The following is a 117,764-nucleotide window of genomic DNA, read 5'->3' as shown; positions in this document are numbered from 1 at the left end:
TGAAACAGCCACCCTGATTTGTCTTTACAGAGCATTTCAGATACATCTGCGACTAAGGGCCACATCATCACTATATTTAAGTTTGAAGATTGCCTCAATTAGAAAATGAAAGCAGTTTAAGTCCTTCTTGGGCAGTGCTGCTTGTGTGTTGACAGTCTTACAGGGAAAAAGTAAATCTTGGTCAAGTTTCTTTATGTATAAAGCAGAAACCAAAGTCCTGTACCGCGTTAAAGGCAAAGCTAAGAAACAACACAGATAACAGCCTGAACATAACAGGTAGTGATGCAAGTTCAACGGCCAAAAATATAAAGGTGGTCTTCCAGGGATGGAAAGGTTTCAGTTTCTGTGTTGTGATGGATCTCAAAAATAAAGAATAGCTCTGGGTGAAACAAATTCAAATGCATGTTGTTTGGAGGTGATGTTAAGCATCTTTGGAAACTAGTAAGCCAATTTGAAAAAAAGCTAACAATAATTTTCATTATCATTATAATATTTATGTTGGACGTCAATGTTGTATGGATTCAGCATTTGCTTTGAGGTGTCATGGTATCAGATTAACTAAAACAATTAATTAATAAGAAAATCAATCAAACACAAGGACCAACCCCCTGTGAACCGAGCTGACTAGATTTGCTGGATGTGACATCATTTTTTGCTGCAGTGTCTTTATAATTCTCACAGATGCAATGAGGAAATATTTGCTCATCACAGCTTCTGTTGCGGCATTACTTTAGCATGCTCGGCATGATTCGACATTAACACCACGTCAAGAATGAGGAGGGTGAACATATATATGCTTAAATATTTGCGAAAATATGATGTTTTTACTGAGTATTTACTCATTGAGGTGGTCTCAGTATAAACATCTGTTGTACTGCTGTCCAAACATCATAGCCCCTGAGGAGTTCATGTACTGAGAGACATCTCTGTGTTAACGTACCGGAGGGGTGGTGAAGAACATAAATACACTGAGTCATGTTAAAAACTATCAGACTGATGTACTGCAGGTTTGATAATAGAGATGACTGTCAAAAAATCTGACAATGGCTGACCTGCTTTAGGTTTTCTTGCACAAACTAAATCTAAATAAACTAAATATAAACGAGAAGTACATGAATTTAATCAGATCAAATCTGTTATGCAGGTGTTGACACACTGTGTAATCTTTGTGTTCACAGCTATTACCTACTTCATCATGGCTGGTTTTCCTCCAGCCTTCAGCCTTTCATTTCTCCTTTGAGCACTCATGCAAAAAACGCATTTGTTACTAGGATACTCCTTACTTGAAAAGACCCCTCTTGAAAAAGGTCTGAGTAAATATTTGTATATGCACTGTTGATTGTTTGATTTTGCAGGCACCTAAAAATGGGGAGAAACAGTGGAGTTGTATTCATCTGGTCATCCCTCCAGGTTTGATCTACAAAACATGCACTCCATTTAAACTATCTGCACTTTACTTTGACTGAACACAAGTTAGCAGCGTTGCAATGCAATATTAAAGCAACATTATGCAAGCGTTGGTATTTTTTGAGATTTGGCACCCTCTACAGGTTCAGATTGCAATTCTCTTCCACACCACTGTCATACAGCTGTACATGTTTATTTGTTCTGATCATATTACTTATGATCAAAAACCAGCGAGGCGACAATTTTGCCTTCTCAGTGTCTGTCTTGCAGCCTTTTATGTAAAGGAGCTCTTGGAAACAACTAAGATCCAGTCCAAAATTTCCTTTTTTTAGGCCTCTTGGTTGGTCATTCTCTCTTTCTCACCTAATTACCTCCATCAATGTCCTTTATGATCTCTTTACCTCTGCTCATGATGTCTGTAGAGGCTGCTAAGCACGGTTCTGTTGCCCATAGCAACGCCACTACCAGCCAACATTTGCTACTGTGGGCCTGAAAACCTTCCCCTCCCAGCTCACGAGGTTCACATTAACACCCTCCAGTGCTCCCAGCTTCCAGTCCTGTCCAGGTAGAGTCGGCTAGCTGCATGGCTAACTGAGCTAACTATAGCCAAAGGCAGTCAGTTAGTTGTCTGTCCAGCAGGAAACTCAGTGCAGAGAGTTGAGTCAGAGCAGCCAAAGAACATCATAGACACAAATATTTTTTCCATAAAATATGATCCAGTTTCACCGACATAGCTGATGGTGTGTGCTTACTGCTCAAGTTACATTGTTCAAGAACAGGTGTTCAAGGTGAAGAGTATAAATCAGAGGTGCCATTCTTCCCATTAGAAGTCAGTGCAGAATCAAAATGATTTTGAGGTAAAATAGTTACGTAATGTTGCGTCAATCATTAACAAGCCCTGTGAGTGAGTTCCAACAACGTCTAAACAGCTGTGGGTTACATTTTAACTCCTCATGCAAGGAGACCTTAAACCAGATGCTTTCACACATTTACTTTAACAAGCACATTTGAGTTTGATGTGAAGTGACGCGATGGACGCTTCCTATTGAACAGACGATAATTTGAGCAGTGACCTGTGGCCATACAATCATAGAACAGCAGGAAGCGGCAGACAGAATAAAGAAGTACAGTTCATTAAGGAACCCCCTTCCGTTGTTTTGTCTTCTTTTGTCCGTGCAAGCATGACAGTGGCTCTGGATGAGTTATTATCATTTAGAGGACAGAAAGAGTTCCACAGTTGGACTTTTTTGATGACATGACCAATCATCCAGAGTAGTTCTATTTCTATTTTTCAATCAGAGCATACATAAGTTATTGTGATTCTGTAGTTTCTAACATCATAGGACACATCCAATGTCTACTTATCTTAACAGAAGCTTAGCTTAGCATAGCTTAGCATAAATTCATCCATCAAGCTGTAAATTTGACTACTGAGGATGCAGATGCTGCCTTGTCTTTGCCATAATATTATATGTGATTCTTTTTGATTAGCAACCATGAGGTCATGCTATCAAATGGAGTTCGACCTGCTGATGTTCGACCTGTTGTTGTCTTGCATCATGTTCGTGGTCAGGAGCTGTACTAGCTGTACTGTGACTAAAATGAAAGGTTTCAGTGCTTATTTTGATTCAGAAAAGATTAGATAGGTTGGTTGGTTGTTGATACATTACAAGTCAAAACTGCCACAAAACTAAAGTCGGACGGCTTCATTTTCATAGAAAGCAAATGTGTCCGTGTCTTGAATTATAATTTGATTTGAGGTGGGGGATGGGAAGTTAAAAAGGAGACCAAACAGGAAAAGCAGAAGCACATCACTCCCCCCATCCCCACCTCCATAAAAACCCTCTGGATTGTGACCTTCTAACAAATGCCTTGAACCGGGTCTCTCTGGACCCCTGTGGTGGGAAAATGATCTGAATGGGCTACTGGGTCTGCGAGGAAGGAGTCTAGTTGAGGGAATAAAGACTCTTTTGGGGGGGCTGAATTAAGAATGTGTTTGGAGCAGGGGCTTCATGAAGCAGGAGTGATTTTTAAATTACAATCAGTCGGAAAAGATCACAGAAATATTGGAGGCTCTTACTGTGAATCTTGCTCCCAAATGATTTAAATTTCACAGGGTTTGTGGATGATGCATTTTTGCATTTCTAAATATTTTTTCCAACCAACCTCAGTAATATTTGGGATCATTGTACATATGTGTACACATGTGCACATGCCCAACCGTCCTCTCCCCCATAGTTTGAGGACAGAAAGGCCCTGGGAGAATGTGTGTGTCAAAAGGTTATGCAATCAGCCCACCACGCTGAGACAGCACAGACCTCTAGTGTGCTGTGGGGAGTGAGTGTTTGTGTGTGGGGGTGTCTGAATGGAATTGGATAAAGGGGAGGGGGTCTTCAGAGAGGGGCAACTCAGAGGGAAAATCTCACTGAAGGCTGCACCAAAGTCTTCAGTTCCTCAGATCTCCGCCCCTCCATGAATGTTATATAGTGAAACCTGAAACAGAGGAAGGCCTCTCTTCTTGAAGCTGTCATTGTACGACATTATGAAAGGTGAGTGCCTTCAATTATTGATTGATTATTGATTTTCTTCCACTCAGCAATGGACAGTAAGTGAAACTGTTGCTATTTAAATGTGAGCTCTAATCTTAAATTTGGTATTTGATTGTTTATTTATTGGCAGTCATGCTCGGTGAAAGCTGCTATTTCAATTTATCTCTCGCAATGCAAAGAAATCATGCATGGCTTTATCCAGCTAATGAAAGGGTTGCAGCATTGAAACGTTACTAACATGCTTATGTGCAAAGCTCATCCAGGAATCAAAACTTGGCTTTTATAAATTGGTCGCTATATTCAGCACATTTTCATGCAGAACGATTCATTCCATGCTGATAAGCATGCTGCTCCATGCTGTTATCAGAAAGCAAATCAAATGGGTCCAAATGTGCTGCTGATCTAAGACAAGAACTGCTTGTCTGGAATGGAATTCATCATTAGTTTATAAATAGCAAAATAAGCATTTGTAGCTCATTTTACATGATTGTGCTTACATGTATTTATCAATGATATCAGGTTTATAAATTATACCAATAAGTCATTTTTGATGCCATTTTTACTCACAGTTTATACTTTTCTTGCATCAACCAGATTTATCATTTCTACATCAAGCTGTGCATCAGGTTGCATTCAGTATCACATGCTACAACTCTTAATCTTTATGAGGCACAGGTAGATGCATGACGCTGAGGTCTGTACCTTATGTAACTAACCGAGTTATGTATTAGCCTGCAATTATCCAACTGTGGCAGGAGAATTATGAATAGTTAGCTCTGAGTTGCACATATTTAGAAGAGGAGCCAGATTACTGCCTTTGTCCATGAGAGGTCACAAATACCCACAGACTCAGGCATTATCATTGCTCCTGTCTGTATAATTATTATCAATTCGATTAAGCTACATACTGGTGGTGGTTTGATACTTTCACCTTGTTCTCAGGGGGCGGAATCTGCTTATCTCAGGGTCACTCACATTGGCTGAGTAAAGGTATACATGCACAGTTAGGATTTGTACCAATTCTAATAAGACAGTAGAAATAGCTGCAGCTCCCCAGACCTTTTGAGTGTGTTTTGGCTGATTTGGTTGTTACAGCCCTCAATTTTATTGTTTCAGTCTCAGGACTCTCATCAGCCTTGTTTCCAGCTATAGCAGGCAATAAGAAAGCTGTGATAAACTCACAGTACTCCACTGGTTCAGCACCAGCAGCAGCCGGATGAAGTTCATGACTAGATGCTGAACATAGTGAAGCATTTAGTGGCTGAAAAGGCAGATTTTCTCTCAGGACTTAGTGGAGAACAAAGGATTGAGAAGGGATGAGTGCATATTGGACTCACATTTGAGTGGAAGCCAGAGGAACTACTCCAAATGAATATTAATGCTCTTTCTGATGGATGTGTAATTAAGCAACAAGTATGCAAACAAGTTAGCCACATCTACTTAATGGGTGATGTCAGTTGTGTGTAGAGCTTGTGCTCAGTGTCCAGAACTGGTCAAATATCAGTTACTGCAGTGAGTAAAGTATTCATCCACCCACCCACCATTATTTGATTAGAGCCTGGGACTGCCTCAGGTGGCTATTCTGTAATTAATAGACTAGTAATTGAACCCTGAGTTGAGAATGTCGCAAATCTCATTTGTTTTAGAAAAGCAAGCATGTTTAGTAAATACGGAATTTTAAGAGCAATTTAGCAGCAGCTGAAAATCCTGTGGTTTAATTTCACACCTCGCTCTGGTGATGTAGAGGTGTGTCAGTACATTGTGACATCAGAGTTATCAGGTGTGGTTAACCTCTGTTAATGAAGACAGTCATGTAAAGTCTTCTGTGGCCTTAGAACACTAACCTGAACCTAATGACTGAAAATTCTTAACAAGCAGCTGCTGTTGCAAGATGGAAGGTGGGGTTTTTGAAAGAAACTGGCAGTTAGGTGGCAGGGGCATCTTAATTTCAATGTCATGTCTATTCTTAAAGAGGCACAGATTTCACATCAAAATTTGTTTGTATGTTTTGGGAGTATTGTTGCATATGTGAGAAAAGTTGTTAAAAAAAGCCTTGTGTGGCTTCACAGGGAGCTGTGTAGCATCCGATAAATCACCTCAAGTGATGTCACTTGAGGCAGTGTCAGTTGTCTGAAAATGGAAAAAAAAAGTTAGTTAGAGGAGCTAGAAAGAGGTTTCCAGACCTCTGGAGGCCACTCCTCATCTCTCCTTGGGGCTCACAGTTTGAGGCTGCTACCAGAATAACACATCTAAATCTCTGTCCACACTGTCAGTTGCACTCTGGGTAATGTAGGCAACACATTTTGACAAGGAAGAAGAATGCTTGGAATAAAAAAAGAAAGTATTGCTGATTCTCTTGTATCCATTTTAATACTGTTTTCAACTTTCCATCGTGTGTCTGACAGTGTTGTAGATGTGCAACGCTAAATCAGTGGAGTACCGTTTTAAGGACCATCAGTGTATGAGGATAAAACAAAGCACACGATACAAAGGAAGTAAGCCACACATTCATTCAGTCAGCCATTCAGTGGGTCAGTCACTCAGTCACTTGCTCAGTCAGTCTGCAGCTTTTCACAGAGAGGTGAAGTTGGCGCTGTTTCCTGGGATAAAGCTCCAGTGTTCCTCAGTGAGGTAATTCTTAATCTTGGCATCTTTTCTCACAGTTTACCTCTCCTCCACCGTTCTGTAAGCATATATGTACGAAAACTATTTCAGCTCGAGCGTGCTACTATAAATATGATATTACTTGGTCTCACCTATTAAAAGGACTGTTTGAAGTGAGGTATGCGGCTTCCGTGTTGAGCTTCTCAGCATCCACAAAGAAACTGTGAAAAAGTGAGGCAAACTGTGATTTGGCTGCAACGGCCAGTGTGGATTCTCATTTGCCAGCAGAGAGCAGAGGGGCTGCTCTGCCTTTGTTGTACCAAGACTTCATTCCCACCAAGTACCTTTTGAAAACAAGGGGCTCTATTTTTACCTCAGGCCACAATTTGGCTCCAGTGCTGGAGATTTTGGCACCGAAAACGGGTTCAACCCCCAACCCCATGTAGACAGCACACATAGAGTCACACTTGTGCTCCACCTCTGCCCTTTGCCAGTAGGAACACATTCCTAAAGGTGGCTTCACACAAGGCTAAATGGGATTTCCATCCCCTGTGTGGTTTTCAGAACTGAACTCAAAAAACAGGCAGCTTTATTGGTCCCGTGAGACCAGGTCACATAACATGTTTTTGCAGAAAGATGAAAGAAGGGAAGGAGTTTTGACATCGATTTTTGCAACTGAATTAGTTGGAGTTGAGTCTTCTGCAGAGTGATGACCAATTTGCTCAATTTGGACTGTAGCAGAAACCAGGATATGCTTCAGAGAGAGGAGAAGGGGTAACAGAATGGCTGGTGTGAGGCCTGTTAATGCAACCTGACAGGAGTGAGCACAGTCAGTGAGCTGTCTGTTTCCTGCACAGAGAGAAATTCTTTCAGCAGCACTGGCCCCTGAACAGGATCTGGCCGAGAGCTTGACTAACTTCTACCGTGGTCACGTAACATCAAGTCATTACTGACCTCATCTCACCCATAAAAAGTGACATACATTATAGCTCATGTAAACAGAAGCACGCATATTTGGCACATCACACGAACAGTGGCAATTCTCCATGTGAACTAGCCAAGGTCCTGAAATCCGTCTTCTCCCCCAGGTCTTAAAGACATTTATTCTTCAAATAGACCCCTTTTCATTGGCGGACCAAAACTTTTTTTTATTTTGATTTATTTTTACTTTTTATTACAAGTAAACTAAATGTGCTTTACATCTATTACAATATTGCATAAGGCAAAAAGTAGCATGTGCAGAAGAATATAGGAAATAATATACAAGAAAATGCAGTACTGTACACACAATACATACTGCAATACACACATACACACACACGCACGCACGCACGCACGCACACACACACACACACAGTAACTTATCATAAGCTTAGTAAAATACAAAAACCTTTAGTTTACTTATGAAATGATAAACACTGCTATGACAGGTTTTCAGGCACCAAAGTAACCTTCAGCACCTTCAGTGGATTAAATAGAAAATAGGCAGTTATTGACCTTAAGGGGTCTAGTTGGAGACAAACTGCTGCTTTAAGGACTTGGGAGAGACTTGGAGTTCTGTTTTGTGCTGGGAACCAATGGAGTGATTTAAGGACAGGAGTAATACACTCAGCTACATGATGAGTTAGCTGGAACCCTCTGATTGGATGCAATTGCAGGCTTTCTGGTACTAATTCAAATCATTTTGGGTGGTAAAGTCCATAAACAGCTGTCACAGAACTTTGTTTCATAACTCATTTCCTAATTTCTTCCAGATTTGTTTTGTTTGACTGAAGAAAAGGGCAGAGCGATAATTCAATATTATTATTTATTGTCTGTCATGTTTGGATGATATCATATAATACTTCATAAAATTGTCAAAATGTATGATTTGGAGCAATTTTTGTTATGACCTAAGAAAATTAGCCATTGAAGTTCTTGTTTGGTTCTTGCTTGCACGGTGGCGCAGCAGGTAGAGCGCGTGAAGATTGAAGATTGCCGGTTCGATCCCCGGGCGGGGTCTTTCTGTGTGAAGTTTGCATGTTCTTCCCATGCATGCGTGGGTTCTCTCCGGCTCCCTCCAACACTCAGTAGTTAATTGGTGACTCTAAATTGTCCTTAGTTGTGAGTGTGAGCGTGAACGGTTGTCTGTGTATATGTTGCCCTGCGATCGACTGGCGACTGGTCCAGGGTGTACCCCACCTCTTGTATGTATTACCAAGATAGGCTCCAGCCCCCCTGCAACCCCGAAAGGGATAGGCGGTATAGAAAATGGATGGATGGAAGTTCTTGTTTGACATATGTAAAGGGTTTTGACTCACATAATGCATTAACAGTGGAACAGTGGTTCATTTCGCTGACCTGTCATCAGTTTGATTCTTGTTGGTGTGAACAATATGAATGTGGTGATTTTAGATGGGAGCAGGGTTCGTCTCCATTTCTTTCTTTTCTACTCAGTCAAAGCAAAGAAAGAAGAAATTCACAAATCAAAACTGCACATGTGCCATGGGATTGTCGCTTTAACTCCAAGGGAAATGTAATTCATAAAACAAACCAATCACAAATGCTCCTGCAGACCTTTGGACCAATGCCATCGTTGTTTTATTTTTTTTTTCTCCTCCTCTCTTCCTGATGTCACCTTTAGGGCATACAGACGACATGGAGAATATGTCCAAGGTGGAACCTTCCAATGGGCACAGCAGGCCGCTGGACATCGTGCCCAGCACAGAGGAGAAGATGACAGAGAGGGGTCAATGGGGCAACAAGCTTGAGTTTGTTCTGTCAGTGGCCGGAGAAATTATTGGCCTGGGGAATGTCTGGCGCTTCCCGTACCTGTGTTATAAGAATGGAGGAGGTGAGTGCTGGAACTGCTTATCTCTTTGCTTCATGTTCAGTGCAAAAGCTCGAGTTTGTCCACTTAGTTATCTTTTTTCTCACATTGGGGTGTAGGGTTGTGTAGTGTGCAGCAGTGCTGGCTGAACATCACACTGCACACATATTGGTATTATACAAATCTTAAATTGTTCCACCACAAAACACAAGGCCTCTGGAAATACCATATTTGCACTTGTTTGCGAAGCAATTGAGCTGCAGCCAAGCTTCTGAGAAGAAAGGATTTTTATAATACACAGGTTAATATTACAGTGGTTAATATGTGATCTATTCTAAGGAGATCCATTAATCAGTGAAGGTAATGTGATAAAAGAGATCCCTTTTTATGTCCCAGAGGAAGTAGAATTCTTTTATTATTTTGACGACTAGACGGATGATTTCAGATTTCTTCTATCAACATAACATTTCACATGACTTTGTATCATGACCTTCATCATGTCTGCATTCTGGGATCATAATGAGGGTATCTCAGTGAACTGTGTGTTTGTGCAGGTGCCTTCTTCATCCCATACCTCATCTTCCTGTTTGCTTGTGGGATCCCGGTCTTCTTCCTGGAGACGTCTCTGGGTCAGTACACCAGTGAGGGCGGCATCACCTGCTGGAGGAAAATCTGCCCATTGTTTGAAGGTAATCTGCCTCCTAGTAGCTCCTTCTCAAGAAAGATAATTGAATGGATGGATGATGTTACAAACAAACCTAGAAACTTCAGTGTCATGCATTACCAAAATCTGTTTATTTTACATTTTAATGACATAAATACATTAAGATTTTTTCTGCACTTTGTAAAGGTTTTGTGAGGGGAAGCATCCAACTTCATGATATTTTGAATGTAAATATGTGATAATGAATTCTGAAACAACGAGGTGCTTGTGCTCCACATAAACCAGTGACACCATCTAAACATGTCTGTACAAGAATGTGGGATGAGGGAAGAATTTCCGCCAGGCATATACAATGTGTTTATGTGCATGTATTCATTTTCATTGCACACTATGTGCAATTGTGTCCTTATGGCATATGTGTGACTTCGTGTGTGTCTGTGTGAATGCAAGCAACCATCACTGGCTGGTGTTCCATTTTCTGCCTTCTAGTAAGTCTGTAATCAGCCTTAATCATAACCCACAGAGGGTGATGGCTGGTGAAGAGTGGAGGCAGGCATGCAATCATGTATTGGAACAAGAGTTTAACTTAAAAATTGTGTCTGTTATAATTTAATAATATAATTTACCCTGCATTTAATTTGCTCCACTGTGGTGCAGTGATTTGACAGGGCAGCAGTGGTGAGATGAGGATGGGTTTAAGCAAATGCTGTGAAGATGTACGTTTTCCAAGGTTAACTTATCCGTCTTTGTCTATCATGAATGGAACTGTCAGAGAGCTCAGAATCACTTCTCTGAGTCACTTGAGATAAACTGAAGATAAAGTAATAACTTACATGTGAAATTACAAATATATTGCAAATTAAATTGAATTTGTGGTGTTCCCAGACAACACCACAGCCAAACAAGCTTGTTTAATGCTGTCCATGAGATTACCTGCAAGACAAGTTCCTCCACATAAGATGTATCACTATGTTAAAGCATAATGTGGTGGGACTCTAAAGTAAAGCTACTTGTAACATATACAGTAATACTTGGTCACATTGTTGCTGAGATCCAGGTGACTTTAGGGGAAGTGAAAGAGATGTGAAAATGTCTATAAGTTAAAATGACAGCGCTGATCAAAGCATTAATGCAGTTTTCCAGTTTCTTGAAAAAAATGAAATGATATTGGCAGCACTCGCTCTAAAACTTGATGTTTTTTGTTCCAGGAGTGGGTTATGCCACGCAGGTGATTGTCGCTCTGCTGAACATCTACTACATCATCGTGTTAGCCTGGGCCATCTTCTTCCTCTCCAACTCCTTCACTTGGGATCTGCCCTGGGCTTCGTGCAACAACACATGGAACACAGGTGAGACGCAGGACACTGTGTCTAAAGCAAAGGATGTCCTTCTGGTAGACATATATACTCTGTGTGTAATCATTAATCAGACCTCCATGTTGGCATGCTTTTGGAGGTCAAAATAAACATGTGGTTTTATTTTCCACTTCATGTTCTACATTGTTAGTATTTCTATTTTCATTGTTATTCTATCTCACTTCATTTTCATTATCAAGTGGATTTTATTCTCCATTTTATTTTACATTAATTTTTGTATCACTGTTTTTGTGTCCATTCTATGTGAAGTACTCACTAGGTGCATGTAATTTCTTTGTTTTAAAGCACTTTGTGCTGCAATTCCTGTATGATAGGTGCTATATAAATAAAGTTTATTATTGTTATTATTATTACTATTTACCAATAGCACCATCATAAGCTTGAATTTTTTTTGTTTTTTATAAATTGTCCCAAGAACTATTAGAAGTATTACCATGATGTTTTGCACTTTACGGTAATAACTTTGTTTTGGTGACTTTTTTATCTTTTATCACTTGTTATCATCTCTTTCTATATATCATCAGATCAAAATGTTATTTGTCCAATATGTTGGTTTTTGACCAAACACTGCACACTAATGACATTGCTATCAGCTCCAGCTATACCTTGTGTTTATTGCTACTTAGCAAATGTTAGCATGCCAACACCCCAAACTACTAATGGTGAACAGGGTAAACATTTTACTTGCGAAACATCAGCATGTTTGCGCTGAACCGCTAGCATGACTAGTGCTAATATATTGCTGTTTCTGCTGTTTCCCTCACTATTTCACTCATTTATAGTTTCATTTTATCTAAAGGGTCTGAATGCTCCGGCGCCTTTTCACTCCTCCGTGTCAGCGGCGGCATTGTTTCACTTAGGAAAAAAAGGACAAACAGCATCGGTGCCCAGTAGCGTGTGTGCTGGATCAAAGTAACATATAGCAAAGCTGACATAAATAAATTCACAAACCAAGTAGCTCCCGTTGAAAGGATTTTAATGCAAGTGACGTTTCAAGCAAAATGCTTCTCCTCAGACTTCTGTTCTGCATTGTTCCACTTGCCTGCGTGTAACTTGGAAACCTCAGAGAAAGCTTGGATTTCTTCACAGCATTGAATGTCTTTTTGTCTCTCCTTCATTCAAGATTCCTGTATGGCATTTCAGAGGGGTAATAGCTCCATCAATCACCATGAGAACACCACCTCTCCTGTCATTGAGTTCTGGGAGTAAGTGTTTTTTTGTTAGGCCATGTCCTCAAATAACCGTAGGTGACAACAAGTTCCCCAAATATTCACCCTAACAACTAATTTAGAGTTGTATTCCATTTTAAATCTTCTGTTTTAAAAATGTGGGATTGTTACACGCGATACAACTTCTGGTTCGAAGGTTTTGCAGTTTTCTCACATAGCATTTGAATTGCTTTTGAGCCTGTGCTTCTTAGCTCCTGAGAGCATTGAGAAAATGCTGTACTGGAAAAGCTGTGAGCGTAAATATGACTGAAGGAGGTAAACATTTTGTCTCATTTGTGTGTGTGCCCCAGGCGAAGAGTGCTGAGAATCTCCTCAGGTATTGATCACATTGGCTCTCTGAATTGGGACCTGGTTATCTGTCTGGCCATTGCTTGGGTTATCTGCTACTTCTGTATCTGGAAGGGAGTCAAGTCTACTGGCAAGGTGAAACCTCTCCTCCATTCATGGTGTTCTGCAGCATTTCTTACGTAAAGCACCTTTTAAGCTTTTTTGCTCAGGTGTTGATCGTTACATGCTTGCTGTGTTGTTTGACTTTCCTCACATATGCAGGAAAATATGCAAATTTTACAGTAGCAGAAGGAATAAGTAGTACACAAACGGGGCAGCTAGCATGATCACTGTTAGCTACAGATTGCCACAGATTTAACACAATTAGTCAAATGTGAGCTCAAACATTCAATTTCTTAAAGTATTGCCATAAGTCCTGCAGACATGTATGTGATTAGGAGGTGTTGCTGTTTCCTTTCAGGTGGTTTACTTCACAGCCACCTTCCCATATGCTATGCTACTGATCTTGCTGGTCAGAGGGGTTACCCTGCCAGGAGCCTCCATAGGAATCCACTTCTACCTCTACCCCGACCTGGGACGGCTGTCTGACCCACAGGTAGGCCAGAAATGCACTGGCACAAACTGGTACAGTAATGCCTTGGGATATGCAGCCGTACAGATTAATTATACACATCCACAATGAAATGGTCATCCTCACCCATAGTTACAAGTATTTTCAGCATATTTCTAAGAACTCAGAGTTACTAAAGGTATTTCAGGTCATGTCAAACCAACCCATCCACCCAGGCTCTCTAAAGCATGTCTCTGCTGTTTGATTTCACAAAGACATAAACTAAAACATGCAAAACTCTTGCTGAATCTAAGTCTGGCAGAGGGTGATCTGGACATACAAAAGCCTATCAGAAAGAAAAAGGTTGGTGGTTACATCAGAACCACGTGGGGGAAGTTGTGTATAAAGCTGGCAGCTTAGACCTTTAAAGCTTTTTATTGCCTTCTGTTTCTATTTCACACCATTTGATCATCTGGTATCTGCTCGCGTGGAGGTTTTGTTACACCTCTTGTCTGACTGTGCTCATAAAAGTTACACCGTCAATAAAGTAGGTCCTTGTAAGTGCCCTCCAGAATTATCAGCATGAGTGCTTCTGATCAGCTTCCCCTTTGGCTGAGGTGTAGTTACATTTAGGCAAACAAATGTATGTGGATATGATCAGGTAGAGATCGTTGTTTTTGTTTTCCTGCCTGCATCTTTACTGTATTGTTCAGTCTCACCACTCTCATGGCGTAATTCTTGGCTGCTGCAGAAAAAGTTAGCAACTAGTTGTGCAGTATTTAGCAGCTAATGAGTGAGATATTTTTCTCAGGAGTTGGTGGAGACTGAAAACAGAACTAAAATGAGAGTGAATATTGGACTTTCAATCATCAGGTGACCAGAAACACAACAGCAAATAAATTCTTGGACCATATTTATGAGATGCATAGGTATATGACAATGCTAACAGGTTTGTCATATGCCCTTAAATGGTGATAATCATGTCAGTGTTGTTATCAGAATTTGTTTCCGCTGACCCAAAGTGGACAAAAACATCAGTCACTGTAAGCTTAAGGAGACAGGATGCGAACTGTGTCTGTGATGTCATTTCCTGCACCTTTAGCATTTTGTTTGAACATAAACAAAAGTTGCTTTCAGCAGTTTTAACAAACCAGCAATGCTGTCACCAATTTTTCCCGAGGGGATCGTGTCATTTGATGTGTCCAGCAGACTGTCAAGGACTTGTCCACTGTTGTAGGAAAAAGAGTGGATTGGGAATAGTGGTGGTAACAGGATTTAACAATCTCTTCTTTCTGTGAAAATCTAAAAGAGGGAGCCTCTTCAATCCCTCTCACAGCTCTGGGGATGAATACAAGCCTGGTGTGTGCAGGCCAAGACAAGCTAGGCCGTTGGAGTTGGTGCCTTGGGAATACCTACCTTTGTGTAATGTGCTTGTGTTGTTGGTTGGACCCCCAGTCAGTCACATCTTCAGTGCTGGCTTCCATCTATCTAAAACATGCCCCAGTGCCCCAGGAGCACTTCACTAGAATTGGAAGCATAAAGGGAAACCTAATTTGAATTTTGAAGTGTGAGTGTTGAAAAAGGAGGGTGGAGAAGTACTGCACTTTATGCCTCAGAGAGACCAGGGTGGATAATAGGCTTTGCTGGGTGGGTGATGTCAGGATGATGGGGTTGAGAGGGCTAGAGTTTCGGGATTTGATAGATGCATTTGGGTGTTATATTGTGCTTTTAAAAAGAGATTAGGTGGTGTGAGCCTGTAACTCTTTCAGTATGAAGGCAGGCTGTGTGAAAATCAAGCTTACAATGGACGTCACTGAGTTGAAAAGGCTTCATAACTAACTTTTCTGTGACTGTGGTGCTGGAGTGGTGACCAGTCTCCCACACATTATATAGTAAGAAACTGGTGTTTAAGCATATTATTTATTTAGTAATGAAATGTTCTCTGATAGGACAGATCTTCCAAGTAGTAATCCGTGTTGTTTTATCAAACAGCAGACACAGTCCTTTCTCTCATGTTCTTTGGTGGTTCTGTTTGAATACTGTAATTATTTTTTATATGAGAGCTGATGTAACTCAGACAGCCCTGACAGCTCAGGTATAAATCAGAAGCTGCATGAATAAATGTGCAGCGTTTCTTAAAAAGACACATTTTCAAGGTTGACTGTTGCACATACTTCTAGAAATGTCCATACTTTCAGCACATACAGTAAAAAACAGGAACAAAAAATGATATTTTATCTTATGCCTGTGTTAAAATCATTATTGTTTTGTCATTTTAAATGTATTTTCTCTGTTTGATGATCTTGTGTCTATTCTGTCCTAAGGTATGGATGGATGCTGGAACTCAGATCTTCTTCTCCTATGCCATCTGCCTGGGTTGCCTCACTGCTCTTGGAAGCTACAACAAATATAACAACAACTGCTACAGGTAAGGACTAAAATGAAAATGCATTTGACATTATGATCAACTGCATTACCAACATAACCTCCATATTCTGTCAGTAAAATTTGCTTACACAAGTCAACAGTTTTACTGTATTTTCATATGAAAGGAATCAAATCTCCAGTCCATACTGTCCTCAGCCCATTAATACATGCTGTTCCTCATCATTAAATGCCCCTCCCTGTGTTATTTCCAGGGATTGCCTGTCCCTCTGTTTTCTGAACAGTGGTACCAGCTTTATTGCAGGTTTTGCCATCTTCTCCATCCTCGGCTTTATGTCCTATGAGCAGAACCTGCCCATCTCAGAAGTGGCTGAATCTGGTTGGTTTTTCTCTTATTAAAAAAGGTCTCTGCACTCATGCTGTTGCGCCATCCTCAGGAAAATTACCTGAGACATGTTCGTTAGCAAAGAGCTTCTATTTCTATTTCTTTGGTTGAATTATTTTGAAAGACTTAAGGTGGATGCAAAGCTGGAATTAATGGATTTCCTTCAGCCTCTCAATGGTTTTAATGGTACTGATCATATGATACAAACAACAATGACCTATAATGGTATTTTTAATGAGAAAATAACGTCTAAAATCTGCCTAACTCAGGTCCAGGTTTGGCCTTCATTGCCTATCCTCGTGCTGTGTCCATGATGCCTTTCTCCCCTTTATGGGCCTGCTTCTTCTTCATTATGATTGTCTTTCTGGGACTGGACAGCCAAGTGAGATCATCACCACACAAACACACTCAGATTATTCTTACAAAGCAACATGAATTATTTCTGCATTCATAGATCAGCGGCACACGTGCACAAAAAAACACACAACATACCAACATGTCATACTTCTTGTTTCTTTCCCGATCAGTTCGTGTGTGTGGAGAGCCTGGTCACAGCCATGGTGGACATGTATCCCTCCACTTTCCGGCGTAAAAACCGCAGGGAGCTCTTCATCCTGGCAGTGGCTGTGGTGTCCTTCCTCATGGGGCTCATCATGCTGACAGAGGTGGGTCTCGGTGACCTAATTTCATAATGTTTTTACAGAATAAGATGACAGAATAAGCATGTACGTAATCTTGCCCAAAGGATTGTAACTGTACACCCACAGAGTTTAAGCAAAACCACCTTATTTCAAACCAGAGCTCAGAATCAGCACGCCGAAGCCTCTTTTCCAAGATAATGTTGAATAATAAGTTGTAAAGTAAAAGAATTAAAAGAGGGTAGTAAATGGTGGCTTGTTAACAGCCTGTTGTATTTGAAAGTGAAGACTTTCTTGTCTTTGAGATTCTAAGTAGGTTGATGAGAATCTAAGTTATGTTACAGTCAGGCTGCCTATTTCTACCCACCACAGCTTCATGTTGGCAGCCTTCAGTCCACAGAATCCCCCAAAGTCCCTTCATGTCCACCCAGTTGTTTCTTTAACTGTGTGCTGTCTGATCTCCCAATGAAATATGTACTGTGTAGCACTTTTCAGAATTATCCTCAAGTGTCTTCCGTGGCTTTCATAGTATGCAGCGTCTCTGTGTTTCTCATTATTAGACTGTTTTCTTTTGCTAGTTATACCTACCGTCTTATAAACCCATGTCTGTCTCCACAGGGAGGCATGTACGTCTTCCAGCTCTTTGACTACTATGCAGCCAGTGGGATGTGCCTGCTCTTTGTTGCTATTTTTGAGACTGTGTGCATCGCTTGGATTTATGGTGAGTGTGTTGGCCAGGCTATTCAGGAATGTGAATGGGGTATTTAAAAGACAAAGCCTTTATTCTCACTATATTCAATATTCACCCCTGTCCACACTGCCCTCTACATTCAGCCAATCAATAACAATGAGACGTTCTTTTTTCTTTGAGGCATAAGGCTGAGTGAGGGGAATGCTGTTTCAACCAGCTTGCATAAAGCCAATAATAATAAAATGCATTAAATGAGCTAAAAATCACATTAAAGCAGCCTCCTCTGTTAAAGCTTGTGGTTTCTAAGCAGTCATTTCTATCAGTCATGAAGATTATTAATGTGGCGTGTTCCTTCCTCCCTCTCTGCTGCTCAGATTGAATCTTGCCACAGATGATAGTTGGGTATTGATGTAAATCTCCACTGCGTTTCCCTCATTTCACAGGTGCCGACCGTTTCTATGACAACATAGAGGACATGATTGGCTACCGCCCCAGCCCTGTCATCAAATACTGCTGGCTTTTCTTCACCCCTGCCACATGCTTTGTGAGTTTCACATTCAGTTTCAATGTGCATGCTTTCCAGCACTCTCCTGAAGGAAGAGCAGCCTCTGCTGGCTAACATTGAAAATGCAGTCAATTTGATAATTGCTAAACAGAGCTTTCTTTATTCTATATCTTAAAAGTCAAATAGGGATTGAGGTTGAGGTTAAGGATTATTGTCAGGTTTTTACTAGTCTTTCAAATGTCTGGTATGTAGCAGAGTCAACATCCATCCGTACAGAAGCATGAAATATCTCTCTCTGTCTCGGTTATCAGGGAACCTTTGCTTTCGCCTTGATCAAATACTCACCACTGAAATACAACAATGAGTATGTATACCCATGGTGGGGCAATGGCATAGGCTGGATCCTGGCCCTGTCTTCCATGCTGTGCATCCCTCTGTGGGTAGTAGTGAAACTGTACAACACCCCTGGAACACTGAGAGAGGTAGGTTTCACCTAAAACTGGCCTTTCTGGATGCAGTCAAATAACTGGATCTGCGTTTGTCATTCCAGAAGAATGAACCGAGAAAAGATCACAGATACCTTTGTTGTGTTTAAGCTGCCCTGACCAATGTTTTTGTATTAACAATGGATCACATGAGTATTTGTACTTGTAAGGGGTCGTTCATAGTAACAAACCCACAGAAAATGATCCCCCGGCTCTGCAGTTCCCCTCAGCTCTACTACAGAGTGTTTAAACTTCTCTCAGCTCACTGTTTTGGTTTCATGGCCCACAACTTTACTGGCTCAGTCTCACCACTTTCCCTGGCCATGATTCCAGACAAATGTTTTCAAAGCTCTGGTAAGCCCACTGGACAATACCTGCCCAGCACCAACTGACAGACAAACAAGGTTAGCAACTAGCTGAAGGGTGGAGGGTAAATATTTGACTTGAATTCGTTGCATGGCCACAAATGTGCCTCCAAATTAATGCTGTTGTTGCTCTGTATCTGCTAGATGTGTAAATATGTGACTGCTTGCTAACACTTTTCCAATAAGAACTTTATAAGGTCATAATATGTCAATACTGTATTTCCAACAAGCTGCATTGCTCCAAGTGGTCAAACAAATTAATCAAAGAAGTAACAACATAGAAGCTGTTAGAGCTATGTGTCTTTGTAATAAAGCTTAAACATGGCAGAAATAATCAAACAGGCCTTCTTGTGGTCTACTGGTTAAGGGATTGTACCAAATAACTACCATGACATTTCTTTGAATGATTTTTTTCCATCCACAGCGTCTTGTTATCTTGACCACTCCATCCACCGAGTTACCGAAGACAAAGCAGGAGCAGGAGAAGCTGCTGGCTATCTTCGCAGCAGACGGCGACAGCCTCCATCAGAAATCACCTCCCACTAAGGACGGCTACTTCCCCGTTGACGAAAAGGAGTCTCATTGCTAGAGACTTTCGGCTTGGAACCAGAGCCTTGTAGGGGGCAGGAGGTCACTCCTCAGCTTTGACACTCTGTCTGGTCCCATCCCAACTCTCTGCAATACCTCACCAGACAAGGTGGCGAAACCGGCACAGTGCAGACTCTGAGTCACCTGACCTGTAACTACTGATCTGCTGCTGGAGCTTTGTGCTTCATACACTGCCTTCAGCATCCAGTACCTAAAGATTTACATCCTTTTTTGGAGAGCTGGTCACCATTTCATTTGCCAGTGGCAGAGGGTCTTGTACATTTAAAAATGTGGCCATTGTTGTTTGACAGTGGCTAAGAATTTACATTTGATTGTGTCTGCTTTCTAAGGAAGCTTTTTTTTTTTTTTCCTGTTATGGACATCTCTAATGTTCAGTTAGTCTGACCTGGCATTCCAGTTACCTTATTGATTCTAACATCTGCTCTGAATGGAGCACAAGGGGTGTCACACGAGCGCACAGATCATAAAAGCTCACATGAATTAAAGCTACATGTGTTTATCGGTACAGGTGTATTGTGTAGAAACAGCTCATACATTGCAGCAGTGCTGAAGAGTCCACTTGTTTATTGCAGCCAGGTGCTCTTCATCAGTTCATGAGTCTGATGAAGAGCCGTCGTGCTTGAAACATCATGTGAGTGCAATAAATAAGCGGACACTGGAGCCCTCCGTCATACGAGCTGTTTATTTGTGTATTTCATGACTTGCTTGCTTTTCGCTCAGCCATGGTTTGGATGTGCATGCATGCTCCTGTTTGTGTTGTGTATTCCATCCACCAATCTGATCATGCTAATGGTAACAATAACTGTTTTAACTGTATGGTAGAGAGTTATCAAAAATTTCTAATGAAAACAAATCCTACAAAAGCATACTAATAACCAATGCTTGATAATGGAAGATTTGGAATTTAAATGTACGTGTAGCTGAACTCACCACAACTCAACTCATTAAGCTTTGCTGTTGCTTTTTCAGATCGACATTATGTTAATTATTCAGCATGTTTTTATTTCTTTTGCTTTCCCAAAAACTGCAAAGCTGCATGAATATGTTCTTTTTCCAGTCTTCTGGCACGATTTTAATTTAGTGGGTTTTGCCTTATCACTAATGCATTGGATCATATGAGATTAAAAGTAAGTGTAAAGTGCCTGAAGGAGACAGCTGTACCACTTAGATAATGTGAGCAGGGCAGACTGATTGAAGGGTTTCATTCCAAAACAAATATCTCTCTTGTTATTTCTTTTTCTGCTGTACAATAATGAACTTCAGCCTGTGTTTCTTTAGATGTTGGGATGAATATGTGATGATTGATAGGGAACACCTTTACGTGTATAACTTTTATATGCTAAAATTATTTTTTATGACTGAATAAAAAATACCTTCAATTGAAACATACATTTCTGTTCAAATATATTTTGTGGGACATAGAATTAATTATTCAGTACATGAATAATTTTGAATTGAATTTGTGTCTATTTTGATTCCATCTCATTCTCAAATCTACATCTATCTATATTTTATACCTCATTTGCTATCAGGTATTTTCTGAAAATATTTAGGAATTTAGGGAAGTTATGGTGTATGTAAGTGCTGTCTTCAATAATGTTTTGTTTTTACAAAATTTTGCATTTAAAGCGACACATTGCGAAGTTTGAACATGTACAACAAAGTAAAATGCAATATATTTTGTGGACAGCTGTCGTGTATTTGATAAGCACTTCATAGTTTGCTGTTTCTTAGAGCCTTAATTCCCTTAAAAGATAAGTATCTGAGCATTGCCAAGTTAGTGTAATGTATGTTCAGTAATTGAATTTCAACACATTATCAGTGATCCTGGTAAAAACACTTTTAACATATTGTAATAAGGATAATACAGTGCACAATGTAATATATGTCTGGCTGCAACATTCCAACCATCCGACCCTCTATATTCATCTATATCTGTGTTGACACATACAGTAACACCCACAGAGCAATCTACTCTGCAGCTTTGATAGACTTGTCATGCAGCTTCACAAAGGTCAACATGACTGTGTGAATCCTATAGATATAAAACTTAAAATAGTAGGTTGAGTCCATCATACCAGTTCAAAGAAAAAAGGGATGAATCTGTCATATTTTCAATCTCAGGTTCAGTTTTATATATCATTTCCTATGGAATGCATAAAATATGTTTTATTTTGTATGTAAAAATCCATCGGCGGTAGTTCAGTGGATAATGTACTTCCTTATCCCTCCCACACTGAAATCAGCAGGCTGTTTTGGGTGGTTTCACATCAGCAGGATTCTGGAGTAAGACATGGGTTTACCAAGACACCATCCATCCATCCATCCATCCATCTTCTCCCGCTTCATCTGGGGGTGGGTTGCGGGGGCAGCAGTCTGAGTAGGGACGCCCAAACTTCTCTCTCCCCGGACACTTCTTCTAGCTCTTCCAGGGGGATCCCGAGGTGTTCCCAGGCCAGCCAAGCGACATAGTCCCTCCAGCGTGGGGCCTTCCCCGGGGTCTCCTCCCAGTGGGGCATGCCTGGAACACCTCCGTAGGGAGGCATCCAGGGGGCATCTGATAGAGATGCCCGAGCCACCTCAGCTGACTCAGCAACTCTACTCTGAGCTCCTCCCGGGTGACAGAGCTCCTCACCCTATCTCTAAGGGAGCGCCCTGCCACCCTGCACAGGAAACTCACTTCAGCCGCTTGTATCCGGGACCTTGTTCTTTCGGTCATGACCCAAAGTTCATGACCATAGCTGAAGGTAGGAAAGTAGATTGACTGGCAAATCGAGCGCTTTGCCTTTCGGCAAAGCTCCTTCTTCACCACGACAGACCAATACAGCAACTGCATTACTGTTGCCGCTTCACCAATCCGCCTGTCAATCTCATGCTCCATCCTTCCTCACTCGTGAACAAGATCCCAAGATACTTAAACTCCTCCACTTGAGGCAGGAACTCTCCTCCAACCTGGAGGGGGCAAGCCACCTTTTTCCGGTCGAGGAACCATGGCTTCGGACTTGGAGGTGCTGACTCTCATCCCAGCTGCTTCACACTCAGCTGCGAACTGCCCCAGTGCATGCTGAAGGTCCTGGCTCCAGGGAGCCGACAAGACAACATCTCCGCAAAAAGCAGAGATGAAATCTGCCGGCTCCCGAACCGAACCCCCTCCGGCCCCTGGCTGCACCTAGAAATTCTGTCCATAAAAATAATGACAGAACCGGTGACAAAGGGCAGCCCTGCCGGAGACCAACATGCACCGGGAACAGGTCCGACTCAATGCGGACCAAGCTCCTGCTCCAGTTGTACAGGGACTGTACAGCCCTCAGCAGAGGGCCTCCAACCCCATACTCCCAGAGCACCTCCCACAGAATGACATGAGGGACACGGTCAAATGCCTTCTCCAAGTCCACAAAACACATGTGGACTGGTTGGGCAAACTCCCATGAACCCTCAAGCACCCTGCAGAGGGTATAGAGCTGGTCCAGTGTTCCACGGCCAGGACGAAAACTGCATTGTTCCTCCTGAATTCTCCTGATTCTCCTCTCCAGTACCCTGGAATAGGTTTTCCCAGGGAGGCTGAGGAGTGTGATCCCCCGATAGTTGGAACACACCCTCCGGCCCCCTTTTTAAAGAGGGACCACCACCCCTGTCTGCCAGTCCAGAGGCACCGTCCCCGACTGCCACGCGATGTTGCAGAGGCGTGTCAACCAAGACAGCCCTACAACATCCAGAGACTTGAGGTACTCAGGGCGGATCTCATCCACCCCTGGTGCTTTGCGACTGAGGAGCTTGCAAACTACCTCAGTGACTTCAGCCCAGGTGATGGATGAATCGACCCCCGAGTCTCCAGTCTCTGCTTCCTGACAGTGAGATTGAGGAGATCCTCGAAGTATTGCTTCCACCGCCCGACAATATCCCCAGTCGAGGTCAACAGCTCCCCACCTCCACTGTAAACAATGACTACGTTTACATGCAGTCAAGTAACCCTTTCATAACCGGAATATCAGCAATAACCCGGTTGCACACGGCTATGTAAACACCAATAACCCTTTTGAAAACCGGAATATGCTCATAAATATTTGGTCATGTATACGCCTATCGGAATATCCCCATCGAACAGAACATTAATTTGTGTTCTGCGCATGTTCTATTCGCAAGGAATCTTGGTCTTTTGAGTGCAGGTAGCATGGATATTGATGGCACAGCTCCGGCTCCATTTCCTATTTCTTCACATTCTCACCTTCCATTAATGAAGAAAATGAGACAGAATAGTGTCAAGTACTGGTGGTGGGTCAGTACCAGCACCAAAGCACAAACAAAGGCGACTGCTACTGGCCCGGGGCTGTTGTTGTTGTTTTTGGATACAGGAAGAAGAAGTGGAAATGACGCGTATTGAGTCCTGACGTTCTCTGTGCATCGACACGTTGTTAGTGCGTCGCTGTTTTGATCGGGATATCCCAATTGATTACCCCTGTTTGCTCACGCATGTAAACAGGTTATTCTGAATGTTTCAGAAACCGGAATATTGACTGCATGTAAACACAGTCAGTGTTGACAGAAAGCTGCTTCCCCTTCCTGAGGCGCCAAACAGTTTGCGAGAATTTCTTCGAGGCTGACCGGTAGTCCTCCTCCATGGCCTCCCCGAACTCCTCCCAGACCCGAGTTTTTGCTTCAGCAATCGCCCGAGCTGCCGCATGCTTGGCCTGCCAGTACCCGTCAACTGCCTCAGGAGTCCCATGAGCCAACCAGGCTCCTTCTTCAGCTTGACGGCATCCCTTACTTCCGTTGTCCACCACCGGGTTTGGGGGTTGCTGCCATGACCAGCACCGGCGACTTTACGGCCACAGCTACGGACGGCTGCATCAACAATGGAAGTGGAGAACATGTCCATTTGGACTCGATGTCTCCAACCTCCCTCGGAATCTGGTCGAAGCTCTCCTGGAGGAGTTGAAGACCTCCCTGACAGCAGGTTCCGCCAGACGTTCCCAACAGACCCTCATAGTATGTTTGGGTCTGCCCAGTCTGTCCAGCTTCCTCCCCTGGCAGCAGATCCAACTCACTACCAGGTGGTGATCAGTTGACAGGTCAGCCCCTCTCTTTACCTGAGTGTCCAAGACATGCCACAGAAGGTCAGATAATACGACTACAAAGTCAATCAATGACCTCCGGCCTTGGTGTCCTGGTGCCACGTGCACTGATGGACATGAACATGGTGTTTGTTATGGACAAACTGTGACTAGGACAGAAATCCAATAACAGAACACCACTCGGGTTCAGACTGGGGAGGCCATTCCTCCTAATCACCCCCCTCCAGGTATCACTGTCGCTACCCACGTGAGCATTGAAGTCCCCCAGCAGAACAATGGAGTCGCCGGTTGGAGCACTTTCCAGTACCCCTCTCAGGGACTCCAAGAAGGCCAGGTACTCTACACTGCTGTTCGGCCCGTAGGCTGAAACAACAGTGAGAGACCTATCCCCGACCCGAAGGTGTAGGGGAGCAACCCTCTCGCTCAGTGGGGAGAACTCCAACACATGGCGGCTCAGCTGGGGGGCTATAAGCAAGCCCACACCAGCTCGCTGCCACTCACCGCGGGCAACTCCAGAGTAGAAGAGAGTCCAGCCTCTCTCAAGGAGTTGGGTTCCAGAGCCCAGACTGTGTGTGGAGGTGAGCCCAACTATCCCTAGCCAGTACTGCTCAACCTCCCGCACTAGCTCAGGCTCTTTCCCCCCCAGCGAGGTGACATTGCATGTCCCCATAGCCAGAGTCGTCGTCCAGGGTTTGGGTCATCAGGGCCTGCTGCCACGACTGCCGCCCATATCACATAACACCACCCCCTTCTGATCCTTCCTGCGGGCCTATGGGAAAGCGGGCCCACGTCACTCCTTTGGGCTGCGCCCAGCCGGGTCCCTTGGGCAAAGACCCGGCCACCAGGCGCTCGCCTGCGAGCCCCAACCCTAGGCCTGGCTCCAGGGTGGGGCCCTGGTGACGTCAACCTGGGCGACGTACGCTTCCTTGATTCCTGAAGAGGTTATTTTTAGTCAGTGACGCTGGGGAAATTGTGCTTTGTGCTGTCATGTCCTCATATCTCAAAACACTGTAAATCTCCAGAAATATTAGGAATTGCTTGGGGAGGTATTCCCTTTTAATGTTCTGACAACATCCAGAATGCAGTGCTAACATAAAATGTATGTCTCAAATAGACAAGTTCGGGAATATGTGCAGAATTTAATTTAAAGGTAATGCCAGGATTCAAAACACTCAACTGGAACAACTGCACATGTCCTCATCAGAAGTTTTTGCAGCAGTGGTTTAAGGCAGCAAACTAATCTAAGAGTAACTCCACTTCACGTAAGGTATAAAAAGCTTTGCTGCTCTCTTGTTGCTGCTCTCAGCGCTGTTTGTTGTTTTCCCTTTCATCCCAATTCAAAAGGATTTAAGGCAGTTTGAACACCAACTCCCGGAGGACAAGAGCTGTTTCTTCAGCAAGACAACACAGAACTCCAGCAGCCTGAAAAACATGTTTTTAAAAGCAATGGGTGGAGGGTTTCTTGTAAGATGAGCAGCTCATACAAGTTGAATGTTGTTAAAAAATAGAATTTTTTCTTGACTTCATTTAGATTAAAAAATGGAAAAAAAAAGATGTTTATTCTGAAAACTATGTAGTGAAAAAGCACTGAAATCTGAAGAAAGACTAGAAGAGAATCAGGAATCTGGTGCAGTCTGTTTACTGCTATGGCACAACAGCGATGTGCCTCTCTGCTCAGTCAGTACGTGGGCTCCTTCTGGTTGTCACTGTGCAGCCTCAGGGAATGGGTGCTCCTTTTTACCATGGCGGCACATATCATTTTTCAGTCTCACAGCAATATCCATGCTAACTAATGCTCCTACCTTACTATAATGCACCTCATCCCTTCAGTTTAGCATGCCATCCTACCTATTGATTAACCGTAAAATAAATCCTTTTGAGTGCATCTTATAAACTGGCAACCCAGTGCATGGTTAGAAGTGGAAATATTTCATAAATTCATCATAAATAATTTAAGAAGCCACAGTTTGAATTTTATATTATTAGTTATACAATTTCAGTGGTGTTGTTTGTATTCAGATCTGTTACCTAGGTAAAAGTAGCAGTGGCACAATGTAAAAATACTGAGTCCTGCATTAAAAAATGTATTTCATAACAGTACATACAAGTACTTTTGAAATATCCATCCATTATCTATACCGCCTATCCCTTTTGGGGTTGCGGGGGGCTGGAGCCTATCCCAGCTACAATGGGCAAGAGGCGGGGTACACCCTGAACCGGTCGCCAATTGCAAGCCGATTGCAGGACAAACAAACATTCACACTCACACTCACACCTACGGTCAATTTAGAGTCAATTTAGAGTCAACAATTAACATAATAAGCATGTTTTTGGTCTGTGGGAGGAAGCCGGAGTACCCGGAGAGAACCCACGCATGCACGGGGAGAACATGCAAACTTCACACAGAAGGGCCCCGCCTGACCCGGAGATCGAACCGGCAACCTTCTTGCTGTGAGGCGCTGCACCACCGTGCAGCCCACTTTTGAAATAGTAAAAATACTCTACACAGAGCAGCGTTATTACTGTGTGTGTTTTATCACCAATATTACATTTTTTTTATTGGATTAATGCAAAAACATGCAAACAGCATTTTGATGTTGTAGTTGGAACCGATTTCAACAGCTTTATAAGCTGAAGGGCTGTTAACAATAACAATTCACATATATCACATATTTTGCAAATTGGTCAAATGTTTTGGATTCAAAATATACATCTGCACTAAAAACTAGACAGAACAGCTGTCAGATAAATATTTCCCACCGACATGCTGTAGAGTAAAAGGGTAAAGAAGGAGGAATTTGAAATATTTACGTGCACATTAATGAAATCGTGCGTATGGTAAAATAGAAAGAGAATAATTTTAAACAGGCAGCCGTTTCTATAACAGCTGCTGCAACCTCTCTCAGCCTTTAGGTAGCGCACGTCGACATAACTGAGCAGAAGCGTCTAGACGTGGCTGGTCGTTATCTGTCTGTTTCAAACTTTTCCAGCAGGGGTCGCTGTGGCCATTATTCTGAATCGGTCACTGTTTACGGAAGTCCGAGTGACGTGTCACTGTCCACCGAAGCATTGTGGGAAGGAAAGTGGAGCTGTCGGCCACTGATGGCAGACTGCTCAATTTGGCGAATATCTTCGATTACTGAGCAACCTTAAGAAGCGAGAATAAAGGGAAACGATGCTATTTCTCGAGGCTGATGTGAACGGGCTGTGAGGAAGAGGAACATATGCCGGTGTCATCCCTCCACTCCTGCGCACGGGCGCTCAAAGCAGAGAAGTGGGATACTGTGTCAATGGACCGCTGCGTTTTTATTTTCCTCTCCAAGGGAGCCGAATAAAGTAGCAACGGATTATATTCCCGCTGTGGATGGGTGGGGGGCGACTGCGCTCCGTCATTCCTTACCGTGTGAAGTTTCTTGAGATTTCTGTCGAAGACGCCGTCAAAGATGTCGACCAGCAGTCCCGAAGCGGTGAAGAAATTGCTGGAGAACATGCAGACGGACCTGCGGTCTCTGTCCATGGAGTGCAAGAAGAAATTCCCCCCAGTCAAAGAGGTTAGCCGGCTAGTTAGCCTCGCTGAGCCATTACCTTGGTGTTCAGCAGGTTGTCTCGTGTGTGAATCTCATATTATATTCGTAGTAATGTATATTTGACGTCTTTGTTTGAACCCGCTTCCCGGTCAACCGCTGGGCCTCTGCTCTGCTGTGGGATGTTGACTCTGAGTTGTCCTCGTACTGTAAATTAAAAGTTGTGTCAGCTGCTGGGCCTTCCTGCCACCTAAGCGTTCAAATACAGGGACATACAGGTATTTAAAATGGCGTGTGTCCCACTTTTTTTGGTAAATGTAGCTAATGTAAAGCATTCAAGCAGTAGCACCCAAACGAACTCGTCTGACCCACGTCTTTATTTACATGACTGGCTACATGTTTTGGCTAGCCTTATGCACGAGACATATTCCTCGATATAACAGTTAAGCTAGCTGTGCCACATTGCTTTGAGTTGCGTGAAAGTATGGTCTTTTTAAGCCTCAGTTCACCCAAATCACACAAAAAACACATTTCCTCACTTACCCCTTGTAGTAGTTATGCACTCAGTAATAAATGGCCAAATTAAACCATTTTGAGTGGCTAAAATACTAGAGATAGAGTGGGAAATTAGCACTAGCTACCAGCCAAATGCTACTGAAATATGAAAGTAGTTGCTAGATTTTGGACTCAAATGATGAGTTAACAGTGAGTGACTGGTGGGTTGTAAATTATTACCTTCCGCAGGCCTAGATATTTTTACTTTTGGTAAACCAACCATCCATGCTCTTTTTTCAAATAACTTGTAGTGGGTTTGGTCTAGATAGAAGGTCTGCCTTGGGAAGACAGTTACCCATTACATCAATACTCAATTATTCCCCACTTTGCAGGCACTTATGACAAGAGAGTGATGCTTCACAGTTGAGTTGCATTATAAGTCGGTCATACAAACAGAGAAAATATAGCCCCTGTATGTTGTCTTTTGTTTAAGTGTCAAGTCATACAAACATATTTCCTCACTTGTGCAACTTGAGGTTTGAGAATTATCCTGAATAATTGTGTCTAGATGCCTTGAGGACCTCAAACAAATGACACATTTCCATTCAAACCTGTTGTGTCAGGGGTGGCTGCAGAAATCAGCTGGATATCTCACAACCTCCACAGCTAAAACCGAAACTGTCAGCAAGGGTAGATCGATAGATACCGCTAATGAGGAAGCATTTGCCTTTGTGATCCATGAGGATGAACCGTTGTTGTTTTGATGCCAGGACAGTTGTACATTAATGAGTGGGCAGTGAGCCTATTTCTGCTAAATACTGTGTGTTTTTACATTTGACATGGAAGAAGACCTCTGTTTGGCCTCCTGTTAGGAGTCTGTTTAGGATCTCACATTGCTAGTTGGTTTCACAGTAAGCTTTCTGGTATTGACACAGCCAAGAGCAATTTTATAGAGGTGTTTTTTTTATATACATCTTCCTTGGAATTACTCACTGGCTTCGTTGTATAGCAGCATTTGTGACATTGTGGTTTAGTTTGAGAACAGAATAGTACAGGGATTGTACTATTCAATGTGCTATGTCAGGGCCTCTTACAGTGTATGTGCATTGTTAGATTCCCACATGGAAGACAACAACCCAGCTTTATGACTTCACTTTGTTCTCAAACGACGCAACCCCCTTTATTGCGTGCTCTGCTTTCAGCAGTCCATGCGGTTTGGAGAGTTCATTTACACTGGGAATGTATTTTCTTTTGAACCTGAATATAATGGTGAAAAAATACAATTATGAGTATGAGGCTGGTGTCATACAATATTTGGTGTCATACACCACCTCCATTCACTCGCTTGTGGTTTGACTGCGCTGCATTACCTTACTGTGTGAGCATAAAGATGTTATTCATCGTTTACTCGTCACTGAAATGTACATAGAGTGCAGATAGTGTTTGCCAGAGTTATGTAATTCAGCTGACACCATCTCAGTCAGAGCCTCTTTACCTTAATTCCCTGTAATTCCCAGGTATAGCAAGCTCACTGTTTGTTTGCATATGTAAGAGCGGTCACACAGGTCATGAAATGTGCTGTATGTGGGGCCTTTGGGCCATGGGAATATTCGTCAGCCAGCTCAGCAGGGAAACACATCAGGCTACACTGGCTTTCTTTGCTCTCCCTCTGGTCTCACCTTGCTTAAAGACAACATTACAATGAGAAAGAGAAATAGTTCAGCAAGTGCTTCCAGCTCCTTTGCATTTCTGCCATTGTAGACTGATTCACTTGAGTGCCTGACAATTCAAAATGAGCCGTGTGGCAGTCACGCAGGACCATAAAAAGTGTACATGTGGTCTCACGTCTCAGGCTGCTTGCTGACCCTCGCCTCGGGCCTTCACGAAGTATCTCCTTCAATATTGATTTGTCATCACCCGTGTTTCCTGGTCCTCACCGGCATCTTCCCTCAGGGGTCACAGCAGTGCAGGGAGCCACTTTGATGTTCCCCACAGTCTGAGCTCACTCGTGCTTGTGTTGATAGTTTTATGATTGAAACAACCTTTTCCAATTTGAGCCAGCATGGTTATATTTGCTGGGATGTTATTGGGCTGCAAACAAGCTGAGTACTGGAGGCTGTTGTGAATTCATATTATTTGTGTGCCTGTGACAACACACCAATGTCGTCCTCACTCTATCCATTATTAGAATGTGTTTTCTTTTTATGATTTTCAGGTGATTTAACAGAGCTCCTGAATTTCTCACAGAAGATTACCTTTTTATTTGTCTTACCCAAATTTTCAGCACTCATAACTGGGATTTCGAAGAAGTTGGGATGCTGAGTAAAACATTAAAACTCAATGCAATCTTTTGCAAATTAACTGTGTTTACCGACAGCTGTTTTACAAAGTGTTCCTGAGCCCATGTAATAATATCCTTTAACCAATCATGTGCTCACAAAGTGGTGAACCTCGCTCCATGCTTGCTTGTGATCGACAGAGCCTTTCCAGGATGCCCCTTTCATACCCAGTGATGATACTATCACCTGTTACCAATGAGCCTGTTTACCTGTGGAATGTTCCAAACAGCTGTTTTTGGAGCGTTCCACATCTTTCCCAGTCTTTAGTTGCTCCTGTCCCAACTTGTTTGAAACGTGTTGCTGCATCAAATTCAGAATAAGCAGATATTTACAAAAATCAATGAAGCTGATGAGGTCAGACATTAAATATATCGTTGCCTAATTTTCAATCGACTATATGTCAAAAAGGATGAGCAAATGATCACCCTCTGTTTTATTGATGATGTACACAACATCCCAACTTCTTTTGGAATCAGGGTTATTCTGCTTTTGAAGGGATTTGCTGCTGAGACATTTGAAATGAACTCCTGCCATGTTTGTTCATGAAGGATCAAACCTTAACACCAAGTGATCGTATCCTTATTGCAAAAGAAGTCTGAGAAGCCCTGTCTTCATTTCCCAGCCTGTCTCCATTCCAGTTCCTCCCACATTTCCCAGCCCGTCTCCCACAGTGACATTGCACCACAGCCAGTGGTTTCTCTGGGTTAAGAGGAGCCAAGAAGAGTCCCATTGATTTTTCTGCATCATAGCTTCACACTCAGAAGCTTTCTTTCATTGAGTAGCAGTCGGTGAAACCACCAGGGCTTTGCTGTTTGTTGTGCTCTGATTGCTTTCGCCTAGGTGAAAAAGAAAACCATCAGGCAGCCAGCTCTCTGCTCTCTGTGAGGATGAGTCAGGTGCTGTCAGCTGCGTGTTGCTTGCAGTGAAATGTGACTGCTTGTCTTGGGAAAACCTGCAGAATTAATGAAAGCATTATGGGCAACCTTTGTATGGCTCGCTTAGCCCAACTCATTTGCAAGACAGGTCATGTAGGCTGTACAGAGACAAACTAGCAAGCAACATGGAGTAAGGATATGGTGAACTGACACCATTACAGTGAATTTCTGACTGAATAAGCCTTTTTCATAATATGCTAAGTCAGTTCCCAAAAGACTGCTGAGTTTTGAGACTCTCACAGCATGTTTCTAATGAAGTCAATCTGTGATGAGCTTCACTAATGTTGCTTTTCAAAGAAGTGAGCTGGCACATGGGTCAGTTCCGCTTTGAGGATCCCCACACAAAAAAAGGCTCTGGAGAAGAACTGAAAGTACCGAGCACTTCCTGACACAGCCTGCTTCTGACATCATTCATACAGCAGACGCCAGTATTTAATGTCCCTTTCAACTGGCTGTTTGCGATTTTAAAATCAGCTTTGTGCAGGATTGTGTGCGTATCTCCTCAAGCATTCTGGCGTAATCATTCACATTCACACAATTGTAAAATAGTAGCATGGAAAATACTTAAATGATTAATGTTATGTTCATCATTACATGGTGAGATCTGAAGACCTAAATGGCAAAAAAAATGTCATATTAGACTTACTTTTTACTAGATTTTGATGCCAATGCAGAGCCTGATTTTGGTACCATATACCAAACCCTAACCCTTTTCGGTACATTGGATTGCATTGGATTATGTGTTCTCCAGATCTCACAAGCAGCCCTACAAAAACTCTGCCCAAATAGAATAACAAATGTAAGAGGCTGAACAATGTGATGCTCACTCTCTATTCTTTAGATGCCTGGTGCTATAGACGCATTTGAAGCTTAAATAAAACATTAGCAAGTAAGCAATCACCAACTATAGCAACCATGATGACTTGACAACATGCCAAAGTTTTCACATTTTGTTCTCAGTGCAGTGCTACATTAGACACCTGACTACCACTACTCCATGAAGTGGCTTGAGGTTTTCAGAAAGACTGAAAGAAATCCTCCATGAGATAACCTGATGGGGGACATCATCAGGCCAGTGGTATTTCCCTCCACATGGTGGTGACTTCACAATGCTAACAGTATTCATAGAAAAGTAAGGTCTGCACTTACCTGTACTACAACAGACAGCTCAAACTGTACTTTCTGTGAAGAAGTAGTGGGAAATATCTGTTTATTTCCTCATGTTCATGCAAACTTGAACTCTCTCAAGAACAGACCAGTATCAAAAAGATTCGGTGCATAAATTGTCACCCTTTCTTTACATGCAGGGATTTATTGTCATTGGTTTCATGTTTCCACTGAAGGCTGAACAAAGCCAAACAATCTGCTTCTAATTAGAGGCATTTATTGGTTTACTGGTTCTATTTGTCCCACTCACAGATTCTGCAGTCGTGGAGGAGAACATGTTTTTGAGGAGTTGTGCAATAGACACATGAGGTTATTCAAAATTATTTTTCAAGATGGCACTTCTGCATCTCATCATCATCAGCCTTATCAAATCATAGAGGATATTACCCTGTTAAGTCACCTCCTAACATCCACTATTATCATTTAACACCATCCTGGGGGCCACATATCTTGATGATTACTTCACTACTCCCTGAGTTCTGCTTTTCCATATGTGTGGTCTGTTTCATGGCCACTTTGGCCAGACCCCAGAATCAGAATGAGAATCACCCTTTTGATAAATACAAAGAAGGCTGTCGTCAGAAGTATTTGAAGGGCAGTCTTGGTGATTGGAGAAAACATGCTCATCTTTCTTTGATGAGCCTCTGGGCTGCAGAATTTCTGAGTGACTCATTTCAGTTGGCTTGATTGACAGCTGCAGCACAGTGTGCAGTTAGTTTAGGTTGGTATATAGGTGCTGACAAAGCGTCACAGGTTCACAAGTGTGAAGATTTATGAAAACCATCAGTAACTGCAGCGCAGCTCATCTGGGACTGCAGCTAAAATTGGCATCAATGAATCTTTTGTATTTTTTATGATCAACTGATTCATTGTTTCATTAAGAAAAGTTCCCAGAACTGAAAGCAATGTCTTTAAGTTACTTGTTTTTATCAGATAAACAGTTCAAAACACAAACAGATTTAGATTTAGATCACAATTGTTCACTGTTAATTTTCAATCGACCAATTTATCAAACAACTAATCGGTGCAGCCATAAACTCATCATATGCCTAAATTGAATTAGCCAATGCAAAGCCAGAGAAAAGCAACGCAGCCACAGTGTGGTTGTAAGTATTTGGGACTTAAATAAAAACTCTCTGTGTTCTCATTGCCCCGCAAAGACCTCTGGCTTCGTTTGAGGAACAAAGGAGAAGAGGGAGACTAGCATTTTTTGAAGATTAACTTTATAAGGGGCTGTGTGGTAAACGGCCAGCTCACAGTTTGTCTTAACAGCCTAGCCCACTGACGGTCGCTGGGTAAGTGGCTCGACCTTGTGGCTGTTCAAATGACACATTCAAGTGATGCAGTTGTTAGCCAAAGTTTTCAGCCACTTCAACATAAGGAGCAATTTAATTATTTCTCCCAGTCACAGGAGTCAACCCAAAGTGGCATCATCTGCTTATCAGTAGATTGTGCTTGAATATTGTCCACACAGTGAATGTGTTGGTGGAATGTTTTGCTGCTTTTTTCACTTAGATAATAAGATATTTTTCACCATGTTACACTAGAAAAGGTCATATACGATATAGTGTAGTTCTGTGGCTGCAGAGATCACAGGATGATGGTGGTTTCGAGAGGGGAATTGAGCTTCTAGTCATTTGCAGCACATGCATGCCTGGGATGTAGTCAGATCATACAGTGGCTATATGAAAAATGCATCAAGGTAATGTACGCCCAGTGACTGTGTGCTCAGCTGAGGATGTCGCTCTGCTGCTGCCACTGATGTGTAAGAAATGATCCAGTGATGTGCTAGATGTGGAGATTAAAGGCTTCAATATGGACTGTTTTTAATGTATTGAATGCTTCATTTTCTCTTTTCACAAGGAAGTCATATCAACAACAGGAATAAAAAGAGTTAAATGAGGCAGACTGCCTTTGTTCACCATGTGCCTCTCCTGCCATGTGTGGGCTGTGCAGATGGTGGTTACCTCAGCATCAGGTCGCCAAAAGAAAAATGCTGAGATGACTGATAAAGAGATAAACAGTGTAGTTATTTTGTTTCAATCTGCAGATTTACAGTACAGTTGTCTCAAGGTACAAATGTGCACATTGCATGTTTCAGGTTTTTGCCATATGAAAAGGGGGGAAAAAAACATCAGAGGATGGAAGAAGACAGGCTTTCAGTGGCTTGTGATTGTTGTGGATAGATAAGAACAGACTGTTTTGACTGGGAAACACTCAGTATCTCTGTTTCTCTCACACAGACTCGCTCACATTTAGTATGTCTCCATATCACCCCCCCCCCCTGCCCTCTCTGTCTCTTGGCATTCCTTCTCCCCCCTTTCCATATCTTACCACCCCTGCCTGACACCTCACTGGGGAAATCATTCCAACCAGCAAATCCCTCTGAAGTTGAAGCCTGCTCTCAACAGATTTACCCAGCCCTCCTTCTGTCTCTCTGCAGCCCGGCCGGGCTGTTTCTCCCCTGCAGCCATCACAGCAGGGTTGTGTCCACCAACAGTCGCACCGGTGCTGCACCATCAGCAACTTTTGATACGTGTTACGTTGAATGTAAATGCATCCTCTCCTTTTTTGCGCCCTAGGCTGCAGAGTCTGGCATTGTGAAGATTAAGACCATTGCAGCCAGGAATACAGACATACTGGCAGGTGAGTGATAAGCTGTCGGTGGTGTGGTGGTGGTGGACTACAACTGATATCTGGCTGCCACTTTGCTAGTGTGCACTTCAGTCTGACTTGAAAATGATGAATCCTCATGAATTCTCCCACAAATATTGTACATATGTGAGTTATTTCAATTGAAATTGATCATGTCAATGCAGTTTTTCTTGATATCATTTCCTTGCTTTGTCTGTTTTTAGTTGTCTTTGGATCACAGGTGCAAAATGGCAGTTTTAAACACCAGCTTTGGTCACTTTGTGCACTGTCCCATATGAATAAAAGAATACAAGCAAACAATATTATTAATGTTTTTATGTCCACATGACACATGTGCTGATTTCTGTCATATTGTCAGCTCACTCAGTGCACTGTAAGATAAGGGAGGCCTGAATATTCACATATATGAGCGGCTATCCCTCAGCCTTGTTTGTAAATTGCCAGGCCAGTCCTTTTAGCTGATTAGATACTTCCATGTTGTGAAGTCGCTACAAAGCACTTTCAATGTGTCTGGCCTCCTGACACTCGAATAGGAAAATGTTCCTATGCTGTCTTGATAAACAAAGTCCAGCTTTTGGTGACATTTGCAGAGTTGACACATAGTCGACATTTTCCAAGTTCCAGAGGACTGTCCGACTCCGGCTGCCCCTCTGTTAACTGTACAGCAACTAAATGCCGGAGAGTTCACTTGTCTTTGTTTCCAGAGTGGATTTGTTGGTTGTCACCGCAGCATAATGAGCTGTTACAGAATGGTTGAATGGCCAAACCCCTTGTGCATGTTTTATAATCAGAGAAACTAAACCCAAAGTGAAGGTGAGAATGATGCAGGTAGCTGGATGCAAAGCACTGGTTCACTGCTATGATTAGACAGCAGCCATATGCCAAGGCCACGCTTTCACAGGGAAAATTCCAGGATAAAAACCAATTACAAAAAAGAAATTGGATGAACATTTTAAAAACATTTTTCATAACTCGACCTTGGATCAATGTTTATGCACTGTAGAGCTTTCTCAGATGGTTATTTAAAGTTACGCACAATGTTCTCTCTCTGTTACTTTATTCACTAGTCTTGACCATTGAATCTAAGCCTTGGTACAGTATTTGTTCTTCATCCCTGCCTCTGCAGAACCCATATTTAATACTGATATAGATTTTCATATATAAATAACGTAATGCTCCTTTGGATTTGGAACTTCTACTTTTCACCCCTCCTGAATTTAAAGCATCTGCTCTGATATCCAAAAATAAATAAATAAATAAATAAATAAATAAATAAATAAATAAATAAATAAATGTAGCTGAACCACAGCTACACTGACATTTCGCTTTATCTCTGTCCTTTTCCTGCAGCTCTGAAGGAGAACAGCTCAGAGGTCGTGCAGCCTTTTCTGATGGGCTGTGGCACCAAAGAGCCAAAGATCACCCAGCTGTGTCTGGCTGCCATCCAGAGACTCATGTCCCATGAGGTGGTGTCTGAGGTGAGGATCGGGAATCTGTCTGATAATTAAAATGCTGACATACATACACAGTTGAAATATGTGCACACACAAAATCAGCTTAGCGTATTATAAGCCTAATTAAAGAGCAATAAAAAAAAACATCCCCAAAAACATTAGATTATGCTAATTCATAAAAGGCAAGTAGTTTAATTGGAAATATAAACCCATATTTTTGGCCTTTGTAGGTCTGTGTTATTCTTAGAATAAGGCTAGTAAAACGTTAGAGAAATAATGCCATGATCTATAATAATACCATGATCTTGTCTAACATTGTTTTTGTCGTGACTTCTTTGTGTTGGTTCTGAATGAAAGCATTAATGCCTAAACAGCTTGGATCAAACATTAAAAACGTCCAGCTGATGTTAAGCTGGGCTGTATTTCCCACAGAATCCTCCAGGCTTCATTTCCTCGTTAATGTTCACTCTTTGGTCAGCTGTTTTTAGCGAGTGAAATCAATAAGACGTCATTGCCCTCATCTGGATTCATCACCTCGTGTCACTGTGCTTACCTTGTGAGTGACACAAGGTAATCATTTTCCAAGAGTGCAGAGTCAATACGTTTGTCCTTGTGTCGTCGTTAAGAAAACTCCTTTCTAAAGAACATGAGCGAAGGGAAAACGTCTTTATAGTGTCTATAGATTCTCCGTGTGCTTGGTCAGCTGTTTGTTTTTCCAAACTATCTTACCTTTTATCCATATCAAATATCAGTTTTGTTAAAACAGCATGAAGTGTCACAATTAATAAAGCACATGTTTATTGTCACTTGAAGGTTCACTGTGCAGCAAATACAGTTCATGCATATTAATGAAGACGCTCATGCTCCTAAAGATTTTGTACATTCAGTGTGTGCACGCTTGCAAATTCAAGTTCACCTACCACCTCAGGCTCATCCTGTCTAATACCATCAGGCTAATTCATTCAGATCAATGCAGGAATCAGTGCAGCTCATCAATACTCAATCAGACAATGTAAATATTAGAATGGTTAATCTAAATGTATTCCTGTCACTGGTGTCTACATCTGAAAAACACCACCTCCTGAATTCAAGGAAACCGTTGGCCAAGGAGAAGTATTCCTAGGATGCTCGAGTAGCTTCACGTGACCTTTGTGTGCAGTGTTGCAGCTGTTAAACAGCCCCAGAGGATGAGGTGTTATTAAGTGTCCATCTCAGGAAATGGGTGACAGGAATTTGTTTTAATGTAAGCTTGGGTGAAGAGGAATTTTGAAATAACCCAGCTGGAGTCAGACCTGAGATCAGACCCGTTTCAAAGCCAGCGCCCTGGAGCTGCTTCACAGCGGCCTTGTTAATACACCGTAAAAGACTTATTAAAAGCTCATTGAGCCGTCACATGCTTTCTCCATTTTGATGTCAGGCGTTTATTTAATTAGTTTAACATAGGTTTCAAAGCTTCTGGCTTTGTTGGGAGAGTCTAAGTGCTCTACACTCCCACAGTAAGGCCACGCAAAAGACAAGTGTGACATTGAAGGATACTTAATGTAATTTTGATCAGCTGTTTAAGCATGTTTTTTTGCTCTTTTCAGTCCATAATTATTACTAATTATCCAGATGAATTCATCTGTTTGTGGATTAATCAATAGACAGTAACATATCAGAAAATAGTTACAAAAAGGCCCATCCCAGTTTCCAAAAGCCCAATGTGACATCTTTGAATTAATGAAGTTCAGCATTAGCATTAGTTTGCATTAGCTAGCTACACTTAGAAAATCTGCTAGCAAGTCATCATTTAAGCAGACACCATCAATGGTCGCCAGCTAGAAATTAGAAACCTGCTTATATTTACTCCTGTGAGGAATGGCAGACATGGTGTTAGATGGTTTAGATGGTAAATCTGCCGCCGTTATCACCGAAGTCCATGTTTGCAGTGTGAGAATGGAAAGTTTGAGAGGCGTAGGAACAGTAACTAAGGAGGGCAGGCCTTGGCAAAGGGTCAATTGTGGCCTACTTGAGTGGGTGGTGTTTGAGTGCTTTGTTCAAGGACAGCTCAGCATGAGTGCGTGAGGCAGGTTTTCTTAGCAGGTCTGAAGTTTCAGGAATCTCTCTTGCCCTTAAAGATGCCGTTTTGTCTTTGTTCCTTTTTATTACCCTTTGCCAGAGTTCTTTATCCTTGTCTCTTGATTGACTGTTATCACGTTCTCACTCCCAACAAACCTCTAGGACATCTTAAGACACACACATTTTCTTTTCCATTGAACATTGGAACTCCTCTCTTTTCCTCTTGCCAGCAGCACTCCTCTTCATCATCAGCTCTGATCCGCAGGGTTTAAAAGCGAGCCGAGGTCCCTATAAGACAAAACCTCAGTATTGATTCTTAAAGTGTCGCTGGAGACAGCCGAGCCAGAGATGAATGGGGTGATAGCCAATGTTGTTTTGTTTCCTCGGGGAAGGAGTGGGATTTCAAATGTCTTGAAAGAAATTGTTGCAAGAGGACAGAACAGACACTGAAATACCTTTTACTGATTGCACACAGATGAGGGCATCTGGTGGTGCATAACACCCAGGAACAAGACTGTCAACATCTCCAAATCTGGGCTGCAACCTCTGCATTGAACACACTTCTAATGTTAATTGTGTGCTCCTGAATCACAGCTACACTGTTAAATGTGTCAGGAAACAAGGTTGTTACTGTCATCAGACAAAAATGCCAAACCAGCTGGTTTCAAACTCTCAGATGTGAGGATGTGCTGGTTTCCTTTGTCTTTTTTATCACTGTATATTTCCTTAAGACACAAAGTAGTTTTGTGATTTTGCATAGACTAAATGACTCATTTATTAATCTAAACAATAATTGGCCTTTTTAGTCCCAAACAGTTAGAAATTGGAAATTGATATATTTCTTATTTAATGAGTCTTCCTGTGACTCGAGCCAGCGCTATAAAAGAGCAGAGCTCAGAGGGTTTGCGTGACGGGTAGTTGTATTTTGGACAGTTTGACCCAAGAAAGGACATGCTGCGTCACTTACTGTGAACATCAAATGACATAATGTTAACTGGCAGCTCGATGTGGTGTTATTGAACTCCATGATGTTGTGACCCCGAAGCAGGCAGCACCAGCTGTGTTTTTGTGCATGTTTTGGTTTGGGGTTGTGTGACCTCAGGCTGAGTCTCTCACTTGATTTTCCTGTCTGACAATCTGGCAACTCTGATACTGCTTCCCGAGTTGCACTGCATGTTCTTGTGTATGTCAGCTCACTGGTGGATGATCACGAATGTGCTTGGATTTGATGAAGATTTTAGCAATTTAAGTTGTGTGTGTGTGTGTGCATGACAGGCAGCTGCAGGGAACATAATCAACATGTTGTGGCAGCTGATGGAAAATGGTTTGGAGGAGCTGAAACTATTACAGACGGTCCTGGTCCTGCTAACCACCAACACAGTCGTACACGATGAAGTACTTTCCAAGGTACAAAAACAACACCCTCCTGTATCATTTAACTGTTTGTACATATACTGTATGTCCTACTCCCTAGTATATATTTATATATGAACTCAAAGCTTTGCAGGTATCCATCTAACTCCGTTCTGCTCAGTCTGTCATCTTCCATCTATTGGAACTGTTGGTATAATGTTTTATTATACTCATGAATCCTTGCCCCAGTTTGTGCAGCCTCTTAACACATTGCCAAATTATATAGACGAGCAGACTCATTCTGTTCACACTATCTTTGTTAAATGTTACAGGACACAAATAGATGCCTGTCTTACTTTGTGAAGTTGCTGAGAATGGATCACCAAATGCAGAAGTAATTAATTCAGCTTTTATATATTTTGTCCGACCCAGGCCATCGTGCTATGTTTCCGTCTGCACTTCACCAAGGACAACATCACCAACAACACGGCGGCTGCCACCGTCAGGCAGGTCGTCACTGTGGTGTTTGAGAGGATGGTGGCTGAGGATGAGCGTTTCAAAGGTCAGAGAGCTTTTGTACTATCTGAGGGAAATAGGGAATCCATGTATGGGATTCAAAATTGACAGAGAGAAATATGATATCTTACAAGATTTAAAGTATCAGTTGATGAGCTGTTGTGTGCTGATGGAGATGTCTGTTCATAGAAAGTACAGAGTGGTATACAAACTGTATGTAGGGTTCATGGGAAGTCAAGCTCAAAGCTACAGCAAGTTAGAAAGTTAGTTCTTACTGCAAAGACCAGATATCAAAGGCATCTGCGCATGGAACCCGTGTAAATACACTGTTACACTCTTAGTTAGTTGCGTAAATGCTTAAAATATAGATTGTACTTTCCCTCAGGCATTGTGGAGCAGCCTCCTCCTGTCCAGGGAAACACTAACAGGCGGTCTGTTAGTACGCTGAGGCCCAGTGCGAAAGACGCATACATGCTGTTCCAGGTAGGTCCACCAGGGGGCGGCAGCCTTCTACACAGTGTTATGACCTCTTCCCAATGGCTTTGGAGCAAGTTGGTTTTTAAACATGGCTCATGATCTCATCCTTTATGGACTAGAGACAGGAAATCAAAATAGTCCCCATAACTGGACAGTACTATAATTACCACCCTCATAACCTTCAGTTTTCAAGTTGAAAATAAGTTAGTAACTGCTTTCATCTCTGCAATGAACTGAAATTTGCAAGAAATGATTCAAAGGTCCCTTGTTTCAACGTCCCATGTCATTCCTCACCCACGCTGCGCTTTTGTGTGATCATGCTTATCCTTCCAGCAGAGATCAGTGACTGCACTGTTTCGACCACTGTGATGTGTGCAGGACATAACACGCCATTGTTTGAAATGCTGTTGTGCAACTCCCTGCAGGACCTGTGCCAGCTGGTGAATGCTGATGCCCCCTACTGGCTGGTGGGGATGACAGAGATGACCCGGACGTTTGGCCTGGAGCTGCTGGAGTCTGTTCTTAACGATTTTCCCGGCGTGTTCCTACAGGTGCATGCAACCTTACATGTCATGGCTTATTAGATAGAGAATTTACAGATAGCACAGATGGTAAAAAAACTAGAAAAGGCGCATTTTATGGTACATCAGATATTTCTCTTATGCAGCTGAGTACAGTGGAATGAATACCTTTTAACAGTAGTGTGTCTTGATATTACTACGCTTGATCTGATCCCAGCGTCCTTGTTTCCCTCTTAGCACCAGGAATTCAGCTTCCTGCTGAAGGAACGGGTGTGTCCCCTCGTCATCAAGCTCTTCTCTCCCAACATCAAGTTCCGGCAGGGTAGCAGCAGCGCTGCCTCACCAGCACCTGTGGAGAAACCTTACTTTCCCATCTGCATGAGGCTGCTACGCGTGGTCTCAGTCCTCATCAAGCACTTCTATAGCTTATTGGTAAGGGGCCCATCTGCAGTGATGGTTGACTGGCCAGAACTAGTGCCTGATGGATAGAATAGGGGATTTTCTCCAGCACAGAGCTGACACACTTAATTGATCTGGTCTGATTAGCATTGGATTAGCATGGTAGTAGTTTTGTCTTAGTTCTGCTTCAGGCACATTAATGAGCTTAACTGCATCTGAGTAATTTAGCATTGCAGCTGTTTTTATTTAGTGATAGTCTATCAGGCCTTGAAATGGAAATCTGGCTTTTGTCCGCCTCAGTCAAGAAGTGTCGTAGGCCACAGAATAGCTTCATCAAAGCCTGAAAGGATTCAGAGATTAGCCAGCTTCCACTTACAGGACAAAGCTGGCCAAACATCTGTTCTAATCTTAAATGTGTGTGTTCGCAGGTGACTGAGTGTGAGATCTTCTTGTCTCTGCTGGTCAAGTTTCTGGATGGTGAGAAGCCACAGTGGCTGAGAGCGGTGGCTGTGGAGTCGGTCCATAGGCTGTGTGTGCAGCCACATTTATTACGGTAAGCAATATTGAGCCCTGCAAAACTAAGTGCTCACATTATTGCAAGAGTCTCAAAACTTTCAAGTGTTCTTTTTTTGTTCTTTTTCACATAAACATGAACTCTTTACTCCACAGCTGCACCGGGTGAAAAAAGACTGGAGGTGTTTTGTGCCTCACACTGCTTGATTGTGGCTAATTGTTCCTTAATGACTCTTCAGTTAGTGGCCAAACAGTGTGATGTATCTGGTCATAATAGCTAAATGTGTCTATAATTGCTGATTTATCCCCCTCTTGATACAAGAGGTTGAGCTAAGCAGGAAAAGAAGCCTTTAAAACGTACAGTACTGCAGTGGTACTCACTCTCCTCTACCATCCAAGTAACACAAGCTGATATTTTGTTGGCCATCTTGACTTTTAATGCTCACGCTGTCTGTGCTGTCAACAGGATACTAATAGTTTAAATGCTATGGATGAATTTTAACCATGCCATCAGCATGGCTGTGGGATTAACACTGTTGTTCTGTGACTTGATCCATCTGTTGATCTCTGTGGTCCACAGTGAAATGTCTTTTTGATTGCCATGAAATGTACAGACGTTCATGGTTCCATAAGTTGAAGATGGTATTTGCAGGTTAGCGTGCCAGTATTTGACATGTGAAGTTGTTTAAATTTAGCATGCTAACAGCTAACATGTGCAACTGAGGCTGACAAAGCTCAGCTGAACCTGATGGATGTGGATGGATGGATGAAGCCCGAGTCAAGCAGAGTTTCTTGCTGTTTCTTTCTTGTTCATCACTTGTGTTCTTTTCCTTTTTCAGTTCCTTCTGCCAGTCATATGACATGAAACAGCACTCCACTAAGGTATTCAGAGACATCGTCAATGCCCTAGGCTCCTTCATCCAGTCCCTCTTCATAGTCCCCAACACGGGCAACACTGCTGCTGTTAGTGCACCTGCTGGTCAGTTCCCTGATTTTTTTCAAGAGTAATCAAATCCAGGTTTAAAGCCCTTCAAGGCTGTCGTACAGTAATGATTTTATTGCTAATACATTTAAAAGCCTTTTCTTTTTGTTCAGCAATCAGGATTCCCGGAGCTGTGGAAAAGTCAATTAATTTTCATTTTCAGACGTCCATGAAGTCCTGTAGAGGTCACAGAAATGTGTTCCAAAGCACCTGAAATTCAGAAGTAGATGAGAAATTCATTGATGTGCATTTGAAAAATATATATTCTGATTTAAAAGGAAAAATATTCAATTAAATCCACACACTTGATGTACAGACACGAGTGGTCATGGATATTTGGTTTCTAAAGTGTGTGTGTTTTTTTTTATGTTGCTCTTTTTTTTTTTAAATCAGTCTTATTCCACTCTTCCACACTCTGATCTCCTGTCCAGGCGGCTCAGGTTCTGGGGCCCAGGGCGCAGCACAGGGCGGGCCAGGGACTGGAGGGGTCAGCGGAAACCTGACCACCCAGGCGGCGTTCGAGTACCGTGGTACCTGGATCCCCCTCATGACTGTTAGTGTCCAGGGCAGTGCCAAGGCCACATAGTAAGTGCTGTTACCACACAGATTTAATAATTCCCCTTTTGACTCCTTTTATCCATTTTTATTACTGTCTACACATTTTTAATTTCTGTAACAGATACATAGAACAGTTGTAGGGATTACATCTCTGTCCTGCTGAGTGGCACAAACCTAAGCCTGTCGCATCACTGTTAGGTAAGCTGCATCCTGCAAGCGGAGATAAACGATTTTGCATTAAACAACAGGCGATCATAATAAGGCAGAGATCAAAGTCTCGACCCCTGCATGAAGAGTGAAAATGCTATTGACATTAGTCTTTGGTTTTTCACAGGAAAGCAAGGTGTGAAATACATGGAATTGCATTAGCCAGAGGCCTTTGTGTATCAAAGAGAGATGCTGTCTAAATGACCCTTTCTGATGTTATGAAACCTATTTGCTCTAATTAGGATTCTTGCTGTTCGTTTTGGAGGCTGCATGGGCCTGACTTAGTATGAGGGAGAGTTACACACACACACACATTTAAATTAATGGATGAACCTCGTAACATTTATGATTTATGGACAGAATTTATTTTACACCAGCACGTAAACATGCTTTAACCTGTGTCTTATTTGCTCTGTCCCTTTTTTTCATTTTCTAGTCTAGAGATGTTGGATAAGGTGGAGCCCCCGTCCATACCGGAGGGCTACGCCATGTCTGTGGCCTTCAGTGCCTTACTGGACCTGGTGCGGGGCATCACCTCCATGATTGAAAGAGAATTGGCTGCAGAGGAGGAGGCAGCCGCTGAGTTCAGGGAGGCTCATCCTGATCAGGAGTGGCAGCCACAACCTGGTGAGAATGGATTGGGGGGGGGGGGGTGTTACAGTGAAATGTAGGAGATAAACCAACCAAATTAAATATGAAGAGATAAGTAAACTTGAAAAGGTGCAGCAGAGTGAAAAGCACCATCTTAAGAGGGAAATACCAGAAGGCCTTTGTGTGATATAGCTAATCAAATAAGATATCAAAAATGGAGGCAGGTTTGGTTTCTTTTCCCATACTGTCGAAGTTGAAGTGACATAATCCTTAAATAAGCTCACGTTTTGTGATTCTGTCTCAGGAGCCCACCTGGTGTGGGAGGAGATGGTCAGTGCCTGCTGGTGTGGTCTCCTGGCTGCTCTGTCTCTGCTGCTGGACGCCAGGTGAGTGGACTGCTCTTTTACGGTCCGCAGTCATTTTTTCAAATTTGTTTCCCATTGTAGTTTTTGAATATGTCAATATCTGTAGGAAGTTAAACTTGGACCTTAACCTTAAATGTTGGAATTGGATTGGCGTCTACATCACCACTTAAGTAGAAACACAACAACAGCAGCTAATTGGCACAGACAGTACAAATAGATGTTTGATCTGCTGGATATCAGACAACGCTCGTCACTTTTTCTCTTTTGTTTTCTTCCTCTTGTCCCAGCACTGATGAGACGGCCACGGAGAACATCCTAAAGGCAGAGCTGACCATGGCCTCCCTGTGTGGTCGTCTGGGCCTGGTGACTCCCCGTGACGCATTCATCACAGCCATCTGCAAGGCCTCTCTGCCGCCACACTATGCCTTGACTGTGCTGAGCAGCAACGCCGCCAACCTCTCCAGCAAAGGTACGGCTGCTCAGTTCAGAATAAGACCACACAGAAAACCCCTCAGGCATCCTGTCTCTCTCACACACACACACACACACACACACACACACACACACACACACACACACACACAAATACACCTGAAATACCTGGATAATACTGAAAAAAATTTAGTATGCAGGTTTGCATTCTGCTTTAATGCAGGCCTTGTGAAATCCAATACATAACTGTACCACACACAGCTGAAAGTCCCTCTTTCCAGCCCTGAGGATTGCCCCTGGTCATGTGTATTTTTGTTGAGCTAATGAGCACTTCTGTTCTTCCATATGGTTCCACGTGTGTGTAGCACAACTGAGCTTAACATGTAAACTGTTTGGCGCTCTGTCTGTCCCTGCTGCCCTGTTCTTATTGCATTAATCCATAACTTGTCACTGTGGCTTCTAATTAGGAGCACCAAGGAGAATTTGTCTGGAGAATGTATACATCTACACACATGCACGCAGACGCACGCACATGCACGCACACACAGCTGCTCTGAAACCAGCCACTCAGACATTCATTATTTGCATATTAGCTTGTAGAGATAAAGCTGGCAAATTGGATCTCAACTCACGCTGGATGTTTGCCTTGGAGTTAATTAAGAAAGCTTTTCTTGCATGTTGTAAGCTTGTTACAAAACCTGTTTGTGTGCATTACTGCGTCTGATAGAAAGGCTTGACTCCGGTGTGTGTATGTGTGTGTATTCTCCACAGCCTACTCGATCCAGGGCCAGAGTGTGCAGATTATCAGCCCCTCCAGTGAATCTCATCAGCAGGTGGTGGCTGTGGGGCAGCCGCTCACCGCACAGCCCCAGGGCACTGTGGTGGTAAGGGCACGCAATTATGAAGAGGCTAAGGTTACACTTGACATTTAGTAATTTAAGTCATGTACTAGTTTTCCAAAAACTACGCTCACAAACATTTTATGATCAAGATCAATTAAATAAACAAGAAGTTTCCAGAAGCAGCTGCAAAACGAAAGCAAAACTGTTGCTGCTGGGGAGGATAAATACCCTGAATGTCCTAAAACAGGAGGCGTTATGTTTTCAGGTTTGACTGTTCGTCTCACTCTGGTGAATGCAATATCTCTGGAGAGCTTTGTGGGAATTTCTTCAAATTTGGCACAAACGTCCACTTGGACTAAAGGGTGAACTGATAGGAATTTGGTGGTAAAAGGTCAAAGATCACTGTGACTTCACCAAACATGTTTTTTGGCCATAACTCACACAAATGACTTATCGGACAAAACAATGAAGACGTGACATTTCATATAGAAAAGGTCAAAGGTCAACTTCACTGTGACATCATAATGTTCTGTAAAACTATTTTCGGGCCATTATTCAACACCATAACTCAGGAACAAATGGGAAGATTGTGACCATATTTCACATTTGGTCAGATGCTGAATTGGTGACACTAATTTCGGGCGTCCACCTTCAAACCTAGTGATTGTGTAGATCTTCTCTGCTGCAGGGTTGAAGATGTGTGTGAAGCATCCACGCTTTACAATCTGTACCTTCTTTGCAGCAACATCCATATTTAAAGCGTTGCAGTCCAACAGAAGCTCATGGGTTGTGCTGATATTGAGCTTCAGCTTCAATGTAGTGAAAGCATTTTACCAAAAAATACAATTAATACCTCTGATTAAATTCCTTCAAAGTCTTCACTATTTATATTATATGAGTCTGGAGAGACAGGGATGTAAAGTGCAACGTGAGGCTGGAGTTCTTGCTCGCTACTGTTTCACTCATTGTGATTTGCTCTGGAGGAGTACTTCAGCTAAATGTCTGATGGCATGTGCATTCATATGTGCCATAATACAACTGTCTGTCCCCCTGTCAGCTGACTGCCAAGAACATCCAGTGTATGCGAACCCTGTTGAACCTGGCCCACTGCCACGGGGCCGTGCTGGGCACCTCCTGGCAGCTGGTGCTGGCAACACTGCAGGTACTACTACCACCTGGTACCACACATGTATGCACACACTCTTATCTAATTAGACACACCAAAGTGGGCAGTCTATTTCTCTCTGTCTGTCTCTCTGACACACACACACACACACACACACACACACACACACACACACACACACACACACACACACACACACACACACACACACACACGCGTGCGCATGCATGTACACTTCCTCTGGTAATAAGGCACAATTACATTTATACAGGCATAAATGTATACTTGCATTGCTTATGAGAAAAGAAATTACTTGCCAAGAATAATTTTAGCAAATAATTTTCAATTTTTTGTAAAATTCACAGAAACAGACAAGCTGGTTGAGATTTTACATTGAATCATTCATATTTCATTTATTTTTTTATTGGTATTATCTACCAGTGTGACAGTCTGCATTTCTTGTCTGTACAGCCATGTCAGTCGATGTAAATGTAGTTTCTCCTCTTTCTAAGCCTCCTTCAGCTTCTCCCTTTTCTCTCCCAGCACTTAGTTTGGATCCTTGGGCTGAAGCCAGGGGTGGGCGGCGCCCTGAAGCCTGGCAGAGCAGTCGAGGGGCCCAGCACAGTAAGTTTTTTTTTAGGAACTGTGTTGATGAAGCGTCGTACTCTATGTTTTTCACTTTGTTGTTGAAGCCGATGAGCTTACTGCTTGTGCTTGTGTCTTTGACCTGAACAGGTGTTAACCACAGCCGTGATGACAGACCTGCCCGTCATCTCTAACATCCTGTCCAGACTATTCGAGAGCTCCCAGTAAGGACCGGTCCTTCATCTGTGAAAACAAACGTTCATTCGAGAACCTCCCATTGCTAACCCCTATGATGATGTTTTTATGAAATACGTGCTGGTGAAGGTTCTTTTTAGATCTAATAATAACCACATGGGCATAAATAATCCCTTTTTGTGTCTATAAATGCAGTAAAGCTCTGTTGTTTGTGAAGGAAAAGAGTGGTTCATCTTCAGAAATATTAATTCGACCAACCTGTATATGCTTCGAGGAAGAATAGCGGTTCCTATTGAAAATCTGAATTCTTAACATTTGTAACAATTTATGCTATGTAAAATATGAATGTATGATGTGCAGTGTGTATTTTTTGTGTGATCTAGGTACCTTGATGATGTCTCCCTGCATCACCTTATCAACGCTCTCTGCTCCCTTTCCCTGGAAGCCATGGAAATGGCTTATGGAAACAACAAGGTTGACACTTATTTGGCGATGGTTAAAATCTCAATGGCAGCCTAAGAGCAGCACTTTTCTATACAGTTTTACATTAATTGGATGTTGTATTGCTTGTCTGTCATACACATGACCATACTCTGGCATTTGGTCAGCAAGGTGTCCAGTATTTATATATAGTTTCTGTTTTTGTGTCTTGGTTTCAGGAGCCATCTCTGTTTGCTGTGGCCAAGCTGCTGGAGACTGGCCTAGTCAACATGGATCGTATCGAGATCCTGTGGAGACCCCTAACCGGCCACTTATTGGAGGTAACATCTATTTACAGCTATATGTCACAGGGTGCAGATAAAGAGCTCTGTTCTAAAACACTGTCACCACATTTCATGCGAACTCTGTAGAAGATGAAACATGCAGTTCATAAATAATGGTATGATTTTGTCAGCCAAGGTCAAACAGTAATATCCTTGCAAACACTTTAGAAGTGTAATTTATTTTACTGGTTACACTTTGCTCAGACTTCATTTCACCGGGTACAATATGTGAACAAGTTATTTGACTTAAACAGGAGCAAAAGAGAAATGTTTAAATTTGGAAACAGTAATTGTCACTTCTTCCAATGCTTATGATCTCATTGGAGAAATTTTGAACCAAACTCTTGAAATAATGAAAGTTCGAACCAAAAAAGAATGTTAAAATTGCCCCCTTCTGGTTTCTTTACCCAGTGCCGAGGCTCTAATAATGCTCTATTTTTCCATGAAGTCTGGAGCACATGAGCCCTGAAAGTTGAAACTGAGATGGAATTATAGCTGCAAGCAGCAACACGGAGCTCCAGCCTCATGGTTTAGTCATAAAGGAGAAAAATATTTGAAGCTATAGAAAGAGGGGTTGAAAGTTTTTTAATGAGGATTGCAGTTTTTGATAAAAGCAGAGTGATGGACTTAATAATGTCCAATAGGTTTTAGTGTATTAGTGCTATGTGTTCTCCTTTTTTCTCTTTGGTCTTGCATATTGGTGACACTTCCATTTTTTCACTACAATTCATTTCTAACATTTTTTAGATTCAGATCGTTGTTATGCCACTGTTATTAGCAGAATTATGAACTGAAAGACGACAGTGTACACGTGCAGTAGAGCTCTGACACACAGACCAGTTACTAGTTATTGGTACCCATGTGCTTGTATCTTTAAGAGGATTCTCGTTTTGTATGTGTGTAAAGGTGTGTGTTTGGAGGTTTTCTTCTCATTTTCTTTGTCTATCTCCCCTCTCCTTTGCACTCCTGTCTGTTTTGCAGAAGGTAAGCTCAGATTCCCTCCTCCATAATCACTGGCCGTTATCATTTCCCCATATCTTTTTGTTTTCTCTCCCTCTCAGTCTGGCATCAACATGTTGGAGTCACTGTGTCAAAATGCGTCCATTTGCTCCGCTACCAGTGTTTGACTTTGTGTTCTTGTGCGCGATTTGCAATGTGATACTCTGATTTGTTGCCAAAACAGAATCTGAAGCTGCACCTGCATAATATACTTTATGCTTAGATAAAATGCTGCTTATCTTTCTTTGCAGGCTTGTTCAAATTCAAATTCAGCACTTTTATTAGATTCTGCAGGAAATGTTACCATGATATTACTTTTGTAATGTCTTTATTTACAGATACACATTAAGATTAAAAGTCAGCTTCAAATGTGAGGCACTCATGATCATGCTGCGCTGTGGAAGCCATTTATTGGATAGATGCACATGGACTCTCCGGGTTCTGAAAGGGTACAGCCACTGGTTTGCGTCTCCTCTGGACTTAATCTGAATACCTATATGAAACATTAGTTTTCTCCTCTTCCATCTCTCAAGCCTGACACCTTAAAAGTAAAAATCTGTTTGACAAACCTCCCTATAGATCAAAGATGATTAGTTTGGATCACACATGAGCTTAAAATGTTTTATTTTTACAGGGATTCTTCCAGCAGAAGGCAGGTTTTGAACCACACTAGTGTACTTTTCCTCTGCTGAGCCCGGCCTCTCCATGTGTATCTACACTAGCTTTGGTGATTACACTGTCTGTCACAGCATATCCTGTTATCACAGGGGATCCCAGTCTCTATGACACAGTCTGTGGTTTATTTCACCCACTTGTTTCACACCCACCCACTGTGAACACTGCTGGGAAGCACTGCTCTGAACAGCCTCTGCATCAGATCTATCGTCCTGCGCATGTGTCTGCATTTGTGTGTTTGTGTGATGTGTCCTGCAGGTCTGCCAGCACCCAAACTCCAGGATGAGAGAGTGGGGGGCCGAGGCGTTGACGGCGCTTATCAAAGCCGGCCTGGCCTACAAACACGACCCTCCACTGGCCCAAAATCAGGTATCTAACACCGTTGGTGTTAGTGTTCAGAAACATACACAAAAAAACATCTCATGATTATAGAGACATAGGAGTATTTTACTAAAAAGATGCACTGTTTGTCCTCTCTGGGTCTCATTCCTTAATAGTGATTGTTTGTAATGCTGACATTTGAGAAATCTCCTCCACTGTTGCAGTGTGTGTCATGATAGATAAGCATGTGTGCCAAATGCTTTAAATGTGGAAGACAGAAATGTCACAGTCACTTTGTCTCGTCACTCACAAACACAGAGTCTGTGACCTTCACCTTAGTGCGATGGATAAAGGGAAAGGCACCAAGCTTATCTTAAAGGGGGCAGAAGAATTGTGTGGAGGTTACTAGAACAGCACAGAGCCATGTAAATGATGGCCGTCCTGTAGGAAAGCACAATATGATCATTTGTTCAAGGCCTTTCTTTTGGTGTGGGCAAGCTTTTACCGTTAGGTGTTGTGTTAATACTATAATTGTAAAATAAAGTGACTACAGCCAGCAAGCTTATGACACACGGTGTGATAAAAAGAAATGAATTTCAGTCAGACTCAATGCACACACCTAAAATTGTAGTGGAAATCACGTTTAGCTGTTATCCAGCATAAAGTCACTAGAAATGTTCATTTCAAGGGTCAAAAAATCATCTGTAGTGGCAACAGTCATTATATAAAGCAAGTTTAGATGGGTTTGGACAACCTTGTACGATCGAGTGTCCTTCTTCAGTGTGTACACCTGCCCATGTAGTTCATGTCCCCCCAAACTGGGTGGAACAAATGTGATTTTAGGATGCATTCACCACATTTCAACTGTTCTAAATTTTGAGTATATTAATTGTAATATGTGCAGTTGAAATTACATAATTTAAAAAGTAAGAAATTTATCTTTGCAGATAATCATCTGTCCCTCTTTTGTCCCGAAGCGACTGCAGCTTCTGCTGCTGAACCCCCTGAAGGAGCTGTCCAACGTTCTGCATGCAGATATCCGGCAGAAACAGCTGGAGAGTGTCCTACAGATCCTGCAGAGCCAGGGAGACAGCCTGGGCCCCGGCTGGCCCCTCGTCTTGGGTGTCATAGGAGCGATCCGCAATGATCAAGGGTAAGAACACGAGGGGGGAGGAGAGGATGGACGAAGCAGACAGGGCTTTACTTGTTTAGCTGTCGCTAAAATAGTGCTTGTTTCATGCAAATATTAGATTTAGGAGAGCCATCCTAAATTTCTGTTTTCTCTAACTACCCTTACACTGCAAGTGATTGTGCCTGCACCGTGTCTCGTTTCCCTTCAGCGAGTCATTGATCCGAACAGCCTTCCAGTGCCTGCAGTTGGTGGTGACAGACTTCCTGCCCACCATGCCTTGCACGTGCCTCCAGATCGTAGTGGATGTAGCTGGCAGCTTCGGCCTGCAGAACCAGGAACTCAACATCAGCCTCACCTCCATTGGTCTGCTGGTGAGAGAACAGATGTCTTGTCTTGTGCTCTTTATGGGCAGCCACACAGGCGGGATTCCTGAAAGGGATTAATTCTCTAGTGCAGGGATGCTCAGAAAAAGACGTAGCAGGGCTGAAATAACAGAGATTATGGTAAACTTCCTTCCCTGCATACAGGATGATTGAACTTTCACTTGTTTGTTAGGGAGTGACAGGTTGAACAGTTTTCTTCTCAAGTAGTTTCACTTCTGAAACAAAGTATGTTTAATATGATTAGACAGCTATAACATCACATGATCCCTTGTTTTACATTATTTTATCTAATTTAACAGCACTTAACCGCTCTGCTGACATTTCATACTCTGTACCGTATTCAGGACATGCAAAACCTGATATTGATCTGTGGTTTGCAGGATTATTTCTCTTGGAGTATGGTGGTTCCTGCAAGATTACTTTATGGTAATAGGATAGCAAAACTGCCAGAAGCATTTTACCAACCTTCCTCTTCAATGTGTGCCCCCGCTCTCCACCCCCCCTCCCTTTTTACCCACAGTGGAACATTTCTGACTACTTCTTCCAAAGAGGCGAAGCCATCACGCAGGAGTTGGAGAGGGAGGAGGAAGCTCTGCAGAAGCAGGCTCAGGAGCAAGGAGAGATCCTGAACAGGCCATTCCACCCTGCCCCTCCCTTCGATTGCCTGTGGCTGTGCCTCTATGCCAAGCTGGGCGAGCTATGTGTCGACCCACGGCCCGCTGTGCGTAAAAGCGCCGGGCAGACGTTGTTCTCCACCATCGCTGCCCATGGGACCCTGCTGCAGCAGCCAACGTGGCATATTGTGGTCTGGAAGGTAGCAAGCCAGACTTTGTCGCTGGCATTTGATGTAGTTTTACTGGAGGAGACTGTCATCCATGTTGTTTGTACAGAACACTGTTCAAAAAGGAGCTTCATTCTTTCCACTTTCCAAATCCAATATATTTATTATTTTACCCAGAGTTTCTGTAATATAATAAAAGATCAAAACTAGCTGTGATTATAGACTCAAAGAAAAAATCTAAATAGGCTGCTGTGCTGCTATCGGCAGAAGCTGCTGTTTGAACTATCTCGCTGTCGCCACTAGGTACTGTTCCACCTGCTGGACTGCGTGAGGACGTCATCCACCACAGCAGACAAGGAGAAGATTGAGTCTGGCGGCGGGAACATTCTCATCCACCACTCGCGCGACACGGCCGAAAAGCAGTGGGCGGAGACGTGGGTGCTGACGCTCGCCGGGGTGGCACGCATTTTCAACACGAGGCGGTACCTCCTCCAGCAGTTAGGTGAGCCTCGCAGATTCTGCTCTGAGATTGTATCTGCTGCAGTTGTACAGAAGATAGACTCTGACACACCACTAAAGTTTACCGCAGCTGCCACAGTGCTCTAAACAATAAGACAATAATTACTTATTGAAATGTATTCAGAATGGGTGCAAAGTGCAGCAAAGGTCCAGAAATTGCCCAGCTGTTACTGCTGTATTACCACACATTAAGTCATGTTAAGCCCCATATAGACGGGATTACTATTCCAGGGAGATGAGAATGATAAAAAATGAGCTCCTCATTAACTGCACTCACCCCTCTCAACATTTTAGCCAGTGCCAAATTACAAGAGGTGACTCATAATATGCAACACATTACCAGCCTACTACACATAAAATCACTGAGAGGAAGGATGTCCTTCCTACATACAACCTGGATAAGAAGAACCGTTGCCGGCAATGTAGTATCACTTTATGGCCTCCTAGGATGATTTTATCATGCCTCGACATGGACGGACAATGGAAATGGCCAGAGCCAAATTTGCAGCTTCTTTGCAACATCCATATTTGAGGCATTGTAGTCCACCACAAACTCATTGGTTCTGCTGATATTGAGCTTGAGGTGATTGTTGTTGCACCATGTGATGAAGCTCTCTGTACTCCTCTGTAAAAATAGTTTCTGTATGAAAACAGCATGTTTCTCACTGACAGCTATTCACTGGAATCATACCTTTCAATGTCGTGATAACTTCCATTTTGCCAAAAAAATACACTTAATACCTTCTATTAAATTCCTTCAAAGACTTCACTACATGTATTATGCGTGTGGGCAGATGTGGATGTAAATGCAGCTTGACTGTATAACTTTGGTGGAGTTATACAACAACAAGGCGGTAATTCTAGTGTCACTGAAATTATTTGAACTTGGTAGCCTCCTGTTGGTTTTTAACCTCACATATCTACGTGCTAATTGTCGCACTGTATTTGCAGCTGACACATATACCACAAATTGGCAGCCTCACACTCTTTTTGCTGTGACTCTGCAGGTGATTTCTTCGAGGCCTGGGAGGTGCTACTGAACCACATTCAGTCAGCTGCTCTCAGCAAAAACAATGAGGTCTCGCTGGCTGCCCTCAAAAGCTTTCAAGAGATCCTACAGATTGTTACACCTGTGAAAGACTCAGACAAAGCAGGCGATGCCTTTGCTGTTATGGGCGTCCCCCCAGTGCTCATCGACCCACTCTCAGCGTCTGGTCCTGGCAGACCCCTGGTGCGGTCGGACTCGCTAGTGGAGCGGCTGACGCGATACAACGGCGCTGAGCTGCAGGCGCCTCCCCCAGGGGAGGAGTCAGCCTTAGAAGACTCTGCATTGTGGTGGTCAGCGTGGAACACGTGGTATCGGACTGGAACGGACAGCACGAGACCGCCCAGTGGCCCGACGGAGAAGCTGTACTTCATCCCCAGCCAGCCCTTCCTCACAGCATTGATCCAGATTTTCCCTGCACTCTACCAGCACATAAAAGCCAACTTCAGTATGGAGGACCTGAAGAAGCTGGGGGTAATCCTCCATGGGGCCGTGTCTGTGCCTATCAGCAGTGATGCCTCGCCCTTCATCCTCCCCTCCTACACTGAGGCGGTGCTCACTAGCCTGCAGGAAGCTGTGCTCACCTCTCTGGATGTACTGCAGAAGGTGAGCAAAGGATGTTTATTGTCAGACAACAAAAATATGGGTTTAAAGAAAATATGGTTTCAACACATGTTTTACATCATGCCCCAAACAAAATAGCATCAGGATAAGAGCCGAATGGGGTGTCGAGTTGACCTCTGGGTTTAAAAGCCATACCACAATATGTCCGGTTTGAATCTGGGAGGGGAGTTTTGTTGAATGTCATCCTCTCTCTTTAAATTTCAGAAAATAGAGAGAAACTGTTTTGCTTTGTAAAATGTACGTGAAACAGTCATTTCAGCATTCGTTATGTTTGTTCGTTTTCACTGGAGTAATATACATGATATGTATAATTAAGGCAAAACATTTCCGTATACCTTTAATCGATGCCTTGACTTGATACAGCGGCCTCAGTCCTCTCTGACATGAATGCTGTGTCTTTGAGAAACAGACCTTTACTCTCTCTGTCAACCAAAAGTTATTTCTTCCCATTTTGCGTCAGCTCAGCCCAGGAAACAATGTGTCAGTCCGCTAAATTATGCAATATGCACTCCCGTGGTGGATGTCAGCAGTGTTTGTTCCTCCGTTCCCTCCCTGCTGCAGGCCATCTGTGTGGGCCCGGAGAACCTGCAGGTCATGTACCCAGCCATCTTTGAACAGCTGCTACTCTTCGTGGAGTTCTCCTGCAAGCCTCCTCAGTACGGCAGAATGGAAACCAAACACGTGGCCAATGCCAAATACAACCAGGTAAGGGGGAAATGGAATTGGCTGTAAAACTGCTTGGTCTTCATTTGCAGTTTCTTTCTTTTACAGTTTGTTTCATTAAAACGTTGGATGGTGCACACTGTTATCCATCACTGTTCTCTCTTCAGCCATTCTTAACAAGATCATCCCTCTTCTTTGATGTTCATGAAGCACCCCCCCCCCCACCTCAGTGTAGTCCTTATGAAGTTCCTATTGTGGCCCTTCATGAGGTTGACAGGTTGTTCTGGACCCCCGTTAGTAGCCCCAAGCTATTTCTTCCTCATATTCCCTTGCTCATGCTTCATCTTGCAGGCAGCATGCCAGAGAAGTATTCCACTACTTTTAGTTCAAACACAGTTCAAACTGGAAGAGTGCACTCAGCAGAGTGCAGCTCTCTCCCAGGTGTATCTGGGGGCATGTAGGTGGGCAACAAGGAGTGCAGGGCAGGCTGTGTGTCCAGTGTGTATGCATGAGTGTAGTGGAATTAAAGGGAGACCATATGCAGGGTCCAAAAAAAACACCAGATGTAAGTTGTCCCGAGCAGAAACAAGAATCCAAACTGAAGCAGTTGTTGGATCACTTGCTGCCCCTGTGAGCCGGGTAAGAGGCTCAGCAGTTAACAGATATGAAACAGAACAGTCAATAAAATAGTGTTTTCAAAAATTGTCAATCACAATAACCACAAGAGGCCCTTGAGCTTACAGCCATAAAAGTGCAGAAAAGTGTTAGTCTGATGGGTCCAGTAATATGTGAGATTAGGTTGTTACAGACACACACACACACACACACACACACACACACACACACACACACACACACACACACACATGACCAAACACATGATTCCCTCCAGGCTTAACCTTAGCGGATTTACAAAAAAACTTCTCATATACAAGGAAGCGGGTGATCTTCAGCGAGATTAATTCATTTATAAACCCACAAATTGTACAAGTTGTGCAGTGTGATTAGATTTGCTGCATGGGTGTGATGTGATGTTTTCATTATATCTGCTGAGGACAAATGTGATTTTTAGGCCTTGGCTGGACAATAAAGTTGTATCCTTTTCGAAACACATCATTTCCTCTCAAGAATAGAGGAGTCTTATCACAGCGTGGTTTTGATGTTTTTGCCATTTATTACTCCCTGGTGGTCTTGAAGCCTTCAACATCCAGTAGTTGTTGTGTGGTGAGAGCTGTCTTGCTCTAACACTGGCAGGCCGTTGCACTTATGCTAACAAATGTTAGCCTTGCAAACTTCATGTCTCAAGTCCTGGCTGTCAGGCTGTTAGTCCGGCATGTGGGGTCCAGACTCGGCCCTATCCTGGACATTTTTGTTCATCTGAATCTGTTTAGATTGTTTAAGTGAGAGGATCAAACAAAATCCTCACCCAGCCAAACAGATGGTACGGGTGGTCTTCATCGCCTTGTTGGCTTTTATCCAGTGTTGTCAGATTGCCTCAAATGTCCTTGGTGCTAGGAGTGAGTGTTGTTTCCCGAAATCACTCCTGGATATTGAATCTCATTTAACCAACAACAACAACACTGCAAATTCGATACAACTTCAACACCAATTTAATTACGATCTTCTCTCATTCTGTTTCTTGGGACTACTCGCTGGATAACCATTTTAGATCCAGCTGTTTGCACCGGTGAGTTCTGTCATCTCCTTCAGCCCCCTCTATAGTTTTACTAAGGTGTGCTGAATGGTGACAACCTACCCTCTGCGGCAGATGAGCGATCACGCCGCATGGTAGGCTCTCACGTCTCATCTGCGTCTCTCACTCACTCCATGCTCCCCCTCTTCTGCCTGCCACTAACTGGTGGTTATGCCTATGTGTGCACAGCCCCTGTGCAGTTCCATTTTCAGTTGTGTTTTTTGTGATGTTCATATGCACATGTGTGGTTCTGTTTCTATTTCTTAAAGACACACTTTGTAGCATCATGTCATTTGTTTGGCTGTAACATTTCAGCTGTGGCACTTGTACTGTATGAGCCTAACACAACTTGCAGCAGACTAATAGTGAAGGTAAATTTGCGTGTTACTTGTGTACTTATACAAAGTGTGCCTTTAAAAACTGCTTTCATTGTGGCTCTGCCAAACAGCTATAGGGTTTTCAGATTTGTTAGACTAATGTTGAGTCCTGTTGTTTGTGTGTTTTCTCTCTCTCTCTCTCTCTCTCTCTCTCTCTCTCTCTTTTGTTAAATCCTCTTGCCCCCCGCAGGCAGAATGGGTTGCCTTAAACTATGTGCCCTTTGCTGAGCGCTCCTTGGAGGTGGTGGTCGACCTGTACCACAAAACAGCGTGCCACAAAGCTGTCATCAATGAGAAAGTTCTCCAGAACATTATCAAGGTATTTTCCCCGGGATGGGGGTTTTCATGGTTTGGTTTTTCCAAAGCTATAACTGTGAGAAATTGTGTAAGTCAAAATCACATTAAAAAGGTGTATTAAATGAATCTGGAAAAACATACAGCCAATATTAAAGCACTTCTGATGTTTGGTTCAGGTGCATTCTGGGTCATAATGTGTCAGTGTTAGGCTAGAGGCAGCACTGAGGCCTAACTGTGTTTGCTTTTTCCAATAAGGACGGTAAGTTCTGAAGTTAATCTCCTCAACACAACTTTCTACCTGCCCCCCATTGAGCGCCGTTTGTTGTTGAACCATTTGCAGTCATAAAATGTGGTGCGATGTTATGAGACGTTTTGTCATTTAAAGAGAAGCTTAACAGAAGATCACACAGGGTGGGGAATTGCTGCCGCACTGCTGTCAGTGGGAATAAACCTTTGGCCAAGCTGGACTCCTGATATATCAGTCTCAATGCTGAATGCTAATGGGATAGCATAGTTAAGTAGCATTGTAGCACTGAGGTGTGTGAATGATCAAATTCAGAATAAACATATATTTACAAAAATCAATGAAGCTAATGAGGTGAAACACTAAATATATTGTCTTTGTGCTGTTTTCAGTATGGATTATGGATTAGCCAGTTATCACATTCTGCTTTATTTATGTTTTACACAGCATCTTTGCAACTTTCACATCGCTTGTCTCTCAGACCTGATGGTGTTTATCTCAAGGCCTTATATGTAGCAGTTGTGGAGCGCAGGTGGTGCCCAACACCAGCAGCATTTTCTAAACATTTTCTGTTTGCAGACTCTTAAAAAACAAAAGATTTGTTAGAGCAAGTTATTGAAGGGCTTAGCTTCTTAAAGCTGACACTGTGTCCTCCACTTTATCCAGTTTCTGACACCTGCATTGAACTGCCTCTTTCCCATAGTCTGCTTATGACAAACCTCAAGCTGAAGAGAGTTAATTTGCCAAGGAACTATTAACAAGGTTCCCTGTGGACAAATCTGGCCCCCCACCCTTTTTTGTCTCCAAAACAAGAAGGCGATACTTGTAAAATCTCAACCTTGGGGAGCCCAGCTGTTCTCTGAAAAGAGGACTTTGTCGTGAAGATGGACTCTTACTTTTTCTGTTTTTAGAGAAAGAAACTTCAATTTAAGGACCACCGTTGGTCCAAAATAATCTTGTTATGTTAACTCTATGAAATAAAGTCTGCACACATTTCAGTATAAACAGAAAGAGGTTGAAAGGATTCAGGGTACTTCAGGTAGTTTTATGAATGTTACCTTGAAGTGTTTCTCTGCGTTTCAGGCTCATGATCTGTTGTCGTCACTGTCTCTTTCTTTGGTTTTCTCTTCCCCTTAAAGACTTTAAGAATGCCCTTGGGTTTGAAGTATGCCTGTCCATCAGAGAGCACCTGGAAGCTTGCTGTTTCGTCTCTACTCAAAGTGCTGTCGATAGGACTGCCGGTGGCACGCCAGCATGCCTCGTCGGGAAAGTTTGACACTATGTGGCCAGAGCTGGCCAACGCCTTCGAAGACTTTCTTTTCACCAAAAGGTGCAGTCTTAAACTTATGCATGTAAGATTTGGATGCAGAGTAGCTCAAGCGGAGTAGCTCATTGCTGTGGTGGTTTTCCTTTTATAGCACACCTCCAGATAACCTGTCCATCCAGGAGTTTCAGAAGAATGAAGCCATTGACGTAGAGGTAAATGCTTGTTCCTAGCGTCCAGTATGTCAACAGGAATCTTGTGAGGTAGCCCACGTCAGCATCCTGTCCTCTTCGTTTTAGGTGGTCCAGCTGATCAGCACAGAGATTTTACCGTTTGCCAATTTCATCCCCAAAGACTTTGTTGGCCAGATCATGACTATGCTCAATAGAGGCTCCATTCACTCACAGTCTCCCTCATTCACAGGTAAGATGTCACTATAAATTGACTTCAGCTGTGTTGTTTACTTGTTTTTCTGACACTTATGGGACAGCAGGGTGGCCAAGTGCTGGAATCATATTGTAACCATTAAGTCTTTGGTTCATTGCAAAAGCCTTCTCTGTGGCTCATCACCAACAATGGCTCAACAACGCTCTTCATGCGTTTTGAAAGACAGTTAAGCCCTGTCTGTCCACTCACTGTAAACCACTGAGGAGAGCGGCGTCAGCGGAATAATCCAATAAGTGAAAGGTTTTCTCTTGACAGAGGCAGAGATCGATGTGCGGATGAGGGAGGAGTTTTCGAAGGTGTGTTTCGAGACGCTGCTGCAGTTTTCCTTCAGCAACAAGGTGTCCACCCCGCAGGAGGGCTACATCTCTCGCATGGCGCTCTCCGTGCTCCTCAAGAGATCGCAGGATGTTCTCCGACGCTACGTGGAGGACGAGCGGTTGAGCGGCCGCTGCCCCCTGCCCAGGTACAACCAGACATACACCTTTCTTAACATGTTTTTGGACAGATGTCCCCATCAAACTCTCAGCTCCAAACACTGGTGTTTGTCCGTGCCACGATTCAACCACTGAGACATTTAGCAATGCACCCCAGCTTCAGCCGTGCATCCATCATTTTTCCTTTTCTCTTTTGTGAACAACACTGAACCACCGTGCTCATCCAGCTTTACACACTGGCACCACATTTTAGGGTTGGGTGTAATGTTTCATTCTGCAATAAGTTTTTTTTTTTTTTTTTCCAAGACACAATGGAAGTTAAATGATGCCCAAGGGAAAATTGCACCATTAGTACAGAAAATGGCAAAGGGGTGGTGGGGGGAGTTCAGAAAAATAGGATAATTAGAATATACACATGAATAGCAAATGCAAGGTTACTGATTCAGACAACATTTTAAATGCTAAAATATGTTAAATATAATATATATGAATGTAAATAAGGAGAAAACCATGGCTTTACATTAAAGCATGTAAAGAAAAGTCAGAGCTTAAAGAGCAAAACACAATATGAAAATATGAAAATGAAGAAATGCTTTTACAGTCAACATGCTGTTCTACTTTAGGGTAACTCCACCGATTTTACACATCAGTGTGCTTACTGGTCTTTGGTACAACTGCAGCTTTTGCAGCTCCGGATGGAGCTGCATGAAATCTGATAAAACGGTGTCTGTCAATATCAGCCGGAGGCTACATTAGCCTCTGCTAGCATAACGCAACCGAATCTCCAACGGAACTGCATGAGTCTGACAATGTTATAGCGTCTATGGCTGTCTGTGAAGATCCTCAGTCACCCAGATCATAGTTATCCGAGGAGGCCTGAATCTGGGCCAACTGGACTTGAAAACGTTGCGCCCCTCATTTAAGTGGCTTCTTCAGTTCTGACTGGCCAGTGGAGAGTCCCAAGTATTGAACCTCTGTTAGGTCGTTGAAAGCACCGGGGTGTGGCTGGCTGTGTGAACGACAGTGGTTAAGGTTGACACACGAGGCCAGCTGTGAGAAGTTCTCAAGTCTGGTGTTAAGGGAAGAAAGGACATCATTGTAGGCGGGGGTAAGTGGTGCCGTAGACCACTACCTCTGTTGAGGCATAGTTTCTCTATTATTCCTAAAGTAGCCTCCATCACTCCTTTTTCAAACCATCCACATATACGCTGCTGTCCTTGAATGTGAAGCACATTTTAAGGAGAGGATTTGTGAATTTACTGTAAAGACAAACTGTTAAATAAATGTCATACAAGTTTAGGAGACACAAACAGGATAAAATAGAGTTCACATAAATGTGACAGCACAGTGAGCAGATTTTAGAATGAGCAGGTGGAGTTTTCCTTTTTAATTTAATTAAACTACTTCAATGAAAGTGCTTAACAAACGCTTTATCTCTGTACATCAAGTCACAGTGATTAAATACATGTTGAACCTTGATCTCCTGATTAATTTTATTTAATCTGGCGAGCAACCTTTTCTCTGTTTTTGTTGCTTCTCAAAGCTAAATGTCCTGTATCATTGTCGACATGGTGTAATAATTTAGCTAGAGGCTGTTTTGTTGTTTAATTTCAACTGTCACAGACATGCTCAGCCTTTTACATATAAGGCTGCAGTCAGCAGCTCTCATCAGCAAAGATCTGACATGTACATTAGGCACTGACATTCACCCTCTGCTTGTTTCCCCCTGTTGTCTCACTGTAAAATCTGCAGGTTTGACGTCCAGCTTGTCTGTCACTAATGAGGTTTTTTTTTTTTAGGCAACAAGTGACAGAGATTATCTTTGTCTTGAAAGCGATCAGTACTTTGATGGACTCGCTGAAAAAGACACAGCCAGAAAATGGTGAGTATCAAACTGTGTCAAGAATTAAATAGATCTTGGAAAGAGGTGCCACGATGAAAAAGCCTTTAATTATACAGAAATGCCACTGTATCTATCGTCTATTCATTTCAGATAAATGTGTCAGAGTACAGTTGGGACCATTTTTCAAATGAGTTTTATCTCCAATCTGGGTAGAACTGTTTACATTTCCTGCAAGGTCAATTACAAGAAGTGATTTTTTTTTTTTAACAGCGGTAGACTGAAATGAGACATTCTAAAATTGCGTTTTTGAGGTGCCCTTCAAGATGTTTGCGTTACAGAACTCATTCTCATTCGCCTGTGGGAATTTTGTCAAGGAAATGATTTCTTTGATTGTCTTCTCTCACACTTCATATTCCCTCCTTCCTCTCCCTCCCGTCCCCGCTCCTCCTCTCTGTTTTTCCCCTCTTGTTCTGCGATTCTTTTGTTTACCGCCTGCAGTGGATGGCAACACATGGGCTCAAGTGATTGCCTTGTACCCCACACTGGTAGAGTGCATTACATGCTCCTCGTCTGAGGTGAGCTCAGCCCTGAAGGAGGCCCTGGGGCCCTTTAAAGACTTTATGCAGCCACCCGTCTCCAGAGTCCAGAACGGAGAGTCCTGACCAGGCCCAGCTCTTTGTTTTTTAAAATGAAGAAGTCTTGAATGTGTCTTCTCGACCCTCGTGCTTTACAAGCGCACGGATATGAACTCCATGTGAGCCCCATCTACGGTGACATGAAGCAACCCACAGACATCTGAGGCCCACTTGGACTACATCGAAGACCCTGACCTTCATACGCATCATCGTATGCTTCTCATGTGAGCTGATTACGCCTCTCTGCCCCCTCCATTCTCATACAGACTGGCTGCACTCTTGTGTTAACTACAGAGATTGAAAAAAAAATTGCAGTGTTGCCTCTGGGTTTAGTTTGTTTTATCCTCCCGATGAGGCCGAGTCGATGTACAGTGTGTGGTGATAGTGTTGATGATGTAATTAAGAAAAAAAAATGCAAAAACTGGGCCTTTATTGATCTTAAAAACAAACACTTAGACTTTTGCAACATTTTCAACAGTGAGGGTTTTATGCAAGAAATCAGATCTTACTGTAACATTCCATGTCATCTTTAGCCAGCCATCTGAGAAGGGATGTACTTGTCTGTGTAAAATAAATGGGACAATTCTACAATCAGCTCTGTGCTGTGAGTGTGCTCCGTTGCAGTGCATGTTAAGTTTCCCGCCTTACCTCGAGTAAATGCATTTTTAAAAGAATCTGTGAGCAGGTTCTTCTGCTGTGTTGTCACACTAAGTATATATTGATCATTTTTACCCACCAGCATTTCCCTACACCAGTGCCTCTGATTTACAGGCAATATTTGTAGTGTACTCACATAAAAACTACCATTAGATTTATTTCAGTATCATATGGGCAAGTGTCACCACTATAAACATAAACCCATTTTAGTTCATCAGGGTGGTCCTGCTTCAAATTCGTCATAATTCACTAACAAAAAATCATTGAAAAGTATTTGTTTTATTTTTATGCAGTGTGTAACCAGGGTCCCAAGCATTTTAACTGAAGGATGGACCTTATTGGTAGATTCACCCATGATTTCTTGATTGAAATAGAAACTTTTAAAATGCAAAAACACACAAGACAGCTGCTATAAAAAACGGGGGGAAATGCAGCTATGACACATAAAAGCTTTACCAAATGCAAATCCAATACATGTTGGACACACAAATGCATCATCCTCATCAACACAAAGCAAACTCAGCTTTAGCTTAAATAGCCAAGAACCGTAGTTGCGGATAATAACTAACCAGCTCCCCCTTGTGGAGAATATGCAGCCTACTGAACGAGCATCAGCGAGTTTGTGACTGAGATGTTAGCCACTTCTACCAAATATAATTTTACACCAGTTTTAGAATATTTAGACTCTTGAGCGTTTATATTTGAGATTTTTATATTGTGATGGTCCACACGTCTGATGTGTTGTTGATAAATACCACCACATCATGTGAATACCAGGTATTGATATTAAGGTGTGGTATTACAGAAGCATAATATATATGTATTTTTTATTTCCTGGTATTAACATGTTATCCTATTTTGCTTTTAAAGAGAATATTTTGAGGCCGATGTGTTGACTCTGGTCTCTTGCACTACAGTGGGTGGTGGAGATACTGTACGGTAGGTGGGGTTATACAACACATACAGTGACAGCAGGGAAACCTCGGGAATAGAAAACACCTCCTCACACTCCAGATCGTCGTGCTCGGTGCCTACACACGAATAGACTCGGTGAGCACCCCCTCCCTCCCTGCATGTTGCAGGGACCCCTCGGCCCCGTCTCTGTGTCCCCTGGAGGTCCCCGAGCCCGAGTTTCGGATCATCCACTAGGTCATATGAGGGGAAAGGAGCGTTTTGTGGTTTGCGCTGAAGAAAAGGAGGAAGAAGGAGGAAGAAGGAGGAGGAGGAGGAGGAGGAGGAGGAGAGCGGAGGGAGCAGGTCTGCTTGGGCGGGGTTTCCCTCTTATTTCAAGTCTGCACAGAAGAGGAGCGAAGCGGGGAGAGGACAGACCATCTCCGGCTGCATGGGAATGTCATCGCGGCGGCGCATTTTCTCCAGCTTCACCATATTTTGCAGCTTTTTTCTTTCCTGTCCTGGCTTCTCTCTCGCATTTCTGACCACGCACTGGCTGAGGTAGTAGTTTGTGCTGTTGGTTGGGTTGTGACACTGCCCGCTATGGAGATGACTGCGCAAGCTACTGCCTTGCTAGTGCTGGTGCCTCCACTTCAGCCGAAGGGGGGGAAAGAGCCCCAGCTCTCATCGCTCTTATACTGTTTGAACAGGTAACGCACACCGCTGGCGCGACGAGCCGCCGTGTTGTTTGTAAAGCTGTAATTTTCTGCTTTGAAACGGAAATGGCATGTGGTTGCATTGTTGCATTTTGAGCTGAAGCCGCTGGAGAATTGTATCATGTTTCATCCAATAAAATAGTGAATGGTTGTGTGGGGGGGAAGCACTTTTGTCGTATGCAGTTTTAATTTCTACACAGACCTCATGCGAGCGCACTCACTGACATGCATTTGATTCAGATCGGTGCCGTAATGCCTTCTTTGCAGGATGGAGGGGAAAGCTTGCATGCACTGGATGGAAATCCGATATGCAAGTTTTTTCTTTTTTTTAAATAATGCACATTTTAAAATGCAGGAGGAAGTCGATATCTGGTATGGATTTGCATAGTTTCCCAGCACCTCAGGCAGAGTGGGCTGTGTGGAAAAGCATGTAGGTCAACAGTACTGTTGCTATGAGCAGAGGAGTGACGTGGCTCCTGCTGCCCACAGAGGTATCCTACAATACATCTGCTCTGATACACACAAGCTGGCTTTATGGCTCTCCCCGACGTCCTTTGTTGATAATGCTGCATACCATCAGACACTGGGGCACAGAGCAGTGCGCTCCTGCTGCACCAAACACCCTTTCCGCACAGGCCAGACGCAAACGTGCACCGCTGCTGGCACCGTTCACCTAATAATCTGATTATTATGCTAAATGTGGACGGAGTGCGCCTCAGTGCTTGAACTCTATGCTATGCACAGACAGATGCACCACATGACCTAACCCCACAGGCGTTTCAGCAGTGTCCTCGCTGAGGTCTGGGAGTGCACGGCGCTCATGTGGGTTACGCGCTGCGAGTTAACCTTTGAAATCCTCCCCGTGCTGCCCGACAGCATCTGCTTGCTCTGTATCGCATTAGTATGGGCAGTCAGGGGTCTCGTGATGGGGGTGGAGACCGGAATGGGTAATGAGCTTTGATTGGCTGCAAGGGCCCGGCAGCCTGGGTCGAAGAGACGTGCAGAGGCTGCAGTCTTGTGTCAGGACCCCCACAGCCCAGATGATGGCACGACGCTCACTCGACGACTGACTGACTGACTGACCGACTGAAGATTGAATCCTGCGTTTGACCTTCCAAGAAGACTCCAGTGAAATATTTATGAGTTCACACTTGATCGTGTGGTAGGCAGAGTTATGTTCATCTCGGGCCACAGCTCTGCCCACCAGCATCTGTGCTGATATGAAACGATAAATTCTGCTCCGGACACTCATCGCAGGGGTTGAAGCGCTTTTCCTTCACAAGAAAGAAGCCGACTAGTAAACAAACCACACTGGAGACTTGTAGTTATTGTGAAGCCTGTTGACTAGCAGTCCTGCAGGTCTGCAAGAGATATATTCAAATAAATGTCTGTCTCATGCAAGAAATTCAAGTAATCCAGCCTCCAGGGTAAAACCAAACGTCATTTATCATGCCCCGGCTGTAAGGAGAGTCAGCCTATGGACCAGTGAGCAGCGCACAGGCAGCCCATGTCCTCCTCATCCATCTTGTGTCAAAGCTCTCATTTGAGCAGGGCCACAGATAAATCAAGCTCCACGCAGCCGAAGCCCTAAAGCTGTAAATTAGAGGCCCCCCGTGGAGAAGCTGCCCCTTCAGATCATGCAGCCACACCCTCATCCAGACAGGACAGTCAAGCCTCAAGTGTTCATTAGATGCCTCAACAACATGCTGCCTCTGTGATGCAGCCTGTGTGGAAACTGTGCAGAGACAACTAGTCGATTAATTGAGTTTGTAGTCAGAAAATTACTTGTCAACAGTTTTAATGGTCATTTGTGAAGCAAAATGGTAAACATCTGCTTGTTTCTGCTTCTCAAATGTGATTGATACTGCTATTTCTTATAAGATTTTAAACAGGGCTGCAACTAACATTCATTTTCTCAATTAAGTGATCAACAGTTTGTATATAAAATGTAAGAAAACAGTGAAAAGTGTCCATGGCATTATCTTCGTAGAGAAGGTGATTCAGTCATTACATGTTTTGTCTGACCAACAGTCAAAAACACAAAAATGTTCAAATAACTATGCTGTAAGACCAAGAAAAGCAGCAAATTGTCGCATTTAAGCTGTAAATGTAAGTTTTAGTCATTTGATTTTTTGGACCTTGGTTGGACAAAATGAGATCCGAAGACATCACAATGGGCTCTGAAAACTGTGACGGTCATTTTTAACAATTTTCTGTAGCTTTATAAATATTTGAGGGGTTTGAAATCATGGGAATAATTGCCAGCAAGTAGAGCTGAAACAGTTTCCAGGAAATTATTTGGCAACTGTTGGATGATTTATCAGAAATAATTTGCCCTTCAAGTGGTTTTTCATGCAAAAATGCCAAACATTTAATGTTTCCAGCCTAAAGATATCCATCTTTAGGTTTTGAACTGTTAGTCAGACAAAATAATGATTAATATTGAGGAAATGATCGGCAGAAAAAATTCTAATGAAAATAATCGTTGCAGCATTATTGGACAAAGTCTATGTCAAAAATGTGATAAGGAATCGTGTCTTTTCACTTAATCGTCTAAAAGAAGGCTTGAAGGCTGAATCCCCAGCAGCGCTTCACCCTTCCAGTAAACGAGATGAGTATTTCGCTGCAAGCCCACTCAGCATCACCCGCAGATCTGTCCACGGGTGGGGTGGGAGTGCTGCAACCTTGGAAAAACAAGCCACCCACAGGAATGACTGTGTCATCATTGCCGTCATCCAATCTGGACCACACACACGTGTGGAGAGTAGGAGTGGAGTGCCAGATCAGTTCTGGCCTGACGAGAGGAGGATGCGGCGCTGGCCTGTGGGGACCAGATGGCCCTCCAGCTCCTGCAGCGGACCCAGGAGTGTGAGACTCCCACAGTAGTGCTTTATAATTGTCCGAGTGTGCGTGAAGGCATTCATAAAGGTTTGTGTGTGATGAGCTCATATCCTAAGCTTAACATGTGGGTAGAACAACATGAAGTGAAAAATAAGAGTTAGAAAAGTGATTGTTTACATGTGTGGTCCACAAACCTTTGACTCTCCGCTCTGTTATCCCTCAGCGCATTTTACCTCCCATCCAACCATCTGCGTCTTGGTTATTTACTTTACTTTCAGCTTTATTTCAGATGCTAAAAAGTCAAATTTGAACAAAAATAAATAAAATATATATATAAAAAAGAGAAAGGTAGAGAAATAAAAAAAAACTGCTAATTGATGAAATAAAGAAGCCACCAAAGCTCATATGAATGGGAAAGGCCACAGGACCTCATTCACTGCTCTAGAATTCAGTCAAAGTTGCCTTTGAAGCTGTATTGTGTATCAGTGCCTGTTGATTGGACTCAGGTGCGAGCTCTCACTGATAAATTTCAGACTACTTGAAACTTCTACTTGAAGGAAAAGCACAGGTGCAAATAATACAATTAATGATGGCTGAATTCCATTTAGCAGCGACACTTTCAGGCTCCTGGTGCTGTTGTGTGGGCTCACTGCTGGATAGAACATAATGAATGTCATAAGCTGCATCTGTCTGTGAATGTGGCCTATTTCAACCTGTTACAGCTCCATCTGTTATCAGCTGATGAGTATTTTTGCAAATATATAGTATTCAAAAGGGTCTTCAGTTGGTGACATTATGATTGAACTCAACCTGTTTCAGCTTCTGTGAAACCTGCCCCACTCCAACTGTTACTAGCATGGGTTTTAACCTACAAATATTACAATTTGGGGAAGAAATGTGGTGCATTTCTGAATGATAATAACAGGGTATTGGCTATTAGCTCAGAGACACTGACTTTCAAAGGGAAAAGCAGTCTCTGAAGGGCACAGAAAACATGCTGATTCACACCAAACTTCTGAGTAGTATACAGTGTTAGCTCTCTGGTGCCAAAGAGCATCGAGTTTCCTTTCAGTACTCACAATCCATGCGCACTGGAATGCATCAATCATTCTTCATATGATACCTGTCACGGCATGAACTATGAAAGCTGTATCCTGTGATTTGATTTCCATCTTTTGTCTCTCAGGTATTTAAAATCCCATTCAGTATCAGGGCAGCTTCACTTAAAAATGAGGGAGCTCTTCCTCATTGTTCCACACCCACTCTCACTTACAGTATTTAAGCGAAAGACCAGTTGAAATAGAGATGAACTACTTTTTTTTTTTTTTTGGTTAAGTTACCAAGCTGTCTTTCATCACTCTGGGGTGTGTGCTCGTCAGTGTCGAATTACGCCCCTTGCAGCAGCTTCCACCATGAAATCTTATGTCAGGCTATTCTGTGAACTGATATCCTTCATCCACATATTGCTTTGGGGACTCACTTGACACAGTTTGTCTGAGTGGTTATTCTGTACAGTTACTGGAGTGTAAAGTCAGTCTGTCCCCATTCAAGTCTTCAGTTGAGTCCCTGCAACATTTCTTTTAAGACTTCAATTCCCTTCTGGATTAGACAGTCAAATGTCTGCATGTACGGAATTTAATTACATCTAAGTAGCAGTTTAACATACTGCAGACAGGCGCTTGTGGATGAAGTGTTCAGATCAGTTCATTAAGTAAATACTAAAAATAGACTGTTACAAGTCCTGCATTCAAATACTCATTTAAGTAAAAGTACAAGGGAACTAGGCTTCAGGCTTCAGAGGCGGCTGAGACTGATTGACATTTGTCATCATTTCCTCTTTGCCACTTGGCATCGAAAATAATGAGCCCAAAACTGCGTGGAGCTGCGATGCGTTCACACGTGTTTCTGTACTGTACACTGTCATAGGCAAAGGAGGTACTGGAAATTTATCACAATTTGCAGGATTTTCTGCTATAGAATCAGGCTTTCATGAAAAGAACTGACAAACATGAGCACCTGCATAGAACAGCCAACAGGAACACCCTCTCTCTGAAATGACCTGTGATTGGTCAGTCCCCTGTCACATGCCATATTCTTTAAAGCGTGAACAGAGCAAAGAAGTGGCGCAGAAGTCTAACTTTCTCTCAGCCCACTTGAAATAAAATATGCTGAAAGGTTATTATTGAATATTTGCCCAGTGACACCAAAATATTACCTCCTACGCCCCTTTAATGGATTAGAAGTGATGCATTCATGTGTAAACATCCCTTTAATGTTGCAGCTGGTAAAGGTGAGGCTATTTGAATTACTTTACATATGGGGTTGCTTAACCTATTCTTTCATAATGTTTTAACTGATTTGTAGTTTATATTAATAATGTAAATCTGCAAAGTAACTAGTAGCTGTCAAAATTTCCTCCAAAATGTAGTACAGCGTAAGTACAAAATAGCAGAAAATAGAAATATTCAAACAAAGTGCAAGTACCTCAACAGCGAACATAAGTACAGCACACGTGTACATGTACTTTGTTACATTCCATCACTGCAGGCAGATCATGACTTTGGCTTTGGGTTTTAGAAATTTTAGGATTAACTAAGATTGTATCATCCAAGTGCATGAGCCAGAATCAACATCAATGACAGCAGATTGTCTTTTTCTTTTTTTAATAGAGCAGAAAAGTGAGCATGTAAACCATTTTTTGCACAGTTCTAGGTTTCCAAAACGGTACAAATTACTTTGTTTCAGTAAGATGTACATCACTTAGAGTAAAAGAAAGGAGAGAATTGTCCACTGAAAACACTATTTACATTTTGTACAATGGAATTAAGTTACACTGTTTCAGGTTTCACCACTTTCAGCCACTCATACAGCAATTAAGATACATTTTGCACAATTAGTAGAAGCTGAAAACTACAACTAAATGAATTAAACTGGAAGACCTCTGAATCAGGGAACAATCATGTGCAGAGACATAAGGTAAGAGCAGTCTATTTTACTGTCTGCAATGAATGCTTATTTCTACGTCCTTTTAAGGGACACATTTAAGATTGGAGTGATTCTCACTATTTGAGGCACCTGCTATGATAGAGGTTAGGTTTATCTTAATAGGGACTATATATCCAACTGATACAGAGAAAAGGTAAAAATCAGGGCATGACAGTGGAGGTTTGAGCTTGATATATGTAAAAAAAATCTATTTTGTACAACAGTATGCCCTTCACATAGCTCCCTGGAGAGATTTATTTTTTGTTTCAGTGCTTTTCTGAAAGGGTTTTTTACAAATCTTGCAGGTACATGAGCAGGTTATAACAAGGTAACCGAATAATGGCACAGGTAGGAGCTGACGATGCACCTGACGGAGCATGCAAACAGCCCCTCAAAGAGGACAATGACAACACGGGTGCAGCACGATAACTAAGAGAAAATCATGAGGTAGATGGCTGATGGTGAAAGAGTGCAACAGAAAGACTTCTTTGTCATTCTTCAATCTGGATTAACGTAAAAAAGCTCAACTAAATTGAATCGTGGAGGCGGTGTCACATGAAGCAGGAAACAAAATCTGGAAGGTGGCTCCTCCTGGTAGTTTGTTCTTCATAAATGAGTTCCCTCAACTTTAAAGGAAGCAGCTTTCCTTCACAGTGAGCAAAGACTAAATGCGAAGGGTACAAAACTCAGAACCGTAGCATCAGACAGACTAAGAACTGCACACGACTGAACTTGGCTAATGTAAAAGCTGTTCATGGGACAGAGAAGGTCTGATTCAAATATGCAGGACATCAGTCTTCAGGTTAGTGTTTTTTACACTGTACAGGTGTTCAACTAAACAACTTATCAAATGTCTGACACCTGGGAGTATTTACATTTTCACATTTATAAATATTGTGCATTAGTTAGTAACAGTGATCCTGAGATGCACGTCACCGTCTCATCTATGAGAGTCCATGCTCCCGACACTCCCTTAAAACCAGATTCATGATGGCTTCCTCGAAATTAAAACAAGAAAAATCACTCGCTCAGCTCTTCAACAGCTCTTTCATGTGATTCAGTTACTTTCCTATAAAAAACAGAAGGACCAGACAAAAAGAGATTGTCCTGATTGGAGATCATCAAGAGGAAAACAGCCTGGACAGAAACCCCGTCTCTGACCAGAAACACCTTGGATCCCTCAGCAGAGGAGGGAGTCCACGCTAAAGCACTTTAAAAAAGAATAAAGGGGATGAGAGAAACTGGAAATGACGATGGAGGGGGGAGGGGGTCAAGGCAGGGCTACGTTTCCGCGGTGGCTGCAGGATCATAGCTGGGCTAGTTCTGCTTGTTGCCATACATGAGGGGGATGATGTAGACGGAGATGTCGTCTCCAGAGCCTAATCTGTCGTTCGATATCCTCCAGCCTCGGTCCTTCAGCACCCCTCGTGCTCTCATGACCAGGTCTTGAGCTGCCATTGTGTACCTGCAATGAGAAGAGTGATTAACGATTAAAGCGCAGTCAAACATGCTGATATGCAAGAGGATAAATGTTCACAGCTGATAATAACGACGCAGTGTTTGACATCTACCTGCAGCCAGATGAAAAAAAGAAAATATTATGGTGAACTTTCAAAACTAAGCTAAGAAGAGAAGAGTCAGAGCGCCCCGTTAATAGCCTGACAAGCTTTTCCTCGACATCAGAGAAATTACTTATCTAAATGTTTGGAAATTTGCATAATTACAACAAGATAGCGATGCTCATCCTGTACAAATAAGACTGGGGTGAGAGGAAGTTCAGGCCTGACTGGCAGCTGCAGCTGTGCGATGAGTGAACGTGCCTGTGCTGGTCGTCTGGGTCGCAGTTGGCCAGGAAACAGGTGACTGCCTCAGCTACTTCCTGATTCGAGAGGACGTCCCACAGACCGTCAGTTCCCAGCACCATAACGTCATCGGCTCCGTGCTCACACTGCGCCAAAGGGTAGACTTTGACCTGAAGGTGAAGGGAAAAAAAAACATCCAAGGGTTGCGAGATGGATGGTTTCTAGGAATTATCTGAACCTGTTACGTAAATTTCCTATTAAGATGTCACATAGAAGGCTAGTGCTGCATTCACACGTCGTCTGCAGAATGGGAAGAATGGGAAACACACACCTTATTCCAACTTGGGAGTGTTCATGTATCATTAAAGGGTGGTTAGCCTTAGTGTTAACCTTGTAGTCACACCAGATCTATTTGTGGCAGCTTGTTCCCAATTGAAACAAAAAGCGTATAACTCATATACAAAATTAGCTGAATCAATTATATTAGTGTTACTACAGGATTGAATTTTGATGCAACTGCCAGCAGTGGTGTTTTCTTGGCATGTCAAATTCATGATATCTCCGAAGAAGTCAGAGGCTAAAAAGGTAGCTTTGGCTTCATTTGTTGAGGTTTTATGATATCAACTTTTAAGATTTGTCGTTGTCGCAAATAGTCGTTGAAGTATTTCAGTCTGGACCAAAGTAGAGGACAGACAGACATTACGCTAGCTGCTAGCATGGCTGAAGATTCAACAGCAACATATGAATCATCCACAGACATGGACATCCTCACTGATGATTTCTTTGGTAGAAATGTGTGTGTGTGGATTATACTGAGTAACAGGGACGCTGTTTCCAGAAGGAATTCTCTAAATAGACTTTTTCATAGCACAAATAATACCTAAAAAAATCGATGCAGGGCTCGACCCCACTGAAGTGAGAAAATCTGATTCCATTTTGTAATTTGGATAAAATCACCTTTTAAATCCCACTTTCTTGGAACATCTTCCTCTATATATTTTTCTGAAAGCTACTGAAGTTAAGAGATATGTTACTGTGGCAACTCTTGTGAGGCACAACCTTTCAAATTACTATGCCTGAACTGAAGCATACTATAAAATAGTGAGAGGAAATACACCCAGTGGCCTTGGACTCTGCAGGAAAAGAAAAAAACCTGCCATAGTTTGGTTGCTTGGTTGGTTGCAAGTAATTCCTTTGCTACTGTGGGGGAGTTGCCTATTCACAGCAGGCGGATGCCAACTTACTGCAGAGGCTACTGCGAAAAGAGCACAGCATGACCACAGCGGCTGTCAAAGTGGTTGTAATGGAATCAGAATGACCTCCACATTGGATCATGAGCCCTCATGTTGTGGTAAACCTTGTGATTTAAGTCAAGCTTGGCAAGAGATAGAAGGACCGAGGCTATCAACACATGAAAGAGCCGGCAGTTCGAAGAATCAATATCAAAACAGGGATTTCAACAGCGACAAAATATCTCTGGAAGAGGTGTTATGACCAGAGCGTTTCATTTCTGACCCAATGCTTGTATTTGGTCTCGTGATAACAATCATCTGATGACTCTTAAATGTCAAGGTTGGCTTGTTTCTGAGCCTCTTTTTTGTAACCCAAGAGAAATCATGTTTACAGAACCCGTGCATGGCGCTCTCCCACCTCTCCCACCTCTCCCACCTCTCCCACACACACGATTTCTTTATATAGTAATTATCTATTTTTCATGGCACTGAAACATCCAGCGAGACCTCTCACGCTCAGGTTTGACATGTCTTACATACTAATAGCATGTTTACAGTCAATAGTGACCACAAGCATATGAGAGGAAAACATCAGAAAAGAAATGCAACATCAAAAAGGAAGCTGAACTACGGCTGAACTCGGAGGGAAATGAATTAAAGATCAAGAGAATTTCATGGGCTTCATGCCTGCTGCAATCATGTGCCGTGGACAACTGGGAAGGAAAGGAGTCATTTGAGAGCGACGGCCGGTGAGGAATGTTGATGTGCACATTGACCACTTAGTTCACAGTGTGGACTGTTAATGGCTAAAGGCATTTTACATCGTTACCGCCGTGCTCGCCTTTTATCGGGAGGCCAAGTTCAAATAAAAGGAGAGATCACTGTTAACGAACTGATTAAAGATGTGAGTTCCACGATTGTATTTTGTATTTTCAAAATGCAGAAATGCTTTAATGTCCATGAGGTGATGCTCTGACCCTCGACAATCAAACAGGAACAAATCCAGAGAAGAGGAAGCAAAGATTTCTTCACCAAATGCATCACAAGACGTGTGTGTGTGTGTGTGTGTGTGTGTGTGTGTGTGTGTGTGTGTGTGTGCTTTCATCCTTTATTTGTTTACCTTTTTTAAAATCTTTTTTCTGTGTGCAAAAAGTTCACATCCTGTATCTGGAAGAAATGTGGTGTAGCGGAAATGAAGGAAATCACTCACTGACTTGACGGTTAGTCATGTATAAAGGATAATGTGAATTTGTCTGTACACGCTGTGCAGGAGGACATAATGAAGGACAACGTGGGGCCTACCTCTGGGCAGCAGGACAGGAAGGGCTTAATGTAGATGTTGGAGTCGTGCACTTTCAGATTGTGGTCCCCAAGACCTCGAGTGACCCCGATGGTCGCCAGCACACGAGCCTGCAACAGACCAGAAGCATGTGAAGCTCAACTCCATGTGAGTCGAGCAAAGCAGCAACCCACTGAAAAGTGTTCCACATTCACAGTGCTTCTTATTTTCTTATATTCTTTTCTGAACAGAGAGACAAGAGGGAGACAGTGGAAGTCTTCAGGGACATTTTGAGTTTATTATAACTCAGGTTTTATTTTTGTAGCTTTCTGTAAGTTATCATTGTACGCAGCAAAGTAATTTCTGAGACGTGGGCCCCGTCGCTGCAACAGATTCAACAAGAGTATTATTACACCATTTTATTTGGAGGTAAAACCTGCAGCTGAAATGCACAGGGAAACCATGCACGCACAAAAACAGCAAGTGGAAGCCGAGCCAGGAAAGTGGTCTGTGAGGACAGTTTGGATCAGAATTCTACAGTCTGACTTTATTTTCTCTTCCAAGTAAGTTTGGCTAATCGGAGGATTCGTTTAAAGCCGCCCATCTGACTGCTTGTGTTCATCTCCCTGCCTGATTTTTTTCTGGATGTCACTGCACTCACATCTAAGCAATTATTGGTGACTGTAATATTCTCATTAGCATTAGGAATGATCGGCCAAAAGGAAAGACGCACAACTAAGACCTAAATTGTGCTAAACTGGAATGATCTGCTCCTCCTAGAGGAGCAGGCTTGTGGAAACCTGTCTGATATGTCAAGTGGGGTGTGATAAGTAGGTAAAGAATATTTTGGCAGCAGTGCAGGTTCCTGTTCCTGAGCACATGATTAACCCCAAGCTGCTCTAATGACTTACTAGTGTGTGCTGGAACTTGGAAGCAAGATATTTTTGACCAAGAGCATATAATACCTAGTGTCCCAGTGAATCCTCCCTGGATGAATGTAAGACTTAGCTCGTTAAAATACTATATGACTTCAGTGACCTTTCTGAGTCTACTGCATTCGTCCCTGATAATTATTAAGAATAACCTGCATGAAGCATCCTGTGCCACATTTCAGTGATGGTTACAGGCTAATTCCAGTGGGAATCTTTAGCCCTTTTTAAACAGAGGCCATGCAGAACTGCCGTAAAGACTCATCATTCTGCCTGATTTGCTTTTTTAGACTGAACCAAACAATGCTGGCATAACACTGCCCCGGTGTGATTTTAGATCCATGCCGGTGTTTTAAAAGAAACGTGACATGGAACTCAACAGATGGCATCTAAAAGCTCTGGTTTCCCAATTTTACACAGGTGTTGACTCGGTTACTACATCTGCTGTGGTCCCCGATTCCGTCTTCATACGCTTTACACAGAACGGTGAGGCGGAATAACAGCGCAACATTCCCGCCTTGAAGAGGCTGGATAACAGGAGCTTTATCTGGATGGATGAGCAGCATTTAGGCAAATGAACACAAACTCATCGTCAGCATCTTCCAGTTTCGTGAGCACCTAATGATCGTTCCCCATTCCCCAGGCGCCATCAAACTCATTTGTAAGCCGTACAAAACTCTATCTGACTCCTACTGTCTGCACAGATCGTCACAGACGCTTCTAAAAATGGCTGCTGGCACAGGACTGGGGGAACTGGGCTAATTGAATCTACTGTACAGCGAATGAGACAGAGCGGCACATAAGGACGGGGAGAGGAGCGTGAGAGGGCGAGTGAGGCCTGGTAGGAATGAGCCTGGATCAGTATGCAGGACAGAGAGGTGGAGAGAGACGGAGACAGAGAGGTGGAGAGCGTTTAAAGTGGCGGCAAAGCTCCTCCGGCGGAGAAGGGGAAACATCCTGGGATTAATTGTTGAGCGTTGGGGCCCAGCAGGCTGCGCGCCGGGCTTTGAAGTGCTCTGGCGTTCCTCTCCCTCGCACAAAGCCCCCTCGCTCTATCTACCCATCCATCTCCGCGCCTCACTTCAAAGGGAGAGGACGCGACGTGGGCACGGCCAACTGTGCGAGGGGCAAACCTGAATGCGGTTTCCGACAGGGAGCATGGTGGGGCGACATCTGCCCCACTCATCAGTCAGACCTAAATCTACTGTCAGTCTGTGTTAAACAGAAAACCGGAGAAGGCCAGACTGAGAACATATTCACATCTATCATGTTTCCTATCTAACCTTTTCGGTGCAACAAGGACAAGAAGCCACATGCACAGCATCACTGAAAGAAAGGGAAATGTCATGAACAGTGTGCTGAGCTTTTTGCCCTTTTCTTGTGTCAAAACGCCAAGATTCTGCTGCATGTCAGTGCTTCAGGGGCGCTGTATTACAATTAACACGCGTCACTTCTTGGACACTTTCATCTGTCTTTCGTCATCTAACGGGAGTCCCACCTTTGGCCCCTGGCGGTGTTCATGCTACATTTTACCTGCAGAGGGACATAAAAGCACGGATCCATTAGAGCTGAGGTATTTTCTGTGCCATAGGTTGGTGCAGGATGTGAATCCTTGTGGAAAAAGAGGCCAGGAATGCTTTCCACTAGCTGGCTCCTCCACACAGTGACAGGGGAGGATGGGGGGGGGGGGCTGACTAATGGTGCCCTGGCGAGCTTTGATTACAGGCCAGGCGCACAAGGCCGTGGGAGTAACTCTGTCAGCAAGTGGCTGCCGAGCACCTCTTACCTTCTTTCCTTCGCCGTAGATCAGGGGAAACTTCAGGTCATCGTCCTCGATGGTTTTATACGCCCTGCACAGAGGAGAGAGGACACTTTAATGGGTTTCTGGTTTATAGCAGGCAGCACACACGTGCCCTGGAGATACACTGCCTCCGCACCCCCCTGCAGGCCCTGCTGTCGAGGTGACTGGCACAGAGAGAAAGAGTATGCTGGGAGGGAAAAGAGAGATGGCGAGGAAAAAAATCCACCCAGACATCACACAGAGAACGGCAGAGAGCCTGAGCATATTTCTCTCCTTTTTTTTTTTTTTTCGCTCTAACTGATCTTGTAAAAGTCTCCCTAGCGACAAAGAGTGAAATGTCTATGGATGTCTCTTGGATTACTGTTGGTTTTCTGTGACGGCCTGCTGCAGCTGTGTGTGTGTACGTGCATGTATGCATCTGAAAGCCTGGATGTAAAGCAGCTGAATGATGCAAGAGTATCCACGTTTACATTCCCCCGCTCTCAGAGCAGTGTTTAAACTTCCCCAACTAATGAATAATTTACAATCTTCAGACTGGAACCAGACAGATCTGCAGTACAAGGAAAAAGACTCTATCATACTGTATATATTCATGCCAGGTCTTCACGTACACTTTTCACCTCTACAGCTCAGAGACGTGCAGTGAAGAAACTCTGCTCTCTGGCCCGAGTGTGGTTTTGTGTCACCCACAAACAGTTTTACTTCAGAGGAACAGCTGTGTCACTTTACAGTATCTGAAACATTACAAATTTGAGCCAATTTCCAGCAGGGCTGCCAGGACAAAGTTTTCCATTCACAACTCACACCAGGTGCTACCAATAGAAAAATCTGGCTCTGCTTGGAGGCAGAGTCCTAACCTGGCCCGACTAACAGTTACAAATACAGGTTATGCTGCATACTGGAGGAAAAGAAGGAAGAAATGCTCACTGAAGTGAATTCAGAATGCTTTTGATTGTAGAAAATAACAGCTATCTAGTCTGAAAAGCTGCTTAAAACAGACCTGACGTGTTATTTGCAAATATATAATATATGTGACCCAGGTCCGCCCCGCGCACCTTATCCAACGTATTTCAGCTGCTGTGAAGCAGATTAGCAGGGACCGCGGTGGTTTTTACATTACTGCTGGTTCCACTCAGAGAGACCATATGTTTCCACCTTAGGCGAGCGCTATACTGCTGCACTCAGCACTTTTTTAACAGTGTGCAGAGCGAGGACTATCACAGAGAACGCAGCCCACAAACACAGAAATACAGTTTGCAGCCTGAGACTCTTCCAAGCTGAGAGCTGTGGCACAAAATAACACTTCGTAGAACAGTTTCCTCACTAATGTTTGCAATATTCATGGTGTGGAAAAACCTCTAAAACAGCAGTTTGATGATGGAAGAGTTGAACTGAGCATTAAAGCAGGCATTAATTGAACTGGGGCAGGGCTTACCTTCTCTATTTTCTATTTCTCTTTAAAAAAGGAAACCATTTTTGCTGCCATATCACTCCCAACTTCTTTCATTTGAGGATTTCACCTTCAAGAAGTGTTAGTCTCCTAAAAAAACCAAACCAAAAAAAACCCTACAACACAGACAGACACTTCATGTCATTATTTCAAAGATGTTTTGGATGAAATCCCCAGAGCCTGCTGTCGGGGACACTCTCCCTCTCGAGACTTGTGTTTACAGCGAATCCATCCTGTCAGACTGGAGATAACAAGTGTGTGACAGAAAGAGAGAGATACACATTAATCCTGTTATAATACCTGCCTCACGATCAGGGACACAGAGTCTGCCCCCCCTCAAAAAAAAAAAAAAAAAAAAAAAAAAAAAGATGAGGAGGAGAGCTGCTCAAGGGCAGTACTGTTTGACCACAACACTGAGCGCTTTCACATTCAAGGGCTGTTTGGACGCCCGATACGTTGCAGAGTGGCTGAGAGGGAGAGAGTGGGGGAGGGGGAAGGTATGCAGGGAGGGAGGGGGGTTGTATCATCCTCTCTGCAGGTGACGAGAGGTGGGCGGGAGAGGAGAGGAGTGATGTCATCTCTGCTCGGCGCACGGAGGGGTGACAGAGAAACATTAGCAGTGTGTGCTCAGCATCCCCATCTGCGCACACACACTTATATACATCTCCACGCGCAGACACACACACAGACACACACACCCGTCGGCAGACTTTGAGGTGACATTGCGGCGGGCCTGTGTCAGCACCGGATGAGTCAGACAAATTGGAGCAACTGACAGTCGGGCTCAAATAAACTTTCTGGCCAGCCTTGATGGGCTTTCATGGCGATGCGTTCAGGTGCAAAGCAAGGGGCAACGGTAAATGGCAGCGACCCAGCGACTGTCCGAATGTAAGCTGTAGGCCGAAGTCGCAGTACAAAGGCAGCAGAGGAGGAGCAGGAGTGTATGACAGTGATGAAGGTGTGTGTTTGTCTCGCTCCTCTCTCATTCATTGTCTATAGGATCAGGGGGAGGACAGACACCCCAGTGGGCGTGGGCGCTAAAGAGATACAGCTTGAGCGCCATTCATTGTCATTTATCATTGCCCTCCTATGTGGTCTGCACACCATCTTTCTTTTTCCGTCTTTACATCTCACTAGCCTTTTTCTTCCGAGCCAATTCCTCTCCTCTTTTATCTCTATTTCTATGTTAACAGCATACCTCACTCTTTACATTTTTCTCTGTCTTTGAAGCAATTTCCTTCTCATTTGTTCTGTGCCCCCACCCCCCTCTGTCCTCTCCAGCCTCCCACCCTCCTCCTCACCTTCCCTCTGCCTGGCTGGCTGTGTTTTGCCGTAGTGTTTGGATCTTGTCGGACACGGCCGACCGCTCAACATCCATCACTCCGGGACGTCTCACAAACAAAACCTCCCGCCATCCTGGACGGCGTCCACCATTAGAGTCTGCAACGCCAAAGCCGGCTCGCACACTCACACTGGCCAAAGGAGGGGAGGTAAAGAAAGAACACAGAGCGAGGTGGGCTGCGGACCTGTATGCCTTCATTAGAGCATGGCCTTGATCATGGATGCCTTTGAGGGAACTGGATGGCAGCTTACACCCACAGACACGCAGCATGTGGGCACACTGGCTGCACATAGAAGTGCACATGCACAGACAGAGAGCTGCAGAGACATTAAACAACAGGATCCTCTGTACCTATAGAGCATCTGAACTGCACCTATAAAAGATGACACACTTAAGTCACACCCACGCACATCAGAGCGATCAGCCACGGCGGCTGACAGGTTACTAATTTAAGACCCAGACTTAGTCCGGGTGAAATGAGCAGAACTGGGTTATGGGTAGAACCTGATTAAAAATACATCACAGGCCGTCTGCACTGGTGAGACAGTAAGCAGGCAGACGGAAGGCTGAGAGTTCTGGGCCTAATAAGGAACACAGCCGCCGATTGACCTACATCTGCTCAACCAAGCGGTGCCGCAAAGCACAACTGCACAGAGGTGGTGTCAGAAGACATACTGCTCACCTCTCCTGTGTCACCTGAACCTATCACTCATAGATCTATATGCATACGTGCACATCGCACATGCAGACCACAGTTTCTGCAGACATAATTAAAACACTTCAAGAGTAAAGAAGCTCAATGTTAAAATAAGCAGAGCACCAGTATAATTTAGATGTTTACCTGTACTTGACTAATTCTGTTTAATACCACTTTATTTCTAATCCACTGCAGTCCATAAGCCAATGTTCTTTTATCCAACTACATTTATCCGATAGCTCACCGGACATATTAAGACTTTACACACAAAGTACCTTGTTAGATATATAGTGGAACAGATTCCACCTCCAGTATATAAACTTTCTTCACCTTAACCAGCGACAGCATGAAAAGTGCTGCATCAGTAATAATGGTCCGCTATAATATTAAAAAATTCAGTTTGCTACTTTAAGCATATTTTCTGTTAATACCATTGTACTTGGTCATGGAAGACATCATTTATTTGTACTGTATGTATGTGGAAGTACAAAGGGTTAGCCCAGCCCATTTATATCATTGTATATTATATTATTACCGATTCATTCATCTGGAAACAGCCGTTTAATGTTGAAGCTAGTTGAAGTGGAGCTAATTTTAGCTGTTTATCAGCTGTGTACCACTGCATCATATTTTCATTTTAGGTTTTGAGATCCACAAAGTAACTACTGACTGTAGCTGTCAAATAAAGACAGAGGAGTGAAATGTCTAATATTTCATTGTGACATGTAGTGGAAGTAGCATAAAAGTACCTCAGACTTGTACGTAAATACATAACTAAATTACCTTCACACCCTAACCCTAACCCTTGCAAGTAAGACTGGAAACACAGAACTTTAACTTGCCTTATTGCGGTACTGCTACTTTAAGGCATCTGAATGCTACTTCCACCACTGGCAGAAGCTGCACAGGTGAGTCAGGTGTCTGTGCTTGGTTAATGTGTCCTAATGTTGAAACTCTGTCTCATTAGACACATTTAAGACTCCTATTAAAGTGCTGATTGCGTCACCTCTTTGATCGCTGAGATCCTCAGATTATTACATCTGACATTTAGCCTAACCAGCGCAGTGTCCGTTCAAAACGTGCCTGTTCGGGTTGCTCTGATTGCTCGTCCTCCGGCATCTCTGCTGGCAGCTTTCATGAGAAGCGCTCATCCAAGCTACTTCAAGCAACACTGTTACACTACAGTTGTTGAGAAAATCGAAGGACAGACAGACAGATATTCCTTCCACTTAACCTAATGTGACCTCAGTAGAAGTGGTTGTAACTGTGATTGCGTTATTTTAGGGTCCTCACAATTAAATTATATCATCCACACCCTGGATGCTTCTCTACTATCTTTTGTCTCACTTTCACATTTCCATCTGTTTGTCATTCTGTACGTACTCTCTCTTTTCTTCCCTCTCACACCATCACTCTCCACAGAAATATAAAGAGCCGGATCCTTGATGCGCCCACATATTCCTTCTTACCTCCTTCACGCACACAGAAGCAGAGAAGTCAAGGCCACTTCCAGGCCTCCCTCTCACAGTGAACCTGTGAATGGCTTTTTTACACTGCTGCACACTGAATGGGATGGAAATTGCTGCTACTGGCTATTTCCATCAGGGGTACATTATAGGAAATCACTCAAATGTAGAAAATGTCACAAATTAATGTTTTAGCAAGGCGTAATTATATGAGGCTAGGTAGCAAAAATTATTTTCACACAAATTTCTCTCACAGGGCTCATAAACGGATTCTGCCAGATACACAGGAAGTGTAAGGGTGTAAAAAATTGAACAGATAAAGCGTTAAATAATTTAGCAGGAAAGCAGAGGAGAGACTTACCGTCACACATACTAAAGGAAAATGCAAAATAGGAGAAAAAAAACAAAAAACAGCGGTATCCCTGTTGTTTGCATGCTGTGTCACTCGTGCATTGTATTTGACATTAGGAGATTAATACAATCAGCAAATCAGTCCAAAAACATCAATGACACCCACCATCCTGCCATGGTGAAGTCACGGTACAGCATCCTCTTCCCCACCTCCTTCCTCTGGACTCTCCTCGGGAATTCCAGATGTGTGAACTCGTTCCCTAATAAGTGGGGCTGCATGTAGGCCTTTGATATGAAACGGGGAAAAAAAAAAAACAGAAAAAGAAGATTGATGCGCCCAGGGGAGAGGAAAAACAATTCCATAGTCTATTAAGCTGGCAAAGAGAGCAGGCAGTGTAAGAGAGACAGAGCTAAGCATAGCTGGTGTCTCAACGGGAAGGGAGGTCAGCTCTGCTAATATCTGACAGCTGTGCTCGCTAGAGAGTAGCCGAGGAAGGTTCTGTCTTACCAGGAACTGCAGTCGCCGTCTCTCTGACTCTGGCGTGAACTCTGTTGACATGGGGATGACCTCCCCGGCCCGGACGATGATAGCTCTGAGGGACAGCAGCAGACAAAACAAAACTCTCTTTACTTAAGCTGCCTGTTGCTCCTGCTGGCTGCAGGGCGGCCGAAGGTGAGCGACAGGCCTGTGTGTGTTATTACAAGGGTGTGTGTGTATGAGTGTGTGTCCCTCACCTGCTGTCCCCAGCGTTCCCAACGTACAGCTTCCCAAGCATAAAGACGGTCACTAGAGCAGTGCAGCCACCTGAGATGTTGTAGACTGCTTTCTCCTTTTCTATCTGCACATCCTGAATACACACACACACACACACACACACACACACACACACACACACACACACACACACACACACACACACACACACACACACAAATGTATCTTCTGATGAGAGCACATAATCCAGACCCATCCTCTGCACATAATCATATTTCTAATCATAACAGCCTTCAAAAACTTTTTCCTATCACGCAGCTGCACATAACATGTAAGCAATAATCCGATACAGAGTAAAATATTGCCCTGATACTTAAAACCTGCCATGATGCTATTATTAATTATAGCAACATAATGAATTCATTTATCAATAGCACCATGAGTCAAGGAGCAATAAAACGGAATGAAGACCAAAAAGATTGAGTGAAAGTTTGGAGGGACTGCTGGTTATTACGCCAGTTAATTAGCCCAGATTAATTTGTTGCTAATTAAACCAAAAAAAAAATATGTGAAAAAAAAACCCCCCATGCTATCAGTTCATTAATTAGATGAATAATTAACCTGTCAGCAAATTAATCAAAACGCCAACATAAATTTCAACTGAGCTGCTCACACTTGGTTTAACCCTTTAATGCTCATCGTGGCTATAGTTGGTCTGCGGCTCCTGAGGGGCCATTCATCGCAAAACAGAAGCAGGAAGTGATCCCGGGGAAATGGATGACCCCTCCAGCGCCTCTCTCGCACCCCCCTGTCACTATCAACAGATTGAGTGGGATGAGAAATGCTGGAGATCGCATTTGCAGCGAGGCCATCTCTAACATGTTTTCCCAAGAGGGATGTTACCCCAACTAAATCATATCGCCTTCTGCTCGGCTGCTGACGACCTCCATCTGTCAGTGAATGTGTGTTTGTGTACAGTCAGTGTGTGCGTGTTTCTCTGACAGTGGACTGCAGTGTCTGCATACATTGTGTGCATAAATATGTGTGTTTTTCTGCAGACTAACTGGCATGTGGGTTTGGATGCACGCACTCCATCGTCCTCTCTGGCTACAGAAGAAGCACGCGCACATGCACAGACCTCTGTTTGCTGCTATACATATTTCTGTGTGTGTGTGTGTGTATTACTCACACTGTGGGGACATAAATCTGTTTACACATTCACGTTGTGGGGACTCGCCTCCATTAAGGGGACAAAATGCAAGTCCCCATAATATAAATCATTACATTTTAGAGTGACGACTTGGTTTAAGGTTTTAGGTTAGGGTTAGACAAGTAGTGGTTATGGTTATGGTTTGGGCAAGTCTCCAGGAAATGAATGTAAGTCTATGTAATGCCCCCAGAAGTGATGGAAACGCAACTGTGTGTGTGTATATTTGTGTGCATGCGCATGTGTGTGTGTCAGGGAGGGCGAACAAATGTGTCCTTCACCCTGAATGAATTATGTATCCAAAGTGAGCCAAACATATTTACCCTGGCTGTATCCAATACCTCTCGCTGCAGGCAAAGTCTTTAATAATGAAAACGTCTGCATAAACATCCACACCTTTCTCCTCTCCTCTCCTGCCAGGAAGACTCTAACAACTGATGTAAATAGCCCGCAAGCAGAGAGACAGGAAAAGCCCAAACACACATCCCATTCTACCAAACCGCCATAACTAGCATCCTAATGCAATAAAATGTTTCTGCACTTCTTCAAATTAAGCTCTTTATTGCCTCCTTGAAAGAAGAGAAAATATCAAGAGACAGGACAGACAAATCAGGAACTGTCCAATTTCACATCACTTCCACATCGCATCATATGACCACACCAGCCCATGAGGAAAATAACTGAAGTAATCAGCAAGCGAGTTAAAAAAAAATCTCCCAGTGAGAGGACAATAGAAGCAGATTACTCTCAAAATCAGCATGAATGTGAAAAAAGAAGTAACACAACACTATAGGTGTAGACGAAATGCACTGTGCAGTCCACATCCACAAGTCACCACACTAAATTACAGTAACTGTCATTTTAATGCAGTGAAGGTTTTATTTTAGCTGAACCTCAAGAAACTCAAACACCTGCCATGCAAACAAACAATGTAATGCAGTCGCCTGTTTAATTAAATAGATATTTCTACAAATTGGACACAAGGTGCGTTCACAGTAGATGTGGGTAAACATGTCATAGGTTGTGAATGAGCTATTTTGTTCGACATATTGTGTCATGAAAGCCACCTTCTTCACAGCAATGTTCATTTAATGGTCCCTTCTCCACGCTGTCTGCAGCGCTGTACGTCAGTGAGTTTGCAGAATCAACGAGAGCCTAAAGTTACCAGGCCTAAAAACATGGGAGAAAAAAAAAAAAAACTTGAAAGAGTGATGGCAGGAAAAGAGGCTGAACGTCAAAAAGAAGGAAAACTGATGACGGACAGTGAGACAGGTAATTAACTGAATTAATCATTTTAAACTAATTAGCCAAATCAGTGGCATATCAGCTGTTTCTGAGCGCGAGATTGACCTTTCGGCAAATTCTTCGAAGAAAAAAAAAAAAGAAACAGCTAAAGCTCCTTTAATACAGACATTAATAACCTGCTGCCAACACACACTCACACACCTTGACACTGTGACTGGAACAGATCAACAGTATGCACACACATTTATTTGTTTTGTCTGTGTGGGAAAGGATCGATACCAGTCTCAGGTCGGTCATGGCTGCAGCCAGGAGGCAATTAGCAAAAGAGGGCAGAGTAAAAAGCTAGCCCGTGTTAAAAAAAATCGTGTTAGATATTCCATTCAAACTAGACTATGTTTGATTTTATGTCTAACCCACTGCAGGAGTCTGCTGTTCGCCTGAGCCACCTCCTGGTGATGATAACTGACTCTGCTTTTGCACTTTCTGCACAGATTATACAATTGAATTATAATACTGTAAATACTGAGCATGTTATGCTAGTCAGGCTAGCTGTGTCACTGTTTCCAGTCTTTGCAAAGCTAAGCTAAGCTAACTTGCTAAAAAACAAACTAGCAATTAGAGTTGGGCGGTATCCAAATTATGATACCGTCAAATCTTCCCCACATTTTCCCGGGGTATACGGTATTACTGTGACTAATTAAAAATCACTTTGCAGGGCAGCGTGACATGCGCGCAGTTCAGACGGTCAATGCTCACGCGAAGAAGCACCAGTCCTAACTTGTAGCACACCAGAATGACGGGGAGAAACAGTTAAAAGCCTCTACCAAGCACTACCACCCAAACGAAACATAATTCATACCCCAAGAAATTATATGCGCATGTAACGAAAAAACGCAAATAGCGCAATTGTACGGCATCCACTGATTTCACCGCTTCACGCAAACCACAAAAGCCCGGTATCATATGAAAGCAGAGTCTGATGATCACGAAGATACTGTGTGACAGAAACTCGGCGAGCTAGCAGCCAAAGAGTAGCCGAAAAAATCCATCCATCCATCCATTTTCTATGCCGCTTATCCCTCTCGGGGTCGCGGGGGGGCCAGAGCCTATCTCGGCTGTCAATGGGCGGAAGGTGGGGTACACCCTGGACCGGTCGCCAGCCGATCGCAGGGCACATACACACAAACATTCACACTCACACTCACACCTAGGGGCAATTTAGAGTCACCAATTAACCTAATGAGCATGTTTTTGGTCTGTGGGAGGAAGCCGGAGTACCCGGAGAGAACCCACGCATGCACGGGAAGAAAATGCAAACTTCACACAGTAAGGCCCGACCCGGGAATCGAACCGGCGACCTTCTTGCTGTGAGGCACGCACACTACCTGCTATTTTGTGGTCAAACGTTATATTCCAGCCCGACAAAAACGCTGCTAATGTCTCCTCCTATGACTCTGTCTTTGTTTGAGATCAATCACGAAGGTCCTGGTTGTTTACATGAAGAGGAGGGGGTTTCTAGAGTGGGGGGGAGCGCTCTTCATGCAATAACCTATCTCTGGGCTTACTTCCTTCTGGATCGTCATTGGTGTTTCTATGGTGAATGTGGGCGGGTCGCTGAGCTATTGAGCGTATATTATGTATATGGGCAACCACGTAGTTAGTTTCACCGCTCCGTCTCATGAATGAGCAGCGCGCTCACAGAAGACTCTGCTAAGCAGCCCGAAGAGTTATGTTACTGTTTTATTTGCATTTCGTCCTTTTATACGAGCTAAGAACAATAGCGAGCAGAGAAAAAGGCTGAAAAGGTGTTTTCAACAGAGGAGTTTCTCCGTATGCTTGGACGAGATAACGGTACTCTGCCCAGACGCGCCCATATGAGGCGTTAAAACGTCTGTAAAACTGCTCAGGTTCATTTTTTTTAGCATGTACTTTTGCACAGTCACCTTTTTCTCGAGTAAAAGTTCAATCAGATACATTGAATAGAGTGGATTTCATTTTTGTTATGATGATTATGTTAGGCCCCTACATGCACATTTTTTTTTTTATGACGGTAATGAAACTGATACGTTGCTATTTTTAGATACTGCGGGATACCTTATTACCGCCGCCCAACCCTACTGGCAAGACACAAATTTATCCAGATGTTTAAATGATAAGCCAAATCATAAATTGGACCCTAAAGACTGAGTCTTTCCAGGATGCCCCTTTCATTCCCAATCATGATACTATCACCTGTTACCAATCAACCTGTTTACCTGTGGAATGTTCCAAACAGGTGTTTTTGGAGCGTTCCACTACTTTCCCAGTCTTTAGCTGCTCCTGTCCCAATGTTTGAAACACCTTGCTACATCAAATTCAGAAAAAGCAGATATTTACAAAAATCAATGAAGCTGATGAGGTCAAGCATTTAAAAAAATGTCTTTGTGCTGCTTTCAATTCAGTATAACTGAAAAGGATTAGCAAGTTATCACATTCTGTTTTATGTATGTTTTACATGGTGTCTCAACTTTTGTTATCAGGGTTGTGAGATGTCATCTGTCTGCACAAGTGTGCGCGCGCGCGCGCACACACACACACACACACACACACACACACACACACACACACACAGGTACAGGTGCTACAAATAAATGTCTTATACTGAAGAGGATCATACAAGGCCAGTAATCTCATGCCCTCTTATTTCTGTCCCCAGCCAACCAACAGTTTGGCTGATAAGCCTTTGCCTCAGAGCTGCACATTGTTTTTGATGTTTACACATCCCTGAGTGATTATCAGGCTTCAGCAGCCACTCCACACACACTCCGGCCGCTTCCATAGGAATGCAATGAGTCGTGTCAGAGGAGAATAAAAGGCGGGTCCCGCTGATAAGATACAGAGGCTCGGTGAACCCTGAGACAAAGATTTAGAGTGATAACAACCCTCCCAAGATCCTCTGACACTTCCCATTTCCTTAAAGAATGAGCTTCATTAAAAAAAATAAAACGGGGGGCTGTTAGTGGTGAGATTCTGCCAAAACCCACTTTTTGGATAGTAACTCAGCAAAAGTAGAAGTGAAGTTTTTTCTTCCGGGCGGAAACGTGTACCATTTGAACCAGATTGCATCTAATTTCACAAATGTGATTACTGAAATGAAAATAAATGAGGGGCAATGTAGGCACTGTAATTAGAGCCCACAGGTGAGAAGAGCAACTGTGCAACCACCTGGAAAAACAATTAGTGAAATACTCAACAATGAACTGTAAATGCATTATATGTGCTTTCATGTGTACAGTCGCTCACTGGAGAACAACTTTAGATCGCCATTAGACAGCTCCGTAGCTGCAAGGTTCGAGGCATGCTGTGACATCAGCTGCAACGTTCGAAATGGTGGATGTCGGAGCACTTGCCCTTTAAGAGAGAGAGAGGACACAGAGGGTAGAAAGTGCAGATTCAGAGCTGGAAAAAGAGTTAGAGAGGCATGTGAGAGGAGAGACAGCAAGCAGAGTGAGACATGGATGGCTGCTGATTGCTCCGGGGCTGTGAGCAGATATGTTTCTGACAAGGAAGAGATGATGATGCAAAAGAGAAGCAAACCACTGCATTGTAAGTCAGAGTGTGTACCGACTTCACAGAGTGAAAGTGGATCATAATTGTAATCTCCTGTGATCCGAATCCTGCTCAAAAACTGGATTTCTGAGGATTACCGCCATGCTATTTCACTAAATCTTATTATGACATGAAACACTGTCAAACTGTGGTTCTATTATTACCCTAAGTCAGTGAAAACACAACCGTCATGACTGCGTGAAGCATCACCTTATCATTACCAAAACATGCACAATAGACCTTCCAATGCATTAACTGATCCTTACACAAGCATTAATTACACCTCCACACACCAAGCCAGTGCCCCAGAACACTCTCTCTCATTTTCTGGCCACGCCGTTTGGTAAAAATAGCTAATTGCACACTACCATCTAGTGGTTAAGAGGTGGAAACACCAGGATGCGCTGAGAAATTCTCTAATGAGATCGATCTGCACTGCAATCCATCAGGATCTCATTTAACCTCCCAGAGTGAACTCACGCGGAAAGCAAATGTTAGCAAAGAGTTTGTGCTGTGCAGAACCGCATCAAGCACTACTGGAAGATAATTCAGAGAGTGTGTAGTAACCTGCTTTTAAGGACGGGCAGCTGCAGCTTACTGCAGCAGGGGAACATAGATTACAGCTGGTTACAAAAATAGTAATGTAAATGGATTTTATCCTTTTTTATGTACTTCTTATGCTCTCAGCTGACACTATTAGTCCATAAATCAGTTGCCAGAAAATAAATCAATCAATTTTTGAAGCAAAAGTGGCACAAATTCTGTGTTTCCGGCTCCTCAAATGTGAATGTTTTCCAGTTATGCCAGTCCTCCTGAAAACTGAATATACAGTATGTGGGTCTGACAAAACAAGACATCACATCACATCACCATGGTCTCTGTGAACGGTAGATTAGCTAACAATTAAAATACTCATGAGCTTTAAAACTGGTCTTAATGTAATTTGCTTATTAAACTTTGCTGGCAGGCATTCCACCGTCTACATGGCAAACTGTTAATTACTACAAGTGAAACTGCTTTGACATCTGAGCAAGAGTGACTTTAATCTGTCGATGCAGCCGCACATCGGATCTTTGTTCTTTGGCAACCCAGCAGAAGACAAACATAACAGAGACTGTTGATTGAAACCCTGATGTTGAAACTGAGGCCAGTGACCTTTAACCTCTCCCCCTCAAAGCCTGTCAGGCTGTTTTGATTGGCTCTGGTCTGGATCTCTTGGCCTCTGCATGAGTCAACTCTCCAGCATCTACTTACACCTCGGCCAGATGGCTGGTGTGTGTGTGTGTGTGTGTGTGTGTGTGTGTGTGTGTGTGTGTGTGTGTGTGTGTGTGTGTGTGTGCGCGCGTGTGAGAGAGAGAGAGAGAGAGAGAGAGAGAGAGAAAGTGTGCATGTGCGCATGTGTGCGTGTGTGACCTGCAGCAGCTCAAAGGAAAAAGCACATCACCTTTTCTGGTTCTTTCTGACGAGCTGACTGACACCATATGCTTCCAGTTTGATGGAAACAGTCATAATTTCTGAATTTGGAAAAGGTTCTCGGCCTATAGTGTACATTTAGTATTTTTGTGTGTATGTGTCTGTGTTGTTATTGTGGCTTTGGAGCTGTGTGTGATCACACCACAACCTCAAGCTGACTACACTCACAGACCTCTAAGAAGAAAGGAACAGAAAGCTTTTTGCAGCGACCTTTCAAGGCAGCTAGGAATGCGTTTTTAACACTCGAAATATAGATGGTGTCTGTAGTGTTGTCAAAGTGAGACATGTAATAGAACAAAGGTGTCTGAGCTCTGTTCTATTCATTGTATCCACAGGTCAACACGGACAGGGAAATGATTCATGTATGTCTGCTTCTCTGTGTAAACCAACTAAACTGAGAGGCCTATGTGCATTGACTGTCTAATTACAGTGAGTCAATATCAATTGACACAGTAAGTAATTAGAGTTTAATGGATGTTAAATAACAACACTGATTCCTCCATGCGTACACAATTTGTGATGACCGTCTCCATCAGTGAGCAGTTTTTAGCAAGTTCTCTAAAGTAAATCGCAAATGCATGCAAAGACGAACCTTAGATTAACATTTATTTAATTAACAGTTATTCATTTGGCAGTGCTAACAGAAAATACACACTGCTCCTTCCTTTCTTTCTTTTTCAGCAACTCCGTCCGTGCAAGCAATGCAGCTGCAAAAGCTTTTTTTTGTTTGTTTTATTCTGACGAAAAAGGCATGACCAGCCTTTTTCTCCAAATACACACAACACCAGGGACGGACGCAGCAACTCTTTGATGGGTGGATGTCCAGTGTTGCTCTGGGAATTATGGGAAATCACGAACTGCAGCGGCACTTCACGAGGATCGTGGAGGGAATTTCTATACACATGCTGTATTGCAGTTTAGGGATGCGATGCCTGAAAAGTGCCACCAAATCTCTAAATTTCCTCCCAGCTCAACTGAAATAATGTTGTGTTTCAAACCATCAATGTTGAGCTTTCAGATTGGGTACAAAAACAGAACCAGTTGTTGTGCAACAAGAGCATTAGCAGACATGTTTGCTATGAATTTGAATAGCGTGTATTATTATTTTATTACACATTATAGAGGTGATCGGCACACTCCACCAAGCAGATGCCTCTTACCATGTCTTTGAAAGCATTCTCGATGGCTCCGATCACCAGGCTCTCGTGTGAAACTTTCTTCTCGGTAAAGAAGCGGGTGGGCGGCGTGCTGGGCGAGCCCGGAGCCCCTGCGGCGCCACGCAGGGAGGCGGCCCTGGTGAGGGCGCGTTGGGATGTCGGGGTGAGGTGGTGATTGATTGGCTCCTCACCCAGGCATGTGGGGGGCAGCAGGTTTGGAGTGCAGAGGATCTCCATCACCTCCTGAAGGTGCAGGGCGATGTGGTGATGAAGAAGGCGGGAGGCCACTACAGCCGCCCCAGAACCGGCGTGGCCATCGAACAAGGCCCAGTAGTGCAAGGTGAGGTCTTCAGAGCTGTCCTGGATGTAGATAATTAAACACAGACACACTCATCAACTGTGTCAATATTCAAATGTGCAGGATGGAGCATGGATGAGGCGGAGTTTTGTCAGACCTGGCATTCACACTGATCAACCAACAATTTAATTCTATGAGCACACTCTCCCAGCCTGTGACATCTGCCAGATAAGAATACCAGCCATGGCTTTTTGTCTCACAAATGGTCTTCAACAGTCAATCAGAAGTTGATATCAGCCAAATATTTCAAAATTAAATGAGCGTCTTTAAATGGATGATTGGACAACAGCTGCATCAAATATTATATTCATGATAAGATAAGATTTGAGAGTACTTTCCATTACAAGCCACAGTATGTTCTATTATCCAAATATGTACGTAATGACTCATCATCCAAAATATTCAAAGTGTGAATGTGGGGTGATTCAAGACTTCCTTTCTCCTTAGAGTCATTTGACATACTGCTGTGGTTCCCAACCACCGATTTCAAGATAGTAAATAAAAAGGAAAGGAAACAGGGGAAAACAAGCATTTCTGGTATACAAATTTTACGTTTTGTGACTTTTTTTATCATGAAATACTTGATAGTTTTGCTTCTTGAGGCCTCTAAAATTATTACACAAACAATCTGAGGTGAGACGACGCTGTTGGAACTGCTTGCGACCTGCGGTGGGGTTGATGTTGTGTAAAGGGTCACAAGCCAGAAAGGTTGGGAACCACTGATGCACCGCTGTCTCAGTGACCAGAAGAATAGAAGCCCTTGTTCAAAACCATGTTGCACTAATTTTAGCCCTAAGTGCAGCTGTCACACAGACTCAAACAGGAAGTTGTATGGTCTGAGGGTCTAAAGCGACTCATGAGGACATCAGTGCTTCCCACATTAACCTAAGTTAATGGCTGAGAGCTCCATTCTACCAACACTGCATTTAAATTCACAGTGCAGGTGCTCAGTGGGATTGCTTTGTGTCATTAATGTACGCTCTGGGATCAATGCTTCAATCTGCAGGTTAACAGACCCACCATGATGCTCTGTATATCTGTGCTGTTCCCCTACTAAGTGCCACCTCCCACATAACAGATGAAAAGATTAGACAAAGCGTCTTGTGATCCGCTTCATTCATTGCACACCTTTGAGTGTGCCGCCTTCAAAAAGTGCAGCGACTCTGTGATCTTCCGCCTCCCGGAACCAAAGGTGATGCTCTTTCTAAGTCTGTTAAATCAGAATTAACTCAGCCAGGTATACTGAAAGTATAGACATGGAGCTGCAAGCGCACACCTAATCATGCCGTGACATGTGTGTAAAGGGAAAAGAGGGCTGGCAGGGTTTCCACATTTTCCTGGTCACTGAGTGCAGATCATTGCAAGCGCATACTTCTGCAAACACACTAAAGCTTTGATTTTCTAAATATAGTGCGGGCAGATTCTACAACGAGAGTCTATGAAGCAAGCAAAGAGCATTAGAAAGGCTCCACACTGCTCTTATTGGTCTAGCATCACTGCAGCAGTGAGTCATGAGGTACTTGCATGAGTTTGCTGTAGGCTCTGGGTGGGCCGGAGCAAAGTACTGGTGGGCTGAGGGAAATTTTAGCAATGGTTTTACTTTATATAGACATACTGACATCCATTAAAATTCACAAAGAGCTTTTTTAAGAACGGTTAGAGCTTAAAGAACAATGAGGAAATGCAGAAATCACAGTGAAAATGAAATGCAGGGGTTAGACACACACAGTTTGGTGGTTTAATAGTTTTTTCAGCTTGGTGGGAAAAAAGCGACGGAGCCAGAAACGGCCAAGTGTGTCATTATGTTGTCTGAATCTGGTCCACTGGCCGACAAACAGCAGAGAGCTCACATTTCGTGATGTACAGCGTTCCTTTGTACGGCACATACTGCACTTGCAGAAGGACGCAAGGTTAGCTTTAAAGCCTATTTGTGTGTTTCTGTGAGCAAATGTACTCGCATTTGCCAGCCTGTATTAGCGGCTGTCAAGCTGCGTTTAAGGCCACTGTGGTGGGTGAAGGACGTTGTGCTGCACGCCCCAGTAAACTGCTGATGGGACAGGACGAGGGGACAGCGGGTCCCAAAAGCAGGCCACCCTGATCATTACCTGGAGTTCATCAGTGAGTAAAGGCTAAAACAGAGACGCTTCCAGTCTGTGAGGCACATTGACATTTTATCAAAAGGACAGCTCAGCCGACAGCTGATTTTATGTTCTTGAGCTGAAGTTTAAACTTCACATTTGAGCTTATGGTGTTAAAAATCTAAGAAATGAGAGAATAAAATTTCAGCATCAGCTGCAGCGTGTTTGACTGACCAGGCACTCCCGGAGGCCCAAACCCTCTCCGTTGGGCAGGGAAGACCTCCTGCGGGTCATGGAGGTCCGGTTGGGCGTGGAGCTCCCTGCAGGTCTCCTTTTGACCACCAGCACCTCACAGCAGGCCTGGTCCTCATTTAATGTGCTTTTTCCTGCATTGATCACCCTGGACAGAGAGGGGATAACAGGACACAAAAGGAGAGATAATAAAAATAAACTGCATAATAGAGAAATTACAAATATGACATTAAAAAGTCATATACATTGCACTGCAGTGGTCAACCTCGCCCCATCCGTGCTTGCCAATGTGAATGATTATATTATATAACTTACATAACTTACATAACTTACATATATATATATACATATATATACATATATATACATATATATATACACACACACACACACACACACACACACACACACACACACACACACATATATATATATATATATATATATATATAAAACTCCCTCACAAAGCCTGAGGAACTGAGGGCCTTCATTGGCAGTGGTGTCCTGGGTTAAACTTTTCAAAAAGGACTTTGCCCTCTGTGGATTTCTCACAACAATGACATCAAATTTCCTGCATGTTGGTGGTGAGAGATGATACACAGCTGCAGCTAATTCAAGGGGTTCAACATTTTCTTAATATTTCAACTGAAGCTGTGACCTTTAAGCCACTGGGTGCTCTTAGGGGACTTTAAAACCCATCCAAACTCAACTTCTGTGCAAGTTTCCCTCCATGACAGTAGTTTTATTGCATTAAACAACATGAGGCCATGCAGGATGAAGTCAGCAGATACACACTCCTTAAAAACACACTTCAATTTGAGACCTACACATGTAGGGCAGAGGACAGAAAGACACGGAAATACTGCATTATACAACACCTGGCAGATGGCTACACCGCTGCTGCGAGCTGCTGTAGCCATGGACAAACACACGCTGCTTAACAATACTCCAGGCATTCTCAATTTAGCCACTCTGTCGGAGACCGTCGGGCTGCTGCGGCCTTATTAAAACTGTGTATGTTGTCGCTTATGAAAGTAGAGCTCGAGAGGTTAGGTAAGCAGAGGGCAGGCAACAGCAAAATGTGAAATATAGAGATGTATTTTCACTTTCACAAAGAGACCGGCAGCTTGTCTCAATGTCTCAAGTTAGAATCATGTCAGATAAATGAGACACATGGCCACATTTTGATTGGCAGATCACTTCTCTATGGAGGATCTAACAGGAATAATCCTAATTGGTCATGTGGATGAACATGCAGTGCAGGGATCCTGCGTCTCCAGCTAACAAAACACTGCTGGTTGTGAAACACACTGGCACACCTTCACTAATTGGAGTGGGGCACAATACGCTATTTACCACTTCCCGATCCTAAAAACTAATAAAAGCACACTCCCTGCAGTGTGTCAATAAGGAAGGTTTAAAGGAAGCACTCAGCAGCTAGTATTATGAATGTGCACCTGTGAGGCCTGGAAGGGGCACACTTTGGAGCAGAATGCTGAAAACATTTGTCGATTAATCGATTATGGATTATAACCAACAATTTAAATGATTCAATAATCATTTAAGTCATTTAGCGACACACAATGTTAAATATTAGCTGGTTCTAGTTTGTTTTATGTCACTATAATTTACATAAACATTATAAATATCTGGATTCTGGAGTCTTGGTCGAACAGCATGTTGGTGTTCAGGAAAATTGCAATGATGTGGTAAACATGCAGCTGTCATGTGCACATACTGTACATGTCGCACATATTTTATACTGAACGCATCACTTCTTTAGCTGGTAAGCTGCACTGGTTTCATGGCTCATTAAGCAGCATTTTAATAATGTTCTCGCCACATCAGCAGCAGAGGCACTGACACGTATAACCCAAGGGGAAATGTGGAGGGAGTTCAGAGCACCTTTTTCACTGCAGGCACTTTGTCACAGGTGTTACTAATAACATTATTAATGGCTGCGCTGCACTGCTGGAGAGGAGACATTGTAAATGTCATTAGTTCCACCTGTGAAAGCAAACAATGTGCACAACTCTTTGAATGACAGGAGTTGCAGTAGTTTCTCCAGTACTGTTACAGGTGATTGAAAAAAAGAGAAAAAAATGTCACTTTATGATTTTTTCAGCTTCCACTTACAAGCTTTTTCTGAGGCTTTCAGCCACATCTAAGGGTCTTCATCACCAGCTGGGGTGAGTCCAGTTTGACAGACATGTGGTGGAAAGGCACTGAAAAAGATAGCAAGTAGACCCTGAGTTTAGATTCTTCTATCGAGCTGCTTTTTCCAAGGTCAGGATGAACTTTCACACTCTCGTTGTTAGAGGGTTTGCTTACTTTGCCGCCGTTATTCTTATCAAACCACATTCACACAGTCCTGATGAAAACTGATTTTTTTAGTTATTATGAAGTTGAAATTCATTTTTAACGTAAGCTGTGATCACTGCTTTGAACCACTTTTTTCAGTTTTATTGCAAACTACTGCAGGCTACTTTCCACAGCTGAATCAGGTGCTTCTCAGCTTGAGGACAGCAAACTTCCAGAGGACAAAGAGTCAAAAAACCACGTCACAACTCTAGAGGCTTGTCTATGGTAAGAGTTTTCCGATGACGTAAGATACACAGTTAACAGGTTAAAATATGCAAAACCAACAGCGTGCCCCATTAACTCCCTCCTCAACTTTCATATGATGAATAGAGGCCACAAACTTCACGCACCATCATGCAAGTCTGAGACCAAAGCACTGACGTTCATTTGACCCTGGAAAATCACAAGATTAAAGACAGTTGAGCTTTCGAGCCTTTCATCTCTGATATGAGAGGAAAAGCCATCCGCACCCCCGAGGCACGAGCTGTGTCCGAGAGCGGGGCTGTCATATTCGCTCATCTCGTTTCACGTCTTCACACTGGAGACAACGGAATGACCTTAATTACCCTGTCAGAGCCGTGATCTGCTGTGAGACTTCTTCTTGGGATTGTTTCTTTTCAGTAACACTTGACCTGAAGTTTTGCTCCGAAGGCATTATCAGACTCCATCAGGTCCTTTTGGGGACATCAGACATTTGCATAATGTGCCAAAACGAGTGAATCTTTGATTATCAATCCGTTAATTAGAGCTTTTTCAATGGAACGCGTTTCTGTTCGATGTCACAATGGGAATATGTGATGAGCACTTTTCACGATTTTTAAGACTTTTCTATACTGAATTACTTGCTATTCCTGCAAAAATAACTGCAAAAATTGCTTTTTAATGGAAAATCACCTTTGCCTGAACACAGCCACATTGTGAAAACTGATCCCTGCTCTGTTCTGGCTCATCCTTTGTTGCCAACTTCTTCACAAGTGAAGCCAAGTTGTAAAAAAAAAAAAACTGACCTGGAGGCAATGATTACTACACAGGTAATTATAGTTGTTCAAGTTAGCTATTGAACCACTGCACCGCCTATTTCTTTAAATCCACATAATCTACATGCTGCATGTAAAATCTTTAAGAAGCATAGGACTAATGTTGACAGGAGAACGTGTTCGCACTTGGCTGGCTATTTGCAGCTCATTCACACGCCTCTCTTTACATTCCTATATTACTGCCACTTTGCATATTGTATAATCACACTGTGTAACTTTAATGTTTTGAATATTTGCTTAGAAAAATCTTAGTTTTGTGGTCGTATGCTCTTACTGTACTCCCACAAACAGATCATTTAAGACGAAGATGAAGGTGACCCTATAACGTGATTAGAAATTGAGACCCGTGCTAAGGAAGTCTGAACACTCAACTGAAACGGCGTCGTTTCTGCCTCAGAGCGATGTGGCGTGTAACAGAATCAACACAAGAACATGTGCTGTGTCATGTGATTGAGCACTGGGAGGCTTTGTATGTAGAAAGTGCTCATGTGCTTCCCCTGCACAGCTATGTGTGACACTGGCTCGATTCAGCTCTGAGGAAAGTAGAGGAAAAGACTGAAGAAGAAACAAACAGCGTTATGGATAAACCGACAATAAAACACAAGGACAGCATACATATTTATTGCATTTTAGTCTTGGAAATATTTGCTAAAGTTGCATGCTGTATGTTCATTCTACACCACCTGCTTCACACTGTTAAACACCCTGGAGCTGCCACTTTCTTCTCTCTGTTCCCTTAACTTGGATATCAATGCAGAGTACGCCAGCCTTCAGCTGTCTAGTCACAAGCCAAAGCTCTCACACATGCATGAGGTCTGACCTGCAGACAAAACATACAAAGCTCAGTGGTGATGCTAGTGTTTCGCTTACAGACACGCACATTGATCAAGTATTGATCGGACTGCTGCTGAGGTTGCAGGGGTGCGTGTTAGTGGTACTGGGTCATAGAGTGAGTGAGTGGATGAGCAAAATGGAGGAGGTAAAGAAAGGAAAGAGGTGGAGAGCCAAGGCGAAGCCCATTTGGACGGTGATCATCAAAATTGGATCTCTGCTATTGACGAAGAGGCTCTAACAGTTCTTAATGAACCTCTTCCTCGGGCTGCTTAAGAAAACAATTGACTTTAGCATAATCATTGCACCACGGCTCTATTTCATGCTAACTGTCAGCCTCGATTTGCTCTCAAGAACCCAAAGCCTTTTCCCGGTCCCTTCTCTCATCCCATCTCCCTCAACACAAGATCAAGGTACAGTACAGGCTAGAACCAAGCACTGAGAGAATTTGACTGAACCCACACCAGGTTAAGTGATCATGTAACTAAAGCTGCAACTGATGATTGCTGCCAAAATCTATTTAAGTACCATTTATTTCTTTCATGAATCGATCACTTTTCACTGGACTGCACCCAAGGAACTAAGTGGAAAGGGCCAGGAGCGGGGGGGGGGGGGGGGGGGGGTTAAGTTTAAAGTAGTAATAGCTGTTGTATTGAATTGCATTACATTATCAATGAGTGTGTATGACTTGCCACTTTTGGTTTTGGACAATAGACATGATCGCAGCAAAGTCAAACCCTCCAAAACTGAAAGGACTTCCTGTGGAGAGCACACCTGAATTAACTCATCCGAAGGTGACTTCAGGACCATTTTGGCTCTTTTAGAAACAGCAGCAACATACAGCGTGGCAGCATTGTGAAGTGCACGCTAACAGTGAAGTGAAATCACAAGGCAGAGTCATCAGCGGTCACTGCTGGTGTTTACATGATGGGTGTAACACAGCTGCAGAGAAACGTAGCAGTAAGTGTAGCCTGTGTGCAAAAGCGAGGCCTGTGAGCGTGCTGGAGAAAAGAGGGTGACACAAGTTAGAGTGAGCTGCACTCACTGAACCGCTCAAAGCACCGTGCTCACTGGACCTGACAGTCTGTGGCAGTGCACGCAGCCAGAGACGGCGCATCAGAGACCTCCTCGAGAAGCAGCACCGCTCGTCCTGTCGCCACAGGGAGCAACACAATAACCCAGGATAACCCCAGCAAGCTGAGAGAGGCCGACTCACAGGCAGGCAGCGGTACGAAGGAGGGAAATACAGCTCAGAACGAGCATCCATGGAATCCATCCTGCACGATCCGACACTTTGATTTTACATTCCAATGCTAGTGATCTTCAAACACTGGCGTACTGACAGTATGGAAGCCTTTCACTTTATCAATTCATTAATAATGTAGAAAAAATTAGAATGTTGAAATAAGATGTGGAAAAGTGCAACAAAGTTTCTTAAATATTGAGAGTGAGTGCAATATTTTCCACAACTGTCACACACCAGAGCTTCCCTTCAAACCAGATTTTTTTCAAAGAAAAAGAACCGAATCAAACTATCTGTGTCATGCTCCTGTTGCTCATAAATAATGCATGTAACATCTAATACGTATGTAGAAAAGATAAGGAAGGGTCTGAAGCCACGCTCGTGGCGCTGTGATAGACGGAACCAGAAAGAGTCCCATGTTAACAAGCTGTGAGGGAGGACTCTTACCTTGTGTTGCTGCTGTCAGCATCTTTACTCTTATTGTTATTTCACTTACCATTTGCACATTTGCATTTTCCCTTTGCACATAAACATTTGCACACATTTGCATTTGCAGCTTTACTATTTTAGTATTTGTAGGTAAAGCGGTGATGTCATCTTTATAGTAGTTTGTAACTTTGTAGTTTTTTTAACCTGCTTTTTTAAAGTTTTTTCAAGTATTCCATCCTTCTTTCTAACTGTGTGTTGAGCAATCTGTCCTGCAATCATGCAATCATTTAAGTTTTCTGAATCTGAATTTACACGACTAATTACAGCTGGTTGTGTGAGAATTAAAATACCATGCACTGACAACAAATTGGACTGGAATTATTGGCTTTGGCAGCCATCAAAAAGTTGTCACGTCCAGATAATTTTCAATTATTTTGGACCTTTCACAAAAATATCCCCATCTGAAATTCTGACTTATTGTTGACATAAGAATCCTTTTCAAATCAGAGGTGCACAACTCAATGTATACCTGAGTGCAGAATAAGGCACAGCAGTGTTTTAAGATGAGTGCCTGTGTTAGCATGCTAGCAGGCATAATGTTTGCCATATTGGCCGTCTTAGCTTAGTGTGTTAACATGCTCACATGAGCGCTAAACACAAAGTACAGCTGAGGCTGACTGAAATGTCAACACACACACACACACACACACACACACACACACACACACACACACACACACACACACACACACACACACACACACAAAAGTCAATCTTATTGTGGCTTTAGAGGAAAAGTTAGAGCAGTTTCACAGTTGTAACCTGAGCACGATGGATTGCTGTGCAAAATTTCACAGTAACTGCTGTTTGCTATCAGCAAACTGCTCATGATCTAATGTGCTTGTAGTGTCTACCAAAATGGGAACACACTGATCCAACTCAGAGACTCCCTTCAAAAATGTTCTCTGTAGGTACATCTATAACATATGTAGAAAAAATGAAAGGCCTTCAGATGCACTACGACCTGGCCTTTCGTCTTATCAGAGAGATCCACTGGTGTCTGACCCCGCTAACCCTCCTGAGAGGTCCTGCACGGAGCCCATCATCTCATATGGACTCAGGTTTTCTCCGCTGACAGTGAGATTTCACTACAACAAAGCCTGCTGGTCAGCCAGCTGTTGACAAATCCCCAGTATGTGCTGAGCTGGAGCACACACACACACACACACACATGCACACGCACACACTACTGGCAGCAGCTCACATCTATTCATGATATGGGGCTGTTCAAGTGATCCTGTAGCATCATACATCCCACTGAAGCGTGTTAGTTTTTACTCTGAGCCAATCACAGTAATTCATTCTGCTAAATAATGCAATGCACGATTAGCAAATAAAAATCAGGATTGTCATTTCTACTTTAATTATACAACCCACTTCAGAGCACACAGCATACGAGTGGGTGTCGGTTTCACAGAAGGGAATTATCATCCTTTCTTTTCCGATTTGAGATTAAAATTTGTTCACGGCAGATTAGCAAGAGGAAGCACAGAGGAGGGCGTGTACGTGAATCCAGTCATTTCAAAGCATTTCTTCATTCTATATGAAGCAGAGACCATAAACATCTCTTTAGGAGTCAACAGAAAATGAATCATCAACAATCTTTAGTATTGAACCAAGCAGAAATGTCTAATTTCTTCTGGTTCGTTTTTGAAATGTGAAGGATTCGCTGCTTTTCTGTCTTTTATACCCCAACAAATTGAACATCTCAGGGTTTTGAACACTGGTTGGACAAAACAAGCAATCTGAAGACATCACCTTGAGCTCTGAGAAGCTGAACTCTCATTTTTTCACTATTTTCTGACATTTAGTTTCAAACGATTGATCTTTGAATAGGAAAATGAAGCAACAGATTAGACAGCATTCAAAATAATTGTTTGCTGCAGCCTTCATCTCTCGCTCTCTTTGCTGGTCAAGCGCCTCTCCTGTTTATTCCCTGTAAACTGGGAGAAATGGCCTGAGGGAGTGAGACTGAACTGGTCAGCTGCGTCAAAGACCTGGCTGACTTAAGATGACACATTTGCACGTCTGAACTGGGTTTCCAGCAGGGCGGCTGAAGTAGAAACATGAGGCGTGAAGGGACAGGAGGAGTTTCTGCACACAATGTTCTTCCTAAACGTCTAACATTGATTTAACAGTTACGCTCAAGGAAAGGAGCACTCGATCATAACAGCCAGCAACAGCGTGAAGAAGACTTTATGTCTTGTAAAAACAGACAAAGATGAACTCGTCTTTGCGAATTTATGAAATCAGGGCACTAAACGGCCATGTCACACACTGTGTAGTTGCCTCTAGGACTGAACTGTGACCTCCATACTTATGACCGCCTCACTAACCATCAGACCAGCCAGATACTTCATGTGGGGACGTTGTCACATAGTCTGAGCTGTTTCCCGCCAAAGGTAAATGTAAACTCTGTGGAACGAAAAGTAAAATGGTGGTTTTGTTTGTGTAGCGCAGGCTTGTTTGAGCCTGAGGATGGATCCTACACGCCACTCTTGGCAGCATGCAGACTAACTCATCCCTTCTTTTTCCTGTTTGCTGCCATTAGTCAAAATATTTTTCTCTTTTTTTGCAGCTGCACTCCCATACTAATGGCACTAAATGCTGTTTAGAATACATCCTCTTAAAATACAACACAGCCGGTTTATTGCAGCCTTTGCGGGAGGATGCACGGAGCCAAATGGATTCTGTACTCCCAAACATAAGATGTGACATCAATAATACAACAGATGATCCTTGGGTCCGGTTGCGATGCTCCTCTTGGCTGTCAGGTGCAGGGAGGATGACTTTCAGTGTCTGATAAGGCAGACGCGTAACGAGCAAACACTCATTCATGCAGTGTGTCAATGTGCAGGTGATTGTTGTGCAGATCCGTGCAATAAAGGCTTCCACCTAAGAGTTCAGGTTTTACCAGCTTTCCTGACACATGAAGACAATGCACACAACATGGCACTGAAACAGGCCAAGTGATGAAGCTGGTAACTATTTGAGAGCACTCTCCAGCCTCATAAGTGCCACTAAAACATGTCAATGCTATTTAAAGGGTGCAGTTTTATTGTTGATCTCATAGAATAAAAGCAGCATGATCTCCTCTCTTACAGTGAGGCTGCACCAACAGGAACATCACAATGACCTTATTATAACCTACTTTATGCTATTGTTCCATCTATCAGTCATAAATCATCAGTGTATGGCCTCAGAGGCTCCATGATAGCGACCTTATGTGTCTGGTAGAGGTTTGTTTATGTCCTGTGGTCCTGGCCTCCTCATAGGAAGCGGTGATACAGTAATGCAGGCAATCTGTGAGAGGGCAAAGACCAGCTGCTGCACCTCTTAATTCAACATCCGCATGAAATCCATAATAGAACAGTAATAACGGCGGCTGGTGCTTGTGTTTACGCCTAAGTGGTCCAGGAAGGACGCGCTCACTTGCAAAGGATGCTCTGTGCAAGAAAAGATGGACGCATACAGGTTACTCACTCTGCGTAGCCGGTGGACCACGGCAGCCGCTTGGTCTCCTTCAGTATGAGGATCGGTCTCGCAATGTGATCCGCCGAGCACTCGATCTCGTCCGGCGACAGTCCCAGGAACTCCGGTCTGCTGTAGGGGAATTTCAGCGGCAGATCCGAGCCGCCGGGATGGTCGCCGTTGGAGCCACCGGCCATCACACCTCCCATAAAATTGGCCACCGCCGATTTCACCCGCGTGAGCATGGTCCCGCAGCGGCGGCGCGGCTCCAGGCGATGCGTTTGCGTGAGCTTCCCCCCGCCCGACGGATCCCCGCACGGAGACGCAGTTTCACGGCGTGAAAGATGGACGCGCAGCGGCCGTGGAGACTCATCCAGCTCAGCTCTCCCTCCGTGAACGCGGAAATAAAAAGCCACACGGGCACAGGGCGCTGCGCGCTGGTCATGTGACAAACCGGTTGCTGCTGGTGGATTTGGTCTCGCTGGCGTCTCGGTGAGCGGCTTAGTGTTGACACAGTGCTGGAGGTCAAAGGTGCGTAATCCCGGAGTGACGAGCAGCTCCTGAGCAAGGTGCAGCGCCGGGGGGTGTCATCGAAGGGCCGAGCCATGCTTAGAAGTGGGCCCCCATACACTCCTAAAGCAGGACCACAGGTTAACACATTCTCACCCATTTATCACGTCTGAAGTGTATATTTAGTCTAATCATAATATCTTTGACTGGATATGTTGGCGTTGGATTCCCCTTCTCATTTCTGAGGGTCCCTCTGACCCCTCACATTTAAGTGAGCAAGGTCAGTTTGCCTTACTCACCTGATGAAGGTGACAAAATGCTACCATAAATTATTGTAATGACACCAAAGAAGTAAATCGCATTTAATATATTATGTACAGGATTACCGTTGTTTGTCTTACAGACAAAGACGTGTGGCATTCTGCAGATGTTACTTATGTTTGGGGTCAGTTTGGACCCGGATAGGATTATAAATCCCTTTAAAACCTCTCAACTCTTATGATGCTCCAATAACAGACATTAAAATAGCATTATTTGGGATTTGGGAGTGACAGAAGGCTGCTGGGTAGAAAATACTGTCAGCGTCAATCACAGATCTGTAGTTTATGGAAAGCCATTGTGTTTAGCCGTGGTTTGCAGCTGTCCAAACAGAAGTGAGGCTTAATTTTCTGGAGCAGACTTTAAAAGTTGTAATCAGTTCAAGGTGCATCAGGTTTCTAGGGTGTTTATTCTGAAACTGGGAAAAGCCAGAGAAGTATTAAGCTGAAAAAATAACAGTGAGTGTGATTTTTGAGCTGTTTGGGGGGGCCTGGTGTCTCCGGGCTGCCAAACGGGACATAATGAATTACACAAAACACAGAGTCTGCCTAGAAAAGCTGGATTTAATCCTAATTCTGTTCACGGTCACAACCTCTGATCACTCGGCCTTTCAAGGAATAAAAAAACACCTTAAACAATGCTTCAGTCCTTCATATGCAACTTATTTGTCCTCATAAGACTCTCTGTCACGCTGACACACACACACACACACACACACACACACACACACACACACACACACACACACACACACACACAACCAAATACAGGAAGACAGTGTGATTGCAGTCAGATGACTCTGGCATGCTTTCCATACCTGATAAAACACTCATTGTAAATGGGAGGAGTGGACAACCAGTAACACTGATGAGGAAGGCAGTAATTAAAGCAAATAGAAAGTAAGAGGTAAACTAAGACTTATCAGCATGAAATAAGGTGAAACAACTTGCAAGGGAAAGCTAAAGGAAAAGATAAGTATATGTCAGTATTTTTGCAGGAGAGATTTGAACCTTGTTTCAAACTGACACCAGACTGAAACTCTAGGAGAAAACTGAGCTCTGTTATTAAATCAGCACGCAGACATCGGCCTTTTCCCAAGATGACAACCAATGATTTGGTTGAATAATACTGCAAATATGACCCATCTGACCAGTTTTATGGAACATCACATGTCACTCTCTGTTGTTACTTTAGTATTTGTGTTGTTTTCAATTATTTCTCTGTTTGTTCTGGCCGCTGATTGGCCGGGCGCTCAGCCAACCCGTCAGGATGTGTGTCTAGACATCATGAACTTACAAGCACCCTTAGAGCTGCGTTTTGGAGAAACCAACCTCAAGAAATGAGCCGTCATTCAACACCGCAGTCTGCAGACCAGCCAACCCACAGAACAGACTTGCGGGCTTCTTTCTGTTCACGGACCAGCAGCGTTGGAAGGTGAAGATTAAAATCAGGACAGTCTGAACATTAAAAAAAAAACACCCCACTTATAATGATAGAGGAAGACTGTCACAAATTGGCACTGGTAAACCCATCTGGGAATTTATTCAAATCCATTTAGTCCAAAGGTTCAAAGGAAAAAGTTTCCATTATTTGGACTGAATCGGCTTCTATCAACAACTCTTACGTCAAATTTTGCTTGAGTTTACTGAGAGTTGGCAGACTTTGGAACAGCCTTCAAGTACAAGTGCACATGTTTAGCATCATAATCTCAAGCATAACTGATGCTGCTGGGACACTATTTGTATCTCTTATGATCATGTTTGTAAGGGTTTACATGTACTTTTATTCATCGTCTCTTTTCTGTGCTGTATCACCCTTTGTACCTATAACTCTCTAGTTATGTGAGAATTAAATATGCATTAAGTCTCACTGGAATAATACTGCATGGTAAAATGATTAAACCATGTGAGAACAATATAAACTAAAACAACAGAATTTGACACATGGCCACATGATCTCTCTTACAAAAAACAATCAATTCACACCTCAATCACAAACTTCACATGAAAACACTCATGTTGTACCGCCGTGAGATTTTCAGATGTTTCACATGTGAAATGTCCCAAAATTCTCCTTCATCTGCCCAAGTTCTCCCACCCAGGTTACATTTTCAGGAAGAAAACAACAAATTGTCTAGACCCAACATTAAACACTGAGCGCAGTTCTACTTTCTGCGGTTACATTTAGACAAGAAACGCTTGCTTAAGGATATGAAAAAGATTCTGGCCTTGATTACATATTGAAAGAGTAAATACTGACTTGAATCATCTAAAAACAAAGTCATATGCTTTGTGCATCCATCCAAGCATCCAACAAGTCCCTCTCCTTGCTGTACTCTGAGATGTTGTGTCAAACTACTTCCTGCTCTGGAAAAATAAACATCAGCTGGGCAGTATTATGTTTACAGCAAATCAAATTAGCCACTGAAGCTTAGCTGCATTTGAATGTAATTTGTAGGAGACAGGGTTGTACAAGTGATGGGTCTCCTTAAGTTACTGCAAACCAAACCAGCAGTGTAAATGGTCACCAAAAAACATGATGTAAAAGTTTTAGACTAATATTTTTCATGGTGTGTTCAATTGTCACATGACATGAAACTTTAAACTAATTTTGAAAGTTGCCACCCGGACTGGAGACTCGAAGGCTCCCTGGCAGACTGGCCCTCTGTGAAGGGGATTCGGTGGCACGCAGCTTGACCTCAGATCTCATGTGAAGGTCCCTGCTTTCACTGTGAGCTTTCACAACAGATCCATGTACTGGTGTGTGGTTTTGGTGGAGTTTCAGATGTGAAATAACTTTTCATTGTCAATTTCGAGATGTTGCATGTGAGATGTCTGAAGACAAATATGCAGTTTGAGAGCTGATCACACATGCAATACATGCAATACATTACATGTGAATTTAGATTTTTCTGACATTTCTCGTGTGAAATATTTGGAAAATCTAGGGCGCTGATTGTTTTGGACACTACAAAACATGTGACTCTCTGAAGATTATAGTACCTGCTTTATATTCACTAGTGAGATTATTTTCAATCTTAGACATTTGCATGCCCATTAAAACTGTGAGCTCGCTCATTATACAGTCTGTCTCCAGAGAAAATGAATGAACTCCAATGAAAGTGGAGTTGCCAAATCGGCAGACTATATCCAATCAATAATTCATGAGTTTGCCAGGAAAGAGTTCTACTGACCTAATTACACACAGTGAGCCAGTCTGAGAGCTGGGATGCAGGATATGATGCTGCACCTTAAGCAGGATATCATCCACAGTTAGTAAATATTAACCAGACTGCTGAATGAGTCTGGTCTATTCTACACTCCAGACATACAGTAAACTGATAAACCTGCAGTGTTCAACCTACATTTCACAGGAGATTTTACACGCTGTATTCCCATGAGCTGCTAAACTATGTACATGTTAACACTGAGCAGATGCAATTTCTTATTTGAAACTAGCATATATTACCATTAATATCAAAATACATCTGAAGCAGGAATTCAGTCAATCATTTGAGACATTTTGACCTGTTGGTGGCACAAGATGAAACACAGGATATCTCCAAAGTCATTGTGAGTCATCCTTCGGTAGTCCATCTTATCAGAATCACATTACTTTATTACTGACCCCTCAGGGGAAACTGGGTCAGGTGCAGTTGGTCCCATTATACAACAGGAATAAAATAGAAAAAGGAAATGAGAAATATCTTTGAGAATGTAAAACTATATAAGAAATATGTAAATCCATACCCTGTACAACTATATAAACCAACCATTAATATGAAATATATACATGTGAATATGTAAACAGTCTGTTTTATGTTGCAATAAACAGCAACCGTCTATATTGAAATACATCTATCGTGCAACATTCTACATCAAGTAACAAGAAAAGTAATACAATAGAATACTACTACTAACACTAATAGAAGAAGAAGAAAGAAGAAACTGTACTTTATTGATCACACATTACATGCACACTACATGCACAGCGCAGTGGTGGGCTGCCAGCTGACGGGCGACAGCGACACACCATTTGTCAGGTGGTGATCTTCTTGCATGGGGAGAACATGAAAGCTCCACACAGAAAGGCCACCTTTTTCCTTGGTCAGCGGGCACCAGCGCCCACAGCGGGATTTGAACTGGGGACCTTCTATACTAATGCGAATGCATATATACATATATACATATAAAATACCAATAATACTAATAATAATAATATGTAGTTACATACATATAGTAATAATAGTATGTAGTAATACAGTACATAGTAGTAGTAGTAATAATGATAGTAATAATATAGTAGTGGTAGTAGATATAGTTGGTATTACAGTTGATATATTCTCTATTCTTTTTGGACAAAAGTATGTGGACAGGGGTGCAGCTTTAGTCTGGGGCTGTTTCCTGGGGAAATGAGGAAGGCCTCTTCCTGTTTCAACATGGCAGTGCCTTCCTGTAAAAGTCCAGAAATAAATAGTTTTCCCAGTTTGACGCACAGAGCCCTGACCTCAAACGCATTAAACACCTTTGAAGTGAATTGAAATACTGCCTGGCGTTATCACCCAACACCTGTGCCCGACCTCACTGATGCCCTAAAGACCTTTCCAGAAAATAAAAGCTGTATGGTGTAGAGCAACAAGCCTAAAGCACATGAATTTGAGATGAGATGTCCATTGGTGTAATACATGGGTGTCCACATACTTTTGTTCAGTGTCTACACACTCTTGGCCATGTGCTGCACTTTTTTTGACAGCCAACCGACATTTCCATCCACAGGACCATTTTTAGTGAGGCTAAAAATGACATCAGACAAAAACAAGAATGAATCGTTATATGGTGTACATACTGTATGGCATCTCTGTAAAATTAAACCAAATCATTTAAGGGTCACCTTCCCTTTTAGAGACACATAATATGTACTAAACACCTGAAAAAGTAATTGCATACTGAAAACTGAGGCTCTACTTTTGTCCCTCGCCAAAGTTCCCAGCTGGCTCTCAGATTTGTGTCAGCAATCTTGATGCAGCTTCAGCCTTTTTGTGCCTCTAGATTGTTTCCCCATTGCCGGATTACATCAGTTTGCAGCATTGGTAAGGTACACTTGTACTACAATTAAAGTGAATGCGAATGTAAGGTTCTATTCTATTCTATGTTTCTATTTTTTTGTCCCCACCTGCATGTCATCTCCCTCCAGCGCTGTCTCTGTTTTACTCATCGCAGGATTACGATGGTTATGACAGGATCAAGATGGCTTGAAGACTGCCTTTGTCATACCAGCCTGTGTGTATGTGTTTGTTTGTGTGTGTGTGTGTGTGTGTGTGTGTGTGTGTGTGTGTGTGTGTGTGTGTGTGTGTGTGATCTGCCTGCTAGTCCAACTGATGACTCACCGATGGACGCAGACGGCTGCCCACACACACTCATACCAGAGCAGAGGATAAATCTGAAGGTGTGAGTATGTTGATGTCTGTTTATGTGTGTGAGGCTTCATCCTGTCATGTTCATGTCAGCACTGCATGCACCTGTCTTTTAAATGAAATACTGTGGTGCTACAAAGCCATCACAGCTATCACAGGACATCGTGATGAACAGCAGCAATAAAAATATTTCCGCTATCACTGTACTAGTACAACAAGAATATTATTGCCACTAGTGGCTATTACTACCACTACTACTACTACTACTACTACTAGGACCACTCATGAAGCATTTACAGTGAAAAAGTCACAACCCAAGATTGAAATTGTTTTATTATGTGACTCAGATTTAAAGTATAACTACCACATCTCTTCAACAAAATCATACAGGGAACTATTAACTATTTAACCATTTAGTGGCACATAGAGACCGACAATTTTTCTCGGCAGTAGAGCAGCCTATATGACACGTTATCATGTTTTCTCCACTGGAGCAGTACCCTTGAGGGCACTTTATCACGCTGTCTTGCACATTAGGCCACCATCGAGGGCTCTTTATCTTGTTTTATCGAGCATAGGGGCATCCAAGAGGGCACTTCTGCAGCCTCGCACCAGGCCCAGAGAGCTGCGTGTGGCTTATGAGACATGAATATACTGCTCTTGCTGTTACAGCTCTAACTACAATACTATTGCTATTACTCCTTCTAATACTGCTACTGTTGCTGCTGCAGCACAGTGCAGCACATAACACTCAGTACTGTCAAACTGAATCAATGTATTTCTCATCATCTCACTGAAACTAAATATTTAAGCACACTTACGTGCACTATCCAACTATTTATTCAGATTATAACAGATCAGTTCCCTCCCTTCACAAACTGTATGAGTGTAGCACTGTATTTGCTTTGCAAGCTCCGGCCTGATGATGCCTAATCCACCCTTGAACCTGAGTCACTCTATTGTGCAGTAACATTAGGAGGCAAGTCGTGAATTGTGCAGAACAGAACTGTGGAACAGCTATGTTGTTTTTTTGTACTAGGAAATTTAGAGTTTAGTGTTTCATAGAACAAAATCAGGCAGTGTGTGACCTGGATTGGAAAGCTGGCTCCATGTAAGTAATTGCAAAACTTATTTTTCATCAGTTTTACTCATGTTGAGATTTTGGTCAGTAATTGTGTTTTTACACACTGGGCAGCTTGTTGTTTCAATCTCTGACCAGCAGATGTCACCAATGTACTGAGAATCTCTCAGGGGAAACCTTTTCTGTCCACTGTTTTTAAAAATGAGGCATGTTGTGTGTGTGTGTGTGTGTGTGTGTGTGTGTGTGTGTGTGTGTGTGTGTGTGTGTGTGCAGTGGCGTTGCTAGGGTCTCTTGGGGTTCCAAGCAAGAAATCCCTGAGGCCCTCACCCCACCCGTACACACCACAAAAATTTGTTTTTTGCACACATAAATGCACAATTTCTGAGACATTTGAAATGAATACTGAAAAATAGATTAGTGGTTCTCAAAGTGAGGTCCAGGGACCAACAGAGGTCCCTGAAAGCCCAGGCCTATCAATAATCATTGTAAATTAGTGGCCGGGGCTCCAAACAACTGCCTGGCTTGCCTGCCCGCACGATAATATGCATATGGGTCTTCCTTGTGTGTTGGATACATGTTCTGTCAGTGTATCCAACGCACCAACAAGAACACATATGGTGTGTTCTCGTGTGATGCAATAAGGGAATTACCCCAGTCACACACCACCAACAGGGGCTGGTACTGGTGTTAAACTGTGAATGTGTGGGATTTATTGGTGTCAATGGGTTCAGATTCCATTCACATCTGGCCCATCATGCTCCGACCATTTGTCTTTGGTATTGCTTTCCTCACTCTGTGGTAGTAAACACCTTCCTCCTTGTAATGTTAGTGTTCCCCAGTGAAAAAACAGGATAGGTATGTTGTTGTCGAGGTTATGCATGTGTATTTGTTGTTCTTGGAGAACATTTCCACCAATCACATAAGCTCTGATCTTATATTGTTTTCTTTTTCTTTAAATTACTGGAGAAGGATATTACATATGAGAAAACTGTCTGTGATATACTACAGTGAGCCAAAGATATCAAATAGCATTTTATATAAATATACGCACAGGAGGATACAGTATAAAACTGCTGTGTTGTTTGTTCCTGCTCTAAATATGATTGGTCTGACTGGTGTGGACTTTTGCTAAATCCAGTTAACAAAAATGGAGCTTTATTGACTTAAACTGCTGCTTCTACAGTTAAAATATCATTTATAAAGGATTAGCATCACACCACTGCCTGCCTCAGCAAAAACAATAACTAAAACAGAGAAAATAATGTGTTTTTGCATTTTTCATTATGCTAGTCATGCAAATGAAGATAGTGAGCCATCATGAGAAAGCACAAAGTGAGAGAAAACAACTACTGTTAACTGGTGAAACCAAGGGCAGACACAGACAGGCAGAGATTTAAGGTAATTTATTGCAGGGCAAATGGGATGGGAATATGAGCCAGGCAGGTCCAGAGCAGAAAGTGGCCCAGGAGAAGTGGTCAGGGAGCCAAAGAATGGAGGTCTGGACAGGGGCGGAGCTGCAAACCTCAGGAGGACGACAGGGAGGGCAGAGCTGAAAGGCTAGAGGATGAGCAGGAGGATGATGAGACATGCAAACCAACTCTGGAGGACCCAGAGCCCAGAAACTGAGCAGGTGGGAGAGACTGGTGGTATGGGCAGAAGGGAGGCAGGGCTGGGGGTTAGCAGGCGGCTGGCTAGCTGATTCAGGAGATGGAGCTGACAGGAGGTTAGCTGGCTGGACAGAACGTGGCTGGGACAGGACAGGAAGTCTGCAGGCTCACCTCAGTGCTGGCTGGTAGCTAGCTTGCTGAAGGCTAGCTGACTGGCCGGAGCAGAACATACAGAACGAGAGCAGAGTCTATGATCTGGCATGGTGGAAATGGCAGAGCTGAGGCTACGTCTACACTTAGGGAAAACGCATGTGTTTTCATGCGGTTTGGCCTCTCGTTTACACGCACAAGTTTTTTTTTCACGGAAAATGATCATTTTTAAAAACTCCGGCCAAAGTGGAGATATCTGAAAAGGCCTGTTATTTGTCGGCGTGTAAACAGGGTGAAACAGTGTTTTAGGTTCTGAAATGTCACAACATGCAACTGAAAATACTTAACGTCATGTGAGCGACCTATGTTTACACTTGTGCCCATAGGTTTGGCATAGTTATGATGTGCTCGACGGCATATTTATCCAGGTTCATGTAAGCGACAACATTTTTGAAAACGATGTTGTGTGAAAAAGTGTTATTTTTGAAAACGGAGGGGCCAAAATATCCATTTTCCAAAATTCCCTGCTACGTGTAAACATAGGCTGAGACTCTGGAGGAGGCTTGATTACAGGATGGGATGCAGCTGGTGAGGCTTCAGCACACCTGCCTTCATTCAGACAGTCACACAGACAGACAGGAACACAGGAGACATGGGGAAGGGAAAACACAAGGAAACACAAGAGAAAAAACGGCTGCGGCCATGACAAAAATATGAAATCAGTTAAGTGTTTTATGGAAATTTTATGGAAATTACTTGCAGCAAAAGCTCATAACAATGTGGTGAAAAAACATAGTTTATCTTAACAGTCACAAGTGGGCAGAAAAGCAGTCTAGACTGCTGACAGGAATTCATCTTTTAGCATTATATCATTCAAAGATGCATTCTCATTTAATACTCATAAGGTACCATTGGGGTTGCAATTTTAAGTTAATTTCTAGAATGCTAAAAAATGTATTTTGAAAAAGAAAAATCACTCTGAACTTCAATATTACCCTGTTCATTTATCAAACAATAATGCTATAAATGCATTTGCTATTAATTTCTAATAGACAACCAATGAATCGTTTTCTTGTGTTATCCAACATTTGTAAGAGTACGAAATGTTCCACTCTTCATTTTGGTGTCTTATACTGGCACAAGTCATCATAATAGGAGTCCATGTGTAGTCACAGACAGTCCCAAGCAAGTGTACAGAGGAATGAATACTGATCAGGAATAACACACAATAGCCTTTGTTATAAATGGAAAGCTGGAACATTAATGCTGGAACATTAAGGGAAGATTAACTTTACCTTGTACGATGGAACAGAAAAGTCTTCATTTAGTTGGGGCCCTTTGAATTTTTGTGAGCTTATGCAAATAGGCACCAATGGCCCCTTCATTGAAAAACATTCATCAGCATCATGTAATTTAAAGCGCCCTGCTGAAAGCCTGCACTGTGTGTATGTTTAATGGTGTTTTTTTATTTTTTTTATTTAACAGTGCAAAGGGATATTGCTGTATGTCACAGGACAGGAAGTGGGCTGCTGTGCTGTCCACCTCAAAAAGGTTATAATTCGGTTGGTCAGAACGTGCACACATCGCAGATCTGTGCACCAGAGGTGGGAGTAAGTCATACATTCAATTTACAAGCAAGTCTTGACCTTCAAGTCTCAAACAAGCCCCAAGTTACTGTCAAAAGAGTCAAGTCATTGCTCAGGTCACAAGTCAAGTCATGCAAAATTAAAACAGCAGAGAAACCGGTGCAGTGACACGTGATGAAAAGACTAACGCTACACCTGTAACTACTGAGTCATGAGCATGCAGCTGTATTAACGAGTAGTATGCCTGCATGTTGCCTGAATCAGCCATTTACACGTAGCAGGGTATTTTGGAAAATGGATATTTTATCTCCTCCGTTTTCAAAAATAACATCGTGCACACAACATCGTTTTCAAAAATGTTGTCGCTTACATGAACCTGGATAAATACGCCGTCGAGCGCCATCATAACTATGCCAAACCTATGGGCGCGAGTGTAAACATAGGTCGCTCACATGACATTAAATATTTTCAGTCGCATGTTGTGACGTTTCGGAACCTAAAACGCTGTTTCACCCTGTTTACATGCCAACACCTAACCAGTGTTTTCAAAAATCTCCACTTTGGCCGGAGTTTTTAAAAATGATCGCTTTCCCATGAAAAATACTCCGTTTGCATGTAAACGAGAGACCAAACTGCATGAAAACATATGCGTTTTCCCTAAGTGTAAACGTAGGCTTAGTCCCCTGATTGTCTTTTATATGCATTCTCAATAAAATGCATTATCAATTTAAAGCCAAGTCTAATGTAGCTTAAACTTAGTGTTAGTCTTCTAGCTAATGTTTGAATGCCCATTAAGTTAGCAAAAAGACATGCTGACGTACCTTTCTTTGTGGGGTTTGTAGTGGCAGATGTTGTTGTGATGGTAGTATCACTGAGTTTTGAACTGCAGATCTTACATAATGCTGCTCTCTCATGTCACTGACAACATTAGACTCCAATTTTTGTAATTTTTGGACTAGCTCCCTCCATGGCTGCTGCTTTGTGCCTTGGCTTTTGCTGGTCTGCGTCGCGTTGCCAGTTTTGTACACATTGCACTAGAAATCACTCAACCATGTTCCAAATGCAAAACTTAATAAAATAAATTATATAAAAAAGTCAAATCCTTTCAAGTGGTC

At 43.0% G+C, this 117,764-nt stretch overlaps 3 protein-coding genes across 5 annotated transcripts; 2 read left to right on the top strand and 1 right to left on the bottom strand.

Moving 5' to 3' along the window:
* Positions 1 to 3,812: 3,812 nt before the first annotated feature.
* slc6a13 (solute carrier family 6 member 13) lies at positions 3,813 to 20,921 on the top strand. 2 transcript variants are annotated; one of them, XM_070972169.1, is made up of 15 exons: positions 3,813 to 3,956; positions 9,184 to 9,393; positions 9,924 to 10,058; positions 11,242 to 11,382; positions 12,533 to 12,614; positions 12,929 to 13,061; positions 13,387 to 13,521; positions 15,801 to 15,904; positions 16,116 to 16,240; positions 16,516 to 16,628; positions 16,774 to 16,911; positions 17,503 to 17,605; positions 18,019 to 18,119; positions 18,392 to 18,562; positions 19,355 to 20,921. In XM_070972169.1, exons 1-15 carry the CDS (start codon positions 3,950 to 3,952, stop codon positions 19,517 to 19,519), a joined length of 1,863 nt encoding a protein of 620 aa, XP_070828270.1. In that variant the 5' UTR covers positions 3,813 to 3,949; the 3' UTR covers positions 19,520 to 20,921. The 2 variants fall into 2 exon arrangements, with proteins under 2 accessions (XP_070828270.1, XP_070828271.1); XM_070972170.1 differs by having other exon boundaries at positions 3,861 to 3,956; positions 9,193 to 9,393.
* Positions 20,922 to 27,674: 6,753 nt separating this feature from the next.
* Positions 27,675 to 64,634, top strand: mon2 (MON2 homolog, regulator of endosome-to-Golgi trafficking). Of its 2 annotated transcripts, XM_070971583.1 has the most exons (35): positions 27,675 to 28,162; positions 35,654 to 35,717; positions 37,077 to 37,204; positions 40,514 to 40,645; positions 41,024 to 41,153; positions 41,493 to 41,590; positions 42,010 to 42,135; positions 42,343 to 42,537; positions 42,933 to 43,057; positions 43,857 to 43,996; positions 44,431 to 44,584; positions 45,201 to 45,391; positions 45,660 to 45,741; positions 46,008 to 46,189; positions 46,924 to 47,036; positions 48,052 to 48,156; positions 48,664 to 48,744; positions 48,856 to 48,929; positions 49,284 to 49,374; positions 49,560 to 49,661; positions 51,597 to 51,707; positions 52,637 to 52,812; positions 53,000 to 53,162; positions 53,695 to 53,988; positions 54,259 to 54,457; positions 55,482 to 56,125; positions 56,705 to 56,848; positions 58,476 to 58,493; positions 59,067 to 59,195; positions 60,557 to 60,747; positions 60,836 to 60,896; positions 60,981 to 61,104; positions 61,384 to 61,591; positions 63,362 to 63,444; positions 63,904 to 64,634. In XM_070971583.1, exons 1-35 carry the CDS (start codon positions 28,055 to 28,057, stop codon positions 64,065 to 64,067), a joined length of 5,130 nt encoding a protein of 1,709 aa, XP_070827684.1. In that variant the 5' UTR covers positions 27,675 to 28,054; the 3' UTR covers positions 64,068 to 64,634. The 2 variants fall into 2 exon arrangements, with proteins under 2 accessions (XP_070827684.1, XP_070827685.1); XM_070971584.1 differs by lacking the exon at positions 58,476 to 58,493.
* Positions 64,635 to 71,797: 7,163 nt separating this feature from the next.
* On the bottom strand, positions 71,798 to 106,494 carry ppm1h (protein phosphatase, Mg2+/Mn2+ dependent, 1H). The gene is made up of 10 exons (XM_070971629.1): positions 105,997 to 106,494; positions 96,535 to 96,700; positions 93,868 to 94,224; positions 85,215 to 85,327; positions 84,988 to 85,072; positions 84,646 to 84,764; positions 79,159 to 79,222; positions 76,467 to 76,574; positions 73,951 to 74,102; positions 71,798 to 73,595 (listed from the first exon to the last, which is right to left on the bottom strand). Exons 1-10 carry the CDS (start codon positions 106,227 to 106,229, stop codon positions 73,448 to 73,450), a joined length of 1,545 nt encoding a protein of 514 aa, XP_070827730.1. The 5' UTR covers positions 106,230 to 106,494; the 3' UTR covers positions 71,798 to 73,447.
* Between the last annotated feature and the right edge of the window lie 11,270 nt (positions 106,495 to 117,764).

The sequence above is a fragment of the Chaetodon trifascialis genome, chromosome 10, assembly GCF_039877785.1.
Source record: "Chaetodon trifascialis isolate fChaTrf1 chromosome 10, fChaTrf1.hap1, whole genome shotgun sequence".
Taxonomy (NCBI): domain Eukaryota; kingdom Metazoa; phylum Chordata; class Actinopteri; order Chaetodontiformes; family Chaetodontidae; genus Chaetodon; species Chaetodon trifascialis.
Note: the sequence above shows the minus strand (reverse complement) of the source record. Positions and strands in the feature narration are given on the sequence as shown.

Coding starts and splice junctions, on each gene's coding strand:
- ppm1h (XM_070971629.1), bottom strand. CDS start 106,229: ATGCTCACGCGGGTGAAATCGGCGGTGGCCAATTTTATGGGAGGTGTG. Junction 85,073..85,214: donor GGGAACGCTGGGGACAGCAG/GTGAGGGACACA, acceptor GCTGTCCCTCAG/AGCTATCATCGTCCGGGCCG. Junction 74,103..76,466: donor TCCTGTCCTGCTGCCCAGAG/GTAGGCCCCACG, acceptor CTTCACCTTCAG/GTCAAAGTCTACCCTTTGGC.
- mon2 (XM_070971583.1), top strand. CDS start 28,055: ATGTCGACCAGCAGTCCCGAAGCGGTGAAGAAATTGCTGGAGAACATG. Junction 35,718..37,076: donor GAATACAGACATACTGGCAG/GTGAGTGATAAG, acceptor CTTTTCCTGCAG/CTCTGAAGGAGAACAGCTCA. Junction 59,196..60,556: donor TTCTCCAGAACATTATCAAG/GTATTTTCCCCG, acceptor TTCCCCTTAAAG/ACTTTAAGAATGCCCTTGGG.
- slc6a13 (XM_070972169.1), top strand. Junction 9,394..9,923: donor GTGTTATAAGAATGGAGGAG/GTGAGTGCTGGA, acceptor GTGTTTGTGCAG/GTGCCTTCTTCATCCCATAC. Junction 13,062..13,386: donor GAGTCAAGTCTACTGGCAAG/GTGAAACCTCTC, acceptor GTTTCCTTTCAG/GTGGTTTACTTCACAGCCAC.